The sequence below is a fragment of the Antedon bifida genome, chromosome 1 (assembly GCF_963402885.1).
Source record: "Antedon bifida chromosome 1, ecAntBifi1.1, whole genome shotgun sequence".
Taxonomy (NCBI): Eukaryota; Metazoa; Echinodermata; class Crinoidea; order Comatulida; family Antedonidae; genus Antedon; species Antedon bifida.
The window spans coordinates 11068652-11186938 of record NC_136226.1 but is presented as its reverse complement, the minus strand read 5'-3'; the positions used below and the strand labels follow the sequence as shown (position 1 = coordinate 11186938).

General features: G+C 33.5%; 9 protein-coding genes across 14 annotated transcripts; 2 read left to right on the top strand and 7 right to left on the bottom strand.

Moving 5' to 3' along the window:
* Nucleotides 1–1585: 1585 nt before the first annotated feature.
* LOC144841697 (dolichyl-diphosphooligosaccharide--protein glycosyltransferase subunit STT3B-like) lies at nt 1586–13955 on the bottom strand. Of its 2 annotated transcripts, none has more exons than XM_078698077.1 (17): nt 13750–13955; nt 12993–13101; nt 11488–11597; nt 10522–10610; nt 9741–9829; nt 9315–9380; nt 8727–8826; nt 8223–8321; nt 7760–7906; nt 7556–7604; nt 6968–7122; nt 6475–6689; nt 4539–4735; nt 3679–3850; nt 2823–3110; nt 1987–2196; nt 1586–1718 (listed from the first exon to the last, which is right to left on the bottom strand). In XM_078698077.1, the coding sequence occupies exons 2-17, from the start codon at nt 13074–13076 to the stop codon at nt 1626–1628; spliced, it is 2163 nt and encodes a 720-aa protein (XP_078554203.1). In that variant the 5' UTR covers nt 13077–13101; nt 13750–13955; the 3' UTR covers nt 1586–1625. The 2 variants fall into 2 exon arrangements, with proteins under 2 accessions (XP_078554203.1, XP_078554202.1); XM_078698076.1 differs by having other exon boundaries at nt 1586–1706; nt 1974–2196; nt 13750–13882.
* Nucleotides 13956–14388: 433 nt separating this feature from the next.
* On the bottom strand, nt 14389–20212 carry LOC144841651 (serine beta-lactamase-like protein LACTB, mitochondrial). Of its 4 annotated transcripts, none has more exons than XM_078698072.1 (8): nt 20138–20212; nt 19402–19669; nt 19205–19271; nt 18644–18834; nt 17728–18004; nt 16511–16676; nt 15940–16097; nt 14389–15626 (listed from the first exon to the last, which is right to left on the bottom strand). In XM_078698072.1, the coding sequence occupies exons 1-8, from the start codon at nt 20143–20145 to the stop codon at nt 15175–15177; spliced, it is 1587 nt and encodes a 528-aa protein (XP_078554198.1). In that variant the 5' UTR covers nt 20146–20212; the 3' UTR covers nt 14389–15174. The 4 variants fall into 4 exon arrangements, with proteins under 4 accessions (XP_078554198.1, XP_078554200.1, XP_078554199.1 ...); XM_078698074.1 differs by having other exon boundaries at nt 14390–15626; nt 20036–20148; XM_078698073.1 differs by having other exon boundaries at nt 14390–15626; nt 20032–20147.
* Nucleotides 20213–20316: 104 nt separating this feature from the next.
* On the bottom strand, nt 20317–28724 carry LOC144835269 (pyruvate kinase PKM-like). The gene is made up of 11 exons (XM_078690376.1): nt 28666–28724; nt 25423–25614; nt 24937–25028; nt 24559–24678; nt 24014–24206; nt 23500–23642; nt 22890–23017; nt 22458–22608; nt 21888–22040; nt 21569–21735; nt 20317–21394 (listed from the first exon to the last, which is right to left on the bottom strand). Exons 2-11 carry the CDS (start codon nt 25583–25585, stop codon nt 21109–21111), a joined length of 1596 nt encoding a protein of 531 aa, XP_078546502.1. The 5' UTR covers nt 25586–25614; nt 28666–28724; the 3' UTR covers nt 20317–21108.
* An 896-nt stretch (nt 28725–29620) lies between these two features.
* On the bottom strand, nt 29621–31715 carry LOC144835176 (uncharacterized). Its single transcript, XM_078690261.1, has 2 exons — nt 31017–31715; nt 29621–30786 (listed from the first exon to the last, which is right to left on the bottom strand). The coding sequence occupies exons 1-2, from the start codon at nt 31626–31628 to the stop codon at nt 29698–29700; spliced, it is 1701 nt and encodes a 566-aa protein (XP_078546387.1). The 5' UTR covers nt 31629–31715; the 3' UTR covers nt 29621–29697.
* A 214-nt stretch (nt 31716–31929) lies between these two features.
* Nucleotides 31930–35924, bottom strand: LOC144835087 (alpha-N-acetylneuraminate alpha-2,8-sialyltransferase ST8SIA3-like). Its single transcript, XM_078690158.1, has 4 exons — nt 35309–35924; nt 34491–34676; nt 33666–34226; nt 31930–33283 (listed from the first exon to the last, which is right to left on the bottom strand). The coding sequence occupies exons 1-4, from the start codon at nt 35452–35454 to the stop codon at nt 32992–32994; spliced, it is 1185 nt and encodes a 394-aa protein (XP_078546284.1). The 5' UTR covers nt 35455–35924; the 3' UTR covers nt 31930–32991.
* Nucleotides 35925–37328: 1404 nt separating this feature from the next.
* On the bottom strand, nt 37329–67749 carry LOC144841898 (WD repeat-containing protein 7-like). 2 transcript variants are annotated; one of them, XM_078698196.1, is made up of 23 exons: nt 67587–67749; nt 67117–67223; nt 66962–67040; nt 66516–66690; nt 64204–64274; nt 63129–63394; nt 62754–62856; nt 62423–62591; nt 62132–62214; nt 61484–61658; nt 61098–61318; nt 60504–60699; nt 59696–60211; nt 59310–59590; nt 58962–59197; nt 58564–58795; nt 57771–58203; nt 57302–57488; nt 56851–57121; nt 55691–55873; nt 53797–53901; nt 44205–44397; nt 37329–38923 (listed from the first exon to the last, which is right to left on the bottom strand). In XM_078698196.1, the coding sequence occupies exons 1-22, from the start codon at nt 67746–67748 to the stop codon at nt 44209–44211; spliced, it is 4440 nt and encodes a 1479-aa protein (XP_078554322.1). In that variant the 5' UTR covers nt 67749; the 3' UTR covers nt 37329–38923; nt 44205–44208. The 2 variants fall into 2 exon arrangements, with proteins under 2 accessions (XP_078554322.1, XP_078554314.1); XM_078698188.1 differs by having other exon boundaries at nt 37330–38923; nt 44209–44397.
* A 1664-nt stretch (nt 67750–69413) lies between these two features.
* Nucleotides 69414–87756, bottom strand: LOC144841925 (uncharacterized). The gene is made up of 23 exons (XM_078698227.1): nt 87561–87756; nt 87348–87420; nt 81244–81300; nt 80056–80265; nt 79684–79758; nt 79258–79377; nt 78600–78725; nt 78234–78356; nt 77679–77798; nt 76646–76759; nt 75926–76069; nt 75548–75688; nt 74922–75047; nt 74338–74456; nt 73799–73863; nt 73483–73649; nt 72704–72853; nt 72058–72186; nt 71886–71967; nt 71485–71528; nt 71215–71314; nt 70577–70712; nt 69414–70038 (listed from the first exon to the last, which is right to left on the bottom strand). Exons 2-23 carry the CDS (start codon nt 87397–87399, stop codon nt 69934–69936), a joined length of 2505 nt encoding a protein of 834 aa, XP_078554353.1. The 5' UTR covers nt 87400–87420; nt 87561–87756; the 3' UTR covers nt 69414–69933.
* A 3405-nt stretch (nt 87757–91161) lies between these two features.
* Nucleotides 91162–99431, top strand: LOC144841957 (organic cation transporter protein-like). Its single transcript, XM_078698272.1, has 10 exons — nt 91162–91562; nt 91678–91781; nt 92761–92915; nt 93355–93523; nt 93754–93889; nt 95907–95992; nt 96382–96590; nt 97166–97280; nt 98599–98808; nt 99098–99431. Exons 1-10 carry the CDS (start codon nt 91200–91202, stop codon nt 99159–99161), a joined length of 1611 nt encoding a protein of 536 aa, XP_078554398.1. The 5' UTR covers nt 91162–91199; the 3' UTR covers nt 99162–99431.
* A 962-nt stretch (nt 99432–100393) lies between these two features.
* On the top strand, nt 100394–110992 carry LOC144834774 (organic cation/carnitine transporter 2-like). Its single transcript, XM_078689709.1, has 6 exons — nt 100394–100621; nt 105203–105306; nt 105707–105861; nt 106310–106478; nt 107434–107572; nt 110837–110992. The coding sequence occupies exons 1-6, from the start codon at nt 100394–100396 to the stop codon at nt 110990–110992; spliced, it is 951 nt and encodes a 316-aa protein (XP_078545835.1).
* The last annotated feature ends 7295 nt before the right edge of the window (nt 110993–118287 follow it).

Here is a 118287-nt window from a genome sequence, read left to right as displayed (position 1 = left end):
CACCCCCATTAAGGGGACAGTTTGTAGGGTCATGAACAGAAGTTCTACTGTATGCATTTGAGAATATATTTATCAATTTTACACTGTGTGTGTATGAAAGATAAGTTTGAGCATTGCTTACTGGTCACTTTCAGCATTTGAAAAGGAACATATGTTTAAAGTGACATGATGATTCAACTAAAATGAGAGAAGTTGACAATTCATATTAGCACAAGTAAAAAATACTACAGAATGTTGTATATATGGAATTGATATACCTACTTAAACCTAAACTTGGTTATTTGAACATTTTACTCATAATGCTTGTCTCATGTTTAATTTGGTCTGGTATCATTGTTCAATATAAAATATTCTTTGACATTTTCTCTGTAGTTAAAAAAAAATACATATCACATAAAATACTGAAGGAACAACTAAACAATTTATACAATGTAGTGATTACAGCACAGTGTGTTGAATTGGCTAAATAGCAACCAAGGCAGTGAATAATTTGTAAATTTAAGGCAATTTTCACATTTATCTGACACACGTTTATTGTTCTAATGCTTCTTTCATTATTATCAAATACTACTAATTAACAACATTAAAGTTGACATGTTTTCCCTAAAAACTGTCCAATACAGTGATTGAACTGTAACAACTCCAAGTAAATATTAATATAATTTTAATACGATTGTAAAAAAACAACTAATGGCCAAAAAACAAACAATTAAGCTAACCTAACCCAAGGTTTGAATTATTTCAAGATTATCTAAATTTTAAGTTTTTAAATTTTATTTTATAAAAAAAAATTTGCTCGTTTAAAGTAAAATAAAATGTATAACACCTAATTGTTAAGTTAATGTATCATAATTGGAATACATTTATCAAAATATATTTGTCTTCAATAATCCTCATACAATTTTAACAGAACTTTTATATTTCTCAATATAAAAAGATTGATTGATTGATAGATATTTCAGAATTGTTTTAATTACTTCTGGGATAAACAATCTCAATTGTTGGTCCACTTTCATACTTGATCAAATAAAACACTAATTTTAGTTATTAATTGATGTATAACACCAGCTATAAGTTTAAGTAATTCAATTTGTAATTTCTTAAGAAAATTAATAGAATAGCAGTAAAAAGGAAAATATTTGATATGTATGAATATACCAGGCCATACTATGCATTAAACACCAGCCAATCTTGGTACTGTATCGCGAGTCATAGGCAAATTATGTAATAGTGTCACATGTGACATATGTATAACATGTGATGTCTGAATCATAGGCCATAACTTTAATCTAACCCTAACATAATACTGGCACCATATGTGGTAATATGTGACAATGTATTACTGAATTTGCCTGATAATGGACACATAATGCCATATGTGGAGATACAATACAGACAATCTGGTGGAAATACAACATTAAGTGTCAAATATTGTTATGGTTACCTGGTTCAAATAAACACACCCCTCTTCCCAAACTACCCAACATGGGAACAAATTGGCAGTACGAATTCTTAACAATTCTATAAAAAAAATGAGTGTTAATGCACAGAGTACCCAAACCAAAAAAAATATTTAAGCAATTGATTAGCAACTAATAACTTTATTATTCAATCTAAAGATTTTTTCATTTTTTTGTGCTCTTCTTTTTTGAACGTGTTCTTTTCCCTCTTTTTACAACAGGTTTATTTTTAATGCTGCCTTTCTTCTTTTTTGAAGTCTGAAAAAGAAATTGATAAATGCTGTAACCATCTAGTGTTAAAATTAATTTAGAAATAAATGTTTAGTATACAAATAATGCACAAAAATCTCAAATTATTAGAGAAAAAAATGAGCATACAATACAATAGAACCATGAAACAGAACCAATAGAACGTTTATGTTTTACTTTTGTGCAATAAAACTAATACTGAATGACACATGATACAAAATTAACCAATCAGATAGTAAGAATATGATTCTCAATATTCAGAACAAAAAAAACATACCTTTTTGGTTATTGTGCTTGTTGTCTTTAACTTGGTTGATTTCTTAGCAGACTTGGCAGCGATACGGTTGTCAGGTTCAAGAACTCGATAAATCCGTACTAGCCAGTGCTCCGACGTAAAGGCTTCCTCTAGATGGTGTAGACTGATATCTTTGTTGCCTATTTCTACATTACGCGTTCTATCATAGCCAGCTGGTGTCCGGAAATCAAGCTATTGAAGAATATCACATTAATATTAAGGTATTTTATAAACATTTCTAGAAAGAGACATATTTATTTTTTGGTAACAAAGCATAAAGCCTTGGAACCAAGGAAAACCCAAAGTGACATAGCATGATAAAATTACTCAAGGAATTCACATCCAGGTTATACCAATTTAATGAACAGCACAAATTATGACAGTTACGGAGTCAATTTAGAGAAGCCTTCACACTGCAGTGGGTTGAAAATGGATAATGATGATGATGAATGCAGGAACTACTAAAAGCACCCAGAAAATGTAAGTATTGACCCAATTGAAAATTCCAAAATGATTAAAGATGTATTTTCCCCCCAAAAACATGAACAATGAAGATTAAATTATCAGACTTTGAATAGGTTATTTTGTAGTTTTAATCAAGTTAATCACTTCCATAGAAAACAAACCCGAAAAAAATAATGTTTTTACTTATAAAATAACAAATTAAACCAAAAATCCATTGGCTGGCAGCCAATTTGACTTTTTTTTGCTTTAAATCACATTTTTTTCAGGTAAGTAAATTTGTTTTTGGCATATTCAACAAAAAAATTGTTATTAATTATTTTTCAAGGGGACAATACATCTTTTTGAACACTTACCTGCAAGTCTCCAAATCTATAATAGCATAGCTTGTACATAAGGCAATTGAGGAGTGTAGGAGACCCAGCTTTATCAACACGGAACTCTCCTTGTGGTGTGAAGTAGTTAGATTCTTTTATATCTTTTGGATGTTCACCCTCTGCAATTCGAACCATCCAAAGAAATTTGTTGATATCATCTCCAGAGTAACCGATAACGCCACCAAATATAACTAGCACATAATTGACATCGAGTGAGCGCATTATTGTGTAAGCATCGGATTCGGTGGATGACATTGCTTTGCCAACCTGAATAAAACAAGTGTTCAAATTTAAACATCATAATAAGGTATTGGTCTATAAATGTACTTAATAACAGTAGAACGTCTATTCAGGGGACATCCTTATTCAGGGGACATTTTCTTGTGAAACAAATGAGGGGTAATATATGTTTTAACACTATATGGCCAGTAACTATTCAGGGGACTCCTCTATTAAGGAGATGAAGAGAGAGAGGAGAGAGAGAAGAAGAAGATTGTTGGGTCATAACACCTCTCTCTCTTGAAACGTTTTCCGTCATTCAGACATTATGCTTTCCACGATTTGTTTCCATATTTTTCTGTTTTGGGCAGGATGGTTTGTTATTGTACTAAAGTCTACATGTATTCCTTTTAAATCTTTTTTTATTTGGCTTTAATATCCAGTTTTCTTTTGGTCTTCCTGGCGGTCTTTTTACTTTATTTACAGTTTCCTTCATTGCTTGTTTCATTGGTAAAACATCATTATGTGTCTATACCATTTTAATCTTCTTAATAGTGTGTTGAAAGGGTGATTTAATAATTATCTTCATTCCATATGCTGCAAGTAAAAAGCTTACCAGAGCTATATGGCTATTATTCCATGTATTGTTGTCCACAAGTGTGGTCTTGTTGCCCATACCAGCAATTTGATAGCCATAATCCCACCATGACATAATGCGAGCATTATCATCCGTGTTCTGACGCAGCCAATAGTAAGCTTCTCGAAAGTCATCAAGAATATTTCTTGATCTGCAAATAGAACATTATACATTATTATATTAAATACATTTTTAATAAATAAAAAAAAAATCTATAAATTTTGCAACATACAGTATAACTAGTATTTGAAATTGACTAATTTTGTTGAAGCAATTAAAAATAGAATCATCATTGGAAATATTAATGTAAAGCATTGGATTCTGTATTCAAGGTCTACTCTCCGCTTTCAAAATTACATTCAATACATTAATTTACATTGGATAGCTTAACTGATGAATGTAACACCTAAATCAAGCTATCAAGCAAGCCACCATTTCAACAGCTTTATAGGATCTTAGCAATCACATTTTTTTTAATGGGCAATCATACACAATATACTTATTGTTAATTAACAATTAATGGAATTAACCATTTCAGCAAGATATCACTTTCACATCTCATTCTTATATTACTTTTGTCATTGTTATATAATGCTACAATACTAGGAATAGAATATGCATTAATATTACATTAGCCAAATGTAATTATGTGATTGGCTGAAATGGCATCACATGACTATTGCTGCGAGAATTGTTATTTTGATTAATTTTCATGTCCCTGTCATTAGAAATATAAAATCCAGCAAATTCTTAAGGACTTTGATATTGATTGAGTTGCGTAAGCAGGCAATGTCTGTATACTAGTAACCTATACATAATGTACAGCAAGCAATACTTACCCATCATTGTTATATGATGCAAGCACTATACTAGGACTAGAGTATGCATTACTAGTAACCCATGTACAATGAACAGCAAACATCATCAGCATCATTAAGATGGCTAGAACTACAAACACTTTAAGATTACTGCTCACACTCTCCTCATCCTCTTCTTTCTTTTTGTTTTTACTTGATGGTTTTTTATTACTACCGGCCTAAGAAAGGGAAAGAACATTAAAATGGATAAAAAATGTCAGACTAGTTTCAGTGTGATGTACCCAAATATGTTTGTGATATGCCCAAATAGGGTAGTGATATGACATCATCATGTCCATCTGTATAAGCACATCACATTTTTTGTCGCATAAAGTTTTAGTGTAGACAGAGCTTTCTTTCTTTTATTCAATTTTTCACACTTCAAAAATAATACAAGTTATGTGAAACAATGAACAGGTATCATAGTAATAAACAATAAGGTAATCAAACTAATTAAAAAAAAATATATAGAGATACTTGTACTTTAAAAAAACAAAGAAGTGTGAAAGGAGGTCAAATAAGTATGATACTTTAAGCTTGACACCCTAATAACAAGACTGCAGGTTACGGTACATGACAAAAAACAGCACATGAAGTATAGATATTTGCAGTACAAAATGCCTGGTAATAATTAGAGAATAACAAATATCTTTAATCTTTAATAATAATTGTGATTAAAATATAGTATATAAAAAATAAAATAACAATAAATTAATATTATTAAAAATAATCATAACACCTTATTCATAATATGATTATTTAAATGATATTATTGATGATGTAATGTAATTATTGCGATATCATGCACCGAATAAAAGAACTGAAGTTAACTTTAACAATAACGTAGGAATTTAATATACTGTACTCATAACAATGAGTGGAGCACTGTGGCGCAGTGGTTAGAGCATTGGACTTGCAATCAAGAGGTTGTCGGTTCAAGCCCCGGCTCGGTCACTGCAGTGTTGAGTCCTTGAGCAAGATTCTTTATCCACATTGTTCCGGTTATGTAAAAAGTACTGGGAAGGTAAATCAGACTCGTTTGTGCGGGAGGAGTGGCATACCCCCCACAAACATACACACTTAGTGGAGTCTGGCCCAAACGCTAAAGAAATGGAGATGGGCACCACGGCCGTTAGCATTAGCTTAGACTTTACCTTACCATAACAATGAAGAAAATATAAATTTTATGAATTTTCTTTGCCTCCCATATTTTTCTTTTCAAATGTATATGGTAAATTTATACAAATGCATTACCATGTTACATGAGACCATTGATGTCCTTTTAGATTATAATTTGCATTCAAAAACATAATTTATCTTTATCTTTAGTGTGAACTGTGCATCATCTTTACTTACCCAATAAGAGTGAGTTACTCACAATTAGCATACAAGTTATTTGATATGAATATTGCAAAGCAATTAGCATAAACAAGTCATTTGATACAAATATTGTAAAGCAATCAGTCATTTAATATGAATGCTACAATTCTCAAGTGTTATTATGTAAATTATGTTATGAGTAGAATAGCTAAGAGTGTACCAAGCTATTATGGCAGAGATGCCACAAACTATAGCTATAAGATTGGCTCAGTAATGGTGGTCATTTTGAATTTTGGTAAACTTTGGATATGATGTTCATTTGGACCATATGAACCAATTTGTAATTTGACTTATCTTTACTGGAATACAGGTCTCCTCAATCAAGGATTATTTTGGATAAGGGACTTAAAACTGGAAGTCCATTGTAGACTTCTTGCTCATATGAAACTAGTGCACCATCCTAGTGCACAGGTCCATCTTAGTCTGTTGTGGACAGACAAGCGATAGCCATTTGATAGCAGCTCTACTCGAATGGACAATCCACATATAACTCATACTCAAAACGTACTCTGTACAGTAGATAGCAGTTATATATTACCTTATCATAGAGCTTCTCTCTTCTTTTAATCTCTTCCTCATCATCTTCACTCTCACTCACACTTCTTTTTCTTTCAGGTGTTTCATCCAAAAGATATTCACTTAGTAACTTTGAGATTGCTATTGATGACAGTATACATACAACAGGTGTTAACGTCAACATCAGTCGAACCATGACACCAGCAAAATACACAGCACTTATTGCATATAAAACAACTGGAATTAAAGATAAAATAAAATTAAAAATGCTTATTTATTTATTTTTATTTTATTAATTTCGGCAAACACATTTATACAAACAAAACAAGGCAAAAAATAGCTAGATTGCGCCAAGGAGTGGCAAAAGAGGCCAACAGCTTCTGTCATCACTGTATAAAGGGACACTTTCTTGGGTCTTGAAGTTGTCCATATAATAAAGGTTCTAGTGTATAGATGAAGTATTTTAGAATATATGTATGTTAAAGGGGATTGCTAGAGAACTAAAAGATACTTACTGAAAACTCTTTCATCATTAATATCTTTAATTGTAAACCAAAGACCAGCAGGGAATGTACACACTAGTATATGAAGATCAAAGAAAAAAGATACCCAAGTTGTTGGCTGATGCTCAGACACTGATGCGATAATCGGTATGTGAATTTTAGCATATCTTGAAAGAAAACAAAGGAATTTGAAAATCTTAAAACTTATATAAAAAGCAATACATCCATGAACAACTTATTAAATAACATTTCGAACTTCTATCAACTAAAGCCGAAGTATAGTCATGTCCCAGGACCACTCTATAGCCACCACAGATAGACTTTCTTCATCAGTGCTTCTATGAATGAATGACTTTTGGAAGCAGGAACGCTAGTAGACCAAACCGTTTTGATTATGATCATTCAGGAAATTGAATGAATAAAATATGACCGTCCCAAAATGTTGAGTTTGTAGATACAGGGAGAAATTCCTAATTCCTAAATTATAACCATTAACTAATGGAAGTGTTCGATACTTAAGCTACCACAATTGTACCCCCATCTTGAAATAAAATTCTTTCATTTCTATATCATGAAATAAATGCAGAAATGTTTACTTACCCAGTATCATAAAGAGAATAAAATCTACCACTCCAGGGAGCAACATAACCTATAAAAAAAATGGGTGTATGTAAAAATATCATTATTATAAAAATTAGCAAAATAAATTACACAAACCAAATGTAGCTCTCTTCTCGGAGAGAATAGGCCAATGTAGGTTTCTCCAGGTAAGCTAAGCAGTACTGAAGTGTAGAAGTTACTTACCACTGTATGTAAGAATAACAACACTAACAAAGACACCCCCAGCAGCAGCAAGAATTGAGAAGAAGAACAGTGATGTGAATTCTTGCTTTGTCAGGGTTTTCTGAATGTATTTAAAAAATGCGTAGGCTTGCAGTAAGACAAAAGTTCCTAAAATAAAAATATAAAGTTGACAAGTTAAAATATTTGTATAGTTTATATAAGTTATTAAAAAAATTTAAATTATTAATTGACTTTTAATCAAACATAAAGAGCCTAGACAAATCATCAATGTAATTTATCAGTAGCAAATAACTTTTTTAAAAATCAGACTGTTCGATTTTGATGAGAATTAGGCTAATGTTCGTTTATCCAGGTATTAAAATGGAAAACAATCTCAGTGTGACCTGGAAGACTGTTCTATTTTGCTATCAGGAAAATAGGTGAATTATCTTGAAATTATATTGAATGTATACAAATGGCATACCTGCTGCAGCCATGTGTTCACTTGTCCGAACTGGCTGAAAACCTACAAACGGCACTTGCATTGCAAATAATGTACCTAGTATATAGAATGTACTATATGCTGCAAAGAATAGAAAACATTCTTCGGTTAACACATTTCATTATTTTTCAATGGCTTTTAATCTAAATGAGTCTATAAGTGAAAGACTGGTTCTTGTACCAGGGTTCATTTCAAAACTTGAACTTAAAATATCTTGGATTAATCATATGAGTAAATATACATTAGTTAAAATTTGTAACTCGGTAAACTTAACAGGGGTGTCCATAGGGTTATTATATTATACTGGTCCATCTCACCAGTAAATCAGTGTTTTTACAAACAAAAAGTCAATTTTACTGGCAAAACTTGCTTTGTATGTAAAAATTATGTATGGCATCTGTAAACGATTGACTGGTCTAATGGGCCAGTTACTGGAAGGCTTTTGTCTGGGTTTTACTGACCGTTGACAAGAGGACATGTACTTACCTACAAAGATTCTTTGAGAATACCTTCCCATCAACAAAAGAACAAACGTATGAAGTGGAATAAGGTTAATTATAAAAACATAACCACCCCAAGCTGAAACCTGCCAAAAAAAAATTGTTTATATTAATGAGGTTTTAAAATAATAATTACACTATCCACTGGCACACATACTCAAGAGAAACTCATTTTGCAATATGTGATTTAACACTGCAGGGGACACACTATTATGGGGACACACTATTATGGGGACAATTTGTTTGGCCCAGGTGTCCCCTTGATATTTTATATTTTACACTGAAACTGTAAAATGGCCAAAATAGAAATAAATACAAAATACAAAAACCTAATTATTCTTTTGTCTTCAAAGGTTCCAAATTAATGCATTCTAAAAACTAGACTATCCATGTTTTTAAATGTGTGTTGAGTTTATTACAAGTTCAGCAATTGCTAGATTTTCTATGTGTCTTTTTGCAGAAAGTACAAAAACTACAGATAGTCACGGCAGTACAAAATAACAGTATCATGTAATTTACTATACTGTAACATCCAATCAAATTACAAGATTGCAATAAATATCTGACTGCTCACCATATAGAAGTATGAAAGAGCTGTTAATGCTGCCCATGAAACAGATCCATTCTTTACAGCTTTTACCTACAATAACAAAAAATATTAATAATCATTTACAAAAAATTGTATAATGTTGTTACTTTAACAAGTAACTAACTAAATGAAAAACTCAGCCAAAAACATTTACATTCTTCTATGTTTAAATTTACAACATTGATGGTATTAATTTTGTAGGTAGAAGTACAGTACATCATGTTAAAAATAAAAATATAATTGTATATATAATAAGTCTCAATAGTCTGAATAAGGTTTGTGGAAATTAGTGGATAGGATTACACAAGGATTGCATATATAACAAAGTTTTATGTTTAATTTATTCTAAATTCAGGGGTGGGATTATACTTGAGCATAGGATTATTATCGTGTAAAAGTACAAATACTCACCCAGAGGTAATATGTAAAAATTAATGCAAAGATAGCAATTCCTTCATTATCATACGATCCAGCTACAGATCTTGAAATATAACCTGGAACTATATAAAATATAGATAATACAAATGTTTAGAAATCTGTTTTTAATGCTTTAATAATTTTATGTTTGAATTGTTTGCTTTACTGTACATCAGAATAACATTTGGTAAATTATGGAGAATGTTAAAATCGAAAGTAGTAATTAATAATTAACCTACATTTTAGTAGTATTAGATAATGATTACGTTAATCAAATAAAGATAATGTTTACTCGTTAACAAAGTTATTAGATTCTGATGCATCTTTTATCTTCATCATAAAATTGAAATTATCTAAATCCTTGAAATGTTCTAATAATGTGAACCGCTCAGATGCAATTTACAATACATTATTCTTTCTAAAAATGCATTTGGTAAATAATTCATACTTGTATATATTGCTATAGTACTTTTGACAATATGTCATAGGAATTCAAAATGAAACAACAATATGTAATATGAAATAATAATATATTGCATCTTAGTAGGAAATTTGCTTGACTTTAGTTCCTATGCTTTTCTTCTTTTTTTTTTGGTTATCTTAGGATATTTTATGGATTATTTTTGTGTTTAAAGTGCTTATAAACATTATATTATGTGCTATATATACGACTACCATTTTTATTCTTATTATTTATCTATGATAGAATCATTTATTTTTTGTACTATATTACATTATGAAGAAAAAAACAAAAACCAAACACTTCCTACTGTACCTATTGCAATACAGCATGCTGCTAATAAACCTGCACTAGAGCTCCACAGTTCAGAGGTCAACCCATATGTTGCCAAAGCTGTTAGACCACTACAAACAAAAATAATACAAAGTAAAAAATTAGTATACACAGTAAACAGTAATTACAAATAAATGCAAAAAAAATCTAAACAATAAAAAAAAAATTATTGTAAAATTATCAAGAAATTTTCCATGTAAAATAATTTTCTGAAATTAAATTTAAAAAAAAACATTAAAAACCCACCTCTGACTGATAAGAATTTAGTTTAAAAAAAAACACATTAAAAATACTACTGAATATTACATATTACTATGATTATTAACAATGAACAAACACATTACTCTAACAAGACATCGTGAGAAGAAAAATGTATTAGGAAATTTTCTATAAATCCTAAGAGCTTTCATACATTTTTTCAATGCAATTAGGGATTTGTAGCAGGTGCAAAACCGTTCAAAACATTCTAAAATAAGCAAATTCAAAGCTGGTTCACATTAGAGTGAGTTCAAAGCTGGAAAACGACGAATAAAAACACGTGAGAATATTTTGTACCAATGGGACACCATTACTTCTAAGAAATACCGGCTTATTTAAGTACCCCTTGGTCTGAGAGGCATTCATAAATGACAATAAATAACAAAATAGCACCCTCTAAATATTTGGTAAAACATGCCTTGAGGGTTGCTGGTGGTAATTGGGTTGATGATGTCTCTAAAAGTTGTTTGCAAATTTATTAAGCTCTATCTACACTATCAAACTAGTTTGACAAAAAAAGTGTGATGTGCCCAAAATGGTAGTGATATGCTTAAGTATGGCAGTGATATGTTTAAGTATGGTAGTGATATGACATCATCATGTCCTTTTTTGTCACATAAATTGTGGTAGTGTAGATTAGATTAGATTAGTAGTGGTGATATGAGATATCATTTTTTTCTTTTTGCATACCTGAACAACGGTGCAAGAAAAACACAGATATCACGTATATGAACAGGAATGTTGAGTGCGTGAAGAAACCAATGGATTGTTCCTGATGTTACCATCAAACCAGGATAAACCTAAGGAAACAAATATTCTTGGTTTAGATCAAAAGGCTTGTATAAAAGACTTACTGAAATTGTACATACTGTAACAAACAAGCTTGAAAAGATTGGGTGATCTGTGCAACACTATAGAGAATATTAAGCTACTATATGATTGTTGACTATTTTCATTATGCAACAAAATCTGTCTAGTTTGCTAATGATATTAATAAGCAATCAATTTATTTGTGGCTTTTTAATGTCTGTCGTGTTAATAACCAACCCTCACTGTGCGATAATCATTTTTAGACAATTATACAGAATACCAACCGAAATTAATTATTTTGCATTTTGTTCAAACATTGTAATTTTTAATATGAAGTATAAATTCAGAAACTGAAAATGATTTATGATTACAAACTGTGGACATAAATAATGCTAAATATGCATCAATTAACAGCAGGAAAAGTGTAAACTTATCCATTAAATTAAATCAAATTGTACTGTATCTATATAATTTATTAGTGTCTCCAATAATTTTCACTTTAACATAGACAGTCATAAGATTTACTATTCAATTATAACACAAAGCTCTTCTAAGAAATTATCATGTGTGAAACTTTAACTGAACCAATAAAGGAAATATATTCATAGCCATTATAACTGTAACTACATGGATTGACCTGCTTTTAAAACAAAGTGTAAAAATAATGTGAAATAACACTGCAGTGTGTAATAAATTATTATTTTATAGTTGTAAGTTCCTCAGTAAAAAATAAAAAATTCTGTAAGTAATACTTTGGTCAGAAAATGTCAGTGTGTTGGATTCCTGTACTTTTGTAATTGGTGATCAGTCTTAATTTGAAGTAGGAAACATGGTTTGGTACTAGATGATAAATGCATAGTCAATAAGGTGGTATTCTGTAGCCTTTGGCTATGCTACATGTTTATAATTCTTTGTTGTTGTTTGTTGTTTGTTGTCTTGTCTTGCTGAGGGCCCAATGATACTGTATCAACTCACGCTGGCTGAGTCTCCCTCTTGAAAAATGTTGAAATAAAAGTAATACACTGACGGAAATATTCCCTGATTATGTCTTTAAACTCAATTTATCTTAAGAGTTAATTCCTTCAAAATATCACATGTTTGTTCAGCAAGTGTACAGTACAATACTGGGTTGAGCAGCTTAATATTTACTCATTGTCAACATTGCTCAGTGTTTAAGTCAACTGTTTCATAGTGCTTTAAAACTTAACCCAATATGCTGTCTTTTGCAATATCTATGGCTGGGCCCCTGCCTCCGCTTTCACCCCCTAGGGAAGGAACATTGCATTCGATTGCTAGCTTTTTCTAATGGTTTTCATAAATTGGTATTCCTTGAATTGAATATGAAGTCAATGGTTTACTGTATATCATAATAATAATATACTTACCGTTCCTCCTACAATCCTACCAAGGGGATACCAAGCTCTTTCATCAAACCAGTTAAGAAAGTTATAGAAACCATGGTTTACCATATGACGAGTGGCACGATAATTAAACCTGTAAGATTGGTAAAAAAGAAATTTATTAAAATATCAACAGTACATGTAGGCCTATGTGATTGCAGTTGGGCAGTGGAAAATACTTATTCGTAATTTTAAAATGATTAATCAAAAAGTAAAAGTTTCACGTAATTTTATAGACTAGGCCTAGGCAAAACTTATAATAAAACTAATTTAATGCTTTCTTTTAATTTAAAATAAAACTCCATAACAATATGGAGGAAAAAAATTTCATCCATGATAACACAAATATTTTTTTGACTAAGTAATTAGGGCCTAATTAATAAAAATGTTAAAATCACACGTGCTAAATTAATGAATAAACATAGTAGATAGCCTACAAACAACTGCATATTAATTATTATTATTAATATTAAATATTGTTTTAATAATATTAAAATTGTGTTGACTGGCATGCCCCTCCCACTTCACAACCCTAATCTCATGAGGCTGTGTTAATATAAAATGCTATACCACAGCTTCTACCACATTTATTTCTCTAGGCATAGCCACTAGCTAGGCTAGTGTGATTCCATATAATACCCAACCACCCACCCATCTTCCCAACGTATCACACTACAACCGGCACCAGCAACCACCAGGAAACGCCGGTAGGCCCCTAGTTTTTCATAATTATCATGCTTACCATGGATCGAACTCGTGAATGATGCTTTCGAACCGAATTACAGCAAACAGGCGAGAGCTAAATCCAGCTAAACAGGCCAGTAGAAGAATAACAAATGTTAATAATCCTAAAACTGCATTTGAATTTGTAATATTCCTTCTATTTTCGGACCTATTTTCACTTTTTATAGCAATTGTGTCTTTCGCCACATCTTCCTTGGAGGTGGCCATTTTGACGAATCGGCTATAGTTGACATGCGCACAAGCTCGGCAACTTATCCAAATTAATGAACAAAGAGCGTGAGAGATCAAAAGAACCAATATTATAATGGTACTATATTACATTTTGTTTAGATTCTTTTGTTATGATAAACAGTAACTGCATATATTGGAAATATACATTAAAAGACAAATGCTTACACTTTTAAAATTATGCGATCAATTCAAATTATTCATAAATGCCATAAAATAATGAAAATATGAGCACAGTATATAATTAACACCATCACAGTATTATCATTCATTTTCATTCTTTTCACTCATTCATTTCTCAGGAAAACCTCCTTTTGATACAATTACCATTAAAAAATATATATATTCACTAAAAAAAAATTATAGCCATTTTCCCATTAATATTAAATAACAAATGGTTATATGAAAGTTATACTTAATTTGTGACTAATCAAGTTGGGATCCCTCCTCCATGGTTGAACAGACAATTTTTTTATATTTCAGAAACTACAATCATTTTAATTGCTGCTTTGTCCGTTATTCATATTCTAGTCAGCCAATATTAATGAACTTTTTGTATACATAAATCAATAATATAATCAATGAATAATATGACAATGATGGCCTTTGGCAGAATTCATACAAAATTAATCCACACAAGTAAGAATATTTTGTTCAATTTCTTTTTATTAAAGTCTCATATAGTATTTCATTTACATGCATTTATTCAATATCAAATAACATAAAAAATATCAAAATAAATATATGTATAAATTTGATACATAATTTGATAATAATGTATTTTCCCAATACCACCTCACAATAAAAATACAATATTCATTTTACATTATAAATAAGATAAACAAACATTTGGAAGTATGTAGTACTAATCACTATGTGCGACAATCTTTTGAAATCGAATTATTTTTTTATCTAGTGGGACAATACAATGATTTAGTGTGTTCTGTAATATTCTAGTATGAGCCTATCCTAAAATACAGTATATAAAGTTCACCTCACAAATTTAAGGGTAATTTTGCAAAAGACTGCATGATAGTACTTGCATATAAACCCAGCCCTATCAAATTAGTTCAATGGAGTTGGGTTTTACATACTGTATATTAAATTCATTTTTTTATTCAATTTTTCTATTTATTAATTAATCCTGTACTGTAAATTAAGTCAAATTTAAAACACTAGATAAATTGCTGACTTATTACACCATATTTTCGACTTTGATTTTATTTAGGCTGATAGATGAATCTTCATAAATATAATTAATACTTTGAGGTATACTATTCCAGCAAAGTGGTTTAAAATTACTACCGATTGTAACCCCTGTTTTATACAGGCTCACAGACTCCATGTTTGCTAGGATCGCCACCACCACACCTCTGGGATGTGGTTTACGAGAGCCTAGCTCATCTCTTTCCTTAGTATCATCTGATGGCATCACAAGTAATACACTGCTGCCACCAATAGAGCCCCCAGTGTGTGATAGAACGCTTTTGTTTTGTTTACATGACCCATATTTCTGGTGATAATCAACTACACACCACCCCATACCATAAGACCCATCACTGTCCCAAGAACATTTTGTATTTTGAACTGGTGTCCAAACATTTTTAATAGTTTCTGGTTTGAGATAACCTGGTAGTACATCGCAATCTGTAATCAAATTTAAGAGGATTTTAAAATTCAGAGATAAAAAAACATTTTACTCCCAATTTCATATTAACACACCTACATATTAATAGTATACTGAATACTGAATACTGAAATGCTTTATTTGTCCATCATCATCATAAAATAACAACAGAAATTCTTCTTGAAGATTGACAATTATTAGTAAAATAATAAATAGATATACAATAAAATATATTATCTACACACACATAATTGCACAAAAAAATATAAGTTATGAAACACGGTTTCATTTCTGACATGGTTTATCAAATTCCTATTTCATATTGAAAGTTACCTTGACTGTTTGCATTGTATTGAGAACTATACAGCATGGCGTTGCCAAATTTAACCAAGTCTGGTGCATTTGATATAAATCCACCACCAGCCCATTTGCAAGAATTGTCAACATACGCTGTATTCTCTAAACGACCACGGCTGTTCAATGCATACTGTCTGAAACAAATATTGATATTGTTCTGTATTTATATATATTTACAATAAACAAACTTTTGTTGCCATGTAATAATATAAATACGATGATTATAATCAACAAGTTGTGTAGTAGAGAAGCTACAGTAAATCAATACTCCTGGAAAGGGAGAACCAAGCTCTTTTGTACTGTAAATGCAATCTTTTTTCTTTATACAGGCCTCTTCAGTAAATGTCTCTTAAAGTGGAGATTTGGCCCATGTCCCATTCTGAAGGAGAAAATGAGTACCTTACCAAGGATACAAGCAATATGGCAAAAACAGATCTCGAAACCCATGCCTCTCACATGCTAGTACAATATCCTTACAATTATCATTATTGTAGGTACGTTGCATTTTTATATATTCATAAAAAAAAACATGGACACTGTATTTTACCTTGCTCTATGATATATTAGTGTTTTATGATACTCTGGTTGGGTGGATGCTAGGCCCAAGTCAGCAAATATGGAAGTCATGTACTTGATAAAATCTTTTCCCGATGCAGCTTCAACTACTGCACTAACTAACGTCCACCCATGCGTTGTGTAGTAAAATTCAGTACCTATAAGAAAAATAATATCAATTTAAATTTACTTATTTTAAAACAATTATTGTACACTCTATGATTTTCCCATGCAGTGATTTTCGCTTTTTGATGATGAAAAGATTCAAAATTATTTCTTATAGATTTTTATGATTACAGTGTAACCGTTTGGAATACCCTATTCAGTCGATATACCTAAATGAATGAGGAGCAATTGTATGCTTTAACACTAAAGCCAACCCCTAGTCACGGTGTGTACACAGTTATTAGGATTGGTTTCCACTATGACGCAACGCATGGACATAAGCGCAACCCAAGTAATTTCTCCAATCCCTAATGTTGCTCATGATTGGTCAACACACTTGCATTGCACCTACGTCGTTGCATTGTATCCAAGTGGAAACCAAGCTTTAATCGTACACTTAAAGACCTCTTCCCTGCAATTTTGGACGTTTTTTGGAAAACAATACATATATATCACTTTAAAAACATTAAACCATGTCATTCCTTGTCTTAAATGTACGTTTTATGGTAAATTATGATAAAAAGTGAGAAACAATGCACTACCTAAGTAGCTCGCGGCAATCGACCTCTCGTGGACGGTCTTAGGCCTAGCCTAGCTAGGCTTAGTTTTGTAGGCCTAGCTTGTAAACATCGTACGCTAGCTATATACCTAGCCTGACGTTGTATAGTTGCTGCATTAATTGTCTTTCTATTTTTGCCAGACTCCGTTGATACAAATTGGGGAAAACCCGGTATTTTCGCTGAAAAGTTAGGAGTCTTCCATTTGTTTTGGCCTCACGATCGATCGAAAAATGGGCGAATTACAGGTGAAAAACAAAAATATCAATCCGCGCGCAATGCATTTTGGGATTTATAGCGGGCCGCTGTAATTATTAGAATCGACTTATTTTTCACATTTTTAACCGTTTAAAGACGAAAAAAGTTATCGCAATAGGACCATATAGTATTATTTTTACATTAAATATAGTTTGTGATCTTAAATTAGATCTAAAAAACGTAGGGAAGGGGGCTTTAATAGTGGTTCTACCAACCAGTTTTACAATACCTGGTTTTTTAATCAATGGATCATTCTTAAATATTTCCAAGGCTTTTGCAATCGTTGGACATCCATTCTTGTTAAAAAATTCCTTATAAATGGAATCTCCAGAAAGTTTCACTTTTGCTTCTTTTTCATCCTTTTTTCCATTTTCCTTTTCATTTATTTTATCCTTCTTTTTCTCTTGTTTTGCTTCACCATCTTTGCTTTCATCTTTCATGTATTTCTTGTCATAGTGACGAATACCTCCTAGATGAGAAACAAGCTGTCTAGTTGTTATGGTAACCTGGAAAGTAGGATATATGTCTATGGTAAAGCCTAAACAGATATTAACAAATTTGTGTCAAATCTGTTTCAAAATCGTGTACAGTTTTAAAATAAAAACAAAAAAAAACATATTTTTCCTAGGTCTCAAAGGTCTTTCCTGCTATTGCAAATATAATCTATACTGGACGTTTCTGACCAGCCCAATCATTTATGGTTTGGAGAAAGTTAACTATAAGTTAAGAAAGTTTAAAATACCACACATACAGTACTACCATGGAGGTATAAAATAAATGGAAACCTGAGGCATTGTATGAGACAATGTAAAGCTCTGTCTACACTACCAAACTAGTTTGATAAACAAAGTGTGATGTGCCTAAACATGGTCCAAATATGGTAGCAATTGAGATCATGTCCATATATGGGCACATCACTTTTTTTGTCACATAAAGTTTGATAGTGTAGACATAGATTTAGAGTTAAAAGTTTCATAGTAAGCTTTGTCTACACTATCAAACTTTATGTGAGTTTTAAGTGCCCATATATGGACATGATTATGTCATATCACTACCGTATTTGGCATATCACTACCATATTTGGGCACACTTCTTTGTCAACAGAGCTTTACTTATAGGTCATCTTCTAGTATTAGCATGTTTACCTTTTCATCTTTCCATGTTTTTTCTGGATAATCTGGCAAGTAGTGTTGTACAGGCTTATCTAAATCTAATTTGCCTTCTTCAACCAGTTTAGCCACAGCTACCATTGCCAATGGTTTACTAATACTCGCCGTTCTCATCACAGTCTGGGGTGTGCATGCTACTCGATTTTCAACATCTGCATATCCTATGCCTAGAATAAAATGTTGTTTTGTTATTATAATTCCCATCCAACAAAACTTAAGATTACTGTGAGCTTAACACTTTCTGCAATCTAAACTAGGTCTTCAAGGGGCTGGTAAATAAAAAATAAATAAAGAAAATATGAAACTATTCAAAAAAATGGAATTAGTTCATCAATGAATATTACTCATGTAAGTGACCTTTGTGCTAAATTTGTTAAACAGAAAATGTTTGTGACATCACAAAAAGAAAAGTTTAAATTATTTAAATAGTCCTAAACACGCTTCTTTTACAGATTGACTCTAGGCCTATACCTTACCACATTTATCCACTAAAAATATAAGGTAAAAAAATAAATCAAAAACTCAATTATAGCTTGCCTTCACTCCATACAGTCTCCCCATCAACACTGACTGAAATAGAGATTCCAGGTGAACAGGTCTCATCCTAAATGAAAAGAATAAATGTGTTAAAAAAATGTGTATTTGTTGATATTATCATATTATTTGAGATATTTAGATTTCTGGTACTAGCCTAGGCCTAAATTGGAGTCAGTATGAACAGATATTTGGCAAACCTTAATTCTTTTGAGTAAATCTTTTGACTTCTGGATGGCTTCATTCAGCGTTTGCTGTCTACATGAGAGCAGTTTTTGTTTTTCTATAAATTGACTGTCACACGTTGCATGTTGTACCAACGATATACATGCTGAATTTTGTTTTCTATTATTACTTCTGTTGTCATTGAAGATTGTAACGAGAACTCCGCCACCAACTGTTGCTCCTAATAACCAATGAAAATGCTTAGATTTTAGGATGGTTGTTTTGTTGATCATATTCACAAATCTGAAATTAAACAAATTTGATGCATAATGTCATTATTAATTAGGAATAGGGGCCTATATGTGCAATTTGAAATTGCGCAAGGATTTTTTTGTGCAATTTGAAATTGCAAAAGAAATTCAAATTGCGTTACACATTTTTAATTGCAGCAGCAGGCTTATGACATCTAGCTAGTCCCGGCTTAGAGAGTAGGAGGAGCGGATCTAGGGCCAAGGCCCAGCCCTACTATTGTAGTACGTACTGCCTAGGCCTAGGCCCTAGGCTAGATTAGGCATAAGCCTAGGCCTAGCTAGTTAGTATTAATAATAGAGTAGAGTAGCCTCCTAGCCTACTAGGCCTCTGCTGTCTTTGTGTCAAACACTCACCTACCTATCACTTAATAAACTTGTATACGAATAAAAGATCAGGAATATTGAAATGTGATTATATATGCTATTTTGTGGAACTACATATCCCAACACAAGCACCTACCTGGCCATCCTCTGCAGCAGGGGGAGGGGGAGGATCGATCAAAAGAACGAAAAAAGTCTGGAAAGATAATTGAAATAGAGGGGGTACTTTAAAATAATGATAAGAAACAAAAAGTAGAAACATAAACACAGTTGGTCATTATTATTAATCTTACTTTATTTATTTTCATTAAATGAACATTATATACTGTACAGACTATCTATCCTGTCATATCTATTGATATTCGCATATACAATTTTAAGAACATCGTAGAATAAAATATCTTGTCCAATACACCTGTTAAGTTTATACTGTATTTCAGTTTTCAACATTGTAATTTTATTTATGGAATGTTTTATAGTACTCTAAAAAAGGTGATATTTGTTTAAATACTGTTTAAAAACATTATCTTAACTACAATAATATAGATAAGTACCAAGTTGATTAGTGAACATTCTACTATATCTAATAATTTACCAAAACATGATTTCTCTGAAAATTCTTTATTATAGCTCGTAGGCCTATGCCAGACATGAGCTTATATATATTTATAGGCCTATACTGCTGTACAGTAATTAATTTACCTTTTATTAAATAAAAAACAGGCTGGTCTAAAAAGATCCAGACTGGCCATGGTTTAATGACCCTTACACTATATGTAACAACTTTTTTATACTGTTGGTATTCATGTAGTATTTTCAATACGGACACCCTCTGAGCTGGCCAGAATGGCAGATATACCATAGTAATTTTAAATAGTATACAAGAATTGTTGACCCTACAGAATTTCTAACTTTTGTAGGCTAAACATAAATTCACATAGACATTAAGTATGAAATGCCAAATGGTAACAAATTTAAAATATTCTTTTTTGTGAGAACTGAGTAAAAAAAAAAAATTAATGATTTAAATTTAATGAATAATGCTGAATCGGCAATACCCATAAATACCAGAACACTCTAGTAGAAATGACAATAAAACAATCAAGACATTTATATTTGAACAACTCTTATGGTATTTGTAAAGCCTTGACCTTTGCACCATCCAGAAATGTAGATGACACATGAACCATCTGAAAGGAAGCCTCGTTTTTTTGCAATCTCAGTCGCAAACGCAAATTCATCATCCATAGTCTTCTCAAAATCTACCTGGTCAGGTTTGTCATAAAAAATCGGGAAGCACCCTCGCCACAAATGTGACTGTCGGAGAACAACTTTGCTTCGACAAACTGTTAAGACTGGTGCTGCTGGCCGGTAACGTGATATCAGATGCGCAGACCTGTCATTGAGATACAAGTTATTATCTTTATTACGTCTTATCAAATTAGGCTTAAAATATATTTTCTAGATTAAAATAATATCTTCTATAGGTTTAAAATAATTGGATAATAATTATAAGCATGAGAATGTTGTTTTGAAGATTTGTACCTTAAATTAACATAAAATACACTACCTTCCCGTCTCAGTAAGAACGATAATGGCTCCGGCTTGACATTTGAATGATGCACCTACTGCTGCTAATGCAATGGTCTCCGCTGGGTCAGTTGGAGCGCATATCTCATGAATTCGCTCTTCATATGTCTGTTTATAGTACATGGCTGCTTCAGCCTCACGAGCCACCTAGTAAATAAGTTATATATACAGTATTTATAACAACCATTTTATACCAAAAGACTCATGAGTTACCTAGATTGACAAATGGTATTGATTTTCTGTGTAAAATACTAATTATATAATAACAGGGAAATTATTTCATTGAATGTTGTACTTACAGCATGCATCATTTTAACTGCTTCAACAGGGTATTTCCCTTTTGCTGTTTCTCCTGACAACATAACACAATCACATCCATCTAACACTGCATTAGCTACATCACTGGTCTCCGCTCTAGTTGGCCGTGGATTTTTAACCATGCTCTCTAGCATCTAATAAATTTATATTCAACATATCCATTAGAATAAAATTCATATTATCTTTCAGCAGAATGTTTTACTATTATTTTATTTTGTGAAAAGTAGTTTTGCATTTTGTTTGCCTCCTCATCTTTTTTTGAATTTCTTTAATTTAGGTTACATACTATTGTTTAAATAATGCAGTAGAACTCCTCTTCTGGACACCTCTATTCAGGGGACACTTTCCTGTGAAATATATGTTTCAACACACCTATTCAGTGGGTATGATGGGGACACTTTGTTCAGCCACAAAACAGAGTTCATGCATTCTTTATTTCAACAGTGTGCTAAATAATTTCTAGCTTATAAGAAATTATAATAATCCAAAACTGAATTGGCACCCTTTCAAGATAGTTATATAATAGTATATAAAAAAACATAGAATTGTACCTGTGTTGCACAAATAACTGGCTTTCCAACTCTGTTGCATAAACTAATCATTTTCTTCTGTGCTAAGAAAACCAACTCGGCATCAATTTCAATACCAAGATCACCCCTAGCAACCATTATACCATCTGTCACCTCCAAAATTTCATCAAAACTAGAAAGATCAAAGAACTAATGATTATAATTGATGATTTTTACATTATGTTTGGATCATTCTATGCACAAATATAATTTGCCTACCCTCAATCCAGCAAGTAAACGAGGGAGAAGACATGGCGCATGCGCAATGCCTCAAAATAATGTAATCATGTCGAGGTCGACATAGTCAACGTGACGATCTGAAAGTCCCTATTACTATGATTGATTGTGACAATGTACAGTGGATAATGGATTAGTTATAAATTATTTATAATTATTAAAAATAGTTCAACCAACTTTTTTAATCCCTCTTGGTTTTCAATCTTGCTTATAATCAGTATGTCCTTCCCAGCTTTCCCCAGGCATTCGCGAACTGCTAGTACATCTTCTTTTTTACGGATAAATGAAGCAAACACCATATCTACCTAAAAAAACACCCCAAACTATTATTACTACTACTTAATTCTTTGATGCCTGAGCAAAGAAGCACAGATTTTAGATTGGTTCTAGGTGTTAACATATATTTTTATACCTCCCTGGTTTAATAAGATCGTGAAGACCATAAAGACACTTATATGAAAAGGTTGCAATCTTGTACTGTATAACAGGCAACCAGTGAAGTTGTGATAGCAAAGAAGAGATATTATCAAATTTCCTTGCCTGAAAAACAAGTTTAGCAGCCCTATGGTTCTCTCAACCATTTATTTCAATTGATAATAAAATATATAAGATAAATTTGTTCATATGAAAACTGAGTCAGGATCATGTCAATAGGTATGAAAACACTTGTCACAATTATAAACAAAAAATAAAAATTGAATAAAAAAATACAGGTCACATAACAGACATACAAGATGAGAAAGATTGAAAATAAATTAAAAATAAATTGCTTGTTTAATTTACTTACTCCATGTTTGACACCAAAAGCAATATCAGCTTTATCTTTTACGGACAATGCAGGAAGATCAACATTGGCTCCTGGTAAGTTTACACCTTTACGACTCCCAAGACTACCCCCATTTATAATGGTACAGTCTATAAACTTCAAATCTAAGATGTGAAAATATTAAAGATAGCATATGCAAGTAAAGTAAACTACGCTAAAATATCACCTATATCTGAACATTTATATTGATATTTATCAAACATATGAAAATGTCAGAGGTTTCAACTTGGAAAAGTGATTAAATAGAGGAAAAAAGAGAATTTATGAAAGCATCACCAAACAAGAGAGGGCGCTATAACAATTAAAATATTATCACTTTTTTTTCACATAAAATGTAATGTGTAGGCAGACAGTAACACCTTAAATTGTAGTAGAGCCGAAGGAATACATTTATCAATCATCAGTGTGTTTTTTTTCTTCATGATATTAACATTTTTTTAACATTAAAAGAAGATTATAAAGAGGAATATGTTACCATCATCAATATGATCAACTTTAAATGATAAAAGACCATCATCTACATAAACAATAGAATCTTTGTCCAGAATCTTTGGCATGTTTTTGTAATCGACAAAGATGCACTCTTCTGTTCCGCATTCGGCATGGGCATCGTCGAATGACAGACGTATCTTGTTGTCAGATTTCAGGTCAACCTCGGCAGAACCACCCTGCAAGAGTAAAAACCAGAGAATGATGCAAACAATCCTACTCACTTGGAAGGAACGGATAAAGAAGTTAAAAGATGGACGAGTAAAAAAAATTAATCAATGGAAAAAAGAATATTGTTACCTATGTTAAAAGCTATAGTAATTATCAAGTTTAAAAACGCACAATAATACAATCAAAAGGCCGTAGCGAGAGGTTAAAAACAGATGAGGAAAAGATGCTTTTAATATAATAATAATTAATATAAAATATGACGATCTGCTGGGAAATTGGGGTGGGTGGTGCAAGGTGAGCGCCTCGTCTGCCTCATGCTGTCTACGGCCCTGCCCAATATAATAATGTTAAGAGACTTACCCCCTTGAGTAGGCCAGTCCTAATCTCTGGACCTTTGGTATCCAATGCAATAGCTACATTCCTTGAAAATGTAAACCTTGATCTGGCTTCCTTGATGTTATTAACAATGCTTTCATGATACTAAAAAAAAACCCTTATATATAATGTATATATATATATATATATAAAAAGTTGCATTTTACTATTTTGTATATTATGTAATACAGATTTTTCATTTTAGTACTATATATGACCATGCTTCAGTATAATGCCAGCCCCTAATTTAGGCTAAATTTATAAATAAGATTGCGTTAATCCAAGTACAGTATAATCAACTATAAATGGTCATACACAGTAATGGTATTGTTCAACTGTTTTATGTTAATAAATAAATCATACATCATGTGTTCCATGTGAGAAGTTGAGTCGAGCGATGTTCATTCCGGCTTTGATCATGCTTTCAAGTTTGACAACATCATTTGAGGCTGGTCCTAAAATAAAACAGAATAACACATTTAAAATATTTAATTACTGTATATTAAATCAAATTAGTACTATACTTATTTATTGCTTTAATAATCTAAAATGATTTGCACCATTTGACACAAAAGTATTGGCTGTCATCCCATCCTGCAATAACGGAATTTTCCCCCATGCCATTTTTGGAAAGAAGTGGAAAATGGATACTGGTCAGTCTGGTTTTTTTTTTTTTCTGATAAAATACAACCAACATAAACAGATATTGTTCTTATATTATATGACTATTTATTATATATTTTATTATTTTGCTAATGTAATGTACTCTCATGTCATCTGAGCCAGTTTCTGTATACTGTACTGATCATTTATGTTGTAACTTTGTCAATTGATGTTCAGTATACTCACCTATCGTACAGATAATGCCACTTAAACGAACTTTGCCAGATGTGGAATGTACGTCCATTTTACTGTAATGATCTAAAAGTGAGTCGGCATTCATAGCAGCTTGGTGGGAATACAGTTGCGTGAAATGTTCATCATTCTCATGTTCAGGCTGTTGGTCAGCCATGATGTCTAGTTGGTAATTGGTCTACAATACTACATCCAATACATTAAAAATTAGGCTTCAGACATAAATTAATAAATTAAAGAGCATGTACACTAAATAATAACACAATTATATAGGATAGTAGGATGGATTAATATGGTTACAGAACGGATTCATCCGTATGCAGATTATGATACATTACAATACTACTAGTCCTAGGGCCTATTTAATGTTACCATATGTAGGCCTAAAAATAACACATGCATTACATGGATATGCATCCACCCCATGAAACTGCATTTAGACGTGCCCTACTATGTCTTATGTGTTGGGCCCGATCGTCTTACCAGTTGGTCCCGATCGTCCAGTATTTTCAGAACCACAATGGGCCCGATCGTCTTACCAGTTGGTCCCGATCGTCTTAGCGTTGGGCCCGATAGTCTTTTGTGTTATATAAAATAATGTACCACATTTCATTTCTCTGCTTTTAATGATTTTCTTGCATAAATTAGGATTTTAATTAAAAAGGTTAATTAGATTTTTTTGATTTTATCATAATTTTCCCCAATTAACACTTCTGGTTTTAAGTATTTCTTACCAAATACTCTCAAATTATGAATAAATGAGATTGATTTTGATTGTTATTTTTGTGTTAAATTTTTGCTCTATACTGTGTGATATAACTTCACTTCTCTCTCGCGACAAAATTAATAGCACATGCACTGCATGAAACCTGATTCGGTAATACGTATTTTCATATTTTTCTGAGTTTAAATCGAATAATTATTTTTTAACATTTTCCGAGAATGTTTTGGGCCTGATCTTCTGTGGTCCCGATCGTCTTTCACCCTTGATGGGCCTGATCGTCTTACGATTTGGGCCCGATCGTTTTGAAGTGGGCCCGATCGTCTGGGCCCGATCGTCCGTGGTCCCGATTGTCTGATGACGGTTTACAAGTAAATCGGTCGCGTCTGAAACCGGTCGCGTTTGAAATCGGTCGCGATAAAATCAACTTCCGGTATTTTGTATGGCGCGCCGCTAGAGATATACTTTTGATGATATCGGTCGCGTTTGAAATCGGTCGCGCTATTTTGTATGGATCGAGCGGGATGCATGCTAGAGCGGGATATACATGTTTCGTTTATATAGATTTAATTGATATTTTTTAGGAACTAGATTATTTATATGGATATTTTTTACTTGGTTAATAAATATTTATTATCAATCATTAAATTATTTTTTTTTGTATTTCACAGGTCTCGGAGAAGGACTGTGTCTTTTCAAAATGGCCATTTCTAAAACACGTTTAAATATTATATTAGGCATAATGTTATATTAGGCATATAATAATTTACCTCTATTTATTTGTACTGTAATTAATATATTATTATATAGAGAATATACGTCTGTCATGTCTTTTATTATGCAAACAATTACGTAAAAGAGAACAATTTATTTAAAAACAATAATTTTTACAATATAGCCCGTAAAGCCAGCGTATCCATTTTTATACTTGGGCATACTGTGGCAGATTATATCATATCCATGTCGTTAACAACATACTATTCGATCACCTTATTTTTATTTCTATTTTATTTCTATCCGTTATGTAGGATAATATTAAGTGTATAATGATTATAGGTCTTTTGTTATTTAAACTTTGACCCTTGGCTTGTGTTATTTAATTAGTTGTTTTTTTAAATTTTATTCATTGGACTTGATAATGACTCCATGATGGAGTCGAAACATCGTTCTTTTTTAAGCGTTATTTTTCTACTATGTATTTATAATGATTATTGTTGATATTTTTATTTCTAATGTTTAAAATAGTTTTTAGTAAAATGATCATTATATGCGGATGGTTAAAAGGCGAGTTACTGAAATAAACCCCCGAATAAGCTATATTGTGGAGATGCGCCTTCTATGATCGTGCAGCTGTTTCCCCTAACAATACGTTATTTTGCTGACGGGGTTTCCCCTTTTTAAAAAACACGCACTTGTTAGTGTTAAATCATGGACAAAACACGTACGATCGTTGTCCATGGCGAGGTAAAGATGACGTCTATTACTAATAACCATACGTTTGAAACGTCTATAGGCCTCCTGCATGTGAAACGATTCAATGAGCTATAGATGCTCGACGCGATTATGAGATCATCTTCATTCATTCATTCTTTATTTAGCCTTTAAAATCGAAATAGGCCCTACATTTAAAACATAGGTAACAAAATCAAGACACGTGGAAATCTAAGGAGGCAAGGATAAGCAAAAGCAATTAAAATCGCTGTAGCTCACAGGCTTGCTTATCCATAATAATTCCGAATAAAGCACTGTTTCTATAATTTGACAGTATGATTTATATATAATTTACGTATATACGTCGGCGATAGGCCTACTAAAGATTTTAATTTGAATATCTTTTATTTCTTCATTTATAATAATCATTTAATGTAAATAATTAAGTAAGTGCAACTCAGTGTCTCACATTCATACGCCGTTCGTAAATCTGTAAAGACCTGTGAAATACAAAAAAAAAATTAATTTAATGATTGACAATAAATACTTATTAACCAAGTAAAAATTATCCACATAAATAATCTAGTTCCTAAAAAATATCAATTAAATCTATATAAACGAAAAATGTATATCCCGCTCTAGCATGCATCCCGCTCGATCCATACAAAATAGCGCGACCGATTTCAAACGCGACCGATTTCAAATGCGACCGATATCATCAAAAGTATAGCTCTAGCGGCGCGCCATACAAAATACCGGACGTTGATTTTATCGCGACCGATTTCAAGCGCGACCGATTTCAAGCACGACCGATTTCATCTGACACCCTGATGACCCCCCTACTAGCTAGGATAACTACTACATGGGCCCCTTATAAATGAGGCCTACTAGCCTACTTAGTTAGGTAGGCCTAGGCCTACCTAGGTAGGCCAATCACTATTAAATCAGCCCTGCTTGCCTGTACTGTAGTATAGGCCTATGCTATATAGGTCAGGCATGAAATACACTTACAGTATGCTTTTTATTTTATTATTACAATGCTTGATATGTTTTTAGTAATTTTTTTACATGAAATTCCAACAAACCTTATTTTCCGGCCCCTGGATGGTGTGGTGGTGGACACAACGGACGACGAGATGTAAAATAGCGCCCTCTTTAATTCGGAAGTTCTGCTACTCATTCAGAAGCTAAAGCAAGCAGCAGTTATAGTATCTAAGGCCGACAGTTTTGCGACTTTGTAAACTCGACTATAATTTATAGATCCCAGCTGCTGGACCCAAAAAACGTCTGGGAAATGAGAGTATATGAGGGCTCACGGTTGAACGATTTTGGATTCTCGCCCTTTGATTGGTTGACACGAATCAACAGACTGGGAAGAATTTCTCACTTGTTGTACCACCGCCGTGAAGTCACGTTGTCTCTAGAGGGTATTCAGTTGCATGCCTACAGGTTGAGTAAAGTTCAAAATTGACCATTTTTAAATGGGCACGTGATTTATAATTAAAGAACTATCTTTGATTTGTATGTATTTTTGCGATTAAAGGACTTCTTTTTAATAATTAATCATAAATATATCTGAAGAAAGAACAATGATTAATTTTAAAATGTCGAGCAGCGTTTTTTGTAAGAAATATTAACGTACAAACAACAAATAACGATGATCCCGAATACAATCATATTGATTTAATCAATCCTTTATTTACAGCTAATTTCAATGATATTTAATAAAAAGTGTAAATACCCATTACAGTCAACTCTCCAAGTACAGGACCAAAAAGTCAAATTCGTTTTTACCATTTAAAACATTTTGGAACCAAACATTATTATATTAGGCCAGCTCAATGCTGTCTGGTATTGGGAGAATTTACTGTATTATCAAAGAAATGTTGTGTCCCTCCCCATAGGCCCATGTCTGGTTAAAACCGGGGAAGAGTCATTTAATCTTCCCTGCAGTTTAAACTAACCGAAAATGTTCATAAATATAGAAATTCCTGTCCAAAACGTTATTACTATTATTTTTTCATTCGCGGTTAATATTATTTCCATTTGGCAGAGCAAGAGTGCGCGAGCGTTTAGTAAAATTGATTATGTGTGTTTAAAAACAAAATCTAACATCTTTACTTTTGATTTACGTTCATGTAAATGTTACTTTCCGGTTTTCTGTAAATTACCCACGGTTCTTTGGTCACTCTCGTCGCGCGTGATCGACGTCTCTCTTGTATTTTAGGCCTACTCATGTGTTCTTCTGTCAGCATCTCTCTCGTTGGTCTTTGCTGCCTTTCACTTGTGTGTCTCATGTTTGTCATTAGTGTAATTGCGTCTTCATGTCCTGTTGTTGCGGTATGGCCATGTTGTAGGCCTATTTTGTGAGCTGTCGTTGGCCATTTTCCAGTCTGCCTACTACATGTTTCTCTTGTGTGATTGTATGCCTTTCGTTGGTAGTCTTTAGTGTGATGTTGATGTGTGTCTCTGGTGGTGTCATTCTGTTGCTTCCCTTCCAGTTTCTCTCTTGTGTATTGTTGCGGTGGCATGTCCATGTTGTCTATTGTGTAGTTTTTTATCTTACCCTCACGTTCCTTCGTGGCAGTCTGTTTCAGATTCCTTGTCACATTAGGCTGCTTCTCCCGCTCCTTCGTCGACAACTGTTGCAGATGCGTATCTTTTCGCTGTCTCTCCCGTGGTTCTTCCTCCACCGAGTGTTGTTGCAGTTGCGTTTCTATTTTTTGCATTTTCCTTGTGTATATTTTGCGTGTAGATGTTTGAAGTATGAATTTTCTCTTTCTGTCTTGTTTGCCTTTTTTTCTGCCCATAGTGTTAACGTATAGTTCATCAAGAAGACTGGTTTGCTGTTGTGTAGGCATATGTGAGTTGTTTCTATGAACACACGGGGTGTCAGGTAATTGGATTGGTATTCCGTGTTCATATACGTGACCAGTTCCAAGAACACTAAAATATTGCCGTAGACGCCGTAAAGACAACCTATGCCTAGATCTATTTCTGTTAGGCTTACATGACGTCGACGAAGGAGGCTTAGATGTAAATCTTCCCCGGCTTTTCTTGCAATTTGTGTTATTAATCCATCGTTTCTTCTTCTGTTTTTTTCTTATACACACGGCAATGCAGATACCAATGCACACACAGAAAACAATAGAAACAGTGCTGTATATCATCACCCATTTTGGTAATCCATTGTACCAGTGATTAGTCTGCAAAGAAAAATATATCATATCACTCAAGTTAGAAAAAATAAATAAAAAGATTATAATGATCATTTCATTAATTACATAAATTAATTATAACCATCTAAATTAATATTATCTCTATTGAAATGGTTCATTGAGTGTAAACCAGTATAATTACACTCGATGAACCATCATATCAATATACTAATAGAAACCAGAAGAATGTTTTTTACTAATTATCTTATTGTCTCTACCTTTTTGGTAGTCCGGTTCATTATCAACGTTGTGCCGGTGGAGCTTGTTAATAAGATTGCTTTGGTTGATAGCAGCTCTGCTGACGTAACAACAAGGATCTTATGGGCTTTCGGGGTCATTGCATAAGGTACTGTACTGCTCTTCTTAAACGATATTGCATCAAATTCACACAAAATCTCGGTACCATTGTCAGTTGGTTGAATACCACGTATCTCCATGGCATCTTCATTTACTTTAAATCTGTCATTTGTTACGTTAACTTTCCACCGGACAGAACCAATAACTGCATTTACACTGTGCGTCTCTGCACATTTGTAAACAACGTTTGAATGTATAGGTAGCTTATCTGGACTATCTGTTAAGATTTCAGCATATGGTTGTTTTTTCCAGTTTATCTTCCGCGTAGAAGAGTTAACTTGACCCAGCCAAACCTCTTTCAGACGGATTGGTTTATAGGCTCTTCGCCAACACCAGCATCTGTAAATACCTTGATCACTGTATTTAGCATATCTGATATTCAGTGTAGGATTGGTGGTGTTATTAACGTCGGCTAGGACTCTGGAACGTTTAAAGGCGGACACTGTGAAGTTATTGACGAGGACGGTAGGCATTTTTTGTGGCGATTCACGGTAATCCCAAGTCACTAAAGTTTCACATTTACCGTCTGCAGTAAAAGTATACGATTTATTGGCATAAAAATCGACATTATCGATTATGTGGTTTGTTCGGCTTACAACAATCTCAAAAGACAGACCAAAGGTCAGCATAAACATAAACCATTCCATTTTTTTGTTTCAATCAAATCTTTTCTGTTCGCGTTATTTTTCAGTCAGTCAATATGATTTGTCTTCATGCTTGCTTTAATGAGAGAAGGTCTATCTGAATAGTCTCGCACTCATTATACTGACAATATTATACTTGTGGATGGCTCTTTGATATGGTATCCTAGTCTTTTGCAATAAATCACAAAGTTCTAATAAAACATTACAATAAAGACTGGTTTAATCAAATGAAAAGAAATACAATCATGTTGTTCTTCAAAACCAAATACAACTACTGTACTTGTATTTCTCAATAGCTACAGCTTTTGAGCAATCGACATCTGAAACTACAACATAGAAATAAAAACTATACATTAATTTTATAAATAAAATTGTTTCAATTTCCTGAAAATATATGTGTCATTTTGAAACCGATATTAAAAGAACTATTGGCATGGTGGTAAATTGAAATAAAACCCCCAAAACTAACAAGGTGGAAAGATAACAATTCGGAATGCCTAACCACCATAATTAGATATTTTATTAAATTGAAAAACAATACAAATGTGTGTAAGAACTTTACACACACACAAACAAAAGAAAATGTATGAAATATTATAAATAAAGAAATGAAGATAAATAAAGATGACGTAGAGGAACCCATGACGTAGAAAAACCAATCCCCACTTCATTGGAAGCTCCCAAATGAGAACTCACCGGAACTCATCAGGACTACTGAAAAGGGCATCTACTCCTATACTTGAACCAAGAAAGTCTTATGTTTTAACATATTATTTTATGTTACATTAACAATTATTCGTCTTCTGACGAAACTTAACTTTTCTTTCTATACGCAGACGAAAATGGTGCCCGAGAGTCACGAATGTTGTTTTATAAATTAGTTTTATTTTTAGAAGGTTTGTAAAGAACCTAAACTATATATAAACAAGGAAACTAATTGTTTTGAGTAGTTTACATATTTATGAAAGAGTAATCAATAGTCCAAGGTCAATTAAGCAGAAATACATATACACACACTCATAAAATACTTTATAGGCCTAAATTGTAAAAGTGTGTTTAGGCGTGATTGAATCATAATATTACAATTCTCAGAATCGTACTAAATGTATTAACACGTAATATTACGTAATATTAAGTAGGCATCATCCCATTAAACAAAATTTCAAAAATGACAGATCATGTGACTATATAATTACTTCGCAGAACATGTTTCAAGGTGTAACTTAATAGCGCCCTCTTTATGTAATTTAGTCAAATATGCAAATTCGTCAGGTAGCCGATGCACCTTCATATAACCAAAGTCATAATTCTCAGCAGTTCTGTTCATTGACTGATAATAATGATATGGAATTTGTTTATTGCGAAATTCGGGGAATGGATAGAAACCATAGAGATGAAGTTCGTCACAGAGCAGACTCGATATCATGTACATTAGCAGGCCAGTGCTTATTCGCTCTTCGTCGATGTCTTTTGAAAACCAAAATCTAAAAAATAATAATAACAGTATTAGTAAGATGAACAAATCTTAAAGCTAAACTATTTAAACTACTGTAGTTTGACAAAAGTGTGATGTGCCCAAACATCGTAGTGATATGACGTCATCGTGGGGGGCACATGTCACATAAAGTTTCATAGTGTAGACAGAGCTTTGGAATTAGCGATGTAAAAAAATACAGATTCGTTTCAAATCGTCCAGTTTTTCATATTCGAAATGGTAGAATTTGTTTCTACGCATGCGTTTAAGCCCAGTGTGCATCGTTCTTCATAATCGGGACTGAATTTGTCAATTTAACGTCCGTCAATTTCAATTTTTAACTAGGTTTATATTATTAGCATTAAAAAAAAACCAATAACAATGAAACTCACTCTTCAATGTCCGGAAGAACATTGCCTGGAAATGCTAGCTGAACGTTGGTCAAATCGTCTTTGTTTTTTCCTAAGAAATCAATCAAAGTTCTTATTGTTGCAGAAACAGCGTGATCCGAAAACACAGGAACCCACAAAACAAAATTACCATATCCTATCAAATCATTCTTGAATTGTAATCTATCTTTTTCTGTTAATAAAGAGTTATAATTATTACGTAATATACTCGGGTTAAAGGTCACAACGTCAACTTTTGTTCCAACGTCTTTCTCGAACCCTTTCATTGTTGCAAAGTTGCATCTAACAACAAAGTCTGATTGGTCGATATTCTTCCCACAACCACTTTGTAGTAGGACGCCACTGTTTCCGACAAGAGAACACTTTTTGTAGCGGTTCTTGCGGAATAACTGCCGCTTGGGAAGTAAATCGTGCATACCTCCTGGTACCGATACTATCCTCTTTGATTTAGCGGAATAAAATCGCGCCAAATGTCCACTTGTGACGTCATCAGAAGTCATCGTTAAAACTTTAAGTAAATTGAAGTACGACAACATTTCTTCCCTAAAAATATAAATAAAGCATCGATTAATATTACCATCTTTATTTCGTCGGTAGAATCACGTCATAAACGTGCAATGACCATCCAGATCGATCATATCTGTCATTAATTATATCACTATTTCCGTCAGTGACGTGAGTCGTCGTTGACTTTTAGGTACTTATAGGCCTAATACACAAACTAACAGAGACCGTACTCGTTACATCCCACTCAAATATAATAGTTAAAAACTTTCTCAGACAATTCTGGTCCTATTACCCCCATACCTTTTACTGACTGCAGCTGTATGATTTGGTTGCCATGGATACGATATAACATCCTCGACATCTGCTTTAACTTCAGCAATTAACATGGAATCTTCTTCATCGAGTTCTTCGTTCACATCTTCTTTAAATTCTTTGGTATTAGTTATTTTTGGAATTGAAATTTGTTCACCTAGCAAGGTTCTAGATCTATAAGATATAAAGAAATATTTGTTTTGATTGGCGACGGTAAAACTTACGTCGGTTCTTCGGAGAATATTCCTTTCTGAACATTATACGAAATCAGTACATACTAAATGATAAAAAATTGCATAGTACAATTATAATTAGGCCTAACTTGAAATTAACGTTGTAGCATTCAGTAGGAATCGGTTTTATAGTCACCCCGGCCTAAATAAGTTATGTCCTGGGCCGCACTTTAAATATATTATTATGATCAATAACAGTACCGGGAAAGGCGTTAAACCTGTCTCCTAAAAATCCGTTTTGTGGATTTCGGACAGCCTTGAAAAACTGCCACGAAACAAAAATGTATTAAATAAAGAAATAAACGTAGAGATAGGCCTACACCAATGATATTAATAGTTAAGCCTACAGCAATAGGATCAACCGATAAAATGAAAGTGTCCTGTCTAAAGCTCTGTCTACACTATCAAACTTTATGTGACGAAAACATGTGATGTGCCCATATATGGACACGATGATGTCATATCACTCTATCATATTTGGGCATATCACTACCATATTTGGGCACATCACACTTTTTTTGTCAAGCTAGTTTGGTAGTGTAGACACAGCTTAAGACATTAATGTAAACATACTTAAGTGTTGATATAAAACCCATTGACGGGTCAACGCTCCGCAAATGTTCCTCAACTGTACCTATCCACGAGTGCATGTATGTCAGTACAATACACATACACGTAGACATTGCCAATAAGGCTAAATAACGTTCAAACGCACGCATCTTCCAAATTATAATAATGAAAATCAATAAAATTCAAAATGTTAATCGTTCCTGTTTCGTTAAAGCGTTGAAATTCCAGTTTAGTGAACTCGTCGTCATTTTATAACTTAATTGAGTAAGATCCAACTACATTATATCATCTGTAATCAACACACGTACTTGGAGTATATTATCCTTTGTATTTGTAAGCTGTAACATCATTTAAAACAAGTTTCACGTCCCAGTTTGAACTTCTTTATGCATGCGTAAAGTAATCGCATCGTCTGCTGCCGGTGTTTTCTTTTTGTGACGTAGGATTAGTTGTCCAATGAATACAACCATTTCCTTTTCGCGTACCGAATTACCCTGGATCAGATGCCTAAAAGTAGCAGACGATTGACCGAACTTAAAACGAGTTCGAAAGTTAAGCCTGCCTACAAAACGCACAAAACCTCCGAGGATTCTTGTCTTCTATCGGATCCGTTACAGTTTATGACGTATATTTTAGTAATAACTCTTTGCCTGATTTTCAGCCAATGGGAAAGTTGGAAAACTGACTGACAAAAGTTTGGACTACAGGCGAACACGTACAAACCAGGGAAGAGTGAAATTGCACGGTTTTTATAGAACCCGGATTGTGTTAGTGTGAATAGTTGTATCCTAAACACTATATCGATTTTTCAGAATTTTTATATACGGCTACCTGGCTCAGTGTAAACGCACCGTTACTTTTTTTTTTTAAAGTTGCACAATTGTGTAGCTACTTATGGTGTACCATACAATAAATTACGCGCTAAGCCTAAACTTTTACCAACTGATTCCAATAAATCATTTTTTTAAACGTTCGATCACGTACAATCGAAATTGATAATGCAACGAGTGTCAAAGGACTTTTGAATGGAATAAACAACCACGATCACGTTTCCTTTAAACACCAAGTTGAAGGTTGACCGCTGATTTCAGAGAGGCCTATTGTTTTTTTTATTGATTATTTTATAAAAAAACCTCTTTCTACATTATCAAACTAGTTTCACAAAAAGTGTGATGTTTTTTGTCGCATAAAGTTTGATAGACAGAGCTAAAAGCTGTAGATTAGTAGATGAATATCGGTACTGTATCTATAATTGGTCTAGCATTATAGGCAAATTCTGCAATACAGTGTCACACATGTATCACATGGGCCTGTATAAATAGACCATGCCTATACGTATGGCGTCCATGTGATACATGTGGCACTAGCATTTGTCTATGACACACTGGACTATAAATATGGAGACCAGTATAGAATTGGGAGTTTGACAAGACATATTTTATTATCTCCAAAAGAAGAAATTTCAGGAGCTTGAAAATCAACAAGATTCATATAAAAAACAGAATAAAAAGAAAAGCAGTAGCCAATGGGATTGTGGACTCATACCAATCATAATTAGAAGAGAACGATTGTATCTTTCATTCCCGTCGGGATCTGAACTAATATATCACTGACTGGTCATCGTTTTTATTTTCTAAATTTAGTCTTTTTTAAAAACAATGATTCGACTTTCGGGTATAACTTTACAAATCATGGGAATTACGAATAGATACTTGATTCTCTCGGGCTTTTGTTAGGTCTTTAAAATAAGAACTGTCTGTCCACACAAGTGGGTTCAGTCAACTCGCCTGTCACTATTAAACACGTTTACATCAATTATGGTTTTCAGACGTTAAAAGTAAAAAAAAGTATAATGTTAAGGCAAACATCGCCAAAAGTACAATTAAAATTCTTAACAATGTACAATTTCTAACACTTTATATATGCGTATGATGGTGTAAGTAAATTTTCGATCGGAATATCATGTCATAGTATTATAATATACATTTTCGAAAAAGCTTTAAATAGGGGGGTGTACGTGGGTAGGTTTCCTAGGGCAATCATCTCGCATAAGCAATGTTTCGAACGGGGTTTCAAACATCGTAGAAAGTAATCAAAAATATTAAAGTAATGGATTGAAGTGAAAGTAGATAAACACAACATGATACCAATAATTAATGACTTTATGTTTTCATATGTTCTTTATTGCACAGGCATTTAAATTTATTGTATATACCTAAATTCATTTATTCTTACACATTAATTGTACATCTACCACGATTAATATACGTTTTTGTTCCCTCTTGTTTTATATAACATTGTACAACATTAAATAAATACTGTTATCATTGTTAGCTTTTAACAACTGAAACCAACTTACAAACAGTTAAGTATAGACTTAATTCATAGAAATTAATAGTAAGATTGTTAATACATTAGTTTACTTTTAGTCCGTGACCAACTTTCTATTTTATTTCAAAACATTACTGTACTATCCAATGAGCTTCATCTATAGATTGGCTAGAGACAACGCAGAGATTCACTACTTTATTTTATATACAGTAGTAGTAGACACTCTAGTAGTTATAGTATATCTATGGTATTTTTAGTTTTTTTCTGAAACCCACATTGGAGCCAATAATCTTATAGATTTAAGTGAAAACACAGATTATGTATTAAAAGAAAACAATGTTGAAAGCTTGTAGTTGGAATGGCGAGTTCATAATTTTGAACTTGAGTTCATTAAACTATTTAGCACATTAAGAAAAAAATGTTCTATGAAACACATACATGAACCAATTGCAATCCAATAGGAATCATTTTTTCTTTTCCAGTAACTTGCCTTTGGATGTATTAATATTAACACCATTCTTTAAATATGTGTAGCTGTATTATGTATAACTTTCATAGTATTGGACTAAATTAAAAAATTACAGAAAGGAAATAAGAATATATAAAACAGGTCCGAGCCATATTCAATAAATCCATTAAATAGTGCATAGAAACGTTCTGTATTTCTTTATTATCGCAACTTTATATTTTACTTTGGAATCATATGGTTATACTATAATCATTATTCTCCTATATAATTAAGAATATTTTGTTTTCATTTTTGGCCCACTAAGACCTAAGACGAGGCTCACAAAGTGACGAGAACATCAAGTCTGGTATTCTATATTGTTAATAAATAAACTTTGTGTATCTGAACATACTGATTTTTACTTTGTTTTTAGAAAACAATACAAGTACGGAATATCAAGATAGTTAACTAACAATATCAGATTTTGTCTTACTGCAAAGTGTTTAGATAGACAGGCGATGGTAGTGTCACTGCTATGAGTATAGTACAGTGTCATTGAGATAGTAGCATTGTTTTGATTTAGGAGTTAGATGAACAATGGATGCTAAATCGACCTAATACAGCTCCAAAACAAAACAGTGTTGCTGTTAATGTAATGTTACTGCAGTGGGACACTAGTGTCACTATATACCTGTTAATGTAGTGTTACTTAAGTGGGACACTAGTGTCGTTGCATAAGTAGTGTTACTGCAGGAGGAAAGCATTGCTGCATTGAGACAGTAATTCCCATACGCCAACTTTAATCAACATCTGACACATGTCAATCATACATAGCATTCCTATAAGAAAATAACATCATGACAAATATGATTATTACCAGACAACATCTGAAAAGTTTCTCATGATCTGATATACTACATAGTACTTTTTCTAGTGCTTTATAGCTAAGTGATTAATAGGATGTCAAAATAATAAATAAAACATTTGGTGTACTCCATTGCATATTTGTACTCAAAAGAAAATCTGTCATTCAAGTATTATTCTTATTTGAATGTTGGTGGCCGAGTGGTCTTGAGTGGACTTGACTATCATACAGAAAGGCCCAGGTTCAATTCCCAAGAAGAATGACTCCCTGTCCACTCAGCTGTAAATGAATACCTGGTTGAACGATACTAGGGAGGATATAAGGCTGTGTGGAAATGAACTGGCCACCCTACCACATAATGCCAAGGCTTAGTACAATGAATCAGATGATTTGTTTCGGCAATAATTAGTATTTAAACTATTGTTATGCTACTATGTGTTGTCTATTAAGTTCATTTAATAGGGAAGCTGAAATACAATGACTTCATTTTCAAAAGACTTTTTCAGTGTGCCAAGAAAAGGGTTACTGTACCTTTATATCATGCTGAGGTTAAACAATTACATTACCCTATGGGTTAAATCATAGAGGTTATCTCTCGTATTTTAAATTGAATTTAATATCTAAGAAGCTGTGTTGCAATTCTGCAGGCTTAATTTCCAGCAGGCACCAATATGGTTAACTTAATTTTAAGTTTTATAAAGAAGGATGATATATTAAGATCATCAGTAATTTGAAGTACAGCTGGGATTGTCCAAAGTGTATCTTATTTCATAAAGAAGTTAATAGGCTGAACTAACAGGAGTAAACATGTACAGCAGATCCTAGTTATAGGATATGTTGCGTTTTTATTTGTCATGCTGACTTGGTTGGACATATCACAGCTCCACATGCATGCACATGTTTGGATATAAACAAACTAGAAAACTGTATTGGCAAATTGAAAACAATTTGCAAATAAATGAATAAGCGATTTCTGTTAAAAAAAGATAACAAATAATAACCTATTAGTTAAACAATTTGTCATTATTCCTTTTCTCCTTATTTTGCTTTAACCTTTTACATTTTTTTCTGATTATTCTTAATAACAATTTGTCTTGTCTGTGATTTATGAATAACTTAATTAATATATTTAATGATAAAATTTTAGTGATACATTTATATAAATTGTGGTAAATTAACTACCTTATCTGTATTTGTTGTTGTTGATAATTACATATTTGCCTTAGTACCATCAATTTTGATTTAATTTATTTTAAACAGTGTTAATATAATAGTGATAAACAAAACTTTTCACACTATACTGTAGCCTACTCTTGCTGAACTCGGTCACAAAAGCAGATTTGGTTTTAAGGCATATTGACAGGCCTGAAAATTGTAACTTTAAAGAGTCGCCCACATGTGACAAAGAAACTCTCAAAGGGTCGTCATTGAATAAATACATTAGTATTTTGTACCACTGTACGACGACAAATGTACGTGACAACAGTATTTATTTTGTGACGGAAGTTAAAAGATAGTAAGTGTGTCATCAATAAGCTTTGTTCATGATTTATATGGCAATAAAGAAATCTTTAGTTTCTGCAATATCATGGTGAGTTGATGGAGTAAAAAAAAAGGTGAAATTGTAGTTAACAACTGAAGCGATATCTATAATTGATATGATAAAAGTTTAATATTTTACTTTTGCATTATGGGTTACACCCCTGCATACAGTAAGCTTCATCTACAATATGAATATCAATTCAAACAGGCAATGAATTTGAGACTATAAAAAGAAATTACCAAATTACTACTGTATGCCTGAAGCCAACAGATGTAAGAATGAAAAGATAAGCACGTGGCAACACAAGCTTAAGACGAATCAAGTAAACCTAAAAAAAAATCTATTTCTCCATCGAACAAGATCCTAAAAAAAGCTATGTCGCAAGATTTATAGCCGATACTGTACTGTATGTATACATTGGGAGTATTAGGCAGATTCTGTAATACATATGCATCACATGTGACGTCTGTATCATATGTCCTACAGTAAGTCTAACCTAACCGTGACAACATAATACAGGCATGTGTTACATATGTGACACTGTATACAGAATGTACATATGATACTGGACATATTCCATATGTGGAGATACAGTACAGAAAATCATAAAAATTAACTATGCATTTTATTTGTAAACATGGATTAAATAAGAAATATGAGTACATGATTAGGGTAGATATTAACAAATTTACAAATAGATAATATCTTCATTAATTTCATAACAACATTTCTAACAGTAATCTTTCACTTTTTGTTAACTTTAAAGTTGAGTTCCAGGATGCAACACAGACTTTGAAGTTTCTTCTCAGGGTCAAGGATTATGTTAACGTGTGTAATCTAATTTTATGCAAAATATTAATACATTATCTGAGTGATGTTATGAACCTTCCTATTCCAACCCATACAAATCCTTATAATTGGCCATATCATTTTAGGTACATGATTAGGCTAGCTTTACAAATTGTTAATTTATGTCAGAGGAGGGAAAAACATCGGACAAATAATGTAGTAGTTATAACATTATCCTACTAAAAAATGTTATCAACAATAAGCTGCACAATATTATCAATATACTTTATATCAACTCAAATTTAAGTGGAAATAAGTCACAAAATATTATCAATATACTTTATATCAACTCAAATTTAAGTGGAAATAAGTCACAAAATATTATCAATATACTTTATATCAACTCAAATTTAAGTGGAAATAAGTCACAAAATATTATCAATATACTTTATATCAACTCAAATTTAAGTGGAAATAAGTCACAAAATATTATCAATATACTTTCAATCAACTCAAATTTAAGTGGAAATAAGTCACAAAATATTATCAATATACTTTAAATCAACTCAAATTTGAGTGGAAATAAATATTATCAACTTTTCAGTCTGAAAAACATTGTCTCGTTCTTTAAAAAAGTACTTTGAAAGTCTGGAGTTCGAATGTGCAAAATAATTCATAATGTAATTCAAAATATGAGTTGCTTTAAATGTCAAGTACTTCACATTCCAGTGTTAGTCTCAAAGGTGCTATTCATTTCAAGTCCTATTGACAGACTTTTCATGTGATTTTTTAAGCATTCAAATAAAAAAATCACATAGCATAAAATAGCAATTTGTAAAATATCAGAGACCCAGGAGGTAAGATAAAGGCAGAGACCAAATTGTATAATTATCCTGTTGTTCATACAAATTAAAGTCCTGAGGGAACAATTAATACCCATATTCTCAATTGGGTGTTTTTGACGTCATTATTTAACTTCCTATAAAAATTCAAAAACATTGTGTATTCTACTTTAGGCAATTTTCTTTAGTAAACAATGACAAAAATGTCTTTATTTTCTATAAAGGCTAATTTAGTCGGCTATACAATATAATTTTGGAAGGGTATAAAAAAGAATTACAGTTTATTACACAATGTGGATGAAAAGAATAATTATTTGTTATATCAGAAATCAAAAAACTATGGCATTTGTGCGATTATTAATATTGTCTAAAAAGTAAAGAAATAAATAAAACATTATATGGTACTTTCCAGTGTGTATATTATCTCAAAATAAATTAATTACAAATTTAAACTTAATAATAATTCAATTTATGTCTAGCCAATTAATTAAATAGTCTACGTATTGATATAGCACAGCTGAGAGTGTCTTGGCATATATATAAAAAATGATGTAATGCATACCAAAATAAGTCTAAGAAAATTGATAATATAAATCGGACGTCAAGACAGTCTAATTTTAGAAATTAAACTTAGATGATCTTGTCAATTATCAATTAATTGATAGGACAGTGTGGCTGTTTCAAAAATTGTTTGATGGTTTCTACCGTGAAAAAAACCCAAGATAATCTGTGCAAAAAAGAATTTGAAACAGTCATACACAACAAGGACTAAAACTAGTTGACATTGCTGTACTTTTTAACTTGTTGAGTATGATATGAAACAAATAATGAAATAAGTAATATTTGTGACTCATTTGTCATCACTGAACACATGCAGAGCTGGCTAGACTCCCATATTTATCATATTTAAATAGTATCTGGTATGGCACTGTGTATTCTAGGCTGTTCATTCCACTAAGAGCATAATATTAAGGGAGATGATTGTCTTAATTCATCCATGATTAAATGTTGATACTACAAGAAGGGAATAGTATGGGGCTGGGTGTCCACAGGGTATAAAAGAAGAAGGAACATTAATATTCATGGTTCCTTGAAGTGTAAAGGTGGTTTACCTGGATGAGATCTGCAAGGGGCATGGAGGGCCATTAGAATGCTCATTATAGTATGTGCAAAGGAAGCAGAGTCTAGCCAAAACACCAAAACACACAAAACAAATGAAAACAATTAGGCTAGGCTTTTAGCTTGCTGTCAGATTGTCCCTAGAGTATTGATGTGAGGAAGTGAAGTGACATAGATGTCTGCAATGAGTTACCTGTTGCCTAAACGGAATCAGACATTTAGCTAACAGGGACAAGATTGCTAATTAAAACTGGGGGTGGTAAAAAGGTTGTTAAGAATCCTTTCAAAATACAGTAACTAACAATTTTAAATTTCAACATATCCTCCAATAGCAACTCCTCACAGGCAGGATTGCAGATCAACTGTAAAGGCCAATTTACAAAAACGAGCGGCGACGGAAATAAAAATATGGAATAGAATCTATGTTATACCTTATGACCATTTACACAAAACGCGGAGCGGAAGGGCAATCTCCGATAGGGATAGATTCAGATCCTACGTGGGACAAACTACCCGGTTTCCACGTAAATTGGCATTAAATGTCAAAATAAAAATATGGAATAGAATCCATGTTATACCTTATGACCATTTACACAAAACGCGGAGCGGAAGGGCAATCTCCGATAAGGATAGATTCAGATCCTACGTGGGACAAACTACCCGGTTTCCACGTAAATTGGCATTAAATGTTTGTAAGTTTACAAAGAAAAAGAATTAAAAATGCAGTTGTTGATTGTTGTTGGATTTTTAAAATGTAAAAAAGCATTTTTTAAACAGTTAGAAACAGACAGATAAATCAGGGGTTAGGAAAAAAGTATGACATGTAAATCGGTAGTTTTTGTTAGCAGGCTGGCAGTGGATCAAAACTATGCTGATTTTTATATTATCAGCTATAATCATGTTTGCAAATATTACAAAGAATCTGCAGCTAAGTCTCTTACTAATATAAAGAAAAATCTTACTAACTCAGACATGAAATCTATATTCTTTTCCATCAGTGTTATTGAGAACAACGGTCTTGGACTGGCTCCAGTGAAGACGTACAAGTTTTAACAGATTCGGCGACATTGTTCCCGATGTGATTGACTTGGTGTTATAACACTTAATACACTTTGTTGATGAGCTCAGCATTCCTCCTAGTAACGATGACCCAGTCTGTAAAGCGAAAGGGAAAATATTAATTCGTAAAAATACTAGTTGCATATTTTATAAAATGAAATTGGATGTGAACAGTATTAAACTTTATGTGACAAAAAAATGTGATGTGCCCATATATAGACATGATGTCATATCACTACCATGGGCACATAACACTAGTTTGGTAGTGTAGACAGAGCTTTAAGGAGACACTTTACTTAATAGAGGTGTCCTCTGAATAGGTTAGCTGTAGTGTTATTATATTACATAATAGTTCCCCTCTTTACACTTTACATTAATTTGGTACAGTACTGTAGTTTTTTTTTTTTTTTCCAAAATCTAGACCATTATTGCGATAAGGGTTTTATAATTCATTTGTGATAACAATTTTCAGTAAAGGTATTACTATATTTTAGTTATAGCTTTAAATCTTGGCCAAATAAGTATGGAACTGATTGTTAGTATACATCATTTAAACATTTAGGAGTTTTATACTGATTTCCTGACACACTGTATGGTGCCACCAAGTCTTAACAGTGCAAATAATTCATTTATAAATCAATCAATTTAATAAAACTATTTTTACATAACAGGTGTGATCTGCATGTGGATGAGCACAAATATGATGAGTGAAATGTCAATAGAAGTCTATGTAATATTATTATGAAACACAATACTTTCTTTGTATCCTTAAAAAAAAAATGCGATATAAATTATTTTAGAAAGATTCAATCAATATAAGATACTGTACTAATAAATCATATGCACTCAACAATCTTTCCATCAAAAATGCAAAGAAAAAAAGATTCAATTCAAAACTGCATTCTTGCAAACCATGCCAAAATGAAATATTGAATGCTATAGTATTAAAATTCTTCAATTAAAATACTTCATATTGTACACAAAAGCAAAAACAATTCAACATTTTAGATAATAAAATGAATATTTTCAATATTATTCCAGTAGAACCCCTATTAGGGTGAAATTAAATAGGGGCTGGCTGTATTGATAAAACATATATTTGTATATGTTCGTTTCACAGGAACATGTCCCTTTAATAGGGTCTCCCCTGAACAGGAGTGTCCTCTCAATAGGAGTGTCCACAGAATAGAAGTGTCCCCTGAATAGAAGTGTCCCCTGAATAGAAATGTCCCTGAATAGGAGTGTCCACTGAATAGGAGTGTCCCTTTATTAGGAATGTCCACTGAATAGGAGTGTCCCTTTATTAGGAATGTCCACTGAATAGGAGTGTCCCTTTATTAGGAATGTCCACTGAATAGGAGTGTCCCTTTATTAGGAATGTCCACTGAATAGGAGTGTCCCTTTATTAGGAATGTCCCCTGAATAGGAGTGTCCCTTTATTAGGAATGTCCACTGAATAGGAGTGTCCCTTTATTAGGAATGTCCCCTGAATAGGAGTGTCCCTTTATTAGGAATGTCCCCTGAATAGGAGTGTCCCTTTATTAGGAATATCCACTGAATAGGAGTGTCCCTTTATTAGGAATGTCCCCTGAATAGGAGTGTCCCTTTATTAGGAATGTCCACTGAATAGGAGTGTCCCTTTATTAGGAATGTCCACTGAATAGGAGTGTCCCTTTATTAGGAATGTCCACTGAATAGGAGTGTCCCTTTATTAGGAATGTCCCCTGAATAGGAGTGTCCCTTTATTAGGAATGTCCACTGAATAGGAGTGTCCCTTTATTAGGAATGTCCCCTGAATAGGAGTGTCCCTTTATTAGGAATGTCCCCTGAATAGGAGTGTCCCTTTATTAGGAATGTCCACTGAATAGGAGTGTCCCTTTATTAGGAATGTCCACTGAATAGGAGTGTCCCTTTATTAGGAATGTCCACTGAATAGGAGTGTCCCTTTATTAGGAATGTCCCCTGAATAGGAGTGTCCCTTTATTAGGAATGTCCCCTGAATAGGAGTGTCCCTTTATTAGGAATGTCCACTGAATAGGAGTGTCCCTTTATTAGGAATGTCCCCTGAATAGGAGTGTCCCTTTATTAGGAATGTCCCCTGAATAGGAGTGTCCCTTTATTAGGAATGTCCACTGAATAGGAGTGTCCCTTTATTAGGAATGTCCCCTGAATAGGAGTGTCCCTTTATTAGGAATGTCCACTGAATAGGAGTGTCCCTTTATTAGGAATGTCCCCTGAATAGGAGTGTCCCTTTATTAGGAATGTCCACTGAATAGGAGTGTCCCTTTATTAGGAATGTCCACTGAATAGGGGTGTCCCTTTATTAGGAATGTCCCCTGAATAGGGGTGTCCCCAAGGAGGGGTTGTACTGTAATACTACTACTCTATAATTTGACTTGAAAAAATATACAAATCATAACCTGAAGAATTTGTAATTATAAATATTTAAACTGTAAAAATTGAAAAAGATTATAAAAGGGCGTATCTTAATTTAATCTTAAAAATAAATACAATATATAATATTATTCAGATATTCTTTTTTATGCAAATGAATATAAAAAAGCTATGCATATAGAAATTATCTATTCTACTATACCTGAAGCTTTATCCAACAGATGAAGATGAAAAAATGAGAAAAAACACAATGAATTGTAGTGAAAATGTGGATAGTAAAGTTACAATACAGAGTATGAAAGTTGAACAAAATGTGGAGATGACTAAAGTTATAAAATACAGGTAAGCCTACCCTAGGCAGAGGAAGAGCAGGAGAGAAAGAAAGGACACCTGGAGAACCAAAGAGTGATAGACTTGTAGTACCATTTGTCTGTAAAGAATATTTTGCTTTGAAGTCGGATCAAGAATATAGAAATATGATTTAAAGTTATTAAATTTAAAAAAAAACATTTCTTTTTACATTTTAGTACATTATTTATATATATATTTTTTTAAACCAAGAAAAAAAATGTAACTTCTTAATGAGTAAAGGGATACGAGGTGAATTAATTAATGTTTTTTTAACAATTATGTATTGTTTGTAACAGTTTTTTGTATTGTTTTTATTTATCTTTTATTTTATAAGTTCTCTTTTTGGTAGATTTTAAAAATCAATACAAAATTACTTTGAACAATTTCTGTTGTAATGATTAGGAAAATTAATTAGAAAACCTACTGTAATTTAATAATTACTCTTTCAAGATATTAAAAATATTGTTTTATTACAATTATTAGCAATAATATTATACACCACAATTTAATAACAAGTATATTCAAGAATTAAAACAGCAATGAAAATACAACAATTCATTTGTTATAGGAGAAATACATACTATTTATGGCCATATTAAAATAATTCTTAATAGAAGTTAGAACAACAGACACAAAGGTCAACACATAAACAAAATTAATTGATAATATTTTTCGTTAACAATTATGCAATGCCTTAAATATAATATATGATCATAAAAAATGGGAAGTTGAAATAATTAAATATTAAATATTTTTATATTTTGGGTTTTGTAAAAAAAATAATTAAACTATAAACTTGACTAAACCGACTAATAATTACAAATTATTATTTACTATATTATTAATATTATTATAAATAAAAAAAATACTTTTGTAAACCCGAAAAATAAAAATTAATGTCCCCATTCAAAACATGCTGGATCATGCAAACGAAAAAATGAAATGGAATTAATAAAAATGGAATGGAGTGTTAGGGAGTCATGCCTGGGAGTTAGTAGAACACGTTGAGTCTATGATATTCACCAGGGCTTCAGCAGGCACTGAGAATAAACCACCTAGGCCTAGCTGGCTGTAAATAAACTGAAATGAAGTGAAAAATGAACAGTTTTGATGGAGAATGAAACAAAGGCAAAAGAAGCTATATTATTTATCATCAGTTGTAATATCTTTAGATGATAATAAGAGTAAGCATATATACATAAATTACTTTTATTTATTATTTTATACCCCAAAACTATTTATTGTAGTGGGGTACAGGACTGGGTTGCACCTACCTTTTAAAACTAGGTACACAAGTCATACAAAAAACAAAAGAATGGTGACTGAATTGAGTTTCAGGGGAACTCTTTACACCAGGCAGGTTGAAAGTTAATGTCTGCCCACATAATGTTGCAGATTTTGGAGAAAATTTAAGACTGACAGCCAAAAAATGCAAGCCAAGTGACCCTAGCAGCACTTATGTTTACATGATACATCTTTCAACTCATCCTCAACCTCTGGTATTATGCATAAATATTGTCACCCACACAAATGTGTTTATAGCTAGATTTTATAGACGTTAACTTTGTTTTACCCTTTTGGCTAATAAAGAACAAAAGAAAATGATGAGACCTTTATGAAGAATAAATTATAATGTTAACCAATAATGAGATGAGAGAGAAAAACATGCTTGATTATTGTTTTGAAATTACAAATAAATTGTGTTTTAATACTGCTTGTTTCTTTGTCATGATATAGAAACCCATAATTAGACAGGACAGACCATGACATGTCCTTCATGTATTGACAGCCAATGGGTACTGAATTCATTTCAATATGTGTGGTTTTCTTCTATTGACTGTCACTCATACATGGCAAATGTCATTCATTCGTCTTGTTAAATTTTGACTGATTAAAAACTATAGAGAAATAGTTAAATATAGGTATACAATTTACAGGGAAAAACTGAATATTGCAATAGTAAATAGGGAATAAAAACTGTTTTTAAACAGTTTTTATTTAAAAATATGGACTTGATGATGCTTCAATACTAGATGTAAGGTTGCTTTGAACTTAAAATACATGCAATTGCACTTAGTAGAGAGGCCAAATACACAAAAGTCCTCTATAAAAAGTTTGGGGGGCATTTTTTGTTAATAGCAGGCAACCATGTTGAATGTATCCTTTGTGGGGTGACAAAAACGATAGGGGTGGATGCCATCTTCAGTTTTGGGTTTTAAGGTCAGTTTATGTGGTCAAGAGGTCAAACAAGGTCAAAATATAGGATTTTTTTTTATTCACAGAAAATCATCTAAATCATCAGATCTATCCAAAAAGTTATATCTGAAGATCAACTGATGCTTCATATTATAGTAATTATGAGATAAACATTTAGTTTTACACATAAAAACATAGGAAATTAAATATAAAAGTGTCATTTTCTCAAAATGTTGTTTTCACATATTTCTGTAAAGTACACACAGTTTTTAAATAGGCTTTTCCCAGTCTGTTGTAAATTTGTCTTTTTCATGTTGTCCACCAGTCATCGTTTTGATTTTTGTCGGGAAAAAATAGGTCAAGTGTTATATGTATGAAACGCCATATGTGCCAAAAGATTGGTCTTTTACTATAATATTAATATTACCTATAATAATGTAATACAGTAATATTTAGAAATTTGTTTTTAGAAAAATTATTAATATTACCTATAATAATGTAATAATATTTAGAAATTTGTTTTTAGAAAAATTTCGAAAACAGAGACCCCCTATATGACCTAATGTCGAGATGTTTTTGTTTGGGTCAGAGACCCCCTATAATGTAATTATTTAAACATTTTTTTCATTATTTCAATGATACAAGTTTTTATTGAAGTTTGTTGTTTCAAGAAATCTCGAAAGAGAAACCTGGGTATCGAGTCTTTGTTTTCAAAAACTCTAACTATTGGACTTTATCAAGGTTGGAAGGAGTGGTAATTGGGGACTTCTTCTTGAGGCCTTCGCATCTATGCTATCATGGTTGACGGTGATAACAAATATAAAACAATTTAAGTAATTAAGAAGTCATTTATACACATGGATAAAGACGGTTTTAACGTTATTTACAAACATTACGTTACGTACTGTGTCCAGGTATGAAATCCATTTCTCCCAAAAAGTAAACGCACTTGAAGAGGACAACGTCATGCGACAAATCAAATTCCAGCTATCCATTCTTATTCATATGAAGATCGTTTAAAGTTTCTTGTATGACAGACGAATTCATGGTGACTTGATTGAAAATTTTCAAAAGATTTCGAGGGTGTAGCCAAGGAAGACTTCCTTCAAATAAGATGCAATCTAAGCAGAAATACACGAGGACATCAGCTTAGACTTTTTAAACCTAAATTTCACAAAGGACAGATAGGAGATCCACTTTTTCACAATTAGTAATTATATATTTTAATAGTTTGCCAACCAAAGTCGTCATTTCTGAAACCACCAACACATTTAAAAACCGATTGGATTCGTTGTAGAAATGAGGTTAAAAGGGTAAACAAATTTACCTATCTAAACTATCAGAACCAATATTCTAAACACTGAGTGGATGATAGATCAATTCAAAATAGAATCATTGGTATAACAAGAAACGCTGTAATTCATTGATAGGTTCTGCATGACATGGTCAGACTGATCACGAATCACACATAATACACAATATTCTTTCGAACTGACAGATGATAAGGAAGATCTTATATTTAAATTAACAACTTATTGAAAGAAAAAAAACAGTAGAACTTAGAACTTCATGAGCCACTGAGAAAGCATCGCTCTAAACCTTTGCGGATTTCTATAAGGCAACTGTTTCGATAAAGTATATAAAAACTGACAGAAAATCTGCTGATCAACCAATGGAGTATGATCATAGCCCAATTTTAATATCTTTAACCAAATATGACTTCACATATCTTGATGGATGGCGTTGAAATACCCACAGATGTTCCAGAAGAAAACTTACAGCAAAAACATGATGGCCATGCACTATAGGATGCAGTAAACATGGCTGTAAACATTTGGTGACTATGCAAGTATTTATGCAAGTTACCTAGATATTTCGCCATTTTGTTGTATTTGATCATTACATTGGAAAGGGGTGGATAAAAGCAGTGACACGATTGAAAGGATAGTCCCAATGTACTAATCTGTACTTCCGTATGTGTTTTGGGCCACACTCATCGGTTTGGAGGAGAACAAATATCACACAGTTTTTAGACATTCTTTATGTCAATAACAAAGAGCTTGCAATTATACATGAAAGTTGATGTAAATAATGATATGCACTTTGTAACAGTAGCCTTCAAAAGTATGGACGATGAAGTATAGTGAACAATAAAGTGGTTGAAAACCTATTAAGAATAATCTAACCAGCTTCCATGCCATTACAGGTTGCAGCACGTCATTATTTGCTGGTTATGGGACGAGGTCATACTGGAAATCATTTGTAACGCATCCACTCCTTGTAAATGGAATTCATTAAGATTAAGACTTTCCACGTACAGTGTACACTAAAGTTTAATATTGCCAAATATATGGTACTCTTGAGCAGATAACTGTATAATAACAGACTACTCTTTGGTGCTACCTCCATCTAGACTCAGTGACCATATACCATTAACACTAGTGATATATATTTCCCTTAAATATTAAGTATTTCACTTCACTCAATAAATATTTAAGTACCTGTATTTCTACTTCGGGAAACACTTAAAATTTAAAAAAAATCACCTATGGTGAATACAGACATCATAGAACCTAAACATACGAGCCAACTATCAGGCAGAGATCAGTATGTGGCCTAAATGAATCGGGTCGTTTGGAAGCCCCTAACCCAGTTGTCAGTTTGGAACTTGTTACATGTGTATGTAAACTAAAGAGCCAGATGAAGTTGTTACAGAAAGCATGCATGTGGTTGTGATTCAATCGTTTGCCGTTACCCATATGGCCAGTGCTTGAAGAAATACCCACCTCAGAGCGTTACCTCCTTCCATCCCAGAAAAATTTCGAATATTGGCATGTGCCCATGCCGCCCATTACTCCCAACCCACAAGGAGTGACTCAAAATGTTTAAAATCTTCCCAGTACAATTCTGGTCTTTTTGACACCACACTATAACCATCAGCCCAGCTATCATGAAAATTATATTTATTTCAATTATTAATACCGATAATTAACGGGTCTGTGCTCTATTTGACCTTACGACCTTGAAAATGACCTTTAAACTTGTAAGTTGAAAAATTGATGAACTTCACCATCTGCAGCAATATGTCAATAATGATCCAATAATGGTTACATTTCTTTTAATTAGCTTATATGTTGTTGAAAACAGCTTAAACCTCTATTTTACCATATTTGACCTTATAACCTTGAAAATGACCTTTGACCTGAAATTTGAGAGCGGCATCCACCCCTATCTTTTTTGTCATCCCATAAGGGATATATTCCACATGGTTGCCTGCTATTAACAGAAAATGCCCCCCATGATGAAAAAGCTCACATTGGCCGCCCTACTAACTCTTTTATTAACTGTAAAAATGATAAACACAGTGTAATGCTGTTAGAAATAGGTAAGGATAGTATAGTGCATTCGATACAGCAGCCGTATCATGTCTAGCGACAATAAACATCCTGCAGTATTGAGCCTTCTGACAGCGATATTCATTCCATACGATATACTGGAGTATAGTGAGAGATTACTAAGAAGGTTACTTTAGGAGAGTTAATATTGGGAGTTTGATGCTAAGGTATGGGCCTGTTTCCATCCGTAGACATGATACTCCAAGATGTTTATTGTCACTAGACCCGTTACTGTACTATAACCAACCCACAGGTGGCCAAGAAAACTCCCAAACACTTTTAATACAAGGTGCCTATTTTTTTTTTCTGTAATAAAATTCATTTGTTATTGTATTTTGTTTTTTGCTTATCGTTATATGCATGTGGAAACTACAGGTTTCCCACGATACTATAGAGTAAAATGATAAAAGCACACACAGCACAAAAACAAGGGATACACTTGGGAAGCAGGTTGGGCAGACACTGGATGGGAAAAATAAGAATGAAAGCTGTACTGGGAAACTTGAAAAAATAAGGAAGTTTTTCATTACAGGTGACTAAAGTGCATGATGATCCTGTTATAGAATTAGGTCAAATAGGTATAGAAAATAAAACAAGCAAAACAAAAGTATGTGTCGTCATAAGGATCAATTTATAAAAGAGAAACTAAAATTCATCTACGTAGTAGGGTGGTACAGCTCTGATTCATCAAGATGAAACACTTTTTGTAATTAGTCTACGTGGCACCTAGACTACGCAAGCAATATACAGTAGAACTATCTGTGCATGCTCAGAATCCTAAATAATTAAATCCTAAAATTGGGATTATCCAATTAAGTTTGTGAGCATGGACATGTGTGTTAATGATCGTAAAAATAAAATCATTTTGTAGGATTTGAAATATTACTTCAAAATAAACATACTACTTGGAAATATCTAATTAATTCATATTAAATATGAAATTGAAAAGAGGAAAGATGTATGTTTTATGTTTTTGAAAACATTAAAAAAATGTATAAATTAAATCACAAAACTCAAATAAATTAATCTATCTGATTTGTTTTGGTTTCTATCAATTATATTAAATAGCTTTATGGAATTCCCATTAGATCAATGATAACAAACACTGTATTTTGTATGTGCAAGCTATGATATGACATTAGTCTCTTTGAAGTCTTACCTGCCAAATGCAAAGTTTTGCATCACCAAACGAGTATGAAGCTAAGTACTTGCCATCTGGAGAGAAGGCTAGGCAGGTGACTGCAGTTGAATGCCCTGATATTTGCTGCAAATCCAAACAATCATTATTTATTTAATATAATCATACATTTCAGTTGCAGATTAAAAATGAAATTCATGGATTAAAAACTTAAATAAATGACTATATAATTCGTTTTTAGCTAATTAGATCCTAGATCAGCAAACATTATTTAAATATACACTTGTATAGATGGAGAAGAAGTATTTTGCAAGATCTGCATCTATCTATCAAGATAAGAATAGTTCAGTGACAGTAATATACTATCTGTTAAAAACCGTAACTGTAAGTTTACCTTCCAAAATAGAAAGATGTAGATTAATGTTTCTGGTGATTAATAACATCTCAATAGAGTCATATTAATCTATGTATGTTGTAAACATTCATATTTAATTTCTGTATAGAGTTTCAATTTTAAAAACTGTTATAAAATAATATGTGACATGACAGAGGCAGTTTATAACTATACATTTCAGAGACTTGCCGCCACAGAAGCAATCTTTAAATCCAGTGTACATTTTAGAATGACCTCGGAATTACAGAAATCTAAGAATTACAAATATGTCCCAAAGCTATGGTAAACTATAAAGAGCTAACGCTTCTACAGCATATATAAGCCTGGTTACTTAATAAGTAGAACATTAGTCATCCTGACCTTGCATATGGGGATTTTCAGACCCACAAGGGGTAATAGGAAGGCCCTGGGGAATAATACAGCTTAGTGGAGGAAATGTTACGCACTTGATAAGTCGCACGTTTCAATGCCACCGCTTGTGTACTTTAGGGTGGTTATAGGTATTTTGAGAAAACCTAGACATAAATTGGAAAGGGAGGAAAATTATACATTAAGGTCAGGGAAGTCATAAATAATTATCAGGGAAATAATTAACTTGACCAGTCTCTTAAGTGTTTTAATATTATATTACGTGAAATAATAGAAACCCTATATTTACACTTCATAAATGTATCAATTATGATATTCTTATCAGATATCAAATGAATCATTAATTTCAAACAAGGGGATGATAAAATATTAATAATTGTGAAAGTGTTTCCACATGTCATTAACTTGCTAAATACCAGATGTATGCAGTAGCATAACCTTAAAAACCCTTGATTTACTTTCTAATCAAAAAGAGCATTTTAAAGATAACGTTTATCAAGTTAAACAATAAATAAAACTAGCATAATGGAAGTTGTAATAAACATGTATCAATAACCAGATATGATACCATGATGTATGTTAAAAATAGGTAAATGCAATCTGGATTATATGAAATATAAAGACAGTGATCTATACAAGCTTAAAGCTCTGTATACACTATCAAAGTAGTTTGACCAAAAAAAAGTGTGATATGCCCAAATACGTAGTGATTTGACGTTGTCGTATTCATATATGGGCACATAACATTTTTTTTGTCACATAAAGTTTGATAGTGTAGACAGAGCTTCAGGATGAGTTTAAAGAGAAGTTAGCAAGAAGAGGCTATAAAGAGAACCCTGAAAATGCATGAAGGGTATAAATTAATCCTTAAAGTTTAAACCGAGTGTAAATCTTTTAGGCTGGGTGACACCCACAAGTTTATTTATTTGCTACGACTGAAAAGGTCAAATAACAAAATTGTTCAACAACACCTGATCCTTAGGCATAAGGAGATCAGACAACTGATCTTTTTGTTTCAACCAGACGACTAAAAATAGATATTACTTTTGCTTTTAAAGTTGTTAACAAAGGGAACTAGTAATTGAATAAATCTGATACCAATCCTAGGCATACTTTCAATTTATAAATAATGATCAGTTGTAATCAACTCACGTGCGATTTAGATGTTTTAGAGTCATACAAAGCTATGGACCCGACCTTAGCACCGACAGCAATGCGTCTTGAGTGGCGGCAGTAACTAACGGTGTTAAATCGGCAAACGGCCGGAAACACTTCTTTCAATCCTTTCACTTTTAGTTGAGCTGAATCCAAACAATGGACAATTATATCCATTACCTAAGAGAAATACAGAGATGTACAGTATTTTTTTAAATACAATATGTAATGTTATTTAATTCTTTTTATTAAACTCAGGTTTGGTAAAATTAAAAACATAAAGTGAAAAGAGCTAATAAAAATATGACAATTTTTGTAATATAGTAGAAGCCCATTAAGGGGACAACAAAATAAAACAAAAACTATTGTCTCTGTTATTGCCATAAAACAAAAAATAAAATGACAAATAGGAATAGATAACTCTAGTCTAGTTTACATTCCCATTTACAAATAAGAGTAAAAACCATACAAAAATGTTTGCTCTTAAAAGTGTTCCCTAATAGGGGTGTCCCCTGAATAGTGGTTGACTGTAGTCAAACATGTGCATCAAAACTTCCCCTTAATAGTGTTGTCCCAAAGGAGGGGTCTATTGTATTTGGAATCAACACATACTAAATAGCAAATTAATTTGAAATCTATCTTTGTAAGGCCAAAGAAAATTGCATTCCATTTAAATACAGTATGATGATCACAATTTTAATTGGAGGCACTTAGTGTCTATGGTAAAGTGAAAATACCTAAAGCGAAACTATTTACTGGTAAAGGTATTCACAAGGGAGATCAACATGACAGATCAGACCATTACAGAAAAATAAAATGCATATCAAATCTATGATTGAATCATAATTTAATTAAATCAACCCTTATAAATATTCTTTTTTCTGTATTGCAAAGTGAAGTGAATTTGAGGTCAATTAAAATCAAAGTCATTCATAATAATATTGATTATTACAAATTGAAATAGGGATATATTGGAAACAAAGTAGGTAGGCTTATATTTAAGGGTGGGCTTATATTTAAGGGTGGGCTTATATTTAAGTCGAGATTATATTTAAGGGTGAGCCTGCTGGGGATGTGGGTCTTACAGCTCATGGTGGACTTGGTATACAGTATGGCATATACACACAATTTATAAGTAGCATAAGGTTATTGTTTACCTCAATCATGTGTTCAGCTACATCATTTTGCATCTTATCAATAAGAAGTTCAACAATACGAAGAATCTCTGCTTTAGCCCTAACTAATGGGCTACACTGAAGCTGAGCTACAGGTGTCTGAGCCATATTCACCTGGGCTACATATCGAGCTACCTCCTTGGCCATGGTAGTAATGAACGCTGCTGGCCTAGCAGTTGCGATGAGTGACAATGCATGATGTGAACTACGGCAACTGTCAGCAGCAGGAGTGATTGGTAGACCACTTGTCATACTGAATAAATTAAATATTTATAGAAAAAAAGACAAAATTATGAAAAATAAAAACACTATAAACTAAAGAAATGATAATAGTTGAGATATGATTTGAATCAGACAACATAAGAGGTTGTCACAGTTCACTGCACAAAACAGCTACAAATACCAATGAAACTTTTAACTGAGATCTTCATACCTAACTGAGAATAGACTGGTGTTACTACAGAGCTCCAGTAACCCAAGTAGAACGGCTGACACGTCCATATATGGTTCCCAGACCGTGAATCCTCTTCCAATCAAATCAATAGCGGCTCGACGGATTGGGGTATGAGCTGGTAGCCGGGGGCTAGGTGGTTGCAAGAGTAGAAATGATAATGCCTTGGCTATAATAAAACAAGAGGTAAGGAAAATGAATTGTATAAGTGAAACATTATTTATAAATACAAAGAAATATATATGTGTATATGCTCATATAAAGCCTTGTCTACACTATCAAACTTTATGCGACACAAAAATGTGGCCATAATATGTTCATGATGATGTCATATATCACAACCATATTTAAGCATATCACTACCATATTTGGGCACCTCACACTTTTTTGTCACATAAGGTTTGATTGTGTAGACAGAGCTTAAAATTGTCAAACAAAACAGTTAGTATACCAGTATGTCTAGCTAGAGAATGATCATTTAGTCCGAAGCCTTCTTGAATTGGTCTACGAGACTGCAAGTTTGCTTTTTGATGAGGCTGGATCTCAGCTCCAAATTCTGCTCCAATGACTCCAAGCATAACAATAGCTGTAGCCTGCTTCCGTCTGGATTCAAATGACGATGATATTCTTTTAATAGGAACTTCCCCGCACAGGATTTCATCCTCTAAATCAGTTTCACTGTCGTTACTTGTGTTGTCCGGATGATGGTCTGGTGATTGCGGTGGTCTAGAAGAGCTAGGTGTACTTTGCACAGAGGTCAGACTCTCTCCTGGGTCAACATAGTTTGGAAGATATGGCGCCCATGTGTCGATGACATTTGACCTACCATCAGAACCGATCCTTCGGAGTTCAGCTAGTAGAAGGGCTTGTGCAGCTTCACGCACCTGTAAAGGTAAACCCAACACAAATTCCAAATAGTATTTATCTATAGGTATTGGTATATCAAGCATGTTCAGCTAATTAAATATATATTTAAAAACAGTCCACAATGATGAGTAGAATAAGATAAGCTATTTATGTTTATAACAATTTGAGACTCAAAATCACAGTAAAACACAATATAGCGATGTTCATAAAAGAACATAGCAAAAAAAAAATAGATTCAAATTATCTTTAAAATGTTTGTTCTTTACAAAGTTTGACAGCTCTGTATACATTAACTTCATCTAAGTAAAAATCTCATATGTAATTCATTAACAAAATATAGTTTGCACTATTTAAAAAAATGTTAATACTGTACATACCTCAAGACACCTATCCTGCCATCTTTTAGCCAACATCTCCAGCTGAGGTGGTTTGAAGAATGTACTGCCTAGCAGGTCAGGCAATAGCACACAGTGCAGCGCTGCAAGTAGACTCCATCCTTGCTTGATTTGGGCCTGCTCTGGGGTTAGCTCAATCTGGTTCTCAGCATCGTTAGCACTACGTGTTACAGCGCCATCAGTTTGTTCGTCTGTATCACTTCTTGAACTTGCTCTGAAATATTGTATTATTGAAATTAAATGCTTTTCTTATTCTGATTTAGAAATAAAGCTCTAAATCTAACCAAATAAAGTGCTTTTTTCCGTTTTTTTTTCTTATACAATTATAAAATGCATGAATTTTATATGATCAAAATATTAATAACCTAATATAAACTAACCTTCTTCTTGGTTTTCTATACTGTGAGAGCTGCACAAAGGTGGCATTGTTACGGCTCATAAGAGTGTTTGCTACAGAGATGACTGACAAAAGATGTTGGGTGGTTACAGCACGTGACAGTTCCCAATGACCCAGATAATGCTTCTTGTTAATCGGTGGTTCCACTGGTGATGCCAAACCCTGCTTCTTCAGCTCTAAGGCTTCTTTTGCGGTCAACTCTTTTGGTGTTGTGGCAACCTAAAGATATAAAGAGAAAGGTTGGGTAAAAATTATACATGAAATTATGTATGAGCACATGTGATTAATCGATGTTATAGCCTAGGATGATTGTGAAGGAGAAATAACAAACCTCAGGCTGAAATTGATGCCACCCAGGTAACATCAAGGACATATGAGCACCCCTAGAAAGAAGTCCAAAAGACACAGGAGCATGTGGCTTAAGCAGGCCTAGCTTTTTAAGACATATATCATCCAAGTATGTATCCAGGCCCCAAGCATGTAGACAAGACATATATAACTGAGCGATGTCCAGGGTTAGATGGCTCTCAAGCAGTGTTAGATGTTTAGCACCTCGGTATGGTTGATATTCAGGGTCAGGACTCCGTCCACCACTCTGTTTCCCTGATGCACCTGTAGGTTAAAAACATTTGTAAGATAGAATACTTATATATAGAATTAAATTATTTTTTTTAATAAGGATAAATGAGAAATAAATCTTGAATGATAATATGTTACCTTTTGGTGGGTGAAGTTGACCATCATCTTCATCGTCACTATCTCGCAGATTTTCCATTTTCTTTGATATAAACCCGACAACCTTTTCCGCAAGCTTAGGAGATCGTTGTTCAGAAGATGAATGTTGCGATTTCACGTTTTGATTTTCTAGGCCTACGATACCAGGTATAAGATTTTTGTCAGTTAGCAGTTGTACAATCAATGCTTCGGTGTCGAAAAACAGTACATGGAAGTCGGAATCTTTCGGGTTGGCTCTCATCGATTGAATTGTAAGAGCGTGGGTTGGGTTGTTAGTTGTCTGTTCAACTGTGTCCAGATTGTGTTCGTGATTGCCTTGTGTCGCAGCTATGATGCTACGTTGGGCAGATTTCCTGATTGCAGCGAGGCTGCGACGACGGAATGCTACGGCGATACTTTGAGTAGGGGTCAACATGGTTTCGGAGGTCGCACTAACTTGATCACATGCATCTAGGATGTCTTCAGCTGTGTTACCATGCACAATTCTATCCAAGTGACCTATCAAAAATTAATAATAAAATTAGAGTAATTTAACAATAATATGCTAATTTGTTTTTGGTGTTAAAACTCTCTCAACTCTCTGAAAACCAGACTTTTCTTGAGGTTCAAAAAGTCTCAAATTCTTGTTAACAAACCTAAGATTTTTATGACAACCTGACATATTATGCTATCTAATGTGTTTCCAGTATTGGAGGGTATGGGGTCTGAGGAAAGACTATTTGCTATGAGAATAAAGGAACAATTTTATTGAGAGGGAAAAGAGGGGAGAATCTGCAAACATTATCAATACCTGTTTCCATTTGCCAAACGTAGACACTACCATCCTGACAGCCTACAATGAGAAAGTCTTCAGCAGGCCTCCATTTGATCTGCTTTACCGGAAACAGATGTCGACCTGCAAGCATCACACACTTGCGATCTCTTAAACTCAACAACGCAACTGAATGATCGCTTGCTACGGTACACACGCACATCAATACACGGCTCTAAAATAACAAAGTATATTATAAAACAAATTACTGATTGGATAAAGACAAATGATTAAATTTAGTATTAAATTTTAAAGGTATAAGTTCATATTTGCTATTATCTTATGAACACTGACTATATATTGTCATGGAGTATGCATTTATTCATTCTCAATTTAGGGAAATTGCCAAGGATGGAGTTTGTTCACTGTGGTCGCAACCTTGTTTTACACATACTGTATATGCTCATGCTTTATACACAAGATGCTCTACAAACCAATCTGTTATTAGAAGTTATATTGTTTTGCGTCATAAAAAAAATTCTTACATTTACTGGATTTGAAGTCTCTGAGTATAGGGTATCCAATCTACAACTCCACTATACATATATGTAATTAAATAATGGTTTAACTTACATTACAATTATCTGGTGGCAATACCATCCTTGTTATCTCGCCACCATGAACTGAGTATGTATGAAGTAAGGAGCCTGCAAATATGTCCCATAAACACACACTGAAGTCCGTACCACCGGAGACTAGAAACTTTGGGTCATAGCGTATTGACTCCTGATAGGGGTAGATCAAGCATGTGACTTTGCCTTGATGACCTCTGAGAATTCTATGTGGTGGCCAGCCTTTGAGTAAACAGATAAAAAATACAAATTTTCATTATAAAAAAAATAAAGTAGGTCCCTGAATATATTATGTGATGAAGATAATATGCAAAATATAAGTTTAAGTTCAAATTTATTGTCAATACATAGTAATTGAAATGTGTAAGTAATGCAAATTATTGGTACCTTTTCTGGCAGTGTGAAGTCCCTCAAGGAGTTGTACAATAGCAGTTTGCGTAGCTGGTACTATTACCACGCTGCCGTCTTCCCTACCACACACTAGGCGACCATACTCGGCTAAGTAGATACTTGCCGTCACAGCTAGAGGTTTTTCTTGTTGTTTCTTAGACTTACCAGTATTCTTGAACACATAAATATAAATAAATATAATAAAAGTTTGTCATAACTGCAATTATACTACTTCACATTGAAATATTTTATTTATACTGGACGACCTCTTTAGTCAAAGACTGGTCTCCCAGAGGGCCCAGTTATGATCATTGGTTGTGATGTACTAGTACACCGGGTAACCCTCTACGCGTCTCGAAAGATGTACTAGGTTCTTTAAAGTGCATATGTGCTAGATGTGTACACTGGACCTACGGTTTATAGTCCTAGTTAGACTAGTAGTTCTCGTTCTACCACCAGAACCATTGAGTGAGTAAGCCTCGAACCCTTGTCGATGTTATGGCAATGTAATTAAAGTCCCACTGTCTAACCGCTCGGCCACTCACTCACTCACTCTCACCCTGAAAGTAAGTGAATTTCTGTAAATTTGTAAATTCAGGTTTTTTTTTAAAAAACAAAAAGACAAGACACAAGTATCATACTCACAAGCTGGTCAATGATTCCTGCTGGACGAGGCTGGCAACTATTCCAGCAATCAGCCAGACTACGACTTGCTGAGGGCGGCATAACTACAAAATGATTAAAACAAAATGTTTACAGCATATTTCAGATTGCTTTATTGAATGTTCTAATTCTTTTTACTGTTTATTGTATTTCTAACATTATTTATTCAACAATATAAGGGTAGCTCTAAAAGCTGTACTACAGCAGTACAGCTGACTTGAAGAGGCCCTCAAGTTTTTGTTTATCCTATATGGTAATTCTTTCATAGCTTACTAGGAAGTGTATCGAATTCCTCTTGTTTGAGAAAACCAAGTTCTTTGTCCGAGATTTCAGGAACTAACCAAGTGTTAAGCTGACCATTTGAGTCGCCTCGGACAAACAGTTTGAACAATGCCCCACGCCGACCATAGAAAAATGTCATAGCTGGTGGACATGAGAGAGGCTGAAAATAATTCAATACAGCTGGTTTAATAAGCTAAACTGAAAACTATAAATTTATCCATTCACCGTTCATATCTAGCCATGTTTTGCCTTGATATAAAATAAGTATACAGTATGTACTGTATTGTCTAAAGGACCTGTGTTAATAAAATATTGTGTATACCTTTGGTTCTGGAGGCTCTAAGATACAATATAAGAAAGGCTGACTGACTGCTTCTGGTCCTTTACCAACACTAAATCTGAAATCTTCACTATCAGCAACACAGCTGAAAAGAACATGAGGGTATTTAAACTATAAACAGTACGTGCAAGCTATGGCGATTATTTTTATATGTGCTAAGCGTATAGTTAATATATAATAATATAATATAATAAGTTTTAAAAAAAGTCTTGACTAGAAACCTTTGATTGTACAATGTGGGACCAAAGACAATATACAGTAACAAACATCTGCATACAGTATGCTACCAAACAATGATGCGATAACTACTTTGTGGAACTGCCATCAAAATGCTCTATGGATGATTTGGTGACTTACTTTGATGGTAACTGGTAAAGATAAGCCTTGCCATCATTACTCCAAATAATCACCCTGTCTGCAGCCAAGAAATCGCCTCCAGACCACTGCAGTCCACGGTCGCAGAACTCGGAGCAAAGCAAAGCGAAATCAATGGTGTCATACACTTGCCAGTATTTACCACATACGATAAGCATAGTTCGCAGGTTGAAAGCGCAAGGGCTGAGAGAGTGCGCAGTCAGGCAGCGTAGAGGCTTACATTGCTCCTCATAGATGGGCTCCGAGGCCTAAATAATAAATACATTCAGTTATCATGGTTACTTTAAGAAACAATAAAAAGATTATTGAATAAACATGTACAATTTGTGTAATGCTCCAATTAATAGATGGTAGATTTTATTACCTCCGCCAAGGAGGTTATGTTTTCACCCCTGTATGTTTGTGTGTTTGTGCGTGTGTTTGTGCGTGTGTTTGTGTGTGTTTTTGTGTGTCACAGTTTTTATCCAATTCTCACCAAATTTGGCAACAATGATCTATGCCCCAAAAGCTCGGACGAGTTCGAATTTGAGGGGAAAAAGTCATAGGTCAAGGTCACAACTAACAAAAAACTATTTTACTGCCTAGAGACCACAGTTTTTATCCGATTCTCACCAAACTTAACCACAATGATCAATGACATATCATATAATTGTGGTTAAATTTTGAAGGGTCAGGGTCAAAGATCAAGGTCCACAAAAAAAAAAAAAAAAATAAAAAAATAATAAAAAAAAAAAAAACCTCAGTGGGACTTGAACCAGCGATCTCAACTGTGAGAGGCTGGATACATTACCATTACACCACACTGTCATCCACAACTTTGTAGTGAGCAGTTAACATATTTACACTTAGAACTAATAAAAAAAAATGTAAAAAAAATATTCAGGGGGCATTTTATGTAGGGGAATTTTACAGTAGGCGGAGGTTTGTACTCTCGGAGTACCCTCTAGTTGGATATTATTTTCATTAGAGGCCAGGGTTTTAATTTTTTATAATAATCAAAAGCTCTTTGATTTTTACTTAGATATATTGCAATATTCTTAAAATTTAAAAACTTCACCTTGTTTTCTTTTCCCGATAAAGCCCAGATTTTTAGCATTCCAGATGTAGATAATGCAATTACTGTATCATCTATCAATTTAAAAAGTATAATAAAATGATTAGTTTAGCAAAAATATATAAATGTAGTACAGTCGACTCTCCCAATACCAGACTCTCTAAAAACCAGAAGCTCTCCCAATACCAGACTTTTCTCAAGGAAACCATTAAAAACACATTCTGAATACCAGACATTTCAGAAAACACATTTGGTCAGCCCAAGGAGAGTTGACTGTACAAGGAAATATATAATGGTATACTGAATAAACCTGGAGTCTCAAAGATAATGGGGACGTGGGTTAGGCAAGACGCGCAAGTCAGAGACAGCCCTATGTTGCCTCCCTTCAGGCAACACCAAATCACATTACATGTCCAATGATCCATGGAAGTTTACATATCGACAAGCGCACTGTAAATGACATGCTTGGTTGCGCATTGCAAACTGGCAAACCCTATTTACAGTACTGACTACAAATCATGTACCATAACCCGCGTTTGTCGCGCGTGTAAAATATGTGTAATTGCCGCGTGCCTGTATTTGCCGTGTGGACCATGACGTCATCACTTTGTAGCTTTTTACTGGTAAAATATGGAACTCCCGGTACGACGCCCGCGACAACAACACACACGTGGGTATCAGTTGTTTTGTTTCTATTGTTTAGGCCTACCCTCATATTTATGTAATCTGAACCCGCCCGTTACTGTATGTAACAAAGTTTATTTTTTCTCTATTGTTAGGCAAACAATAAATAAGAAAGTTTATAGAATTCATGTCAATTGTTTTTCATCGAGGTTTTATACATGTGTTGTTTAGAGTTCACGTCGTATTATTTTATGTGAGGCGTACAGCGAGAAGTGTACAACAGGGAGGCTAGGCTAGAATAGAGAGCTACCTAAACTAAGCCCCCACAAAAACATATTTAGCGATCTTTAATAGGTCAATAAATAGCCTAATAATAGTAATATTATAAAATGATGTTTCCTTGTATTTTCCTAACCGTAAGCCAAATATTTAAATTAAAATACAGAGCTAGTGTTTTAGGCCAAGTACAGTATTCGCTCAAATAACTGCGAGTGTGAATGGGTTTTCCGCCGCCCGGTGGTGTAGAAAGTCAAATTATTACGTTCTTCTAACACGTTTATTAAATGTCTTTTAGTATATTTCTATCTAACATGTCTGCATTGTATACTTGCTTTATAAATTCTCTGCTTATGAAACGACTTAATAAGTTGCTAAATTGACGTTTAAAGCAGATATTTGTCTGACATCAGCCCATGTTTATAATGAAAACAAACAAGGTTCCGAAAATGGTACAGTCCAAAATGAGGTGTGCAATTAAATAATATCAACGTAAACATATGCGCACGGTATCAGGGCTGTAATTATAAGAGAACTAATTTCCCCTGGACGGGAAATGGTAAAAACTTGTATTTATTCGACCTCGTTTCTCTCTCGCTCTGGCTGTGTGCGGAGGATCGCTCCAACGTGGTTTCGTGGAGCGATTAATGGTCCAGTCCGTAACAGGGGTGTACATTAGTTACCGCGCTAAATAATACATGCATGATACAGGCGTTGTAATACTATATAACTGTTTTCCTCCCCGACGGGAAATGGTAAAACCTTTATGTTATTATTTGGCCTAGCAACTGTGTGTACTCAATGCATGGAGGAACTCTACAACGTGGTGCGTACAGAAAGTACGTCATTCGATCGGCCACCAGCGAAGATCGTGTTTTGTGAATTTCAAGTGTTTGCGAAAGATATTGTTGGGTCTTTTCTATCTTGTTTTTTTTAATGAGTTTACTCAAATATGACTTAAAATATATATATATATATAAACAAACCCTGAAACCAAACTAGGCCTAGAACTAGTATTTTCAATCACAGACATAAATTGCACAATGGAGGTCTCCATGATGATTGCACCATGATGGAGGTTTTTACCTCCATGATTGCACTAAAATAAATAAATCGATTTTTTATTTCAAATAGGCCTATATTTTGTTATATAAAATGCTGTTATCCTACTGTAATTCCAGTTGTTGTCTGTTTGATGATAATAATATATTATGAACAAAACATCAACAAATTATAAATACAGTTCGCTGCAGTTGAATTACTCAATGCAGTAATGCATGAGTGAATATGGACAGTATTGTTAGTACCTAATTACACGCGAGTCACGCGTTTTTCACACCCGTGTAAAATGTGTGGGCTTGGTATATGATATGTAGTCAGTACTGTACTGTCTCAGAAAGTGAATAATAACTAACCTTGTCTCTTGAGTGGCCTCATTATGCTCATGGCGCATATCCAATCAGGTGAGAACTTGGATGTTAACGAAAACAGAGGCACTAAGCTGATTGCATCAATCACCCTAATGTCAGGATAGTAGCCTCGGCAAAGAATACGCGATTCGCGGTTAATACCCTGTGTGGCTTGATATGGCTGTAATGAAAAGAACACACAAAAATAGAAATAATAATATACTATGTACTGATATTTGAGGTATTGAGATCCAATTTTGTTTAGGCATGGTTTTATCCATCCTAAATTAATAATAATTTTGGCTTATATAGCTTATAAAGCCTCAATGTGCATAACAATATATATAACAATGCAAATTCAATATTTGACTGTAACATTTTATTTATTGTTAAATACAACCACAGATCATTGTGAAAACTCTATTAATTTAGTTGTACATAACTATACTTACTTTCATCTCTGTATGGACATGCTGTTGTTTTGTGTGTTCTATACACCGTCCATCATTGACGTCCCAAATGCATACCTCACTACAAAGAGAAACTAAAGTGTTACATCCTGCTGGATGAAACTTTGATAACATTTTAACATAATTTTGTGTCTTACCCATTTTCAGCAGCACTTATAATGGTTGAGTTGTCCCATGAGTTTGTTGCCTTCGTTAAGCATGTGATTGAGGCTGAGTGGCCAAATAATATGTTACGTGGAGATAGCTAAATAAACAAAAGATACCTATGATATATTAAAAGTGCAAATGTGTATAGAACTTGTTTATGTCTGCATTTGTTGAGTATCAACTCTAGTCTACTTCAGCTTCAATGCTATTGCTAACTTCGGTTACTGGTATAACAATATTATTAAAACCTTATATTCACCCCTATTCACGAGACCCATTTACTAAGGGGACACTTTCCTGTGAAATAAAAGAAAGGAAATATGGTTTTAACACTAAAGGCCTTACCCATATTTAGGATACAATTTATTTTGGGTTCTAAGGTGTCCCCTGAATAGGTGTTCTACAGTAAAGTACTTATTTTCGAGGCATCTGACAAAGCATCACAAAGTATATACAGTACCTGAAGATTTTCATCCAAATCCCACATAACAATCTGTCCATCGTGACACCCAGTCACTATGGTACGCTGATCGGCTGTCACCATGACACATGATACACAATGCGTTGGGGGAGTTGGACCCCATAGCACAATTGGTACTACTAGGGAGGTGGTGCCTGCCATTGTGCCTCTGACCTAGTGGTAAAGGAAGGTAGAACTGTCATTATGATGCAAAAAAAGAATACAGTATCTTGATCTTGATTAAATAATTGATAAACTCCAACTGGAGTATCACTCAATGTGTGAGTAGAGGTTGAGGAGGGGAGAGCTAGTCATGAATTAGTTTGGAGAAGGTTTTAGTGATAGTGGTCGAAGTTGTAGAGAACGGGAGAGCATTCCAGTCTCTAACTGTGTTAGGGAAGAAAGAGCTCTGAAATCGGTTGGTCTTAGCCACAGGAACTTTAATTGTAAGTGAATATGATGATATGACTATGAGTATGCAAAAGTGGTGGATGTTCGTTGGTTTAAACGCGAGATTGTGCTGGAAAGTGCAGTACTGAGTAGGGCCCTACTAGCTAGACTATTATAGTACTAGGTCTACCTAGCTAGGCCAGGACCCCTGTTTTAGTAGGCCTGCCTAGCCTATTTAAGTCTCCCCTGACCTGGATGGGTCTTTACATTATGGTTCTAGCTAGGGCTAGGCCCGGTGCCTAGCTAGCTAAGCTTACAACACGAAATAGGAAATACATATATGCTAAAAAACACTTTAAATAGGTAGTTTTACATTCATTGTACCTTATATGATAAAATAAATGTACTATACCTCGACCAAAGAAGCTATTATATTGTTAATTTATGAACTCATTTTTCTTGTTTTGCAAAAAAAGGCTCGGCAACATTAATATTAAGCAGGTGACTTATCCAGAGGGCGCCAAACATACATTCAATTTCATCAGGGGATTTTGAAAAATTGTACTTATAATTTTTAATATTCGCTTTGGAAAATATATGTTGTTTATTAGTCGTTTGCCAAAATACTTTATTCATCACTCGTTTATCCAAATACGTTGTTTATCACTTGTTTGTACAAATTCTTCTTCATCTTCGTAAGTTAATTACATAAAACTACACCATTGTCTGTTAGTTATCTTTTTTGAGATTTCTAATTCTCAAAACATCTCCGCAGCCAACATTAAATAACAACAATAAAAGCAATTATTTCTCATTAGATTCAAAATAATTTATTTATACTTTATTTTATCATACATATATTTTTTTATAAATTTAATTAAATATGATATTGCCTATCTTTACAAATACAAATTTATTGCTTTCAAATTTCTTGAAATCAAAAATGATCAAAAGATAAAAAGAACAGTGATTAAAATCTTAAATTTATTTTAAAGAAATAAGCTGTAGAAAAGATGATATAAATGCATTATTAATATGACAAAGTTTCGAATTCTTTACAAGAACAATATAAAATGTATTTAGTTTTTATGTTTCATATATTCTCAAAAAATTTCATCTGGTTTCAAATATATATTAAATAAATCAATGTTAACTTTTTGGTTAAACCAGTTGACAAGTACTTACTTGCTACGTTTCAGCTACTTTCAGTAGCCTTGATCACGCAAATGACATTGACATGATGTTCTGTCATTCGTCATAGTTCGGTGACTTGCGCCATCTTTCGCCTGATGTTCAGCTTTCTGCTCGTGTCCCCCTTTGGATACTCGGGTGTCCCTTTTTATTAAGTCATCATAGATGTGGCTCAGTTCCTGGTTAAGAACCAGGAGCGCTCGCCACTCACAATCTAAAATTCTACACAAATCAGCAATCACAGATCACGCCACCATAGAAAATCACATACCGGATTTTGAAAATACAAAAATATTAGACAAAGAACAACACTACTTATCAAGAAAAATAAAAGAAGCCATTTGGATAAGAAAAACAAATATGAACATCAACAGAGACCAGGGAGGACATGAACTGAGCCACATCTATGATGACTTAATAAAAAGGGACACCCGAGTATCCAAAGGGGGACACCAGCAGAAAGCTGAACATCAGGCGAAAGATGGCGCAAGTCACCGAACTATGACGAATGACAGAACATCATGTCAACGTCATTTGCGTGATCAAGGCTACTGAAAGTAGCTGAAACGTAGCAAGTAAGTACTTGTCAACTGGTTTAACCAAAAAGTTAACATTGATTTATTTAATGTTTCATATAGTTTAATACTAGAAATTGATATTATAAAATCAGCAGCTATAATTTAAATATTTATCAGTGTGACAGTAAACAAAACACAAAAATAAATCATGTTTCTAAATTTATGGAATTAAGATTCATTGGCATTTGTTAAAAGTAGGATGTTGGTTCAACTTGTATTTCAGTGGATGCACTTGGTTTGTTGAGTGTCGATAGTGCCGTACCGTTGGAACCTTCTTTTGATACTGTCACATACTGAAAAACAAAAAAATGGCAACAAGTTTATCTTATCTGAAATTTAGCATTTTTATAGTGCAAACAAGATAGACACATGTAGTTTGGTATAGTTAACACCAAAACAAATTATACACATCCAACACTACAGCAAAATACTCGCCAAGGATGGATAAACTTTAAATTATCATGCTTATTCATTAGTTGAACTTAAGCTCCGTTTACACTATCAAACATTTATGTTACAAAAAAATGTGATGTGCCCATTATATGAACATGATGATGTCATATCACTACCATATCTGGGTACATTACTAGTTTGATAGTATAGCTCATTTGAGGCTTAGTAAATGGAGTAAGAACACTTGTGAGTTAACACTGGACAAGTACTAGGTCAGGATTGAACCCTGGACATTGGAACTGGAAGGCAAGCACATTAACACCAACTGAAGCTACAGTTCCATTACAAACTAGTAAATTCCAACGCTGTGACCAATCAGTGACTAAATCAGTGCTGAAAAAGTGTGACAAAAAGGACTAATGAAATGTAATTTCTCACCCTCGGTTCGTTGTCTACATCTCCTGCAATCATGACCACATTTGTGTGACCTCCATTTGCCTTTTGTTTTTCTTCATGACCTTTGCCCTCATCCCATCCTTCATCTATATACTGGTCCTCATCAGGGTATGTTTTACTAAAATGATAAAAAAATATATGTATAAGATATACACCATCTTTCAATACTACCTGTTTTCATTTTTGAAATTGTTTCTATAACCAAGGCAATTTAACAACAGGATGCTGAGCTCCAGAGATCAAAAGTTTATCTGTGGCACCGACACGATCAGTTCCACCCCCCTTAAACAGACACCGGCCACCCCAGAGAATATGTACATAGTACAGTATTGTTGGTATTTTTGCAGTCAGACATAAGATCAAAGGACTGTTACTATCTTGGCATGGCAAGTTCAGTGTTCCTATTGTTAGATTACCTTAGTATAATTTAATGACCAAACTATCAATTGGAAAATTAATGTTAATTATTAATTGAGATGTAATGTTATTTAAGAAAAGCACAACTAAATACATCAATTTTAGTTAAAATTGAATTATGGATGAATGCATATATTGTATTTTTACACTTGAGTTTCTGGAATACAAAATAGTAGTGACTTGAATTACTCATGATGACTTACCCTGATTGCTTTTTACATGCCATAACAATGATGACTACCAGCAGCAGGAAACTGAGCAAAACAAAAGAGACACCGACACCTACTGCTGTTTTATATAAATCTAAACAAAATGATAAAAAATAGTTATTATTGGCTGTCTCCATCATAAATACAGAATAAAAAGGAATAGAATAATCAACAATTATGTTGTATTTTACAATCCACTGCATTGTTTTAAATGAAAGTATGAATTCATTTGTGTAAGGGTGTAGTAATGCATAAAATATTTACCTGATTTTTCCTCACAACGTTCTCCTTCATAACCAGATTGGCACCTGTATGTAAATTAGTTAAATATGAATGAAAGCTTAATGTACCGTATATAGATTATTGTTAATTATTTGATGATTCCAGTTTTATTGATGGTAATAGTATATTTTTATATTATTTATGGTAGGGTCAGAGGCATATACAGTATATGTTCAATGAGGTTCTCTTTAATGATTAAAAAAATCTGTTTGTGCACATTTTTAATGGATGCACGCTAGAGAGAGGCAATAACACAACAGCCCAAAACACTGAAGCAGAGGAGGCTAAGGGCATTAAAAAACAATAGCCCAGACAATGAAGCAAATACTTCATATAGGATTTGAACCGAGAACTTTGATCGTGGGAGGTGAGCATCTACTCACATGCATACTGCTTCTGGTTCTTTGCCTTCACCTGTTACAACACAAGTTGCTCCATTTTCACACTCCATAATATCACAAATAGCTGTAACAGAAAGAAGAGTTGAATTTATTTATAATAAAAAATATATAATATGCACTATTTTTAGTGCCAATATTTTATGAATATACTTACAAGCACATACACCATGAATGTCCTTAAAAGCTGGTTCACACTGGCATTCATAACCTCCGTATGTGTTCACACAGTAGCTGTTGATCTTTGATGAGCATATGCCTGGATCCTGTTCACATTCATTTAAATCTATATACAAATAATAAAAACAAAAAAATGTAAAATAGTTGGTGACCATTTTATTTTAGAAACTGTGTTGCAATTGTGCTCAAAGTCTAAGATAAGAAGATAGATATAATTATTGTCCCCCTGAAAAAAAGTATTCTTTTATTTATTTTTTGTCATTTTAAGGTCACATATTATTCACAGTTATTCATTTTGACCAAAAATTGGATAAAAAAATTATTTATCTTGAAAAAACTGTAATTTAACGCAAAAAATAGTCTAATTTACCGGCAGTCAAAGGGTTAGGTTGAACTTTTATTTTGGTTTTTTTATAAGTGAAAACATTATTTTTTTAATTCAAACTGCGAAATGGCCTATTCAAAGTCTTTTATTATTAATCTTTATTTTTCATGTTTTTCGGGGACAATACATCTTTAATGTATTATCAATAACTATTTATGGTTACTTTTAAAAAGACACATGTTGTCTCCGAGACATTACCATAATCTTTCCAGGCCATTTTTGCCATTTCACTACTAACCTTCACAAAATACTTGTTCGTTTGACTTGAGTACAGATTCAAATCCTTCCATACAGGCACACGTGTATGAACCAACTTCATTGATACACATGGAGTGTGGTAAACACAGTTCAATATCTGAGGCTTTGCTAATTGCACACTCATCTAAATCTAGTGTGGAAAACAATATATTTACATTTGATATTGCTTCATTCATACATCGAGCAACTTGTTATGGATATCTCCCACCCTCTTCATCCAATCCAAGCGGTAGGATGAGACTCAAATAGATTCGCAATCTCCTTTGTTCCCCCCAGTATCATCCAGTACAACCGCAATAGGTAGATAATTAAATTTTGTTGATGATTTGACTTTATGACTTGATATTGATGTTGATAACTTTAGGATAGAATAGTTTCGATATTTGTGTTTCCTTTCTGTTTTAACTTTGTATGAGACAAGCACCATTATTTCCACTTGTTTTGTAGAAGAAATAAAGTTATCTTATCTTAAAACATTATTAAAACCATTTAAAATTCAACAGACATTCAACATGGAACTTAACAATGAAAAGCAACAATGTACTAAAGTTATATAGTTTGATGGGATATGGATTTATGTCTGTCTGTTTTACTTGGAATTAAAGTAAATACACATAACAGAATGTGTTTGGCTAAAAATGAAGGAATAGGGGTTTTTCCATGCCAAGTAATTGGAGTACTTTTTATTTGATGATGATAATTAGTATTCCCTCTTCCTCATTAGTAATGAAACAATATAAAACTTCTTTTACAAAATACCTTCAATGCCTGTTTTTGCGGAATTAACGTTTGTGATATCTCCAATATTACAGATGCCCTTGTCACAATAAATAGCATCATCTTTAATAAACGTGTTGATTTCAGCTAAGTCTCCTTTGTATTCTGAATTAAAAAATGTGGCAACGTTTGCTACAATGCTCCCAGACCTGTTAATAATAAAAAATAATCATAATTTTAACCAGAAATCATATCATAGAAAACTAAAAATATGACAATACACTGATTTAAAATAAAACTTTATGGGATGTTATGATTCAATATTTCAATATCATCAAGAATGAAAAATGTAACTTACGCAAAAGACTCAACTGTGCACTTTAAGAAGGCATCTCCATACTTCTCTTTAAACTCAGCTTCCAGCTATAAAATAAAACAATTTGGTGTTGATTTAAAAAATTGGTAACATGTTCGACAATTTGCTAACTTTCCCCTACCCTAATTGTTAGCATTCTCTATCAAATTCTTTGGATTAAAGATGTATTGTCCCCCAAAAACATGAAAAATGAAGATTAATAATATCAGAATTTAAATAAGCAATTTTGCAGTTTTAATAAAGTTATTCAAACTTCTGTAAAAAAAAAATATTTCACTTATAAAAAGACAAACGAAACTGTTAATTTTAACCAAAAAGGTAAATCATTATTTTTTTCAATCCAGGTTTTGGTCAAAGTGAATATTAAACTATTATGTGACATTAAAATGGCATAGAGGGAACAATATATATATTGAATTGCAGTACTATTTAAATCCTTATTAAATGAGAAATTCACAGAATGCATTTTAACGAGCAGAGGGAGAAGTCCTGTTTATCGGGGTTGAATAAATGTCACATACACTCAATTCAATATCTGTGGCCATCTGTATGTAAGCATCACTAGTTTTATCTTTTAACTCATCTGTAAACACGTCCTGTGGGCCATCCATTGTTACAAATGTAGAATAAGTCTGCTCAACTACAAAAGAAAATATAAATTCAAAATAAATAACAATATACAATTTTACTTAAATGATTATTAGTAGAATATTTCATTTGGGACAACCCTATTTAGGGGAATCTTCGATTAAAGAAACTCTCTTGTGAAACAAACAAGGGGCAATATCTGTTTTAACACTACGACCAACCCTCATTCAAAGGGCACTTTGATGGTCCCGAAGATGTCTCCTTAATAGAGGTTCTACTGTATTGTGTAAAGGTTTGCATGGTATTGGGTAAAACAAATTGTAATTGTAACAACATATTTCACAGTATAAACATTAAATTAATTTGGTGGATTTTCCAAAATGATGGATAGTGGTAGGGAAGAGTATGGCCTGGCATTAAAGGAAAATGTTTGATGATGCATATGTGCAAGGGATCTTTGCTAACACCCCTATATAGTAGATAACTTCCCTTCTCAAGACACTTGACATAGTCCTACCTTTTTGACAATCTCCTCTTTCAGTTTTATAGTAACCTGGTTCACAATAACATCTTCGACTTCCAGGATAATTCTCACAAATCATATTTTCACCTACACACGGTTCAACTGAACAAGTATCCATTACTATTCAAGATATGTTTTTTGATAATAGTTAGTTTTGAGTGGTATGGATTCAAATAATTTAAAGAAATATACATAAATGGTATACAGCTGTAACTTGTAAAGTAATAAATAAACCTAATTGGAGTCTCCAATATACAAAATAAAAAAAGGAAAAATATTTGTAGTAAAGCAACTCACCAATTACAGGATGGATAGACTATTTTATAATTTATCTTGCTTATCAACAAGCTCTGTCTACCTACACTAATTTGACACAAAAGTGTGATGTGCTCAAATGTGGTAATGATAATCCCAAATATGGTAGTGATATGACATCATGTCCGTATATGAGCACATCACATTTTGTTGTCACATAAAGTTTGATAGTGTAGACAGAGCGTCAAGTCTCATTTTAAGCTTAGGGAGTTGCACGTCTGGCACTACGTCAGGATTGAACCCTGGACCTTAGGATGGGAAGGCAAGCACGTCAACTCCACAAGCTATATCTTCACTCCACTTACCTTCACATGATCTGCCGTTTCCTTGGTATCCAGACAAACAAGAACATTTGTACCGCAGTGGGGCTATTAGATTGGTACAATTGCCGCCCTCTGATGGTGGTGCGCAATCGTTCAATGTATCATCAGCACATTCGTCAATATCTGCAAAAATAAATTGAATATTTAATATAATTCGCCAGGGCCGCATCCACTATTACAGTTGGTAAGGTTTCAACCTAACCACGTTTTCACAGAAGCCTTTGACAACCCTGTGGCTTGAACAGAGATTGTTCTCCTTTCTTGCGAAAACCACACTATACAATTTGTATGATAAAATGAATTGGATTAATCATTGAAACATGTAGGTGATACATTGCAAAACATTAAATCAAATATTACCAATGCATGTACGTCCATCAGGAGCTTGTATCTGTCCATTCAAGCATCTACACTCGTAAGTACCATCAAAATTTGTGCAGAGACCATCACATTTTCGAAGAATTAAGTCAGGAATTGAGGTAGGAATTTTGCATTCATTAATGTCTGCAGATTAAAACAAATATATTTACACAAAATGTTGCCTTTATTGTATTGACATAGAAAAGAAAAATTCAGAGAACTCAAGAGTGATTGCATAAAATTGGACAAGCATGTGAGTATTCAAGCTTGTCTGTACCATATTGATTACTGTATATCCTTAAAAAAGATGCTTTACTTCCATTGATGATGGTCCTGTGTACATAATATTATTGCTCATGTTGAAGAACACTATTAAAAAAAAGTAGGGGGTCTCCCGGTGTGCTGATCAGTGTAGTAGGCGTTGTACTTCTGGCTCCTGTGGCTCTGTAGATAGCCTAATCCAAATTTCCTGTTTCCAGTTAAGTGTGTATAATTTTATTTACATTTAAAGTCTAGGTCATTTTACGTCATTGTAAAACAATTTTCAGCCTACTGAATTACTGTAAATGTAATTGTCTGAACAATTTTAAGAGTAACCAATTAAGTGTAATCAACAGTGTTTTTGTGAATTTTGTTTCTATATGCACTTTATAGTCCTCTACATTTTGGTGTAGTCTACCTTTTAATGCACATTACGTGGTTACAGCCTGCCTTACTCACCTACACAGGTGTCATTTTCATTTACATATCCAGGAGAGCACTCGCACCTATCGCCTAAACGTCCAGTCACACAAAAACCATTGACGCAAGTTAACGAGCATTCAACTCCATCCTCTGAAGATGAGAATAAACATTGCAATTAAGACAAATTGTATACTATGGAACCCCTCCTTTGGGACACCCCTATTCAGGAGACGCACCTATTCAGGGGACACTCCTATTCAGGAGACACCCCTATTCAGGAGACGCACCTATTCAGGGGACACTCTTATTCAGGAGACACCCCTATTCAGGAGACAGTCCTATTCAGGAGACGCACCTATTCAGGAGACACCCCTATTCAGAGACACCCCTATTCAGGAGATGCCTCTATTCAGGAGACACTCCTATTCAGGAGACATTCCTATTCAGGAGATACCTCTATTCAGGAGACACTCCTATTCTGGAGACACCCCTATTCAGGAGACACCCCTATTCAGGAGACACCCTATTTAGGAGACACCCCTATTTAGGAGACACCTTTATTCAGGAGACATTACTATTCAGGAGACACTCCTATTCAGGAGACACCTCTATTCAGGAGACACTCCTATTCAGGAGACCCCCCCTATTCAGACACCCCTATTTAGGAGACACCCTTATTCAGGAGATACCCCTATTCAGAGACACTCCTATTCAGGAGACATTCCTATTCAGGAGACATTCCTATTCAGGAGACGCACCTATTTAGGAGACACCCCTATTTAGGAGACACCCTTATTCAGGAGATACCCCTATTCAGGAGACACTCCTATTCAGGAGAAACCCCTATTCAGACACCCTTATTCAGGAGACACCCCTATTCAGGAGACACCCTTATTCAGGAGACACCCCTATTCAGGAGACACTGGCCCTTTTCAAGGGACACCCATTAGGGGACATTTTCCCTGTAACACAAACAAGGAACAATATACTACAGTACAGACCCAAGGGTAAACTGTTGGGTCCCAAAGGTTTCGCTTTAAATAGCAATTCTACTACTATTTATACAAACCTGTGCAAGTCTTGGCATCAGAGTTGAGTGAATATCCTGGATAACAGCTACAGGAGTAAGTGGATGTTCTATCTACACATAAGTGTTCACAGTCATTACCCATCTCGCAGTAGTCAATGTCTAATAATAATAAATTCAATTAATTCAGATATATTACTGTATATAGGATTTTATAGGATTTTCATATAAAATACTGTAGATATGTTTATCTATATGGATATAGTTTAAGACCCAGTGGCCGTATTCATCATTCCATTTAATGGAAACACTTACCCTTAAAATGAAAAAAAAATCTCCTATCGAATTGAATGCAATTTAAGGGAAATACTTAAATATTTATTAGGTTAAGTGAAATACTTAATATTCAAGGGAAATATCTCACTTAAGTGTGATTGGTGAATATGGCCATGCACAGGGTCTAAAAATGAAGTCCTTTTTTATTCTGCCAGGATTTAAATAAGTTTGATCCCACCGGGGATTGGTGGTTAAGTAACCACTAAACATAGTATCAATATTACCAACTATTGTAGGCCTAAAATACAAGACAAAGCATACTTGTGCAACCGTCATCTTCTTCAAAATAGCCCTCATTACAATTGCAAATGTAAGAGCCTTCAGTATTTTCACATGCAGAGTTGGTTGGACATGGATTGCGAATCGCAGAACACTCATCAACATCTTTAGAAAAAGAGAGATGCAAATACATTTTAAAAACACATTAATAATATAATCAATAGTAGTATAAGTAAAGTAAGGTTTGCGGTACACTATCTGATTCTAAAGATGAAATAAAATAAAGTTGTTACTGTCTTCTGGTGTAATACTCTAGACGACGGTCGTAACATAATAACCTGTTTCTCAAACATTACATTTCTACTGTTTATTTGCCATGTAAAAACATTTTTAAGGTAACATACATACCAGCACATTGCCCTTTGTCATTTTCCTCAAAACCTTCAATGCATTTACACGTATAGTTTCCTTCAGAGTTGACGCACATTGAGTTTGATGGGCAATCATTATAAATTGAATTGCACTCATTTATATCTAGAAAAAAAAAAAGGGGGGGGGGAGTGGGGGTTAAGAAAAAGTTACATTATGATTGATTTTAATATTACTAAAGATGTTTTTGAGTTGTTTGTAATCAATGCTAATTATACAGATTTAGATCATTAGTAATATTTTGTGGTTAACATTCTTCAATCGATTTAATGCTGACTCTTTGTACTCCTCTTCTTAAGCTTGGGTTGCACTTTGACAGAACACAAAGACGTTACTGTACTGCATTGTACAAACAAACCTTGACCAATCACGAAGGACCATTAGAACTGTTTCATGTGACTGGTCAACTCACATGCGTTGCCCCTATGTTGTTGCATCCAAGTGAATTAGTGAACCAGTCTTTAGTCTCCAAATATGAATTTATAGGCATGACTACTGTTTATCTATCACATTCAGGATTAATTTAGAAATTATCACTTTTGGGGCGGTTGAGTTACTTGCTGTTAGATGAATCTATTATTAAGCCAATTTGTTAATGATTGACAAGAAGTATTTCTGATTTAAGGTTTGTCCATACCTTTACATTTAGCTTGGTCTTTCTGCAACATATAACCAGCATTACATTCACATCTGAAACCATCTTTAATATTAACACAAATATGTTCACAGTTGTTCTCTTCCTTGCAATAATCAGTAACTGAAAACCAAAATCAATTAGTTTATTATTACATGCTTATCAAGCCAGTAGCCAGTGGGGTTGAGGGTTCACACTCAATCCTATGTATGACCCTTAAGCTCTGTCTACACTATCAAACTAGTTTGACAAAAAAGTGTGATATAATATGGTAGTGATATGACATCAGCATGTCCACACATCACATGTTTTTGTCACATCAAGTTTGACAGTGTAGACAGACCCTTACACAGATTGTCTGCCCATTTTATACTAAAATTGATTGAATGATTTTTTCAATAAATAATAAACTAAATGTTTTATGCAAACCTGGAGTAGTCATAGAAGTTGGGGTAACGCTTGGCATGACACTTGGAGTTTTTGGAACCATTCTGCTTGTCATTACTGTGAAAATAGTTATAGACAAAAACTGGATAAAAACAAATTATATACAATATCTGTCAGACAATAGTTTTTGGTTAAAATTAACCATTTCTCTTGTCTTTTTATTATAAGTGAAATAATTATTTTGTTCGGTTTTTTTTTTACAGAATAATAAGTGAATAATTTTATTAAAACTGCAAAATGGCCTATTTTAAAGTCTGATTTTATTAATCTTCAATTTTCATGTTATTGGGGGACAATACATCTTTACGTTCAGAACTTAATTCATTTTACAATTTGTTGGTATTTGAACGTTACCTGTAGTCCTTGAATGAACACTAGTGCTTGGATTACTAGTAATTGTAATCGTTGGAACACTGTTGGTAGGGTTTACTGGCGTCATACTGGTAGGTGGTGCCATTGTTGTGCCGTTTACTGGTGGAAACAGAGAGGATGGTGGTGCTGGTGGTGGTGGCGGAGGAGGAGGTGGTGTGATCGGTCTATACCTGGTAGTTGTATCGGTTGTCACTGTTTAAAATAAGAAAGCAAAGAATTGTTACACAATGGAAAATACTAATTAAAGTAATTACTCTATATGTTAAAGAAATTGTATCCAAAGCCAGCAGACGTCTGCATATATTGTGTAGATTAAGAAAGTTCAATCTTCCGAAATTTGATCTTGTAGATGTATTTAAGAGTTACATAAGACCAAGTGTTGAATATGCTGTCCCAGTGTGGCATTCTAGTCTCACTAAGAAACAAAGTGATATGATAGAATCTGTCCAAAAAAGGGCTTGCAGAATAATATTGTGTAATGACTACATATGTTATGACCAAGCACTCAATGATCTTTCTTTAGACACTTTATCTAATAGAAGGCATAATCTATGCTATAAGTTTGCTCTGAATTGTTCAAAAAGTATTCATTTTGGAAAATGGTTTCCAGTGAAGAATGTAAGTAACATGAAACTAAGACGTGTAAAGTATCAACAACCCAAATGCAGAGTTGAAAGATATAGAAAAAGTGCAATACCATACCGTATCTCGCTTCTAAATGAATAATCATTATATATCACCCAGTACAGCTATGCGATTCTTATTGGTCCTTTTAGGTGTTTTTTTTTTCTATTTTAATATTTTAATGCTAAACTTTTTGAATGTTCCTGTATAGTATTTCTTGTGTAAATTGCCTCCTTTTTTATATATAATTATCATTGGTTTTATACTTGTAAAATGTAAATATCTTTGTAATTAAGCTAAGGCTGCGATGATGATAGTGAAATAAAAATGAAAGAAATGAAAGTATAATCCCATCCACTATTATAGGCCTATCAAAATTTAGGTTAATGTTAGACACAAGACTTTTATTTGGTAAAATTCCATTGTTAATGTAATCTGAGTATAATCCCATCTCTTTAATTTCCACCTAAACAGTAATAAACAAGAGCAATAATTTTATTATTTATTTATTTATTTACCAAAAAAAGAAAAAGATTAAAGGCCTACTTTGAATTGAAGTCAATGGTAGCATTGTGGTAGGATTTTGGCTCATCACGAAAGTACCTATAAAAAACAAAAAAATCAGGTAGTAATTGGGGGTTGAAAATTATGTTTCTATGTGCATGGAACTTTGTACTGTAAATCCATTACTCGGGATATACAGTAACTTATCACAGTCAAAGATCTAATATCTGAACTAGTTAATATATTACATATATTCACGGTATTAGTTTTGAAAGTAATTTAAACATGGCAAAAAAAACCATGTAAAAGTCATTGAATGTCTTTTTTGAATTGGTGGAAACACTTCCTGATCCAGATAGTCATTAAAAGGACACACCCTTAGTGACATTAATTAACCGAATGATAGATGATAGGTTAGTGTATGATTCATTAAATATGTTACCAGTGAACCGCACCTTAGTTAGTCTTACAGGAAATAACATAGCTATTATAATACGTTTGAACAGAAGGTATCGTTTTCATGCGCCATAGGACGTGTCGCCTGTTGGAATGCTGTTTTACTATTATAATACGTTTCAATAGAAGGTATTATTTTCATGCGTTATAGGACGTCTTGCCTGTTATTTTTTACTAACATTTACATTTTTATTGTCCCCCTAAAAAATATTTGTTTTCAAATTTATTTTTGAATATGCCATTTTAATTTCACATAATAATTATTCACTTTGACCAAAAACTGGATTGGGAAAAAAAATTATTTACCCGAAAAAAATGTAATTGAAAGCAAAAATACCTAAATCGTTTGACAGATAATGGTTTTTGGTTAAAATTAACCATTTATTTTGTCTTTGTATTTAGTGAACTAATTATTTTTTGGGTGTTTTTTTTACAGAAGTGAATAACTTTTATATTAAAACTGCAAATGGCATATTTAAAGTCTGATTTTATTAATCTTCATTTTTTATGTTTTTGGGGGATAATACATCTTTAAGCAAGGTGATGATTCAGGTTCAGTGCTTATTTGACAGCGATGCATATTCATCACATTTAGGAGTGCGAGAATGATGTACAAAATGAGCCCATGGTCACTGTACTTAGAAGTGTCTTATGAGTCATTAAGACGTTTGTGACCACCAGCGCCACACCCTGCTTCAATTCACAAACCGAACCCATTGGAAGTGCATCTTATAAGATCAATCACGACATCTCGTTGAAATACGTTAAGTACACTCTCCCTTAAAAAGATTAAATCTTGTAAAGTCTGTATGTGATGACAAGTTGTGTCGTGATGACAATGAGCAATTCTACTTGTAGGTGACAGCAATAAACAGGTGTGTGAATGACAAGATACTACACTCATCAATAACTTAAATATGATTCTTCTTTAAATTGAATGGCGTTTGACAGACCAAGGATATCGCAAATCAGGGTCATATTTAGGTCAGGTAGTGGGATAGCAAGAGAACTATGAATAATATAAAAAACAAATCAGGCTCTTTTCTCCATAGGAGTTAATTTGTGGTCCATCAGAGTTACATTGCGGATAGCTTGTACTGTATTCAAACGCAAAGAAGTTACATCACAACTTATATCATGGTTATTGACGCAGAGGTATAAATAACAGAGTTAACTATAAACACAAGCACAAACTACGGATGTAACTTAAATATAATTTGGATCAGTTTAAGCATGCATAAAATAGAGCTATATCATTCAGAAATTGTTTTTTATTCATGGAATGGATAAAATATTTTCACAACTTCATGATGAATGGGTCTATTAAATAATTAAACAAGTACACCTTCACCCATTACATGAATACACCTGGCGATGGATGCTTATAAAAAGAATGGTGCTTGGAAGTTGGACAAGAAGGGGGAGCCGTTAGATGTTGTACAAAGTTCAAATTAAAAAAGAACCAAAATGTGAAATACATCCAAATAATACCAACCAATTGGCAACACACACATGCATGTTATAAATCAAGTATTAAGTTTTATATCTATATATATTTATCAATTAATCATGAACCTATTACAAAAAAAACACAAACTTTCAATTCAAAAATACCCTAATCCTTCACATCAATGCAATGTAAATACATTGAGTCTCGTACGAAATTAATATTTAACTTAAAATTAATGGTTGCTTATCAGAAGATGCCAAAAAGTACTTAAAGGTAGTCCAAAGGTTAGGTACGCCTCACCAATTCACAGCCTGTGCAAATATTTAGTATAGAAAAACCAGGCCTATACGTACTGGTTGCCATAATCAACAGCAAGTCACATGATATTATGACAAACATTATCATTTCTAAGTTATTATAAGAATCATACAGGTATTTAGATTTGAATTAGAAAAGGCCATTAAAGTATTCCTCAGTTTCCAGTTAGGACCTGAATAATATAACATTTTAACATTATAAAAAGATATACAGTTTTTAAAACCGTGTTGTTCACAGCTCACAATCTCCCTGGGGTCAGACCTGGGGTGCACCGTTCACTTAAGCTGCAGGATATATTTAAATATCTCAACTGAAATATTTTTATTCCTATCCATTAAAACACATATAGCAGAACATTATTCCTATTTTAAACTTGTTTAGATTAAATTTTATTAAAGTTAAAATTAATTTTTCCTGAGCTACTGTATATAACTTCATTAGATAAAACACAGAATGTTTGATACATGACAAGGTGGTAAGCCTACACTTGTAGATTTTGATAAAAGTGATAATAAATCGCGCTTGGCCACTTTTTATGATTTGAACTCTCAGGAGAGGTAATCATACAATCCGTTAGTAGCAAATTGAAAGGAAAAGGAGGAGTCACTCTGGGAATGATTATACAGTACAGATTGATTCTGAATGGGAAATATCAACTTATAGAAAGTTTATAAACGGCATGTAAACCTGGTTTAAAAGATCTTGGCAATATTGATTGGCTTGTTGAAAGGAAATTTGCACGGTTATCTTTCAATTCCCGTAAAAAAAACTGCTAAATTACAGCTACTGAACCCTGGAATTACTCATGTTTTCTGTTTGTAGTAATTACATTATAATAATAAGGTGAAAACAGATATTCAAATATGTCATTATGAATTATAATAATAATAATGATAACTTGGGCGTAACCAACATGAAACTCTTAAAAATAAGTTTTAATAAACTACAAGTACAACTTAAAAGAGTTCCAGAAAAATGTCAATATCCCCAAATTCTTTGCAAAAGTAAAATTGTTCTTTCTTTAACAAATAATTAGGTAATTCTAAAAATGTGATAGGTCACGACTATTATCAAATTAATAAGGGTTTGAACAACTGTACCTATTTTGTTTGTGTTTTTTTAAATGTCTGTATTTCTGTAATATTGTGTGATATTTTTGTATAGTTAAATTGTATATCAAACTAATCTACAGTATTATCAAAACTATTTTAGATAGGGAGGAGGGTGGGAGGGGGTGGGGAATAAAGAGGGGAGTGCGAGAGTATTATCTAGATTTTAAAAAAACACCAATGAATGAAAGCTGGCAAGTTAATGTTCTATTACAATATACTCTGAACTCTAAATATTTAAACTTTGAATCACTAAGTTTAATACATCAAATTTAAAGTTTATATTCAAAATAAGAATTGACAATATAGATTTGGATTTTGGCCAAGAGGGAAAAACAACTGCACACCATGGATAAACACCTGTGAGAATAATTACAGAAATTACAGATTTATCAAAAAATGTATAAGACAGCTGGAATATCAAAACAAAAAACTTAATAGTCCGTCATTTACTACGCTGTCGTAAAAAGGGTGTGGTGGTTACAAACCACTGTGCGTGGTAAGCAGGTGGCCCTGACTGATGGAAGTGATCGTTGGTCGTAATTAGTCAAACTAAGTGACTCGCATACAGTTCAATCCACACGTTAGGGATCAACAGACTACAAACTATTTGATGTTAGATATGTAGGTCATTTAAAATATTCTTTTTAATGTTTAGCAGCTGCGAAGGGTGTGGTCCGTTTGCTAACAGACTTGAACGTGTGGAAGTTGTTGAATTATTCTGATTCAGTTAAATGTAAACTAAACTTGGCCGTCTTTAATAAAAACATATCCTTCAAAAACAGAAAGAAAAATTGTAAAAATGAGGAAAGAAGTGTTATTTAACACTTAAATATAGTAAATAGTAAAGAAGGAAATGGTGTAACGATTGAAGCTAGCGTGTGAGAGGCATGGGTTCGAGACTTGTCTGTGCCATATATTTTTGTATCCTTAATAGAAATAATGCATAGCTTACTACTGTCATAATAACTTGGAAAGAGTAGAGGATCATCTTCCGGTGTGTGACTGTTGTGGGTCCATAGGAGGCTTAAATACGAATTTATCCTCAACTGAGGATGAATTAATGAAACATTTAAATGAATTTTTTCGTATCCGGATATTCACCCCCTGGACATTGACCCCCGGAAAACTACTCCCCGGACAACTACCCCCTTAGGACAACTACCCCCTTAGGATAACAACCCCCCGGACAACTACCCCCTTAGGACAACTACCCCCTTAGGATAACTACCCCCCGGTCAACTACCTATTATACACTGTTGCAGAGTCAGGTTGTTCCTAGGGGGTAGTTGTCCGGGGGGTAGTTGTCCAGGGGGTAGTTGTCCTAAGGGGGTTGTTGTCCTAAGGAGGTAGTTGTCCGGGGGGTATTTGTCCGGGGGGTAGTTGTCCTAAAGGGGTAGTTGTCCTAAGGGGGTAGTTGTCCAGGTGGTGGTTGTCCGGGGGGTAGTTTTCCGGGGGTAAATGTCCAGGGGGTGAATATCCGGATACGAAAAAATTCATTGCCCTGGGGGTAGTTGTCCTAAGGGGGTAGTTGTCCGGGTGGTAAACATCCGGGGGGTAACTGTCTAGGGGGTAGGTGTCCTAGAACCGAATTTTTTGTATAAACAATTCATCAATAGGTTTGAGCATTAGAACACTGGCTGATATACATCCTGGAAATCATATTACATAATTAAAAATGGTAAGTATAGAAGCTATAAAAGCTTTGATTTACAGCACTTGATACAAAACTTACAGGACATTGCATTAAATGCTACAGATCAAAAATGTTACATATAAAAGCTAAGCTTTGATTTACACTTAGCACTGGATACAAAAATTACAGGACATTGACATTGCATTAAAAACTACAGATCACACAACTGTAGATCAAAATCAAACAAAGGTAGCAGGTAATTCCTTTAGATGCTTTAATTTTTAAAATAATAAGTCAACTTCATAAAGTCAGTGACTGAGGTGATTAGAGCTAAAATGTGTTGGCTTTAATTAGTCTTACTTTATGAATGTTTTGTATTTTTGTTGTATTCGTTCAGAGCCGAGTTAAAATATGACAGGTTTTCATTCTCTTTATTCAATGATACAAAACATTTGTTTCTTTTTAAATCACAACTACTATTCTAAACTTTTATTCATTTAATCCATCTTTTTAATCAATAATGTTGAAGGCTAGATGGGAGATTCATTAAAACAGTGCTACTTTTTGGCTGCAGAGTAAAACAGATGGCACATATGTTACAAGCAAGGTTGATCTTTTGCAAACGGGCAACATTCTTGAGTGACGCAAAATTAAAAAAATGTTTCGTTTAAAAGCTACTGTGTAAATGGAATTAGGACTAAATAACCTGCTAAATAGAACTTGTATGATGCAATAGAACTAATAATGAACAGTTAAATTTAAAATGTTTGTTTTAAAAGCTAATGTAAAATAGAATTAGGACTTAATAACCATTAAATAGAACTTTTACGGTGCAATAGAACTAATAATGAACAGTTAAATTGAAAATGTTTGTTTTAAAAGCTAATGTAAAATAGAATTAGGACTTAATAACCATTAAATAGAACTTTTACGGTGCAATAGAACTAATAATGAACAGTTAAATTGAAAATGTTTGTTTTAAAAGCTAATGTGAAATAGAATTAGGACTTAATAGCCATTAAATAGAACTTTTACGGTGCAATATAACTAATAATGAACAGTGTGATATCAAATTAAAACCAATCAGTTCAGTGGCATGAATAACCAATAAAAATATTCTCCCCATCAACTCATTAACACTCGTTGATAGATTAGTATACGACAGATAGTACCTTACCTTTTGAAACAAGCTGCACAAACAGCACTGCCATTAATGTGACTGCCTTCATTGTATTCAGCAGCAATCAAATCTTTAATTGAACAGAAAATTGTTTTAAAAAAAAACATAAAATAATTCCAAAAAAACCCACAAAAATAAATATTTCTGTAACCCAATCTATGTGAAAACTTAAAATCAATGCAAAATATCAATCAATGTATAACACCTTACCTTTTTTACTAAAATTGTCTGGTGCTAGTCTGGTATGAGTACTGTAGTAGGCTGCCGAATTAGCTAAGATACTTGGCTGGATGGTGACCGACGAAGTGGTAGCTCTAAATTGTGTCTCGTATGTTTGTTTTAGCTTCCTTTGTACTGTGTACTTTGTACTGCGAATCTACCTCGATTATTCCACTCTTCATCAGGTGATTCATAAATTAGCATATGAAACTTGTACACTCATCTAGTTATATAAAACGTTAAGGCTACGGTAAATATTGTTTGGTTATGGTAAATAATGTGACAGATCCAAGTGGTGTCATCTAATTTTGACAACCAACCACCTGAGAATATTAAAATACACAAAAGCGCCCTCAATATTACTTTGCTTTCTTGAACTTTTTAAAACAATAAAACTTGTATAGGCCTACTTCACAAACAAACAAACTTTTAAAGCATAAATTAAACATCATTTAAAAAATAAATAAAAAATGAAATGAAAGGTCAAGTGCGAAATAGTAAGCATTACGGTAGGGACAATACTCATTATATTAGACCTATACTAATGCACCTTTTAAATACATTTGGAAATTAGACGACGTAATTGTACGAACAAAATATTCTAATCATAACAACAACAATCAGGGGGTCGGTATCTAAACAAAATAAACTCATTAAAATTTGTAATTGGTATCGCAATGATTATATTGATTACTGAAGTTATTATTAGTGAGGAATTAAAACATAACATGGTAAAAAAATCAACATAATATAGCCTAGTATGAATCACAAGACAAACATTAATGGTTACGGTTTATAATGACAGCGGCACATACGACTGAATTGTTTTAATACTTAAGTTTAAATTGAACCACGAAACTCGATTTCCGTTGAGTCAATCATTAGAGGGTGTGGTCAGATGTAATACATGTACATTAACTAATACTAATCATAAGAGTTCAGATATAAACACAACGTTACTGTCTGACATTTCTTTAGAGTTGGCGCCACTTTCTGAACTGATGTCACGTTTTAAAAATAATAACGAAACACTCCATAAACAAACATTGTTCAATTAGAAGTAGAATATGTAATGGTAATATCTATAAACTCATTAATCTCAATGTTTTCGTATGAAATCTAGTAAAATGTCTTTTCGTAAATAAGTAACAGAAATAATTCAAAAAGTACAGTATTTTTTATACACAATAGGCCCACGCGCTGCATTTGGACTCAAATCTTACCAAACTATGATGACGTAATTTGTAAAGCATTTCGATTGGTCATAATTCAATCGTATAGTTGAAGTTGAATCGAGTTCAACTTCAACGATTGCAGATTTTAACGATTTTAAGCGTTTATTTTTACCCCCTTTTCCTGTAGAAACGTTGAATCCGGTCAATTCAACGCAACGTCGACTAGAAAAAAGGCTTAAGCGAAAAACGATGGTCTAACGTGTAATACTCGACGACTGATCAAGAAATCCAAGTTCGAATCCCAAATCAGAATAACTTGAAATTGCACTTTTGCTTAGTCAGGTTGGAAACACAATTCAGAACTTTAAAATAAATCATTACAAACCATTATTAGCATTGTAACCGCATTGTGGGCCAATGACCGATGCACATCAGTGAAATGAGACAGATAAAAGTCATAATTGTCACAACCGGTAACTTATGTGCTTGACATCTGTGACAATCCGACGGGCGTGGAGGATTCATCTGGTAATGGATTAACCGGGTCAAGGAACATTTACTTACAACAAAATGAGTTACGAATATCTAATCCGCGAGTGACATTATTTTGTATTTTATCCCTCACCTATATATGATAATATTCAATAATATAAGAGAGGTAGTATTTAACCAACACAAAACTTAGTATTTCTACTTCAAAGGATTCATGAGCTCCTTAACTATCAGGAAATGATATATATATAACAAAAACAAACATACGGTAGAGACTTTCAAAATGACCAGACAGTACAACCTCCGGGAATCAACAGAGGATCCTAATAATAGAAACGGTCTCTCGTTCGTTCGTTTTAACCCGAAAGTATCCCCATAATAGTGGTGTGGTGTCCCAAAGGAGGTGTTCTATTGTTACAATTGAATTAAAATTGAATCATTAAAATAAAAATGGAGAACACGATTTTCAAAGGATTTAGTAGGCCTATATCAATTTAGCCTACAAACAAGCAAAGTCAAATTACAAGACTTAACAACAGTAGGGCCTACGTTGGTGTATTAATATTGATGACAACATATACAATGGTTAAAGAAATATGTTTTACATTTTTTAGCTATTCTGTCTATACATATTATAGTTGGCAAGTTCATGAATAAAAAAAAAATAAATAAATGCAAAAATACGTACCTTCAAGAATGTTCGGAGTAGCGAGTTTACGGTTCAGTAACAATTGAAATTATTGTTATAAAAGTCTGTGTGAAATAATGATTCTGATTGGCTGTTAAATGTGTTATCAGCCATTTTTTCCAGCTACCTGCCAATCATCAGCGACGATTGATACGATAACGCGCTATATTGAATTGTATGATTACAAATGCGTTTGGAGATTCTGCTTAATGTGTATACAAACTGAAATAAATTAGTTCTGACAGCTTAGCAGAAGCTGGTCAGGAAATAACTTGGAATTATTCCATAGCATGGGTGCTTAAACGTACCCCTGTGCGTCAAAAGGAAGGTCGTTGGGTGGTTATTATATCCCCAGGCTCATTGTCGAATCATATACAAATTCAATGCCAAAACGAAATTCGGAAAATAACCATGACGAAGTCACAATGGAAGGAAGTCCCAATGTCATTGATTTTAATATTTTTTATTGGCTGTGTACTCTATTTATTTTCCAAATAATAATATTGAAAAAAATTGTATTGCTACAGACGCGTTCCATTTCAAAATCTTGTATACTCAACACTGGCCAAGATTTTAAAAGTGCGTGCGTCGTAAAACGTGCAAAAGCACTACAAGTAAAACCATAACCTTTCTTTCAAGTTAAAATTTATATGACCTTCATAATAATTTTTGGTCGCTGAACAAAAACGATTAACTTGTTAGATTTCCTGCTCTCAAAGTACGTTTGCAACATTTTATTAGTCCTATTAAGCGTTATTGAAACTGGTTGTATTAATCAAATTGATACTATTAAAAAAAATCAAGGTTTCGAAAAGATTATTTTTTTTCTATCTACTTTTCTATCTACTTATATATTATAGAAATGTTTAACTTGTTCATTCATTAATTCATTATTATTTACCTATATTTTTATGTCATATGAGCTGCGGGAGGGGACAGTTACTAATGCATTTTACACCCGTCTTTAACTAAAAATGTCACTCCAAAGCATTATAATGTTTCCAAATAAATACACGTACGGTATATACTTCATACCTTCTATTATATTATATTGGCGTACTATCAATGCTTATCACAATTGATGGTACGAAAAACCAGTATATTCAGTGAATAATAATACTTTATGTGCGTGTACTTTTATATAAATGTCAAATTCTGCAGAGACAGGGCCTAAGTGTTACTCTGATTCTCTGAGAAACTACATATAATTACCAGAAACTCAATACTAATGCTCTTTGTTTTTTATTGTAGTAACTGATTTTTTCAATCTTCACGATGACATTTGACGACGTCTTCGTTTATATTGGTGAATATGGACGCTATCAAAAACTCCTATCACTCTTGATGTGTGCGCTAGTTGTTTCCAATACATTTTCAAATATATCAACTGTGTTTATCAGTGGGACTATGGATCACCATTGCAAGCCTCCAGATGAAGCTAATTGTAGCGAGCTCTATCTCGGTGACTGCTGGAATACCAACGATAGCATGAGTCTTCCACCAGATGATGAGGGGACACTATTGGTTAATGAAACCAAGTGCAGAATGTATGCAGATTATAATAAGACCGACACGACAACATGTAAATATGGCTGGACATATGACAGATCAAAATTTGAGTCTACGATTGTTTCAGAGGTAAGAAACTGCATTTTGTCTATTTTTAGAATATAGTGCTTCTTGGATGCCAACTGACCGTTAGTCATCTGTATCCTTACCACACTTAGTTTTTCTCTTTCTTTTTTATTTTTAGTTTGATTTGGTCTGTGAAGACAGCTACAAAGTAACATTATCGCAATCCATGTACCTTGGTGGATATTTTTTTGGTTCATTGCTATTTGGATTCATGTGTGATTAGTGAGTTATTGTAATTGTTATGATCTCTTAAAGTCTTGGTTCTAGACGGCGATCAGTTTCATATATTAAAAAAAAACAAACCATTTTGGCACACGTAGCCTGCCATACGTATACTTGAATTGGAATCAAAGGAGTTATACTAACATAAACAAGGCCATATACATGGCTGCAGTCGCGTGCTCAAGTTAGTGTTTACCGACCAACCGACCGACCAACCGACCGACCAACCGACATAGTGAGCTGTAAAGTCTAAAAAAAAATACAAACCTTGGAGCAAGTCTCTCTCGTTACTCGTGCTTTATGCAGTATATTTGTAATAATTGGGTTGCAGCAAACGTCATCATCATAAACAGCTCTTGACTACTTTGTTCCTGATTTTATTGATGTTAAAACATTATTATGCCTATCATACTATATATTTATATTTTAATGACGTTCACAAATGGCTCTTTCAAAACTCATGACTTGAAATCTATTTTGATTGGAACAGGATGTATGAATTAGTAATAATTAATAGAATTGAATGTCTTAAGTGATAGAACATTTAAGAGGACACATTCGGGTTCAACAAAATAAGATTGGTTCCCAGATCGCTAGACGCAAAGCTTAACGCAAGTGAGTTGGCCAATTACAAGCGACAATTTGAATAATCCATCGCTTGTGATAGGTCAAACCACTTACGTGAGTGTTAAGCGCTATTTCTCCTCATTTATCAATTCATTTACATTTATTCAGCAATATAAATATTTACATTACAGGGAATTTACAGAGACAAGTAATTGTCTGTAGTCGTAAGACCCTTTTGAACAAAACAAATATTATAGGCAAATACTTCACAGTAAAGTTCCCCCACCCCTCCCCTTAATAAGTAAGTTTTATGCTGATAAAGTTTATCGCACTCTACACCAGCCAAATGTATACCAATCATAATGGTTAAGGTAAAACGTTAAAAATCTTAATTTTATATTTTATTATGTAGCTTTGGAAGAAAAAAGACAACATTTCTATCTTTTTTTCTGTTACTTTTAATGGGTGTCCTGACAGGCTTATCCACATCATACTGGTTTTACGCTATCTGCAGATTTATAGCAGGAGCAGCTGATATTGGTTTAGCTATTGTAAACTTTACATATTGTAAGTCAAAACCCTCTCTCATTTACACTTTCTTACTATCTACCCCACTTAGATATATGTTAAAGGGTAGCTCCGGGCATAACATTTGTAACGTTTATTATACTATAAACGTATCAATTTGATCTCTGGTGCGCGTGCGTACAATTAAGGGACTAGTGCTGTTCCGCCGTACAACGCCGAGAGTGTTAATGAGTCGCTACCCAATCGAGTTTGAACAATATCATGAAAGCCCCAGTGGTCTAATGGTTAGGAAATCTGCATATCAAGAGGCGGTTCAAGTTCGAGTCTCGGTTGGCGCTCATTCTGACAGATTTCCTCATTATCTTTATCGTTTCAAGTTTATTATGATATATAATATACACCCAATTATTTTCTGACTGAAGCAGAAGAAATTAATTGTTTTTTCCTCCACTAATTTTGGACTACGTTTATTTTTTAGTGAATGAGTTGGTTGCTCCTTCTGAACGAGCCAAGGTTTCAGCAATTTTTGGTTGTTACTGGTGCTTTGCGATAATGATTCTCTCTGTAATAGCATTTTTCATCAGAGCATGGGACACACTACTTCTTGTTGTCAGCGTCATACTATCGCCTTTTCTACTTCTTTATCTGTAAGAATACTGTGAAGTTCTTTCTTTCTTTATTTATTTCCATTATCATACACATTACATAAATAAGAGAAAAAAAAAGAATGAAAAAATGGAAGGAGGAAATCTCGGAATCAAAGCTTATACACAAATAGTAGTACACAGTTGTGTTATGAAACCTAATAAACCAACTACTTAAAATCTATGTAAAAAGAATCAATTAATAATGTTTATGATGACGCATTTTCTTTTAGTTTCGTTCCGGAGTCAGCTCGTTGGTTACTTGTTAACGGACAAGTAGAAGAAGCAAAACGCGTTATCCGTCAAATTGCCAAAGGAAACAACGCTAAAGATGTTCCTGATGAAATATTGGACAATCTAGATGTCAAAGTAAGCGCCGCTGTGTCGTTGCACTAATAGTTTTAGGTTTACCAACTGTTTTGGAAGGAGGAACTAACTATAAACATTGAATATTTTCTTTAAAGTGGAGCTCCACCCAGAAAATTGCTATTTTTCATACATTTCAACTATTCTTTAAAAATATCATCCTTCATACTTCATATTTTTTTGAAATTTTTTTCAATGAGTATGATTTTCTTGAAAATCACGCCTTTTTGCGTTTTGGGGGGATACCTTGTAATTTCCTATTCTTTTACATGCAAAAGGGGGGTATATTTGAATATTCCTAAAAAATTAATTTCTTCACTAAAAAAAAAATGTAAAATGTTTTTATATGTAATTTTTCCAGATCTTTTTATTTCTGGTATTGTTATTGCGTATACATTGCGCAATTTCGCGTAAATAGACACTTTCCCCCGTTGGGTCCAATTGGGTTTTTTACTTTGCTAGGGAGTATGATCACGTGACATTTCTCACAACATTTTTCACACTGCAGCTGGTGATCTGTTATTGTCGCGATGTTATTTTTGACGGGCGAAAAGTATATTAAAACATTCTGGATGTGACCCTATCATGTTTCACAGTGTAATAAGTGATTATGAGATTATTACTAAAATGTCAAATTTAACGAGATTTGAGAAAGACGTGGCTATATATTCAATAAAGCTAGGCCTAGGCCTACTAGAGTCTAGGTATGTAACGATGCTGCTTGGCCTCTAGCTGGCTGCCTGATAGCCTTACAGCAGTGAAGTTTGTTCTGGCACCCAATCTCGGCCTACCCATGGGCCATGATAGGGTGTCTGAATAGTTGCTTTTTCAGTCAGACATAAGCTTCCACATCCGTTACTATTCTTTACTATTCTGAGCAATACCAGTCTTGTTTTGTAGAGAATTTTGTGTTTCACAATTCTTAATGTGCGAGAAAACCCAGGAACGATAAATGGGACGAAACGACCAAGCATTTTCGAACCCATGACTACAGTCCTACCTAGACATGAATTCAAGTCTAGCTAGCTAGGCTGAGCAGACGATTTAGCTAGGCCTAGCTTAAAATTAATAAGCAATTTGATTAAGATTATTATGCTGTTGTTGTACTGTGCAAATCATGATGTTACATGTAAATTATGCTGACATTTTTATCGGAAATATTACTTGGGCCTAAACAAATCGTATTAATTGTGTGTATAAACAGGGAGTTGTGAAAATTATTTTACAACTCCCTGGTATAAAATTGATTCGCCATTTTCCAACACATAATTTACCAAAAGGGAGACATTTCACCAACGCGTTCACCGGCGACTAAAACGCGTCAGTCGCTAAGTGTAACGCGTTTTGCGACGTATTGTAAACTAATAACCCCTAAGTTACTGAAAAAGTGTAATGTAGTAAAAAACACTATTTTCTGACCGATTTTTTAGAAATTAGTTTTTGGAAAATATTGCCATATCTTCCCTGTTTTTTGTATGTAATCACTTTCAATTAAACATACTTAAACATAATATAAGCTGAGAAAGTCTGAGTGTAGCTCCACTTTAAAACTTGAACTAGTTCATTACTTGTTTTATAGTTATTATATAAAAATTGAAAGGCAAATTATTGAAAATAATGACAATGCTGTGGGTATCAGTGGCTTGATCTCAATGGAGATATAAAATAAAATAAGCAAAAAGCTAAATCAAAACAATAAACTAAAACAGCCAGAAAAATTAGCAGAGCTTTCAAGCAACACTAGCCCTTCATCAGTGCAAGTGAGTTAGTTGTTAGAACGATATTACCCTTGTGTTTGTTTCACGGAAAAGGGCCCCTTAATAATGTATGGTTCCTTATTATATAGATATATAACAACTTATAATTGCGTATCTATATATAATAACTATGAAACACCACCGTATCGTTTAAGCCTTCTGAATCATCTAAGAAGCAACCAAGAGTCCTTGGAAATTAAACTTTAAATGCGGATCGGTTCGGTAGCTCAGATAATTTCAAAATATATATTATTACTTTACAGGATGCAGACAAAATAAAAACCAATCCTCTTGACATTATCCGGTACCCTGAGATGAGGAAAAAAACAGCCTGTATGACATACTGCTGGTACGTATTGTTCTTGTTTTAAATTAAATTAACTAAATTATTAATATTTAGATTAATTAAAACAACATAATAAATATTAATTGACTGTAGGCCTAGGCCTACTCAAAGTGCAAAAACAAAACAAACAAAAACTCAAACCCCAAGTAAATTGATACGAGTGTGTCCTTAATTGAATTGAATAATAGGGGCTTCACGTTTTTAATAAGCGTTTGCTGCAGTTTAAAAACATGAATTCTCTTCATTTATGCTACTGTATATAAAAGTGTCCTCTTAATGTATTTCCAAAAGGAAGGGTTCTGCTACTCTCGTTGCACCGATACTAGATATACAAAACAAATTAAATGTCTACAATTACAAGTACCATTACTATTTGTTTTATCTATAAAAAGGTTTGCAGTTAACCTGGGCTATTATGGCCTGACATACGGTGTTGAAGGTCTAAATGTTGACATTTACCTCGGAACCTTCTTTGGTGGAGTTACTGAGTTACTTTCAAATCTGTGTGGATGGTACTTTCTTCAAAGATTTGGTAGACGTAATACTCTGGCAGGGAGTCTAGTTTCTGGTGGATTAGCTTGTTTTGTCAACATATGGATACGTGAGCTGATTTAATATTATAAATATAGTTTCTGATAATTTGTACATAATTAATGTTCTTAATAAGTCATATAGTAGTTTCTTACTTGAAGAAAATGTCGTTGCCGTATGTCATTATCAAAGCTAATCGTTACCGTATGGATTAAGCTCTGTCTACACTATCAAGTTTGACAAAAAAAGTGTGATATGCCCAAATATGGTAGTGATATGATGTCATCGTGTTCATAGACCCATCAAATGTGTCACATAAACTTGGATAGTGTAGACGGAGCTTTATAAAGAAACTCGGGCAACGCTCTTTAATGATACAGAATTAGTAGAACCTCTATTTAGAGGACATCGTCTGACTCTGACTAAATGTTCCCTTTTAATGTGGTGTCCACTGAATATATTATGTTGGCCGTATATTGTTAAAATGTTCGTTGTTTTCATGGAAAAAGGCCTCTTTATAATGTATGGTACCTTAATATGGGTGCCCTGAATAGGAGAGTTCCGGGTTTCTACAGTATATGTCTAATTTAATCATAAATATGATAGTATCGTCATTTTGATAAAGTTTCATGTTTTTATTTTCAGCTTTGGAACTTGTAGCTGTAAGAACGACTATAGCTATGATTGGAAAATTCTTTATTACAGCTGCTTTTATGGTTGTTTACGTATATACAACTGAACTATTCCCAACCAGTATTAGGTAAGCTATGCCTCAGAAAAGGCCTTTGTTGCTAACATTATCATACAGTAGAACACCTATTATGGGTTATGAATAGTGGTTAGCTGTAATGTCAACATTCTTTACCATTATTTCTTAAAAATATTATTACCAGATAAGCCTATACTATAATGACTTAAACAATGACAATGTAATGTCAATAACATTCTCTACCATTATTTCTCAAAACTGTTATTATACAAATAATGAATGTTTATGAGTGTAATGGTACAAATAATGGCATGAGGTGAATGATGAAAGGTTATATCAACGAGGCAACGCCGAGTTGATGTAACCTTTCATCATTCACCAAATGCCATTATTTGTACCATTACACGAATATTAAACATTATTATTATCCTTATTTGTTTTATATAACATCTAAATAGATTCCTGTCATTTGAATCAAATATAAGGTAGCCCTAGCCAAGAGGCCTACATTTCATTCAGATTGATTAAAACAGTAATATTATAATATTAAATGTTAATGTTATATTTATATGGATTTTATAAACACACCTACTTTAGTGTTAATTATGTCAACAAACAACCAAATAATCCTATGCTTAGCAAGGCTAAAACGCCTAGGCTAGGCCTAGCCTAATACTAACAGGCCTAGCTAGGCTAGACCTAGTGTAGTAGTACTAGATTGGCTGAAAGGCAAAACTTCGACAGACAATTGGAACTTATCTTGACTAATTATGGTTTTTCCAACGAGTCCACGTCTTGTAGGGATGTCCCCATTAAGTAATCAAAATCCTAAAAACGATCTAAAGCTAATTTAAATGCCTTTTTGAATGAAATTAGTACATATATATCTCCAAATCGTACACAAAAATCTGCTGCTTTTGCATATCTCGCGGTGGTGTTTACAAACAGAGGCAGGACGACAGGTGGCGCTGTTGTATTTCAATGTAATTTTTGTATTCTAAATTTTTTTTCATCCGCGAAACGTTTTTTTTTTTCGTACACAAAATGTTTAAAAAAGTACTATTAAACGATCGTTTAATAGTGCGTACTATTGCACGCCATGTGACCCACAATCGTCCAATCAAATGACAGGAATTTATTTAGGTGTTATATAATACCAAATATGCCCATACAATAATGACTTATAAAATGACAATGTTGTGGACAATGACAGTTTCTGGATCTTGATGGAGATACAAATAGAATAAGCAAAAAGCTAAATCAAAACAATAAAGTAAAACAGCCAGAAATAAATTCACGTCTTACTATTACCATACTTGGAGAAATCAATATTTTATATTTTACATAATTATATTGTATTGCATCTTAGAACCACAGGTTTAGGATTCTGTTCATTTTGGTCACGTGTGGCAGCAGTACTTGCTCCTCAGGTTATCTTTCTGGAAAAAGTGTGGAAAGCACTGCCGTTAGTGGCGTTTAGCTTTACAGCAGCATCTTCTGGTGTCCTGTCACTTCTTTTGCCTGAAACTTTAAATGTTCCTCTACCACAGACTATAGAAGAAGCCGAGTTATTTACACGGTAGGAGTTCTAAATTGACTAGAATATTCGCACTTAAACCTTCAGTTTAATAAAACTCCGATCATAGTCAAATTATATTGATAAATAGGCCTAATGTAACTGATAGGTAATATTATGTCATAATACATATGTTAAGGAAATATTTACAATGCCTAGCTGATGATATCATTATCTCCTACGGAAAAACCTAACGACCCCAGGAAGTAATAACTGGATGATTAGAAAAAAAAAACAATAACAAAAAATCAGAAGCGCTCAAAATAAGTTTATTTGATTTATTTTATTTCAGAAAAACTCACAGAGAGATGAGTGGAGTGAAGAAAGATACCACAATACAACAAGACCAATCTTGAAAAAATAATTTGAATATGTACCTTTGAACTGTGGTATCTATTTCGACGAGGCAACGTTTAAAAGAAAATCCAAGGTGTCGTGCATGGTTCCTGGCCAGACACTAAACGGCATGTAAACAAAATTAGCTAAGACAAAAACACAAAATGGAATATAGATTAAGTAATACAATTGAATTAAATAATAGTACAGCATTTAAAAATTACATTAAAAAGAAGTACTCTATGAAGAATGTACAACATGATGTTGGTGAGGGTGAATAAAAAACAAAAACACAATTTGTAAGCTTTATTATGTAATACAATTTAATTAAGTAATAGTCGTCGTCAAAGCAACCTCTGATCAGAGTGTGGCTTCTCTAACACTATTATGAAACCATCTCCTGTCTAATGTAATCCATAGAGCCAAACACATCTGTTATAGTCTTTTCCCATTTGCATCTTGGTCTTCCTCTTCTTCTCTTCCCTGGAATATAAGCCTCCAACACTGTCTTCTCCATTCCACCTTGCCGCTTAATGTGACCAAAATAGCACCATTTCTGCTTTTTAACATACTGCAACAACCAATCATTTTGATACACCAAGCTCCTCTCGTATGCTATCATTTGAGCAGTGTTGAGTCCATGGGACTCCCAAGAGCATTTGTTTTCAAAAAAATAGTACAATATTTAAAAGAGGTATTCTATGAAGAATGTAGAACAAGTACCTTCAGTTGCACTGATGAAGGGCTAGTGTTTTCTGGCTGTTTTATCGTCACCTTTTGTTGTATTTCTTTTATTCCTGTCCACCCAGGCAACACATAATTAGTTATTGACAATTAAAAGGAATTTAGGTTCAACGATTTTCCCCAAATAGGGGTGTTTTCCGATCGTGGTATGCACTGTCTAATTTTTGTAATTACACTTCATTGGTCACATCCGTATTGAGAATAGGTCTTAAATTTAGCCGAGAAAGAGTCCCTACAGGATTTTGGATATAACTAGAAACACAATAATAGCGCGCTGATGCATTTAAACTGTAGCCTACACACAACAGAACCAATCCTATCCAGAGATCAGTAGCGTCAGGTTTGGTTGTTGAATAAGTACCAATCTAATAACACTATGAAGTTTGATAACGTCTTTAAATACATTGGTGAATATGGTCTCTATCACAAACTGGTGACATTGTCAATATGCTGTCTTATATTTTTGAATTCGTTTATTAATATATCAACCGTGTTTATCAGTGGAACTATGGATCACCATTGCAAGCCTCCAGATGAAGCTAATTGTAGCGAGCTTTATCTCGGTGACTGCTGGAATACAAACGATAGCATGAGTCTTCCACCAGATGATGAGGGGACACTATTAATTAATGAAGCACAATGTAGAATGTATGCAAATGATACGACTGAACTGATTGATTGTGAAAATGGATGGGCTTACGATCGATCACGGTATGATTCCACTATTGTGTCTGAGGTAAGACTGTTTATTTTGTGTTCATCAAGAGGTCCTCCAAGAAAGGAGAATTATGGTTTATAGATAAATAACACCATAAATATATTAAATAGATAGGATCAGGTGCCGTTTTCGGCGGGCCGAATCGTCTCAGGGCCGAATCGTCCCGTTACCGTTTTGGTTCAGGGACGATTCGGCCCTGAGACGATTCGGCCCGGGACTATTCGGCCCACTTTTGGTGAGACGATTCGGCCCACTGAAACGTCTCACTTTAGACCAAATTCATATTCATTTTTTTTGGTATTTATCCAGTTTTTAAAGGTGTTTAACAATCCGTGTTTATTGATATTGACAATCTTGATATAATATATATAATAAATTACTAAAAAAACGTAATTTTATATTAAATTTATTACTTCGAAAACCTTGTTCATTTCGTGCATTCGCCAAGCGACCAACAGAGGGCGGGTTCAGGGACGATTCGGCCCTGAGACGATTCGGCCCGGGACTATTCGGCCCACTTTTGGTGGGACGATTCGGCCCACTTTCGGGCCGAAACATCCCACTTTGTGGGCCGAAACGTCTCACCTCAGACCAAATTCATATTCATTTTTGTGGGTATTTATCAAGTTTTTAAAGGTGTTTAACAATCCGTATTTTATTGATATTGACATTTTGATATAATATATATAATAAATTACTAAAAAAACCGTAATTTTATAATGAATTTATTACTTCGAAAACCTTGTTTATTTCGTGCATTCGCCAAGCGGCCAACAGAGGGCGTAACTTGTTTACATCGTTCGCGTGACTAAAAATTGATCATTTTCGACAATGTTTTCAAAATGTTTGCTTTATTGCATCTTTATCCCTAGTAGTACTACCCCATAGTCTCTCTGGAAATAAAGTTTGGGGAAAAAAACTTATTTTTGCTTATAAAATGCATATCAAAGCCGATAAATGTAAGTGTGCCGAATCGTCTCGGGCCGAATAGTCCCGGGCCGAATCGTCCCAGGGCCGAATCGTCCCGGGCCGAATCGTCTCAGGGCCGAATCGTCCCGTTACCCAGAGGGCGTAACTTGTTTACATCGTTCGCGTGACTAAAAAATGATCATTTTCGACAATGTTTACAAAATGTTTGCTTTATTGCATCTTTATCCCTAGTAGTACTACCCCATAGTCGCTCTGAAAATAAAGTTTGGGGAAAAAAACTTATTTTATGCTTATAAATGCATATCAAAGCCGATAAATTTAAGTGTGCCGAATCGTCCCGGGCCGAATCGTCCCGGGCCGAATAGTCCCGGGCCGAATCGTCCCGGGCCGAATCGTCTCAGGGCCGAATCGTCCCGTTACCGTTTTCGGCCACCTCGACTTGTATGGACTATACCATTATAAAAAGATGGGGAAATAGGGGTGTCCCATTTATTAATTGATGTGTTAATGTGTTAAAATACTGCTGCTTTTGTTCTTTTGTTTAGTGCATTATGTTTCAGCAACAAAGGGAAAACAACTACGCCCTGCATGCTGTAGAATTAATTTCAGTTTTCAAGTTAATAGGCCTACAGTATATTATGGCTCTTTGTTTCTATATAATTTTTAGGTATCCTTCCTTAATATATTAGGTGGATTCCCTAAGGTACGGATATTGAATAATTTTTACGGATTTATAGATACAGAAAGTATATAAAGAAAGTTTTTATTCCAGTTACAAATAAAAAATATAATTTACCTAACGATAACACAGTAGTACATTTAATAAAGATGACAGTAGTACATTTAATAAGATCTATCACATACTGATTATTAGGTAATCAGTAAAACAAATAAACATTATAATTATGAATCTGTACCATTTTGTTCCTAGAAAACACAGCGTTTGACATTGCGTGTTTTTAGGTTTGGTTTTTCTAAAACGTTTTAAACACGTTTTTAAACGTTTCTGTGTAGAAATACATGTTCTAATTGAACAACGTTTGCATCAAAACGTTATAATAGCGAATGCAAAACGGAGCTGATGTCGCCATGAAGAGGATGATTGGTGTCTTCCAATATACGAGTCAAGCATTTGCATAGACAAACCAATTACTTTCCCCGCTCTACCCAGCACCTTCTCAATTCGGTCTTTATCCCCCTTACATTCCCTTACTGATATTCCTAGCCCAATATACAATATGCCCAAATAGAACATCACTGATTAGTAAAACATAAACATTCTATAGTACAAATATCCTGCTTTACCCCAAAGAACCGAGTTTCCTCAAGCAGTACAGCCTTGTATTTAACTTCTTAACTACGATCAACATGTCCACCCATTTAAGTTTTAGTCAAAAAACACTACTGCCACATACTTATAATTGTTAACGATCTCTACTTCCTTTACTTTAATTAATGTATACTGTCAGACCAATTACTGATGCCAGGTTCTTGGGTTAAAATCCATGTTGCAAATAAAAAACATGATTTATCTACCGATAGGATTGGGCCGATTAGAATGCATTTGCTAACATTCTTTTACATATTTCACAACATTATAGAGTGTAGGTAATTTAACCAATTGTAATGTAGTATTTAGGATATTTAAATATCGATTGTACTGTTAGTATTTAGGATGTTTTAATTCCGATTGTACTGTAGTTTTAATATGTTTTGATTCCGATTGTACTGTAGTATTTAGTTGTATTGTAGTTTAACATGTTTTAATTCCGATTGTATTGTAGTATTTAAGATTTTCTAATTTCGAATCCGATTGTAAATTCTAAAATTTGTGTTTAGTGTTTAAATCCACATAGGAATAACATGGGCCTAGTATTTAATATGTTTTAATTTTGATTATACTGTAGTTACTAACTTTAGTTTTTATATATAATAAGTAAGTATACCTACTTATATAGTTTTTATTTATTTATTTATTCATAGGAATCACCTTTATATCGGTGTCACACATTTATCAGTTAATGGTGCATCCAATTTACAAATAACATAAGCCACAAAGTTCTAAATACAAATACATAACATCAAAACAAAATGTAAACTAACTAATTAATTAGATCTGTATGAAAATACATAATACGTAAATTGTACAATATATAACTACAAAAATAAAAACAAAACAACAAAAATACAGGATAGGCCTAATAAATAAATAAAACTTACAGATACATCCTCATAGAGATGTCTGTAGCTTGTTTACTATATTATTAATCAATTAGTTGAGAGAGGTAATGCTGATAAAATTGTAGATCTAGTAACCCATGCTTTCATTAAATATTTTTTACAATAACAATCAAAGATTTTTCCTAATGTTTCATTTTCAGTGAATAAATTGTCTAGCATAAAATGGTGTTTTAATTCCTTGAGAGCCAACAAAAATTATCCCAGTACATACTTAATTATTGTCTAACAGAGTTTAATGAAGGACATTTAAATAAAAAATGGTTTACTGTTTCTTTTTCGTTAGTACTACACATCTTACATAATCCTGTGTTATGATTTGACCAGGATTGTCTACGACCCTCAAGATCTAGAGAGTTTGATTTTGCTTTAAATTTTAAATTGATACTCTTAAAATTAGTTTTATCTAACAAATATTGTTCAAGGTTTGGAGTTCCTTTATACATAGTATATTCCGTTAACGTTGTTTTGCATTGGGCCTTTGAAAACCACTCGTTATGATCAACTTGTTTATTATTTTTCCTAAATGGCTTTATCCAGTTAGTAGATGGTTCTTCATTAAATTTGTCTATAAAATTTGTTTTATTTAAAATATCTTTAGTTAATATAATATTGTTACAAAATCTTGGCATTCCCTAACACAGTACCTAATAATAACATGCCTTATAAAAAGTACATGCATTGCTAGTTTTTGATGTAGTATTGTTCCTTGTAGTTTGTACTGTAGATTACATAACAGAACAATTGTATTGTCTTCCCATTCAATAGACACCCTTCTCTACATAAAACATAATACACTATAATAATACCCCTATCATAATAATGGTATAGTCCATATAAGTCGAGGTGGCCGAAAACCGCACCTGATCCAATAGATATAATGTTGAATTGTAGATAACTTTGTTTTTTTTGCACACTAAGTTGGTTTGTATGTTATTGTATTATCATTATGCTGGTCGAAAAACAAACTTAGAAATTACATACTAATCCATATGGCGCTATTGGCATTTACAGACTGGTTGAAGTAACGGTGTCTCTCCTAATGCATGCTCTATTGTGTCGATTACTTATTGAGTTAAAATAAAAAATAAAATAGAGATTAGTCTTAGATTTTAGAAACGGTTGCCTTGGAGTAGCTTATATTCAAAACTGTCATTGTGTATATGAACAATAAAGTTTAGCTCGTGGTGAATACTTTTTTGAAAAACAATATGATCAGAGAAGAATGAAATTAACTCTTCCCTGGTATATGAGCGAGCACTTAGTTAGTTCAAACTGACAAAAGAAGAATAGGCCTACTTGATTGCCTTTTTAAAATAACAGCAATAATAGATCCTTTAATGTTAATCATAGTCCCTCAAATTTCAGTTTTTTATGTTTATATTGAAATAGACAATAAATATTTATATAACATGCATTATATTTTGGTAGTTTGACCTGGTGTGTGAAGACAGTTATTTGGTGTCGTTGGCGTCATCCTTGTACCTAGCAGGCTTCTTTGTTGGTTCTATTCTATTCGGACTTCTTTCTGATTTGTAAGTTTTAAATAAATGAAAGAATTCGGTACCTTCATAATACTTAGTATCATGTCATTCAATTTTGGAAGCAATCCGGACCAGGATAACAATTCTGGACCACTTTTTATTATTTGAATAATCTTAGGCCGTAACTATACAAGAATGTTTATCACGATTCTTGATACTTGTTACTCCTGGTGGATGTTGCAACACTTTGATTGCTCTTGTTTAAATAATGGTTTTCGCGATTTTCATCGAGTTTCCTAATTATATGCGCTTTTGAGTCATGGATTAAGGAATATATTCTATAGATCTATTCCTTAATCCATGTTTGATTTTAGTTCAAACTTAGTACCGTAATCTTTCATATTCATTCATTTCGTTACACTACTCACATTTTATACATTTCAATTGTTAGTCTAGGAAGAAGAAAAGGAGTGTTGTTAGGCTTTGCATTGGCTTTATCATTCACGATGTTATGCAGTCTGTCGAAATCATATGTGATGTATGTGGGTTTCCGCTTCCTGACCGGAATATCTGATATTGGGTTATATGTTTCAGTCTTCACATACGGTAGGAATAATATTTTATCATTAAAATTCATAATTTACACTTTTACATATTACAAAAACTATGACCACCTTAACAATTACAATTCAAATGGTATATTGAGATCTGAAGATAGGTAATACTTCACCGTGTACCAACATTCACGTAAAATCTCCGCAATATTGAGACGACATAATTAAGGAGCGTTCGATTCACGTCATAGTTAATGCATTGTGTGCATGCAGGGACAAGGGACGAAAAACGGTCCCTACTACAGTACCATGCCTGATAAAAACAACACCCGGTAAATGTCCCGACCTTTAAAGCTGAATAATAATATTTTGATGAGATAACTGTTCGTCACGGGCATACAATGAACATTTCCAATATATTTCGTAGACTGTCCCGATAATTTAATACCATACAGACAATTTGAATTTAAATATTGCTTTTTCTGTGTTATTATTTTCAGTTACGGAATTAGTTGCTCCATCAAGACGAGCTATGATGTCTACCATTGTGACTATCTATTGGTGCTTTGGCATAATGATGTTAGCTCCGATTGCTTATTTCATTAGATCATGGGACAAGCTTCTCATGACTTTCAGCATTTCCCTTTCCCCTCTGCTGTTGCTTTACTTGTAAGTGTACTTTTATAAATTAAAAACGGAAAGCATATAAAGAGTAATTTGTGAATTGCTATATTACATGTTCCTTAAATGAATGTACACAGGAAATATAATTAGCTATTGTAAAAGTGGACTTGTAGCCTTGTATATTGATCGTACAGTAGGGTCATAGTGTTCAAATCGTGTAAAGTGTCAATTTTTTAGTCGCGTGCAACTCGACTCTACAGCTCACTAAGTCGGTCGGTTGGTCGGTCGGTCGGTAAACACTAACTTGTATATGGCCTTGCCTTGATATCAGTTTCATCTAGCTAAGTCAATTTTTTACAGTATATTCCTTATGGCCAGGAATCGGTGTGGTTATTTGTTCACGGTGCGCAATAAAAAATTACGCGATCTACGCACGATTTAACGAAATCACGTTTGTAATCATATCTTCACAAGCATGAATCACAATTAAATAAAATTTATAATATCAATAAGAATCTCCATGTAGGGCTTTCTCTTTCCAGCCATTGGTTTTCTCCTCTTGCCACCTCTTCTGATAATCTATAAGAGTTCCTTTTTCATCTAACACCTTCTCCTAAAGCAAATTGCAGCATCCACTGTAGTATATTTACTCTAATCAACAGCTCACTATGTCGGTCGGATGCTTGGTCGGTCGGTTGGTCGGTCGGTAAACACTAACTCAAATTTGAGCACGCGACTGCAGTCATCTATATGGCCTTGTTTTCTTATGACAATCAAAAAAAGAACTCCACTCCGAAAAACTTAAGACTTTGTTTCGGGAGCATTATGTGAATATTAGCTCTGTGAATTAATTCGCATATGGTAACAATTTTCTATAAATATTTAAAAAATAATTATGGTCAAGCAAAGTTGGTATTATAATATTTTTATGTTATATGTTTCGGTGGCTGGTAGGTAATCTAGTAATTCATTTCTAACTTAATTTGATCATTTTTTACAGTTTTATTCCAGAGTCACCTCGCTGGCTTCTTGCCAAAGGGAGAACTGAAGAAGCAAAACTTGTTATTCAAAAAATTGCAAAAAGAAATAAAGTTGGAGATTTACCGGATGACATATTGGACAATTTAGAAGTTGGATGTGTAAGTTGAAATATTTATTTTGCTGCCTAAATGTCATCGTATAGTAATAGGTAAGTGAAATTATTGTCAATAGAAAAAGATAAGATCTTTTGTATTTATTCATAACAGTTTTAGGGAAAGGTTCGACGCCTGATCTCACAACCATGCAAAATTGATATGTCTAACTGGTTCCTCGTTTTGGTTGATTTTATAGGTTTTTAAAGATGTATTGCCCCTCCCCCCTCCCCTGAAAAAATAATTCTTAACATTTTGTTGTTGAATATGCCATTTTTGGTGTAAGTGGATAACTATTAGGTGACATTAATACCTAATAGTTATCCTCTCAAACCATAAAATGTGATCAAAAAAATGTATTTACCTAACTGTAATTTAAAGATGTATTGTCCCCCAAAAACATGAAAAATGAAGATTAATTAAATCAGACTTTGAATAGGTTATTTTGTTGTTTTAATAAAGTTAATCACTTCTGAAGAGAAAAAAACGAAAAAAAATCATGTTTTCACTTATGAAATAACATTTTCAACCAAAAATCCATTGGCTGGCAGCCAATTTGACCATTTTTTGCTTTAAATTCCATTTTTTAGGTATAACTTTTTTTTTTTAGATCCAATTTTTGGTCGAAGTAAATAACTATTATATGACATTAAAATGGCATATTCAACAAAAAAAATTAAAAAAATTATTTTTCAGGGGGACAATACATCTTTAAAGCAAACATTAATCAAATTGGCTGCCAGCCAATGGGTTTTTGGTCGAATTTAGCCATTTATTTTGTCATTTTATGAGTGAAAACATTAATTTTGTCCGGTTTTTTTTAACGAAAACGTTTCTAACGTTATTAAAACTACAAAAGAATCTATTCAAAGTCTGATTTTATTTTTCATGTTTTTGGGGAGAATCATCTTTAATTGAATAAAAGAAAGTTAATAAAACAAAATGTGACGTAAAACGCATGGATTTTTATTATAGGATTCAAGTGAAAGTACCAAGACTAGTCCGTTGATTATACTTCGATATCCACAGATGAGAAGAAAAACTGTTTACATCACATACAGTTGGTACGACACATTTCTTGTTTATTTGTGTATTAAAACTATTTTCATTTATTCCGCTCTAAAACTCTGTGACCGAAAAAGTAAAAAAGGTAAAAAGTATAATGCTATGTCATTACAGCCATATCAAAGATATGTTTTTGATAAATTCCAACTAAAACTAAATTTTGCTATAATAGGTTTGCCGTTAACCTTGCCTACTATGGTTTGACGTATGGTGTTGAGGGTCTAAACGTCGACGTATACATTGGAACTTTCTTGGGTGGTGTTACCGAGTTGTTGGCCTACCTGTTCACTTGGTTCTTTATTCAGAAGCTGGGCAGACGATGTTCACTAGCAGGTACCCTTGTTGCTGGTGGTGTTGCTTGTTTCATCAATATATGGATTCGTAAGTCTAGATTCGGTCCACATCGATGCGCATGCGCTATTGAAACTTTTCAAGTCTGTCACGTAACACCAGAGCGCGCTCGATGTAAAAAAAAATTCACTCTATAGTTCACTATGTCGGTCGGTTGGTCTGTCTGTCTGTCTGTCTGTCGGTCCGGTATCACTGCGTTTTATCGCTTTCTGATCTTATCTTGATATCAGTTTAATCTAGCTAAGTCAAGTTTTCACAGAATATTCCTTATGGCCAGGAATCGATGTGGTTATGTTTTCACGGTGCGCAATAAAAAATTACGCGGTCTACGCACGATTTAATGAAATCACGTTTGTAATCATATCTTCACAACCATGAATCACAATTAAATAAAAGTTGGTACTCATAAATTTCAGGGCATAAATCATATGACAATACAATTACGTGCGTAGCGCATGCGTACGCGCGCCTAAAATGTTCAAAATTTATTTTCGATGAAATAAGTTAAGAGTACGTTTCAGGCAATTTTAAGCGTTTACAAAATTGCCATGAGTGCGCAGATTTTTGCGCGCGCACTGCGCGTTAAATGTTATTGCGCACTCTTTTTTTTTCTTGACTTACTTTTCAACTCGAAATTACGTTATACGAGCACGTCAAAACTGACAGGCTACGCACGTGTAAATTTAAAAAATATAAATGTTTTTAAACATTTAAACATTTTTAAACATGTTCAGTAATTTCGGTCAGTATAGTTCACTATGTCGGTCTGTCTGTCGGTCTGTCTGTCGGTCTGTCTGTCGGTCTGGTATCACTATGCATTGTAGCACGCGACTTAATGGCTGTTGGCCTTGTTTGTTGAATATGCCATTTTAGTGTAATAGTTATTCACTTTGAGCAAAACAGATTTACCTGAAAAAATGTGATTTAAAGCAAACCATTCTTAAATTGTCTGTCAGGTAATGGTTTTTGGTTAAAATTAAACGTTTTTTTGTCTCTTTATAGGCCTAAGTGAAATAATTTTTTATTTTGATTTTTTTTTTACAGAAGTGAATAACTTTATTAAAACTGCAAAATGAATTATTTAAAGTCTGATTTTATTATTTATTATTTTTCATGTTTTTGGAGGACAATACATCTTTAATGGAAGCTGTACATTTGAAAATCTCATGTCGTGTGAACCTCAAATGGACAGTCACAACCTTCCCAAATATGGTGGTTGGTGGTTGCGTCTTATGGTACTGTGTACTTTGTACTAGTCCATGATTGCCTGGGTACGAAAGTTTGTGGTGGGGTTCAATTATACTGAATTGAATCAACAATGAATTCCAAATAGTGTCCCAATTTAGCTTAAATTAGTGTGTTGGATTATAATCGGGCATACATAACCGGTACTATACTGACAATCAGAATTCGACCCCCTGTTTTGATATACTACAATTATTACTAAAGTAATTTTCGAATTTTCAATTTTTTGAGCAATGTGTTGCTTTTATGAGGCCATTTTAGAGTAATAATAATTATGTTTGTACATTTTCAGCGGTAACACTTGTGGCTTTCAGGACATCTTTAGCAATGATTGGCAAGTTTTTTATTACATCTGCATTTGGAATTGTTTATATATATACTGTTGAACTTTTTCCAACGAACATTAGGCAAGTTACATACATTTACTTTACAGTAATACTATATGATAAGTTCGTAAAATAATATTAATATGTTCCTGAATGTTGTCTGGTCTGTGTAAATGGTCTGTAAAATCCAAAATAACAAGCACCCGCTTCTTTTGGTGCCATTGTAACTTGTGTCAATACATGTCACATATTGACTACAACGTAATTGTATATGTGTTTACAGGAGCACCGGTTTAGGAATATGCTCCCTCTTTTCACGAGTGGCTGGGATGCTTGCCCCTCAGATTCTTTTTCTCGAAAAAGTATGGGCACCTCTGCCGCTGGTGGCGTTCAGTTTTACGTCAGTGACTTCTGGACTGGTGGCACTACTTCTGCCTGAAACTCTAAATGTGCCACTTCCGCAGACTATAGAAGAAGCTGAAATGATTACGAGGTAAGAACAGTACTTAAGCGTGGTTCCCACAAGCGACGCTAGGTTCTTTACTTTTACGTTTAAACATATTTCTCCGCATCTTTTAGTCTATTACCGATGACACGCCGTTTTCTTGTTTTATTATTACAGGAAAAACAACATAAGAGGGAATAAAGATTTTGAAAGTCTTCAGATGCAAGCAGCCAATACTTAAGAATAAACTAAATTAAAAATTTGTTATTGGAATAGTGATTAAATCGGTTTGTTTTGGTTCTCATGCTAGGTTTAGTTAAATTCGTTTGGGTTTGGGTTGTATCTAGATATTTAAATCGCCGTGAAACTAAGCAATGTGGTCTAAACATGTTATGTATAGAAGGGAATATGTCAAATAAAAAACATTAACACGTTGTAATAACATGTTGTAGCTAATTAAAAAATAACCCTACCTGGTTTACATTTATGTTATATAATATAATTTTTATTTTAATATAATAATGTTACTAATGACATTTTAATTTTATTTTTAATTTTAGAAATAGTATTTAAAAAATTCATTTAAATAACATAAACGGATAAATAAAGTAGAATCTATACAATGAAATACTTACAATTTCACATTTTTAGACTTTCTTTAAATCTTCGACTCGCCAGAAAAATATAATAATAATAAATACTTCAAATTTACATCTCGAAGTATTTTTCCGAAACGAAAGTTTGTTCATCTTTCAGTCTAACTTTAACGACAAACTAAATTGTGTCATCCTTTTCGAACATGATATCTATTCTACAGAATGAACAGTGGTGTTAGCGTCTGCTGGGCACTGTGTGTGGTGTAACGATCACGAAAATCAGAAGTATCAGCATTGTTTTTTTTTCATATATTTATAATTTCATTTAATATTTATATAGCTTGATTACAAGTGAGCTCTAAATTATCGAAAGGTTTTGCGTTAGGCCTCCTTTTTTTAACTACGGACAACAATCATGTGAAAGACTTCATCCTCAAGAGGAAAGCTTCTCTAACACTACTCTGAAACCATCTCCTGTCTTCTGTCCTACTTGCTTGCTCCATAGATTCAAACACATCTGTTATAGTCTTTCCATTTGCATCTTGGTCTTCCTCTTCTTCTCTTCCCTGGAATATAAGCCTCCAACACTGTCTTCTCCATTCCATCGTACATCCGCTTAATGTAACCAAAATAGCACAATTTCTGCTTTTTAACACACTGCAGCAACCAATCATTTGATACACCAAGCTCCTCTCTTATGCTATCATTTTTTCATTCATTCATTTTATTGTTTCACATAAAATAAGTAAAATATAAGACAAAGACAAGACAAAGAAAAATAAAAAATCTGGTTAATTATTTGTTTATGTGTGGAAAATCTAATAAGCCAAACAGGGCTTTAAGGCTGAGTATTCCAAAATACATCACATTGTACATGAACGTACAATTGCTTTCTAAAAAAAAAGAACAACAAAGATTTGGTTGAATATCAATAGAAGGAAAAGCTATAGGATATAAATTCCATAGGAGCAAACTTATTAACTATCTGAAGAATATTGATGGATTATTATTTTGTATTGAAAGTAAGGTCGGTGATAATTTAATGTTTAAAGTTAAATTATTCCATAAAAATGGTCCGTTAAAATGAAAGAATTTTTCCTGAGAGCTGTAGTGTACTTTTCATAAATAAAATGTTTCCGGGTAGATGACCTGGTGTTATAAGAATGAACCTGACTCTAACCATTGTAAACAATGAGTTTACACAGTTTATTCAGAGTATACATATTTAACAATACATATTATTTATTTCTACTGATACTGGCTGGCATTTTGGCCTCTTGGGGGCTACCACTCAAATGACATCGCTGTATTAAAGGTTCAGTGTGTTGTCACAGGAGCCAGTAAATCAAATGGTTGTTATTAAGTATATCGGTAAGGATGTGACATCCGTTAGGTAAATTGTGGAATTTGAAGGCAAAATAATTGCCCAGAATTATACCAGCCAAATGAGCGAATAACATGAGTAACATATGAGTAGCTCCTGTGTTGAGTTAGGTGTTGGATGATGCCGGGGGATGGTTGGGTGGGAAGATTGAAAAGTTTGTACAACTATCGAACGGCTAATTTAACATCGAAGTGTGCTCTTAGTAAAGAACTAAAAACACTCTGAATTCCCATTGGTTGCCAATTAGAAATTAGCCTATCCTACATTTTTGTGGTTCCACTATTAGATATACCCGTTGGTCTATAGAAATACATTGTAAATTACTGTGGTTGGAACTTTGATAAAGTGTCTCTCTTCTTGACTAACATTCACGCTTTAATTACCTTTAGAAACAATATACCATTCATCCTAACACTTCTATTACTCTGAAATCTACCCCATTTATATACCACATCCTTAGTTAAAAGAAAGTACTTGTGTTGTGTATAGGCCTAAACTATAATTTATTACTTTAAATTTCCTTTAAAATGAGAAGAGAGTTGGTTATTAATAACACGAAACATAAATACAAGCGTTTGCAGTTTGTTAATATTGAATATGTTTAAAGTGTTTAGCTGATGGAATAATTGCTTTGTATGGGATCTTGGGGATTCTCCCGTGCAAATCCTTAGAGCCTTAATTCTTTTGAAGCTTAAAGAGACAGTGAATTTTGGATGTTCGATGGACTATTCCTAGGATTAGTCTGCAAAATGTTGTTAGAAATTGAAGCCCAAGGAATATTACAGTAGGATAAGTATGGTAAAATGAGAGTGTTGTAAAGCAAAAATAAAATATTGTATGGAAGAATATATTTTAATTTACTTAAAACACCAACAGAACAGAATCTATTAGGCTAGTATTTGTTGAGTTAAGCCGAGTAATATCAAGATATAAAGGGGAGATATTGGGGTTTTGTACATACCGAAAATCATCATCTGAGATAAACAGTTGATACATGATATGCAAATCCAGTCAGTATATCCGGGAAGACAGTGAGCATGCACAGAATTATTACAAAAATCACACTTAGCTATATTTTGCTTATCTATGGGTTTGTCATATAAAGAACATATCATTTATAATGTAAGAAAAACTTGACATGATTACTTGCATATCTATGTTTGGGTCTAAATAATCAAGTACATTTCTGTAAGGCATAACAAAAAAAAGGTGAAACATAAGAAAAGACTTGTATTGTAAAAACAAAATAAAGTTTCCAACTTGTATCGCCTTATTTAAATGTCAACCAGCTCACACTGTTAGTTATAGAATGTTAATCATTGTTATTAATTTATAGTTCAAGCTTTTAAATTGTTTAGGTTCCGAGATAGATATAGTTGATTACTGGTGGTTAGTTTTTTTATGCCGTTGGTAAGAATAAAAATCTTGCCGTCAAGTGTCCATGTAGGTTTAATCATGGAAATCCATGATTTAATGTACTTCGCATATTTTGGTTTTTATGACTCGTAATAGCTCCGAGTGTTTCAGGGTCAGATGCTCATGTATGAAGTATTTAGTCCCTTTAAATTGCTTCTTTGCATTAAATACTTCTCTTCTTTTGTTGTAGTTTGAGAATTTAATAATAACACGTCTAGGTTTGTTAGCGTCTGAGCCCTTACTTTGTCCTAGTCTATGAGTTCTATCTATGTCGGCAATTCCAACGTTGACATTAAGCTTTTCTTGAAGCAGATTGATAATCTTGGTATCCGTGCACTCGTTGCTTGATTCGGAAACGCCGTGAAGAATTAGGCAATTACGCCTGGAATATTGTTCAGCTTCATCAATATTGTTTTCTAAAATCATGCTTTTTTCTTCAAGGCTTGCTATCTTATCGTTAGTCTTGTTAATATCACAGTGTAAAGAATCTCTAATCTCTTTTTTTTAAATTTTCATTTTAGGCAAATTGCCAAGGATAACCACAAGATAATTCATTCACTATCCTTCTCAAAGGTGGAAATCCCATTCACAAGACAAACATATACACAAGATGCTCTACATAAACACAGACTTATTATTACAAGTCTTTGGGAGTGGAGTTGCAAATTGTCATGAAAAAAAATCCTGACATATGACAAGACTAGAACCCAGGACCCTTGGATTGGTAGCCAAGCATCATAACCACCAAGCCACAACTCCACTCCGCATGCCACAACTCCACTCCCCAAGCCACAACTCCACTCCATCAGTGAGCTTACCAATTAAGATGTTCTTGCACGGAATTTGATACAGCTGCAGCAATGTTCTTCATAAATGTAGAGTCAGGTGCTAAGCATTTCGTAAGCTCTAAGTCGATCAATTCTTTAATTTCTGTTTTGTCAGTAGGCCTAAATGGTTTCAGCTTTTTCCAGATCCGCCGGATTCAGCTACGTTTTCTTTTTTTTCGAATCTTTAGGAGTCGGTTTTTTCTTACTACCACCAGCCATCAGCAGTGTAATTGTAATAATTAATGGGCAGGTGGACGGCTTGAGTGTAGTAATCTGAATGGTTTGTTACCTAACAATAGGAGACGGGAGAGCTACGTTTAGGCACATCCATTCAACATGGTGCATACAATACTAATGTGCGGTGTTGAGCCCATGGGACTCGCAGGAGCATTTGTTTTCAAAAAAATAGTACAATATTTAACAGTTAAACTTGAACGAGGAATTGCGCGGTGATGCATTTAATGGTATTCTATATAGTCTTGTGTTATCTATATATAAATTATGGTTAATTCTGACATAGGCGAGCACAATGCAAAAACTTCGGTACAAATCTCCGCCTTGGATACCTACCTTATCTATCTCAGATGTACCGCGAAACGTAGATTTGATAACATTAATGTGCAGTTCGACGTATTTTTCCCTATTTCTATCTTAGCAAGATATTATAAAGAGTTTTTTAACAACATTTATGATTTCAACAGTAGATTTTCTACTCAATTTCAATTCTTGGCGGTCAAGTTATTTCCGGGTTTATGATAAGTTCACCTTGCAGCAACTTGGTTTCAACTATTTTCTCTCTTTTATACACAAGGGAGCAGTTAAAATAATAGATTTGACCCTAAAGGTGACTGGAAACAGGCACTTTCCATCAATCAATACAGTGTCCCTTTGGAAGACGGAAGAAAAACAGATACTATAGTAGGACTGGAGCTTAAGTTGGCCATTAGTCATAGCCATTTTAGTTTTTTGTTTATTTTAGGAACGGACCGCGCGTGTGAAAGGTACAGTAGTTAAAAAATATAAATTATACTGCAAATTAATAAAGATCAAATTAAATATACGCCATAAAGAATCGGAATATATTGTGGGGAATAGTATTATAAAATTACATAGGGAGATTTGATGATAAGACATTAATCGAGTGAAATCCCGATAGCTGAGTTTTATTAAGTAAGCTGGCAGGAATAACTGTAGGCTATCTGTGTCCTGTTAGGACCGAGATGTCTGCCCATGTTGCAAGCCGTAATGTCTTCTTTCTTGGGCCGAAATGGCCCACTCTGTCACGGCAGTTAGTTTCAAAAGATGTTTAAATTAAATAATGTATTAATACTTATTAGGATGATATTTATTTGAATAAACGCCTCTCCAATAAAACATCACTTTGAATAATAATCACCACCCCCCCCCCCCCCCCCGCCAACCCAACTATCTAATAAACGTCCGTCCCATCCACATTTATAATAACACAATTATACTATTTGTAGTAGAATTCATCGCACTGTTATCTACAATTTACCAAGCATTTGTTATTCTTTTTTACCACTTTTCATATCTATTAGATAGAGGATTTCATTTGATTATAAATGTTACCATATTATTAAAACTAAAAAATTTCCTTTTTTTTTTTCGAATAAGCCCCTCCCTCAAATGAACTCCGCCTCCCCACCTCCGCCCTATAAGGGCCCTACCAAATAATAAAGACTATACTTAAAATGTTATTAATCATCTAAGACACTGTGAAACAGAATAGTTTAGTTTTACGAATGTCAAGCATTTTCAATAATGGTAACCGACAGAAAACGTAAAAGAAGAACATTATCATTCCGAGAACCATCGTCTACACTTCCTAGAGGGGGAGCGAGCGAAGCGAGCTCACCCTCTAGTGTTAATAACTAACATTTGAAACAACTGTAGCCTACACACAACAGAACCAATCCTATCCAGGGATCAGTAGCGTCAGGATTGGTTGTTGAATAAGTACCAATCTAATAACACTATGAAGTTTGATAACGTCTTTAAATACATTGGTGAATATGGTCTCTATCACAAACTGGTGACATTGTCAATATGCTGTCTTATATTTTTGAATTCGTTTACTAATATATCAACCGTGTTTATCAGTGGGACTATGGATCACCATTGCAAGCCTCCATATGAAGCTAATTGTAGCGAACTTTATCTCGGTGATTGCTGGAATACAAACGATAGCATGAGTCTTCCACCAGATGATGAGGGGACACTATTAATCAATGAAGCACAACGTAAAATGTATGCAAATGATACGACTGAACTGATTGATTGTGAACATGGATGGGCTTACGATCGATCACGGTATGATTCCACTATTGTGTCTGAGGTAAGATTGTTTATTTTGTGTTCGTCAAGAGGTAGGACAAAACTCAAGAAAAGAGGATTATGTTTTATAGATAAAAAACACCATAAATACATTAAATAGATATAATGTTGAATTGTAGATATAAATGAATGTCAACATTGTTTTTTTGCACACACTAAGTTGGCTTGTATGTTATTGTATTATCTTTATGCTGGTCGAAAAACAAACTATAGAAATAACATACTAGCCCATATGGCGTATGTATTAAATATACAAACTGATAAGTTATTACAATATTAACTATTGGCATAAAGACTGGTTGAAGTCACTGTGTCTCCCATAATGCATGCTCTATTGTGTAGAAATAGAGATTAGTTTTAGATTTTAGAAACGGTTGCGTTGGAGTACCTCATATTCAAAACTGTCATTGTGTATATATATATATAACAATAAAGTTTAGCTCGTGGTGAATACTTTGTAAAAAAACCTTAGATAAACATCTATTAAAACTGATTTAGTTATAGGTTAGGCTAGGTTTCAATCTTTCAAAATTATATCATTGTATGACCAGGGAAGAGTGTAATTAACTCTTCCTTGGTATATGAACGAGCACAACAGTAGGCCTCTATACTTACCGGCCTTTTCAGCACACATTATGTTATAATATACAATATCTAAAACCATTATTTTTAAAATCTATTTTGACAAACCAAAATTAGTTACTGACCTGA

Coding starts and splice junctions, on each gene's coding strand:
- LOC144835087 (XM_078690158.1), bottom strand. CDS start 35,454: ATGCGTGCGTTTGAACGTTATTTAGCCTTATTGGCAATGTCTACGTGT. Junction 34,227..34,490: donor ACAGCTGCAGTCAGTAAAAG/GTATGGGGGTAA, acceptor TTATATTTTTAG/GGAAGAAATGTTGTCGTACT. Junction 33,284..33,665: donor GTTCTTCCGGACATTGAAGA/GTGAGTTTCATT, acceptor ATTATTTTTTAG/ATTTTGGTTTTCAAAAGACA.
- LOC144841957 (XM_078698272.1), top strand. CDS start 91,200: ATGACATTTGACGACGTCTTCGTTTATATTGGTGAATATGGACGCTAT. Junction 91,563..91,677: donor AGTCTACGATTGTTTCAGAG/GTAAGAAACTGC, acceptor TTTTATTTTTAG/TTTGATTTGGTCTGTGAAGA. Junction 93,890..95,906: donor TGGACAATCTAGATGTCAAA/GTAAGCGCCGCT, acceptor ATTACTTTACAG/GATGCAGACAAAATAAAAAC.
- LOC144841898 (XM_078698196.1), bottom strand. CDS start 67,748: ATGGCAGGCACCACCTCCCTAGTAGTACCAATTGTGCTATGGGGTCCA. Junction 67,041..67,116: donor ATAAGTGCTGCTGAAAATGG/GTAAGACACAAA, acceptor TTCTCTTTGTAG/TGAGGTATGCATTTGGGACG. Junction 61,319..61,483: donor ACTTCACACTGCCAGAAAAG/GTACCAATAATT, acceptor GTTTACTCAAAG/GCTGGCCACCACATAGAATT.
- LOC144834774 (XM_078689709.1), top strand. CDS start 100,394: ATGGATCACCATTGCAAGCCTCCAGATGAAGCTAATTGTAGCGAGCTT. Junction 100,622..105,202: donor ATTCCACTATTGTGTCTGAG/GTAAGACTGTTT, acceptor ATATTTTGGTAG/TTTGACCTGGTGTGTGAAGA. Junction 106,479..107,433: donor CCTCTGCTGTTGCTTTACTT/GTAAGTGTACTT, acceptor CATTTTTTACAG/TTTTATTCCAGAGTCACCTC.
- LOC144835176 (XM_078690261.1), bottom strand. CDS start 31,628: ATGCCTACCGTCCTCGTCAATAACTTCACAGTGTCCGCCTTTAAACGT. Junction 30,787..31,016: donor TGAACCGGACTACCAAAAAG/GTAGAGACAATA, acceptor TTTTCTTTGCAG/ACTAATCACTGGTACAATGG.
- LOC144841925 (XM_078698227.1), bottom strand. CDS start 87,399: ATGAAGGCAGTCACATTAATGGCAGTGCTGTTTGTGCAGCTTGTTTCA. Junction 76,760..77,678: donor TGATGCCAAGACTTGCACAG/GTTTGTATAAAT, acceptor TCTCATCTTCAG/AGGATGGAGTTGAATGCTCG. Junction 76,070..76,645: donor TGAAAATGACACCTGTGTAG/GTGAGTAAGGCA, acceptor TTTAATCTGCAG/ACATTAATGAATGCAAAATT.
- LOC144841651 (XM_078698072.1), bottom strand. Junction 19,272..19,401: donor ATTTACTCAAAAGAATTAAG/GTTTGCCAAATA, acceptor CTTTTCATTTAG/GATGAGACCTGTTCACCTGG. Junction 15,627..15,939: donor ATACAATGCAAACAGTCAAG/GTAACTTTCAAT, acceptor ATTTGATTACAG/ATTGCGATGTACTACCAGGT.
- LOC144835269 (XM_078690376.1), bottom strand. CDS start 25,585: ATGGCTGACCAACAGCCTGAACATGAGAATGATGAACATTTCACGCAA. Junction 25,029..25,422: donor TGGCATTATCTGTACGATAG/GTGAGTATACTG, acceptor GTTTTATTTTAG/GACCAGCCTCAAATGATGTT. Junction 21,736..21,887: donor CAGTTAAAATGATGCATGCT/GTAAGTACAACA, acceptor CTTATTTACTAG/GTGGCTCGTGAGGCTGAAGC.
- LOC144841697 (XM_078698077.1), bottom strand. CDS start 13,076: ATGGTAAACCATGGTTTCTATAACTTTCTTAACTGGTTTGATGAAAGA. Junction 9,381..9,740: donor TTTTTACATATTACCTCTGG/GTGAGTATTTGT, acceptor TTGTTATTGTAG/GTAAAAGCTGTAAAGAATGG. Junction 6,690..6,967: donor TAATGATGAAAGAGTTTTCA/GTAAGTATCTTT, acceptor CTTTAATTCCAG/TTGTTTTATATGCAATAAGT.